This window comes from Somniosus microcephalus, chromosome 8, assembly GCF_052327205.1.
Source record: "Somniosus microcephalus isolate GS21.2 chromosome 8, FLI_Smic_1.0, whole genome shotgun sequence".
Taxonomy (NCBI): Eukaryota; Metazoa; Chordata; class Chondrichthyes; order Squaliformes; family Somniosidae; genus Somniosus; species Somniosus microcephalus.
In genome coordinates this window covers 135,334,491-135,458,986 of record NC_140994.1, presented here as the reverse complement: position 1 = coordinate 135,458,986, position 124,496 = coordinate 135,334,491, and the positions used below count along the sequence as shown (strand labels likewise).

General features: G+C 46.7%; 1 protein-coding gene across 6 annotated transcripts; it reads left to right on the top strand.

The window, feature by feature from the left end:
• The first annotated feature begins 9,561 nt into the window (after positions 1-9,561).
• On the top strand, positions 9,562-114,175 carry syce3 (synaptonemal complex central element protein 3). Of its 6 annotated transcripts, none has more exons than XM_085995148.1 (3): positions 9,562-9,611; positions 32,587-32,704; positions 80,830-81,217. In XM_085995148.1, the coding sequence occupies exons 1-3, from the start codon at positions 9,570-9,572 to the stop codon at positions 80,982-80,984; spliced, it is 315 nt and encodes a 104-aa protein (XP_085851274.1). In that variant the 5' UTR covers positions 9,562-9,569; the 3' UTR covers positions 80,985-81,217. The 6 variants fall into 6 exon arrangements, 5 of the variants coding, with proteins under 5 accessions (XP_085851274.1, XP_085851276.1, XP_085851275.1 ...); XM_085995150.1 differs by lacking the exon at positions 9,562-9,611 and adding an exon at positions 9,988-10,070; XM_085995149.1 differs by lacking the exon at positions 9,562-9,611 and adding an exon at positions 10,386-10,506.
• The last annotated feature ends 10,321 nt before the right edge of the window (positions 114,176-124,496 follow it).

Sequence of the window (124,496 nt, the reverse complement as noted above, 5' to 3'; positions counted from 1 at the left end):
CCCCCCAGTCGCTCTCTCTCTCTCTTCCCCCCAGTCGCTCTCTCTCTCTCTTCCACCCCAGTCGCTCTCTCTCTCTTCCCCCCCAGTTGCTCTTTCTCTTCCCCCCCAGTCGCTCTCTCTTCCCCCCCAGTCGCTCTCTCTCTTCCCCCAGTCGCTCTCTCTCTTCCCCCCGTCGCTCTCTCTCTTCCCCCCCAGTCACTCTCTCTCTTCCCCCCGTCGCTCTCTCTCTTCCCACCCAGTCGCTCTCTCTCTTCCCCCCAGTCGCTCTCTCTCTTCCCCCCGTCGCTCTCTCTCTTCCCCCCCAGTCGCTCTCTCTCTTCCCCCCGTCGCTCTCTCTCTTCCCCCCCCAGTCGCTCTCTCTCTTCCCCCCAGTCGCTGTCTCTCTTCCCCCCAGTCGCTCTCTCTCTTCCCCCCCAGTCGCTCTCTCTCTTCCCCCCCAGTCACTCTCTCTCTTCCCCCCAGTCGCTCTCTCTCTTCCCCCCAGTCGCTCTCTCTCTTCCCCCCGTCGCTCTCACTCTTCCCCCCCGTCTCTCTCTCTCTTCCCCCCCATCGCGGTCTCTCTTCCCCCCGTCGCTCTGTCTCTTCCCCCCCCGTCGCTCTCTCTCTTCCCCCCGTCGCTCTCTCTCTTCCCCCCGTCGCTCTCTCTCTTCCCCCCAGTCGCTCTCGCTCTTCCCCCCGTCGCGCTCTCTCTTCCCCCGTCGCTCTCTCTCTTCCCCCCGTCGCTCTCTCTCTTCCCCCCCAGTCGCTCTCGCTCTTCCCCCCGTCGCGCTCTCTCTTCCCCCGTCGCTCTCTCTCTTCCCCCCGTCGCTCTCTCTCTTCCCCCCGTCGCTCTCTCTCTTCCCCCCGTCGCTCTCTCTCTTCCCCCCGTCGCTCTCTCTTCCCCCCCGTCGCTCCTCTCTTCCCCCGTCGCTCTCTCTCTTCCCCCCGTCGCTCTCTCTCTTCCCCCCCAGTCGCTCTCTCTTCCCCCCCAGTCGCTCTCTCTCTCTTCCCCCCAGTCACTCTCTCTCTTCCCCCCCAGTCGCTCTCTCTCTGCCCCCCCGTCGCTCTCTCTCTTCCCCCCAGTCGCTCTCTCTCTTCCCCCAGTCGCTCTCTCTCTTCCCCCCAGTCGCTCTCTCTCTTCCCCCAGTCGCTCTCTCTCTTCCCACCAGTCGCTCTCTCTCTTCCCCCCAGTCACTCTCTCTGTTCCCCCCAGTCACTCTCTCTCTTCCCCCCAGTCGCTCTCTCTCTCTCTTCCAACAACAACATGCCCTCAAAAGACCCTCGGCACCGCCGGGCACTTCAGCTAGTTTTATATATATAGATAGATTCGTCTGTCTGTTATTTTAATAGAACCATTAACCCATCTATTATACATTAAAAATGGTAGGTGGGTCTCAACATTCTACTTGTAAATGCAATGAATACTGCTGTTTCTGTGGTCTGATAGAAAGTCCAACTTACCTGCAATATGCGTTATGCCTGTAGGTGGTGCTGTGATAGGGGTTTTGGATGTTAAGCTTTGCTAATGTTAGTAACACATAGGCCTAGAAATTCGTCTCAGGCCGTGGTGCAAAACAGACAGTATTGGATCGGCCACCCGTTATATGTAGTGCCTGATATTCAGTTCCAATGTAATTTCTAGGCCATAGTACCTTACACCATATGAGGAAACCTGGAAAAATTAGTGCCTGTTCAGAAATGAAGAAATCTTGCCAGTACAGACAGGCATCTTTCTGCTTTTTAAAAAATCGAAACCTCTTCAAATGTGACATTTTGGAACCTCTTCACTGTTTGAACAATCAGGGACTATTTTTTTTTTTAATTACATATTAAAAGTAATTAAATTATATTTAGACCATTATTAAAACTTGATTGCATTTTCTCAAAAATCCTGTGCATGATTGCTTGTTCGCTGGATTCAAACTTTATCCCCATGTGAAAGTCCCAATCTTTATTTCGCTCTTTGTAGCATTTTTTATAAAGTCCGGATAAATGCAGCTTCTTATTTCCTGGTTTGCTGTCTGTGAGAATTCTGCATTGTGATTGGCTGCTGAGACAGCTTGTTGACGGCACAGCAGCATCCCAGTCGGGATTCCCACTGCAGAGTGCTGCAATCAATTAAATGTCAAACAAGGCAAACTTCTTGCCACGGAGACGGGCAGCTTTCTTCGGGGCCAGCGGCGACCGCCTGAGACGATTTCCCTCCTCACTCCTCTCAACTTTATTCAAACCTCAAGCGGCGGCGGCCGGCCGGAGACATTAACTCCTCAAGCGGCGGCGGCCGGCCAGAGCGGATCAGCGATGGTGCGTGGTGCGGCGGGCCCAATGGGCGGCCAGGGCCAGGGACTCGGGCTTTCCCCCCCTCGGCCTGGTCGCGGGGCTCGGCCCCCTCCCGGGGCTCGGCTCTGTTTGCGGGCGCGCGCCGGGGACTCGGCCTTTCCCCCCCTCGGCACTGGATGAGCTGCCTGCAGGCCTCAGGCCTCAAAGCCTCGGCCTCTCCTCGCCAGCTACGCCCGAGCTAGGCACCGCCCGTCCCGCTGGGCCCGATTCCAAACCAGCAGCCCGCGATCGCCGCCATCTTGGTGACTCGGCCTTTCCCCCCCTCGGCACTGGATGAGCTGCCTGCAAGCCTCAGGCCTCGAAGGCTTGGCCTCTCCTCGCCAGCCACGCCCGAGCTAGGCACCGCCCGTCCCGCTGGGCCCGATTCCAAACCAGCGGACCGCGATCGCCGCCATCTTGGTGAAGGCAGGCAGGACGGAGCAGAGCGCAGCCATCGCCGCCATCTTTGATCATGGCAGCACCTCAGTGTGGGGAAACAACATCGCCATATTTGATCCTGGCGGCACGACAACTTCCTCATGACGCCATCTTTGATCATGGCGGCACTTCAATGTGGGCCCCAACAACGCCATCTCTCTCTCTCCTTCCCTCTCTCTCTCCTTCCCGCTCTCTCTCCTCTTCCCTCTTTCTCTCTCTATCCTTCCCCCTCTCTCTCTTTCCCCCTCTCTATCTCTCCTTCCCCCTCTCTCTCTCTCCGTCACAGACAGACAGACAGACTCATTTATATATATAAAATTATTTTTTATTTTTTCATTACAGCATGCCCCCAAGAAAACCTAGCAGAGTTGGACGCACCACTTCTGATGCATACCGAAAAAAGGCTCGCAGAGCCTCAGAGACTCCTGACCAGATTCAGGCACGTCAAGCTGCTGACCAGGCGAGACATACCCAAGCCAGAGCCTCAGAGACTACTGACCAAACTCAGGCACGTCAAGCTGCTGATCAGGCGAGACATACCCAAGCCAGAGCCTCAGAGACTACTGACCAAACTCAGGCACGTCAAGCTGCTGACCAGGCGAGACATGCCCAAGCCAGAGCCTCAGAGACTCCTCACCAGAGTCAGGCACGTCAAGCTGCTGAGCAGGCGAGACATATCCAAGCCAGAGCCTCAGAGACTCCTCACCAGAGTCAGGCACGTCAAGCTGCTGACCAGGCGAGACATATCCAAGCCAGAGCCTCAGAGACTACTGACCAAACTCAGGCACGTCAAGCTGCTGACCGGGCGAGACATACCCAAGCCAGAGCCTCAGAGACTACTGGCCAAACTCAGGCACGTCAAACTGCTGAGCAGGCGAGACATGCCCAAGCCAGGGCCTCAGAGACTCCTCACCAGAGTCAGGCACATCAAGCTGCTGACCAGGCGAGACATATCCAAGCCAGAGCCTCAGAGACTACTGACCAAACTCAGGCACGTCAAGCTGCTGAGCAGGCGAGACATGCCCAAATCAGAGCCTCAGAGACTCCTCACCAGAGTCAGGCACGTCAAGCTGCTGACCAGGTGAGACATACCCAAGCCAGAGCCTCAGAGACTACTGACCAAACTCAGGGACGTCAAGCTGCTGACCAGGCGAGACATACCCAAGCCAGAGCCTCAGAGACTCCTGACCAGACTCAGGCACGTCGCCAGGCCACCAATAGACGCAGGGTCATTGCCAGAGCTGACATTTGGAGACATTGGCTCAGAGCAGCCTTCTCCTATAGACCCACCATCACATATGAAGCCGACCCCACAGTCATCATTGGCAAGATGACCATCATTTGCCCTCACTGTGGCGCTCTGAAGTGGGAAGGGGAAATTGATGGGATATGCTGCAATGGAGGAAAGGTTAAACTTCCAACACTAACAGCTCCACCTGAACCCCTACACTCACTTCTGTTCGGCCGAACTCCAGCTTCAACACATTTCCTCACTCACATCAGAAAATACAACAACTGCTTTGCAATGACCTCTTTCGGTGCAAACAGAGTGCGTGAATCAGGATTTTGCCCAACTTTTAAAGTTCATGGACAGGTGTACCATACAGCTGGCTCCCTACTTCCTCTACCAAACGAAAGACCTCAGTTTCTCCAAATCTACTTCTTGGGTGATGCCGAAGAGCAAGCCAATCGCCGCAGGGAAGCTGTTGTTTACCCCGCACAACAACACCAAATCAAGCTTGAAACTTTGCTTCGGTTACAGCAGATGCTTCATCAGCAAAACCCATATGTTAAGAGTTTCAAAACAGCCATTGAAAAAACAACAAATGAAGACCTCAAAGTAGTCATCAAAGCTGACAAGACTCCTGCAGGTGAACATGAGCGACGCTTCAATGCTCTGACCACCAATGAAGTAGCCATTGTCATTGTGGGCCAAGAATTTGAACAACGGGACATTGTCTTGCATATGAGAGGTGGTCCACTCAAAAGAATTTCTGAGCTTCACAGGTCATATGATCCTTTGCAATACCCGCTTTTGTTTTGCCATGGGGAAGATGGATACGATGCAAAAACTGGTGTGCCACCTACAGCCCAAAGGCAAAAGATGGTTTCTGCCATGGAATTCTATTCATACAGGCTGATGGAATGACAAACTGCTTCAAACCACCTGCTTCAGTGTGGAGGACTTCTCCACCAGTTCCTCACTGACATGTATGCAAAAATAGGAGAGCGGCTTAATTGGTTCCGGAATAACCAAAATCATTTGAGAGTCACAGACTATATACACTTACGAGATGCTGTGGCCAATGATGGCAACACTGAGGACATTGGTCAACTGGTCATCCTACCATCCACCTTCGTTGGAGGTCCTAGGTACATGCATGAGCACACACAAGATGCCATGACTTATGTCAGAAACTATGGCAGACCTGACCTCTTCATCACCATGACTTGCAATCCCCAATGGCAGGAGTTCCCACCCAAAGCTGGTACTGAAAGGCATGAGCTCATAGCATGGATCTTCAACCTCAAAGTTAAAAAACTGCTCAAACTCCTGTCTGTGGGCAAACTTTTTAGTGCACACCATTGCTACATGTACAGCATTGAGTGGCAGAAGAGAGGACTTCCTCATGTTCATCTTTTACTCTGGCTTCAGGCAAAGATTAACCCCAATCAAGTTGACTCCTTCATCTCTGCAGAGCTACCCGATAAGGACACGGATCCAATCCTCTTTGATGTTGTTGTAAAAAATATGATTCATGGTCCTTGTGGGCAACACAACCCTTCTTCTTCCTGCATGAAAAACAATGCATGTACAAAAGGGTACCCAAAGCCACTCCGTGAAGAAACTCAGCATGGGGATGATGGCTATCCTTTGTACAGGAGAAGGGGCAAAGAGTGGAGGTTTCAGCACTGAGATAAGAATGCAAACTCAAAAATCTAGCGACTCAGGTCAACCTGGTCCGTCAAATCAGACAACACAGCAAAGACAGACATTTGAAGTTGACAACCGTTGGATTGTTCCTTACTGTCCACTCCTATCCAGGCTCTTCAAATGTCACATCAATGTGGAGTACTGCCACTCAGTTAAGTCTATCAAATATGTGTGCAAGTACATCCATAAGGGCAGTGACCAAGCTGTCTTTGATCTTCAACCGGCTGGACAGCAGAATTAAAATGATGAGATCACCACACATCTGATGGGCAGTTACATCTGCAGCAATGAGGCAGCCTGGCGAACTTTTGGATTTGACATCCACAACCGTTACCCCACTGTCACTAAATTGGATGTTCACTTGCAAAATGGACAAAGGGTTTTATTCCGACCAGGAAATGCCAGCCAACGTGCCGAGGAACCTCCAAAGACAAAACTTACAGCATTCTTTGAGTTGTGCCAAATGAATGACTTTGCCAAGACACTTTTGTATCATCAGGTGCCCAAGTACTACACCTGGCAGCCAAACAAGACATGGCGGGCTCGGCGCCCTGGAGCAGGTCAGAAGGAAGTTCCTGGTCATACAGGGGTGTACTCATCAGATGCACTTGGCAGAGTCTACACGGTCCATCCAAACAACACAGAGTGTTTTCACCTTCATCTACTCCTCCATGACGTTGCTGGGCCAACATCATTTAATGACCTCAAGACTGTCACTGGCCATCTCTGTGACTCCTTTCAAGAAGCTTGCCGCAGGAGAGGACTCATTGAGGATGACATTCATTGGCATGCGACGATGACAGAAGCTGCTCTGTCTTACTCCCCCAATAGGCTACGAAATCTCTTTGCCATTATAATTGCCCTCTGCAGCCCTTCCAACCCGATGCAGTTGTGGGAAGATCACAAAGACAGCCTCACAGAAGACATAAGAACATAAGAACATAAGAAATAGGAGCAGGAGTAGGCCAATCGGCCCCTCGAGCCTGCTCCGCCATTCAATAAGGTCATGGCTGATCTGATCCTAACTGCCAATCCACTATCACAGAACCATCTCCTGCATCTAACAGAATTAGACACATGAAATAGGAGCAGGATCAGGCTACACGGCCCCTGGGCCCGCTCCGCTACCCACAGGGCCATGACCGATCCGAACCTAGACTCATGTCCAAATTCTAATTCCCTTTACTTCTAGGACATCTTACACCAACTCAAGACAGCCAAACCCACAATGACACTGAACTTCACTGATGCAATGTACAATCAGGTATTGATCCTTCTGGAGGACAAGACTTTGGCATTGGCTGGCAAGTCTCTGACTAAGTTGAACCTTCCATCTCCCAATAGGAATGATTCTCCAGGTCTCAGCAGAGAGGTCCTCAGGGAAACCACCTACAATGTTGAGGAACTGACCTCCTTTGTCACCGTCACTGAACCTAAATTGGTTCCAGACCAGAGACATACAGGTTGGTTGCGGATATGCTGGAAAACAATGCAGGTGGCATTATCTTCCTTGATGCACCTGGTGGAACAGGAAAGACATTCCTGATCAATCTTTTACTGGCCATGGTTCGCTCTAAGGGATACATTGCACTGGCTGTTGCCTCATCAGGAATCGCTGCAACTCTTCTCCAAGGAGGTCGCACTGCCCACTCAACCTTTGCTCTCCCTCTGGATCTGACAACACAAGAACACCCAGTGTGTAACATTAGCAAAGGAACTGGTGCTGCTGAGTTGCTTCAAAAGTGTAGACTCATTGTGTGGGATGAGTGTACAATGGCCCACAAGAGGGCACTTGAAGCACTCGACAGAACTCTTCAAGATCTGAGAGGCAACAATAGGCTGATGGGTGGCACCACCCTGTTGCTGGCAGGTGATTTCCGCCAAATCCTGCCAGTTGTCCCCAGAGGAACTCCAGCAGATGAACTCAATGCATGTCTCAAGGCATCCCATCTGTGGCCAAATGTGTAAACAGTCCATTTGACCACAAACATGTGTGTTCATATGCATGGTGACGAGATGACAGAATCGTTTGTGCAACTTTTGCTACAATTGGGGGAAGGAAACTTGCCAATTGACAGCAGTGGTCAAATCACAATTCCTCCAGGCTTTGGCAGTCAAGTCAAAACAGTTGATGAGTTGATCTCACAGGTGTATCCAGACCTCCTCAATCACTTCAAAGATCCCAAGTGGCTGTGTGAACGGTCAATACTTGCACCCAGGAATGATACTGTCAAAAACATAAACATGCTCCTTCTTCAAAAACTCCCTGGCCAAGAGCAAATTTATAAAAGCGTTGATACTGTTTGTGACAGTGCTGATGTGGTACACTACCCCACTGAGTTCCTCAACTCATTGCAGCCTTCAGGAACGCCTCCTCACAAACTGGTACTGAAGGAAGGCACCCCCATCATGCTCCTAAGAAACATATATCCACCAAAGCTGTGCAATGGAACCAGATTGGCAGTCAAAAAGCTCATGCCAAATCTCATTGAGGTTACCATCATCTCAGGCTGCGCCAGAGGGGAGGATGTTCTCATTCCTCAAATTCCAATGATACCAACTGACTTGCCATTTCAATTCAAATGGCAACAGTTTCCTGTGACAATTTCTTTTGCAATGTCAATCAACAAGGCACAGGGGCAGACTTTGAAGGTTGCTGGCATCAACTTACTCATGCCCTGTTTTTCACATGGCCAATTGTACGTGGCATGTTCAAGAGTTGGTGCATCAAGGAATCTGTTTATTTTAACACCCTCAGGAAAAACAGAAAATGTTGTCTATCAACAGGCTCTCCAATAACGCAGAGTGCTTTCACCTTTGTCTACTCCTTCATGAGGTTGCTGGCCCAACATCATTTAATCACCTCAAAACTCTCACTGGCCATCTCTGTGCCTCCTTTATAAAAGCTTGCCGCAGGAGAGGACTCATTCAGGATGACATTCATTGGCATGCAACGATGACAGAAGCTGCTCTGTCTTACTACCCCAAAAGGCTACGAAATCTCTTTGTGGCCATCCTTCGCTCTAAGAAATTCATTGCACTGGCTGTTGCCTCATCAAGAATCGCTGCAACTCTTCTCCAAGGAGGTCGCTCTGCCCACTCAACCTTTGCTCTCCCTCTGGATCTGACAAGACAACAACACCCAGTGTGTCACATTACCAAAGGAACTGCTGCTGCTGAGCTGCTTCAAAAGTCTAAACTCATTGTGTGGGGTGAGTGTACAAAGGCCCACAAGAGGGCACTTGAAGCACTCAACAGCACTCTTCAAGATCTGAGAGGCTGCATACCTACTACAAGATTACACATATAACAGTGTAATGTTGAATACATTTATTGATTACAAAATCACTCTGTACAATACCAACCCTATTGGGTTTGCAAACCTTTACCAGAGGGAGTATTCACTCAGTCTTTGGTTGTAACTCCAGCATATTGTCAAATGTTCTATTGTTCTACGTTATTGGAATAAATGTTCACTGTTGATTTCTAAACTGACCTCTAAATGCCTCAGATAGAATCTTTTATTTCCCTATTCAACTCATACACTGAAACTTTGTGAATAATGTAATATTGCTCCTGGGTGCTTAGGAAGAGTTCTTCAATCCCAACAGTTTAAAAAAGTTTTATAAACATACCACAGGGTTCTTGAGTTCCCTCGGCACCGCCGGGCACTCCAGCTAGTTCATTAATGGCCCAGTAATTCCTGTCACAACGCGTGAGTACGGACAGGGTACTCACGCGTGTGCCAGGAGGAATTGCCGGTTTTCAGCATGCACAGCGCATGCGCTGAAAACCGGCATTTCCTGTCCTCTGACCCAAGGGGTTACGAGGCTGAACGCATGCGCGTTATTGGGCAGCGCGTGCGACTTGGATTTCCTGTATTTTTACAGATTTGCGCATGTGTAAAGGGCTCCAGTTTTTACGCATTGAAAAACCACACGTAAGTACTTAGTTTTACAGGTAAGTGGTCTTTTAGTATAATTTAGAATTTTTTTTTCCACAGGTTTATTATTTTTAAAGAATCTACAGTAAGGTAAGTTTAGTTTTAGACCCTATTTTTAAAAAATTTATTTTTTTCAAAAATTTGATTAATTGTTTAAAATGGTTTTTTAAAGTTATTCATAGTCAATTTAATTATTGGGATGCTTTTTAAAATTTTATTTAAAGTTTAAGTAGTGTTTTGGGGTGCCGTACTTTTCATGAGTTTGACAGTCTTTACTATCAAACTTATGAATGAAGTTTCCCCTCCCCTGATTGGCTGAACAGTGCTCACCTGATCCCAGCCGGCACATCGCACTAACTACGCCGCTGGGTCAGGTTAGCACAGCGCGCCGAGATCAGAACCTGGCCACTGACAGGAAATCCACTGCGGGCCAGGTTTCAGATGTCGGCGCGCCAGGTAAGTGCACATCGGGGGCTTGCACGCGCGGCAAGCCCCCGACACCAAGTCCTGGGCCATTAAAACAGTGAGTGGGATTTGGGGATGTTTTGAGTGGCGTGTTGCCATTGGTCCAGAAACAGTTCAACTCGAAGGTTAATTGGCCTCCTTTCCACCCCCTTCCAGAACTGCTTTTTCATTTTGGGGGGCGGGGGGCTCCGGGTTTCTCGTCACTGTGAAGAAGGGAGCGGTTGGTGATTGAGCGGCTCGCGGGCCCCTCGCGCGGGTGATTGAGCGGCTCGCGGGCCCCTCGCGCGGGTGATTTGACGGCTCGCGGGCCCCTGTTGTGTTAGTTTTGGCGCCAACAGCCCTCGGACAGTCTCGGAGCCTGCAATAGACAGGCAGGCTGGCTCTGGGCATGGCGTATGTTCAGGAAACGGCAGTGATACGCCCGCAGGTATCGATTACATCCACGGACGATATCCGCAGTAAATCATTGTAATGATAGGGGGGTGTCATATGGCTTCGCCTCCTTTGCAGCTTGACGATGAGGTGGCAAATTTTTCATTTCGAAATGTAATTTTTTCTTTGAGGGCATTGGGGATGCTGCACATACCATTGCTGTTGGGTGTAAAAGACCACCTAACTTGGCAGTTTAGTTTTCTTCTCATGTGGCAGGTCAGATCAGCTGGGTGTCATAATTTTTTGCAACTCAGTTGTTACTGTGATTTTATTTTCGCAATAGTATTTTTTTCATCGCCAGACTTTACCAGAATATCATCCGAGGAAGGCTGATTTGGGCTATTGCACAAATTTCTCAAGGAGCTTCTCCTTTATTGACGGGCGGAACATAGGAGCAGGAGTAGGCCATTCAGCCCCTCGAGCTTGCTCCGCCATTCAGTGAGATCAGGGCTGATCTGTGATCTAACTCCATATACCTGCCTTTGCCCCATATCCCTTAATACCTTTAGTTACCAGAAAGCTATCAATCTCAGATTCATAATTAACAATTGATCTATCATCAATTGCTGTTTACAGAAGAGAGTTCCAAACTTCTACCACCCTTTGTGTGTAGAAGTGTTTCCTAATTTCACTCCTGAACAGTCTGACTCTAATTTTTAGACTATGCCCCCTAGTTGTAGAACCCCCAACCAGCGGAAATAGTTTCTCTCTACCCTATCTGTTCCCCTTAATATCTTGAAAACTTTGATCAGATCACCCCTTAGCCTTCTAAATTCTAGGGAATGCAACCCTAATTTGTGTAATCTCTCTTAACCCTTGAAGTCTGGGAATCATTCTGGTAAACCTATGCAGCACTCCCTCCAAGGCCAATATTTCCTTCCTAAGGTGTGGTGCCCAGAGCTGCTCACAGTACTCCAGGTGTGGTCTAACCAGGGTTTTGTATAGCTGCAGCATAACTTCTACCCCCTTGTATTCTCGTCCTCTAGATATAAAGGCCAGCATTCCATGAGCCTTTTTGATTCTTTTCTGTATCTGTTCATGACATTTTAACGATCTATGTAGCTGAACCCCCAAGTCTCTTTGGACCTCCACTGTTTTTAGCTTTTTACCATTTAGAAAGTACCATGTTCTCTCCTTTTTAGGTCCACAGTGGTTACATTTGCTTACATTGAAATCAATTTCCCGTAGATTTGCCCATTCACTTTATCAATATCCCTTTGTAATTTTATGCATTCATGTATACTACCTACAATGTTGCCTATCTTTGTGTCATCGGCAAATTTGGATATATGACTTTCTGTGCCATCATCTGAGTCGTTAATAAATATTGTGAATAGTTGAGGCCCCAATACAGATCCCTGCGGGTCACCACATCCTGCCAATTTGAGTACCTACCCATTATCCTTACTCTCTGTTTCCTGCCGTTCAGCCAATTTCCTAACCAGGTCAGTAATTTGCCCTCAATTCCATGGGTTTCTACCTTAGATAACAGTCTCTTATGTGGGACTTTATCAAATGCCTTCTGGAAGTCCATATAAATAACATCCATAGACATTCCCTTGTCCACTACTTTAGTCACCTCTTCAAAAAATTCAATTAGGTTTGTCAGGCATGACCTACCTTTCACAAATTCATGCTGGCTCTTTCTGATCGACTGAATATTTTTGAGGTGTTCAGTCACCCTATCCTTAATTATAGACTCTGGCAATTTCCCGACGACAGATGTTGGGCTAACTGGTCTATAATTCCCTAGTATTCTTCTCTTGCCATTCTTAAAAAGCGGAGTGACATGAGCAATTTTTCAATCTAAAGGGATGGTTCCTGAATCTAGAGAACTTTGGAAGATTATAGTTAGGGCATCTACAATGTGCTCACCTACTTCCTTTAAAACCCTGGGATGGAAACCATCTGGCCCATGGGATTTGTCATTCTTTAGTGCCATTATTTTCTTCATTACTGTCAATTTACTTACATTAATTTTATTGCGTCCCTGTCCCCGATTCAATATTAGTTTCTTTGGGATTTCTGGCATCCTCTTCTACTGTAAATACTGACGCAAAGTAATTATTCAGCATGTCTGCCATTTTCCCATTGTCATTAACAATATCACCACTTTCAGGCCGTGTATTTATCAGCACTGAGAGGACGGATTTGGAGGCGGGTCAAGGGTTAAAATAGTTTTGATTGACGGCGGGTTCCGATCCCGCCATCAACCTGCCTCCAAACAATTTTCCCAAGTGTCGGGTCCCCGATTTGCACATGAACCCGACAACTAGCGGCAGAAAAAGGATTAAAGCCACTTGCCTGCCTGTTAACAGGTACTTGATAGTAGTTGATGGGCTCTTTTTCAATTTTGCCGCTTCTGCCTCGGGTTTCCCGAAGTCCGGACACCATGCCAGGTAAGTGTGGCGTGTTGTGAGCCTGCTGTAATGTTTCTACATTGATGACAACTGCAGAAGTGGTGTAAAGGATCTAATGATGCACTGGTGAGTTTCAGAGGTAAGAAAATGTTGGGAAAATCATTTTTAATGCATTTACACTTTTCTGTAGGAAACAAGTTTTGAAATCGATATCTAGTCCCACCTCATTGGGAGAACCTCTAACGAGTGACAGATTACTTCTGTCACCTCACCTGCTGCTGCCATCTGTTCTAGCCTATGGATGGAGTCATTGGAGAGCATGAGTGCAAGAGCTCACCTTAGTTCAGTGATTCAGTGTTTGCAGCACCTCAATGCTGTCAAACACTGAGAAATGAGCTGTCAAAAACAAATTGTGCATGGTCCCTTTAAGAAAACTGGCAGATGACACGTCATCAAATGACGACATCATCTGACCAGCTTCCTCTTAATTGGCCGGCAAGCCCGCAGGGTGGACTTAACATCAACGTAAAATCACGTCCGTGGGCCGGATGCAGTTGGGGGCGTGACTGGAACCCGGAAACCACCTGACCCGCTTCCAACCCGCATCCAATGACAAAATCCTGGCCTCAGTTTTTAAGGGCCCAACATTGCTCCTGACCACTTTTTTTCCTAATGTAACTAAAAATTCTTTGTATTGATTTTGATATCCCTTGCAAGTTTATTTTCATACACCCTTTTTGTAGCTCTTTCTGTTTTGTGACCCTTTGCTGTTCTTTATATCTTTCCCATTCACCATGAGCTGTGCTTCTTTTGCATTTTTGTATGCTCTTTCCTTTAGTTTTATGCTGTCCCTTACCTCTTTAGTTGTCCGTGCTGTTTTTTTTGGCAAGTAGAGCTCTTGCCCCTCAGGGCCTTTGCTCGGTATCATTGTGATATAACACGGTCTTGTGCAAAATCTGCCCTCTTTTCATCTTGCCTCAGGAAGCTTTGTGTTCAAAGTTCAGGGATAAATTTCCAGGAACATTTGGAAGGAGAGAGAGTCCAAATTGAAGCACTCGATGAGCCCGATTCTGACTGTGTCAGAGAAGAAGTGGAATGGCACTAGTCACAGTCAATCTCATCAAACCCTAGTCACAGTCAATCTCATCAATCCCAATCTTAGTCAGTACCAGTCACAGCAATAGGCAGGCGATGTGCATCGGGTGAATTTGGTGCTGACCGGTTCTGAGTCCTAAGGCCCAGTGGGAATTATTGGTGCTTATTCAAGCTGATTGGTAGTCCTCCAATGCTAGTCCTGTTTCTACATGCCAGCAGGCATTGGTGGAGTTCTCGCTTGCTCTTAGTATTAACAAACCCTTGAAGAGTAAGACTCAGTGCCCCAAGAGCTGTCAGGAGCTCTTTCTATACCCTCCCAGGAAGTGCATGGTTGCTCTTTCCTGGGTCTATTGATACCTAGTCACCTTCTGGCATGTATAATCTTTGAGGTTCACCAGTGCTGATGGCAGTGATGAGCCTCTCTGCTTTGCAATGTTAGCATCTTGGAAGCAGAGGCTCTTTGCTCACATTTTCTGTTCAGCCCTATTCTAAGATTTGGGTCTGCCTTAGATACACTCTGGGATACTGTGGTGCCCATCTTTGCTATGTGGTCAGAGCATCTTGCACTCAGGAGTGTGCTTCTACTGTTCAGTATCTTATATGATAGTGTGACTCAGGAGGGTAACAATATGACATTTGTGTGATCTGAGCTGGATATCATGTCTTTTGCACATACCCTTCCATCTGGTTTTCTAAGCTTTCAATAGACAGACTGAGAAACATGTTAGTGAAGCAAGGTCTGATGTGAATCATTAAGCTGCTTTATTTTACTGACAACAAGTCAACATAGTAATAGTAAAAAAAAAACTCACTTTACTGAATCTCACTTTTTCCTATATTTTGAGGAGGAAAGAAATAAACCATGCACTGTCCCTTTCATGGGCTGGCTGACTTTTTTTTACATTATCTTTCTTTCTAAATAACTTCTTAGAGCAAAAACTGACCTTCAGCATTTTAGGGGATGATTTTGTGAATGGAGGCGCATTGGAGGCGGGACTGCTGCTTGTCGGGTTTCAGTCCCACCTCCATCAATTTGTGGCTAACCCACGTTATTAGCAGGCCAATTAAGCTCTGTGAAGCTGTCAAACAGTGACAATCTCTGCAGTTTGATGAGGTCTTGCGTACAAGACCTCATCAACCTTATTTCTGAGGGCAAAAAGGGGTTAACAGGCAGTTAATAGGCTTTAATCCCTTCCCGCCTCCAAGGAGATGGGACCCGGCGCAGGATGACAACCTGCCTCCTGGGAAGATGGCGTGGGGGCGGGTTTGCCACCTGCCCCCAAATTCTGCCATTTTCCCGGCAGTTCCGCCTCCCCAGGGCTGGCAAAATCGCCCCCTTAGTTTCCAGCTGTGGGCCCATGTCTGCACCTTGCAGCTTCCTGTTTAAAACCTCATTGTCCATATGTCTCTTTTTCCCTATACTCTTTGAGTATTCACAGGAAGAGGACAGGCAGAGACTCCCATCTCTTTCCCTATTCAGGTTTTCGCTTGTGAGGCAGATCAACTACCCGCCTGTACCAGGATTTAACTTCGTAGCATTTTTTTAAATGAATAACGCCAAGAAATTCCTTTGGTAGCAGAGTCAGAAATCCTGAAATATGATATTTGGGGACTTCTGTTCTCTTCCTAAAGTTGCTAGATACTAACCAGCTGCCCTCTTCTCCACCCATTGTGATCCTGAGGGCTTGGTTTCCCTCTAGTCACCTGAGTCAAAGGAGCTGATAACCCCAGAGTAAATAAAGGAAACTACGATGGTCTGAGGAGCGAGTTGGGTAGGATTGATTGGGGAATGTCAGTCAAAGGGTTCACGGTGGATAGGTAATGGCAAACATTCAAAGACCGAATGGATGAGCTACAGAATTTGTTCATCCCAGTTTGGCATAAAAATAAAACATAAAAGGTGACTCAACCGTGGCTAACAAGGGAAATTAGGGATAGCATAAGATCCAAGGAGAGGACATATAAATTGGCTAGAAAAAGCAATAATCCTGAGGATTGGGAGCAGTTTAGGAGTCAACAAAGGAGGACAAAGGGATTAATTAAGAAAGGGAAAATAGAATATGAGAGTAAGCTTTCAGGGAACATAAACACTGACTGTAAAAGCTTTTATAGATATGTGAAGAGAAAAAGATTGGTGAAGTCAAGCGTAGGTCCCTTACAGTCAGAATCAGGGGAAATTATAATGGGAAACAAGGAAATGGCAGACCAACTAAATACATACTTTGGTTCTGTCTTCACAAAGGAGGACACAAATAACCTCCCAGAGATGCCGGGGAACATAGGGTCTGATGAAAGGGAGGAACTGATAGAAATCAATATGCTAGAGTCTATTATAAAAGATGTAATAGCAGAGCACTTGGAAAGCAGTGACAGGATCGGACAAAGTCAACATGGATTTACAAAAGGTAAATCATGCTTGACTAATCTACTGGAATTTTTTGAGGATGTAACTGGTAAAATAGATAAAGGAGAACCAGTGGATGTGGTGTATTTGGACTTTCAGAAGGCTTTCGATAAGGTCCCACATAAGAGATTAGCGTGCAAAATTAAGGCACATGGGATTGGGGGCAAGGTATTGACTTGGATAGAGAACTGGTTGGCGGACAGAAAGCAAAGAGTTGGAATAAACGGGTTATTTTCCGAGTGGCAGGCAGTGACTAGTGGGGTGTTAGATCGGGTAATTAATTTCAGTGGACCACACTGATCTGAGGTCAACACACTAAAATTAAAGTTTGCGAGTCCGGTGGTAAGTTTTAAATAGTCGATTTATTGCATCTCTTGATTTACACTGTTTGACTTCCTTTATCCGACTAACATCATATTCAAAATGGCTGGTTTTTATACAGCAGCAGATGTACCCGCCCCCTTTATTACCATTGGCTCAGCAGCATGCAGCAGAGCTATGGTTGGTTCAACTACATCACACTGATTGGATCTCTGGTACATCAATCATTCCTTTGTTCTCTGCTTAAGCTAAATCAGCACTTTCAGTATTAAGCTTAGATCAGCACTTTCATTGTTCTCAGTTTTTAAGCTAAATCAGCACTTTCAAAGTTAAGCTTCGATCAGCATTTTCAAAGTTAAGCTTAGATCAGCATTTTCATTGTTCTCAGTTTTTAAATCAGCCGATGTGACATTACCAGCTGTGATTGGATCTGATACATCACACCATCCTTTGACATGTGGTCAGCTTAAGCATAATCAGATTTCTATAAATCATTAGTTTAATCATATTAAAATCTATTTTATTAAAATATATATATATATTCCCTAACACTCCCTCCTTTGATTCTTTCAAAAATTGAATCATAAAAATAAAGAATCAGCTTAAAAAAATAATCAATCATTGCTGTGTTTTGCCACTGTCCGGATCAGTGGCTCTGCACAAATTTACATCAACCAGGATTTTACGTGGCCACAGTAAAAGCCTGGTTTTAATAAGTTAATTGATTTCATGATCTTAAATTAATTAGTGCATTTAAAAAGTGGGAGGAGCTCCCCTCAGCTTATGGCTTTGAAAAATACATTCAGGTAAAAAAGGTAGAAAAATTATAAAAAGTAAAAAAGGTACAAACCGATCTAGCAGCTAAATATAACATGCCCCTTTAAGATGTACAAACGGTCTGCGGCGACCTGCAAGGCATTTTGCCCGCGGGGCAACAGCCGCCTGGTGGCAAGCACATTTAATCAACAGAAACACACAATTTGATCCCCATCCTATCTTTCTGAGGAATGTTTTGTCAAGTTTCTTCAAGGGCATTTTCTGGCTTCGTGGCTCCTTGTTATCTAGCAGGTGCTATCCTCCCTGTTTCCTTGCATTTTACCATTCCCTTATCATTTCTATTTGTCTTTTGATGCTTGATATTCGACCTTGCTGGCATTTATGCTATCTTTTTCCGCTTGCCTGTTGTCAGTCCCTGGTCTAAGAATTAAAACCCATCTTTGAATCTAACAACTATTTCTTACAATTCCCTTCTTTGAGAAGGAAATATCCTTATTGACTTCTCACAATCGGCTCTTGACTAATCTAGCTAGCTCTTATTGCTCTCTCAACTTGGGCGTTAGTTAGTAGGGAGTCTTGAAGATTTCTCCCTTCCTTACAGTCCATTCCTTTGAGGGGGAGGAGCAACCTCTGACCCCTTACTCAAATTCAATTCACTGTTCCGGTGTTCCAATTCTGCCCCGCCTGGAGTATCCTCTGTTTCTTCTATCTTTCCTGATGTTACCCCGCCTGGGGTTTCCTCTACATTACTTCGGACCTTCTCTTTCGGTGTGCTCAATTAATTTATTAGTGCTTGTCAGTCATGGGCATGAGTACCCAATTGGCTTATGTATCAAAGTCTTACTACACACGTTACATATATCAAATACACTATCATTACAAGTTGCATAGCTACCAGAGCATGTGAAATAATACGAACCTAAGGGTGTGCTGATGTATTAAGCCCAATACCCCACCAATGTGAGTTGTCCCCTATGCTGTCAATTTCAATATCTATTCTCGAGTTGTCTTGCTCCAAAACATAAAAATGCTTTAGGGAGGAGTTCAGTCGCATCATGAGCTCACTGACACCCACAAACAACAGGGGAATGTCGTATCCGAATTGTGCCACATAATTGTGTAGCTCATACTTAAAAACGTGTTGGTTGATGGGACAGGTCCTGTTAGACCCGTAAAGCATGGTAATTGCAGTAGTAGTGACATAGGAGGCACCACCAAAATCACCTCATATTGGATTCATACTGCTTTTTCCCACGCTCTGTTACCTACAAAACACAATTATTACAGTCACAGTTAAATTCAGTTTTACAATCATATCAAATACATTACAGTTTAACATCTAATCAACAAATCATGGATTTAAAAGATTCTCCAGATCTCTTTTACTCGTATCCATCTTGTGGATAATTCTTACTAAACATGATTTCTCCTTGGCCCTCAATTGTCCCAATCCAGATTCCATGTAACTCTCCACTTCAACTTCAATTTCAATCCCTCTAACAGGTACCAGTGTGTTTAACTCTATTCTGATTGTTTCATCAATTAGATAGTTTCTCGATGGAGTATGTGTCAATGCTTTAAAAGTTGTCTCGCTCTCCTGAGCCACATTAACCATTTCATGTTTTGCTGTTGCCAAGTAACTGAGCATGTCTGAGACCCGTTCTTCAGTGCAAATTCACCATACATTCCTGGATGGTAATTACTTCATACGTAACAAATCACATTTGCACACTCATACCGGTATCTCAATATCATGCCACCCATGCCATCCGATACAAGCCTTTCTCGGGCTTTCAGGTATCTTATCGAAAGATTGTAGTCGTCTAATGGCTGAATACTTCTTCAAGGTCTTACTTGCTGCTATTTAAGCTTTGACCTGAGCTCTTGGCCCTCTGCCTGTAATCTGGCCATTTCAGCCTGCTTGATTTCAAGCTGATTTTTAGCAGTAACTAGCCCTACATTAATCTCTTCCATTTCTTTCTCCTGAAGTGCTCTTTCCTGTAGTTGTGCTTTCACTAATGCGGTTTTCTCAGCTATTAGGCTCTCTAAAAGCATAATCTGTTGCGTAAAGTTATTCTCAAGATTCAACTTTTCTTTTTCCACGGTCTCTCTTGTTGCCTGACTTTTCTCGATGTTTTCCAAAAACTGCTTTAACCTGTCAACTTTTTCAAGTAAAGCATCTTCCTTCTCAGCTAGAAGGGAGGCAAGAGAATTTTCATTCTGCTTTGACTTCATTCATTTATTCTCCAAGTCTGAAACCAGTTCTTCCTTGGTCTGGCAATCTACCTGGAGATTTAGTAAGCGGTCATTCAAATTATTTTCTTCTTGTTTCAGATCATCGAGTTCAGTCTGATTTTTTTTTCAGTTTTGTTTCTGCTCTTTTAAACTGCCTGAGAGCATTTTGCAAGTTCTCATTCAGTAGTGTAATTCTCCTGTTTCAATCTTACACTCTCAATCACTTTCCTTTAATTACATGTGGGATATGTGCATTCCGTCCTTCACTACCCCAATATTCTGTATTCGGTACACCTCTCGTCCTTGGGCTTGGGGTGCCATTACAGTATTACCAATACCAGCCCATCAAATCAACTTTTTTTTTTTATTGTCATTGTTAGTGCACAAGTGCAGTACAACAAAATGTAGGCTTGCGGCTCCCGAGAGTGTACAATTTGGATTAGGACACTTAAACATTTCAACATACATTTGTACATATATATTAGCATAAATATGACCATAATAAAGTGCATCGGCAGATGTGCAGGCTTTAGTGTTTATTTGTGGAGTTCAGTAGGATGACAGCCCTGGGAAAGAAGCTGTTCCTAAATCTGGTCGTACGGGTGCGAATGCATCTGTATCGTCTTCCAGATGGTAGGAGGGCGAACAGACTGTGGCTGGGGTGGGTAGGGTCTTTGATGATGGACTGTGCCCTCCGTAGGCAGCGTTTCTGATATATATGTTCTATGGTCGGTAGCCGGGTGCCGGTAATGCGTTGGGCAGTTTTGACTACCCGCTGCAGGGCTTTCCGGTCATGGGAGCTGCAGCTGCCGTACCATACCGTGATACAGTTTGTCAGGATGCTCTCTATAGTGCAGCGGTAGAAGTTAGAGAGGATCGGGGGTGACAGATTACATCCCTTCAGCCTCCTCAAGAAATATAGGCGCTGCTGGGCCTTCTTCACCAGAGAGGAGGTGTTGAGGGACCAGGAGAGGTCTTCCGTGATGTGGACTCCGAGGAACTTAAAGCTGGCCACCCTTTCCACCTCCGCTCCATTGATGTGGATGGGGGTGTGACTTCCGCCTTTGGACTTCCTGAAGTCCACAATTATTTCCTTTGTTTTCTTGGTGTTAAGGGCCAGGTTGTTGTCGGCGCACCACTTCACGAGATGCTGGACCTCCTCCCTGTAGGCTGACTCATCGTTGTTGGTGATCTGGCCTACTACCGTGGTGTCATCTGCAAACTTGATGATGGTGTTGGAACCATTAACAACCACACAGTCGTGGGTGAAGAGGGAGTAGAGGAGGGGGCTCAGCACACATCCTTGTGGGGCCCCCGTGTTCAGGGTCGGGGGGGGGAGGTGTGGTTGCCTAATTTGACAGACTGGGGTCTGTTTGTTAGGAAGTCCAGGGTCCAGTTGCAGAGGGAAGTGTTCAGGCCAAGAGTTTGGAGTTTGGTGGCCAGCCCATTCAGTAGTGCCTTGGGCTTGGGGTGCCATTATGGTATTACCAATACCAATCCTAGGAGCCCATTCAGTAGTGCCTTGTTTTAACACTTGAGTTAGGAGGTGATGGTATAATTATTGAGTTTTGTTAGAACACCACGTAGGTAAAGCTGTATCGGTTAAATCTAGCACTACCAGTACAAGTTCATGTTGCACGTTATCATACAATTAGTTTACAAGATAACTTCCATTTATCAAATCATAATTTTCCTTCTATCACTGTGGGGAAATATTAACTTAAAATTAAGAAACTTAAATTTAATAATGTCCCATATCTTTAAATTTCATACTAAAGTTGTTGCTTGGTGAACTTAAACAGCTGTCAGTGGAAAGGGTTAACTCCTTTGCAGGTTTTTAAGAAGGTGGAGCAAAACATTATCAGGCATAATTTCGTCACTTCACATAAATTTTAAAAAACTTTCCTGATCGAAAAAGACAGTTGTGTTTTCACACTTTAACTAAGCACAAACAGAACAGATAAAACAAAACAAAATAGCACATTCTTGCAGAAAACAGTAAATTATGTCATTTCTTATTGTCCTTTCTTCAAATGTCTTTCCAAAATACTGTAAAAACATAACTGGAGAAAAATCAGTTTTTCATATTTAAACAAATCAAATCAAACTGCTTTAGAAGATTTCACCATAGCAACCGGGACTCCAAGGTTAAATCTTAGACTGAAACTTAATGTAACATAGTACAGTTTGCACTGCAAGTACAAAAATCTATCGCAATCTTTTGTTAAACAAACTTTTTGTTGCTCTTCTCAGTTTTTACACACCAGCTTAACTTAAATTATTTCAAAGGTTTTTTTTTCAATTCTTGGGGCACAATCTTATTCGCACATTCTTAAAACTTCCAAAATCCAAGACAAGACAAAAGATTTAAACGCTTTTAACACAGAGAAGTGGGTGGAGCTAAAGCACACATAACAGAATCTTTCTTTTAAAGAACATCTAATCAGACAAAAGAAATACTGTAACTTCTTAAACATTCATAGTCATTTTTCAAGGTTCCTTTCACTCAGCAAATCTTGTGTTTTATTTGTCTCAGCACAGATGTTAATAACTTCCATGACAGTAAAACTTTAAGTTTCTCTTTTTTTTTCCTCTTTTTCCATCGGCGTCTCAGCATTTCCTGGCTTTCCAAATCCCTGTTTTTTTTCTTCCTTTGCTGAGTTTTCAGATTGGTTAGCCTGTAAATTAGATCTTTTTCCTTCTTTATCTCTCCTGTGTTCAGCCCCGAGTGTTCCAACCAGTTAGTTTTAAATCGCCCGTCGTACTCTAACACTTCCTCCGTCCCTTTCTGTTGACAGGCTATGATCTTTCCCCAATCCGTTTTTGCAGGGCTAAACACTTGCAACCACTGTTGGATCGCATCCCATCCGGCATCTATATCTTGCTCATAATTTCCCAGGCCAGTCTTTACTTTGCTGTGTAACTTATTTCCCTCTCTCCTGGGTATCATTACAGTCAGAATTTGGACTCCGTCCCATGGGTGGAGTTGGTAAATATTCCTCAGGCGTTCCAGCTGTTCCCAAGTCCTCATTCCCCCCCCTCTTTGGGTGAGGAAATTCTTTAGACCATTTATCTTTTTTCTGGGTCTGCCGGGTCATGCTGCTGGAAGTACTCGTATTTGTACTTCGCCCTCTCTTCCTCATCTTCTTGAAAACAACTGAGATTGAAAAGTTAGAAGTGGAAGTTAAAAAACTTAAAGGTGAGAACAATGAAAGTGCTGTTCATAAATCGCATCTTTCTGCTCTTTTGCATTGGTCAAATCGTGGTTATGTTGGGAGTGTGTCTTAATTTCATTTCACTGTCAGATCTGGCCCATAACTGCCAAGGACCATCTGATCCGTCTTTTATCTTTCATACGGGTCGTTTTTCCCCAGACCCTTTTTATGTCATCCAAAGACCACTGTCCGGAGGAGGTATCGTACTTTAGTTCGAATTTCTTCACCCAGAGAGTGGTGAACCTGTGGAATTCTCTGCCACAGAGGGTGGTGGAGGCCAGTTCATTAAATATATTCAAGAAAGAGTTGGATATATTTCTTGAGGCTAAAGGGATCAAGAGATATGGGGAGAAGGCAGGGACAGGGTACTGAATTTGGATGATCAGCCATGATCTCATTGAATGGTGGAGCAGGCTCGAAGGGCCGAATGGCCTACTCCTGCTCCTATCTTCGATGTTTCTATGTTGTTTTTCCTAGTCAACAACTGAATAACTGAATAATAGGCTTATTAGAGAGCATTGTTCAACTTTACAGATATGTGTATGATGAAAATATATCTGAGAGAGAGAGAAAGAGGAGCTAGCGATATTGTGGACGACACTGCAGTCTAGTTAGTTAATTGCTCTTTAAGTAATTTGACTACTGTTTGAACCAGCAGTTTGTTTTTTTGATACTTCACAGCTTTCAAAATAGCATGCAAATTTCCTTCACTGCTGATGCGCTGACAATAAATTGATATTAAAGGAGAAATATATTTTATTACATTTCTCTAATTCTTAAATGTTACAAAGGGAGTTGATCTGTACATTTACTGTCATCTTTATCATTCCTTAATACATTGTATTATTCTTTAACCATTATTTAGACAGTCTAGAAATTAATATTTTGTTCAGAATTGACCCTTGTGACTTCCAAAATTATGCTAAAGTGAAATCAGGAAAAGGTTTGTTGCCCAACTAACTGAACATGAGGAATGAAATTGTGAGTAAAAAAACAGCAAAATATATCTGCTCTAGCCAGGGGTACCAGAAATGCTGGATTGCACTACAGTAAGTGGAAAATGTATGCATCGATACCACACAGCTGCCCTTCAGAACTCTGTTGTAATTAATGAGGCAGCTCCTTTCATAGATTGAGCTTTGGATAGGGCAGGGACAGCTTGTTCAGTAGTATGTGGTAATGTTTCAAGATACTCACAATGAAGTAAGATGTACTGTATGTTGTAATCTATCTTTTTATGAGACAAATGACAAGTTGATCTGGATGGAGATTGCCATAGTTTTCAAGACAATTCTAGGATTTCATGAAAGGAAAGTGGTTGACTAGCGCTTGTATCTCACTGACTGTTCTGTCAGAGACAATGGCTACTAAAAATGGCCTTCAAGGAATCAGTAGACTCAAAATATGTTTTTTTTAATTCATTCTTGGGATGTGGGTGTTGCTAGCAAGGCCAGCATTTATTGCTCATCCCTAATTGCCCTTGAGAAGGTGTTGGTGAGCCACCGCCTTGAACCGCTGCAGTACGTGAGCTGAAGATGCTCCCGCAGTGCTGTTAGGTAGGGAGTTCCAGGATTTTGACCCAACAACGATGAAGGAATGGTGATATATTTTCATGGTATGTGACTTGGAGAAGTTGGTGTTCCCATGCGCCTGCTGCCCTTGACCTTCTAGGTGGTTGAGGCCGTGGGTTTGGGAGGTGCTGTTGAAGAAGCCTTGGTGAATTGCTACAGTGCATCTTGTAGATGGTGCACACTGCAGACACAATGCGCTGGTGGTGGAGGGAGTGAATGTTTAAGGTGGTGGATGGGGTGCCAATCAAGTGGGCTGCTTTGTCCTGGATCATGTTGAGCTTGAGTGATTTTGGAGCTACACTCATCCAGGAAAGTGGAGAGTATTCCATCACACGCCTGACTTGTGCCTTGTAGATGGTGGTAAGGCTTTGGGGACTTGGAAGGTGAGTCACTCGCTGCAAAGTACGCAGCCTCTGACCTGCTCTTGTAGCCACAGTATTTATGTGGCTGGTCCAGTTAAGCTTCTGGTCAATAGTGACCCCCCCAGGATGTTGATGGTGGAGAATTTAACGATGATAATGCCGTTGAATTTCAAGGGGCGGTCGTTAGACTTTCTCTTGTTGGAGATAGTCATTGCCTGGCACTTGTGCAGCACGAATGTTACTTGCCACTTATCAGCCCAAGCCTGAATGTTGTCCAGGTCTTGCTGCATGCAGGCATGGACTGCTTCATTATATGAGGAGTTGCGAATGGAACTCAACACTGTGCAATCATCAGCGAATATCCCCACTTCTGATCATATGATGGAAGGAAGTTCCATATAAATGCATTAATTGGGAAAGAGCAAGGGTTGATATTTCCAGACTGACCAGATGTACTGGGAGTGAAGAGAAAATATACGAGAGTACCTCTGAGGAAACTGTGATCGATCTTTCAAGATTGGCATGGCAATTGGAGATATCCAACATGTGAAAGTTTAGAGAACTCATTTTTACCCGAGAATCTTAATAGTACTGAAGCTGTTCTAGGGGCAGTAACCACTAGTAAATGGAGCTAGATGAAGCATGTAAACTTTTGCTTGGGAAATAAAGGCCCGATTTTCGGCTTGTGTGGGGAATGGTCGGATTTCCCCGAATGTGGGGTTTCTGACGCACATAAAAAAGTGTCAGCCAGCTCCATGCAATTTTCCCTCAAGTGGCCAATTAATTCCCAGCATGTGGGAAGCCTTGCTAATTGTCCAATTCGAGTCAGAAATCCCCACAGTATGATGTCATCATTCGTGGTGCTTTCAAAGTCCATAGCAAGCACTGCATCCTCTGGAGGCTTCCAAACGAACCATACAGGATGGCAGAGGAGCCTGCAGCAGCTGTGGCCAGTGCCAGACCCCGAGCTGCCTCCAAATTCGACGAGACTTCACTGCAGGCATTATTGGATGGGGTTAGGGCCCACAGGGAGGTCCTCTTCCCTAGGTCAGGGAGGAAGAGGCCTCCCACTGAGACCAATGCTGCATGGATGCAGGTGTCAGCAGATGCCAACTCGCTGGGAGTCACCAGAAGAACCTTGGCATTACATCTCTGTCTCCTTCCTTTACTCCCCCACAGTACCATCCAGAGCCCCCGTCCTCACTGTGGATGAGGAAGAGGCTGTGCAGCCAGACTCCTCAGAGGAAGCTCCAACCTCAGGGCGCAGCGTCAGCAGAAGTAAGCGCACCCAGCGCCAGCGCAGACACTCGCACCTCGGGGGGACCTTTGGGACATAGAGTAGTGTTATCACCTGGTGTTTCACAGCTCACAAGTGAGCCTCAGCAGATTCTGGAGACAGGGACAGCAGTGGAGAGTCCTCGTCGGAGGGCGCAGGACTCTGCCAGCTCAGCTCAGCTGCGCTGCATGTCGACCCTCTGCCTCTGGGTCCATCTGCAAGAGAAGAGGTGATGGATCTCCATGCACAGATGCAGGAGTCTCTGGCAGGTTTTGTCTCCAGGGTCGCTGCGAGTGTGGAGCGAATGGAGGAGTCCATAGCGACCATGAGCAGAGCCTTTGTGGAGTCATTGGCGCGTGAACGCATCACCATGGAAAGGTTGGCAACCTCCATGCAGAAGATAACTTGCCAGGGTACGGAAAACATGGTGAGTGCTCATAAGAGAATGACACCTCTTGAGGAGCATTGGCCATCTGTTGAACAGAGAAACCAGATCTTCATGGCAGTCCTTCTGAGTAGGACTGCCAGTGCAGAAACGGGTCCCACTGGCCCCCTAAAGCGCAGCAAGGTGCTCTCAAGCCACTTCCAAGCGCTGGCCCCTTCTGGCCTGTGCAGCTTCAGGTGAGTGAGCAGCAGCCTGGTGCTCCTGTTGCTCATCCTGCTGTTCCTGGTTCTGCTGCTGCCGCCTCTGCTGTTGGAGATCCTCTAATGCCAGGAAGGGAAGGTACCAAAGGCCTCCCATGCTTCTGGCAGATGCCTCCGTTGAGGAGGTGCTGAGTTAGAGTGGTGAAAGGGGCTTCCCAGGAGCTCACACTGGAGAAGTGTGTGAGGCTCCAACTTTCTACAGCTGCTCCTAAGGCTTCAAAAAGTTCCCCCAAGCCTTGATCAACAAGGTCTTGCAGCCTGCAAATGCTGCCTATTTAAATCTCTTCAGCCCTCAGCGACCTGCTGCTGCAAGCAAGCAAGCCAGCTGTTTTCACGCCAGCTGTCATTGGCAGGGTTCCCCACAGGCGTGTTTCATGTGGGGAAAGCCCCAAAGTCGCAACGGCCCCGGAAAATCTTCCTTAACAAGGTGATCATTGGTGATTAGTGCTCCGACGAGCAGTCCCGCCAGCGGCGGCCGGGACTGAAGCGGGTGACGGAGAAACGGCGGTCCGAAAGTCGGACGGGGCGGGGAATCAGGCGGGGGGGGTCCCGACCTGCTTTTTCTGTGATTTTCGGACCCCGGCCGCATGAAAAGCCGCCCGACGGCTGCCAGAAAATCGGGGCCAAAGTCTCTTCACTAGGAAGATCACAAAGGGAAGGTTCGTCAACAGATCAATATAATTTTAGAAGCCAGGATTACACCTGATTTAACTTTAACCTGGAGAAAAGATTACCAGCAGGATTTTCCAGAATGGGGGAGTTACTTTGGGAGAGGTCACTGGGCAGGGTTTTTTAAATAGGGGCCTTTCTTTCAGTGCCTATTCCAAATTAGAACTGTGAGGCTGGAGTGCTTCTGAGGCACTCCAGTCACTGATGCGCTATTAATTACTCATAAAAGACGGAGAGTTAGGAGAGTAACTAAAAGGCTTTTATTAACAAAGAACAGAGCATGCCTCTCGTGGTTGACTGGTTTCCAAGAAAGCAGGGGGCTGCAGAGCAGTCACCTTTATACCTGGGCATGTGGGTGGAGCCAGGGGCGGAGCCAGCTGAGGCATGCATAGATACAACAGTGTGCAACAACAACGGTGAACAACAATAACAGTGGTTTACCACATTCACCCCTTGTTTAAAATTGAGTCCGGCGGGGTGAAGTGCACTAAAGGTTCGTGTAAGTAAGTCTATCAGGTGGCCTTGTATGCCGTCCTGATTGTCGTCGTGGTGGCGGCGGTGATGGTGCAGCATCCAACGTTGAATCTGGCGTCTCATTGAGTGGTTGGGTGGTCAATGACGGGTCCTGGGGCTGCGGCATGCCGTCTACAGGGGTTGGGTTGTGGGTAGTGGTGGATGGCAATGGTAGTGTTTCAGGGGCACCCGAAGGTGCGAGGTCTCGTATGGAGACTGTGTCCTCCCGCCCGTCCGGGTACGCCACGTAAGCATACTGGGGGTTGGCGTGGAGGAGGCTCACCCTCTCGACCAGGGGGCCTGTTTTATGGGACCTCACGTGCTTCCGCAGTAGGACGGGTCCTGGAGACGTCAGCCATGTCGGTAGCGAGGTCCCCGATGTGGACTTCCTGGGGAAAGTGAACATTTTTTCATGGGGGGTGGCATTGGTGGCCGTACAAAGCAGTGACCGAATGGAGTGGAGCGCCGCAGGGAGGACCTCCTGCCAGCGAGAGGTCGGAAGGCCCTTAGATTTTAAGTTTAAGAGGACGGCCTTCCAAACCGTCGCGTTCTCTCTTTCCACCTGGCCGTTCTCCCAGGGGTTGTAGCTGGTGGTACTCCTTGTAGCAATACCTCTCGTGAGCAGGTACTGACGGAGTTCGTCGCTCATAAAGGATGAGCCCCGGTCGCTATGGATATAGCTAGGGAAGCCGAACAAGGCGACAAGGTCATTCAGACATTTAATGACCGTGGTACTGGTCATGTCTGGGCAAGGGATGGCAAACGGGAAACGGGAGTACTCATCAATTATGTTGAGGAAGTACACGTTGCGGTCAGAGGAGGGGAGGGGCCCTTTAAAATCAACCCTCAGGCGCTCGAAGGGGCGAGTGGCCTTGATCAGGCTTGCTCTGTCTGGCCTATAAAAATGCGGTTTGCACTCGGCACAGATTTGGCAGTTCTTGGTCATGGTCCTGACCTCCTCGATGGAGTAGGGCAGGTTGCGGGATTTGATGAAATGGAAGAACCTGGTGACCCCCGGGTGGCAGAGGTCATTGTGGAGGGTCTGCAGTCTGTCAACCTGCGCGTTGGCGCATGTACCACGTGATAGGGCATCTGGGGGCTCATTGAGTTTCCTGGGCCGGTACAAGATATCGTAATTGTAGGTGGAGAGTTCAATTCTCCACCTCAAGATCTTGTCGTTCTTGATTTTGCCCCTCTGCTTATTATTAAACATAAAAGCTACTGAGCGCTGGTCAGTGAGCAGGGTAAATCGTTTTCCGGCCAGGTAATGCCTCCAATGTCGCACCGCTTCCACAATGGCCTGGGCCTCCTTTTCGACAGAGGAGTGTCGAATCTCGGGGCCCTGGTTAAGGGTTGCAGCTAGGGCGAAGTCGGATGCGTCGCTCTCCACTTGGAAAGGGATGGACTCATCCACTGCGTGCATTGTGGCCTTCGCAATATCTCTTTTTATGAGAGTGAAGGCTGCACATGCCTCTGCTGTCAGGGGGAAGGAGGGTGGACTTGATGAGGGGTCTGGCTTTGTCCGCATAGTTGGGCACCCACTGAGCATAGTAAGAGAAAAACCCTAGGCATCTCTTCAGTGCTTTTTGGCAATGGGGGAGGGGGAGCTCCATAAGGGGGCGCATTCTGTCGGGGTCGGGGCCGATGACTCCGTTCTCCACTACGCAGCCAAGAATGGCGAGGCGCGTGGTGCGAAACATACATTTGTCCTTGTTGTATGTTAGATTCAGCCGCTGGGCCGTACGGAGGAATTTCTCTAGGTTAACGTCATGGTCCTGCTGGTCGTGGCCGCAGATGGTGACGTTATCTAGATAGGGGAAGGTGGCCTGCAGCGCGTTCTGGTCAACCATTCGGTCCATCTCCCTTTGGAAGACCGAAACCCCATTGGTGACGCCGAAGGGGACTCGGAGGAAGTGGTAGAGACGACCGTCAGCTTCGAAAGCTGTGTACTGGCGGTCCTCAGCCCTGATGGGGAGCTGGTGGTATGCCGACTTCAGATCAATCGTCGAGAACACCCGGTATTGTGCTATCTGATTGACCATGTCAGATATGCGGGGGAGTGGGTATGCATCTAACTGGGTGTAGCGATTGATCGTCTGGCTGTAGTCAATAAGTAGGCGCTGTTTTTCGCCAGTCTTCACTACCACCACTTGTGCTCACCATGGGCTAGTGCTACCCTCAATAATCCCTTCCTTCAGGAGTCTTGCTACTTCGGATTTAATGAAGGTCCTATCCCCGGCACTGTACCGCCTGCTTTTGGTAGCGATGGGCTTACAGTTGCGGGTGAGGTTAGCGAACAGGGGGGGGGGAGACTTTAAGCGTGGAGAGGCTGCAAATGGTGCGCGGCGGGCAATTTAAAAGCTGCTGGCTGCAGACTGAGAGTGCGGGGAGGGGTCCGCCGTACGCTAATGTGACACTTTTAAGGTGGCACTGAAAATCCAACCCCAGTAGAATGGCAGCGCAGAGATGGGGCAGGACAAGAAGTTAAAATTTTTGTATTCTGTGCCCCTTACTGAAAGGGTCACTACACAGTAGCCACCGACGTCTGCTGAATGGGATTTGGAAGCCATAGAGATCCGATGGCGCGTTGGCAGGACCGGGAGAGAGTAACTGCACACCGTGTCGGGGTGGATAAAGCTCTCCGTGCTCCCGCTGTCGAAAAGGCAGGTAGTGGCGCGGCCGTTTACCGTAATGTCCATCATGGACCTGGACAGTTGGTGAGGGAGAGATTGGTCCAGCGTCACGGAGGCCAGCGTATGGTCGAGCGAGTCGCTGTGGTCGTCAGACGAGGCGGTGGTTGAGTCCGGGTCACCTGCGATTGGAGTTGAGGCGTCCAAGATGGCGGACAAAATGGCTGCGCCCATGATCCCGATCCCCACGCGGCTGGAGGTGTCCAAGATAGCGGACAAGATGGCTGCCCCCACGGTTCACACGCGGCGCTGCTGGCGTTAGCGGTTTTACCTTTGCAGGCGCTGACGTAGTGTCCTTTCTTCCTGCAGCCAGAGCAGGTAGCGTTTTTCGCCGGGCAGCGTGCTCTGGGGTGTTTTGCCTGGCCACAAAAGTAACATTTCGGGCCCTTGGACATCGCTGCAGCAGTTGGTGCCAGGGGTGGCGGTCCCATGACCCAAGGTTGCAGCGTCCACGGTGCGGAGCGGTAAGGGGAGAATGCGTCCATATTCCGGTGGGCCGCGTCTAGTGAGAGCGCGAGGGACACTGCCTTCTTCAGGTCGATTTCGCCCTTCTCCAACAGTCTCTGCCGGGAGTAGTCGGATTTGAGGCCCGCAACGAAAGCATCTCGGATAAGTCCCTCCGTGTGTGTCGCGGCCGATACCTCTTTACAATCGCAGGCTCGGCCGAGTATCTGTAGTGCCAGTAGGAATGCCTCCACCGATTCCCCGGACTGCTGTTTGCGGGATCTCAGGAGGTGTCTGGCATAAACCGTGTATTTACCGGGCGTGTGTATTGTCCTTTTAGCAGATCGATAGCCGCCGCGTAGGTAGTCGCGTCCTGGATGAGCGTGTAGACTTGGTGGCCCACCTTGGAGGCCAGGATTTTTAGTTTGTTTCCATCTAATGTCACGGCTGAGGCTTCCAGGTAAGCTTCGAAGCAACGCAACCATTGTGCGAACTTGGTAGACGAACCCGCCTCTTGAGGGTCTAGGTCCAGGCATGTTGGTCTGAGGGCATGCAGCAGCGCCTGCTGCTCAGTGTTTGGTGCCGTCATTTGCTGCAGCGCCTGCTGCTCAGCGTTTGGTGCCGACATTTTGTTTTTGTTAATAAAATTGATGCGCTATTAATTACTCATAAAAGACGGAGAGTTAGGAGAGTAACTAAAAGGCTTTTATTAACAAAGAACAGAGCATGCCTCTCGTGGTTGACTGGTTTCCAAGAAAGCAGGGGGCTGCAGAGCAGTCACCTTTATACCTGGCCATGTGGGCGGAGCCAGCTGAGGCATGCATAGATACAACAGTGTGCAACAACAACAACAACGGTGAACAACAATAACAGTGGTTTACCACAGTCACATTATGGGAAGACCTCTAATATAAAAAAATTTTGGGGTCTTAATTAGTCTTACTTATAGTTTGTCTATTGGCTTCCAGTGCCCTTCACACTAGCTGACTACAATGGGGTTCACTCAGTGTCTCGGGTGCGTTATAGGCCTACATAATACAGGTAGCAGGCACCTGATGCACTTCAGTATGTTGTATGCCCACCATCACATTAGCAGCATATGTTTGCTAGGGAGATTTATTACAGTGAGGAAAATATAGTGGCGTATGATTATTATTCATGATTTGCTTACTTGTGACAATCATTTAGAGGTCACTTTCATCTTGACATGAAATTGCTGTACACTGAAATTCTTCAGAACTGAAATAATGTCCATCAGAGTTGGTGCAATTTCTGAAGGACAAATCACAGTATTACATCAAAAAATGCTGGAAACACTCAGGTCAGGCAGCTGAGTGTTTCCAGCATTTTCTGTTGTTATTTCAGATTTCCAGCATCCGCAGTATTTTGCTGCTGTACAGTATTACATCATTGCTTTTAATCGAGGTAAGTTGTTATGCACAATATATAACCTTGTTAAAAATTATTTCTGATAAAATTATTCTCAATTTTTTTGTAGATGGCAGAAGCTATACCATGTGAAGCTATACCATGCACTCATGAAGACCTCATAAAATTGCTTGAAGACACACGTATTGAATTGGAAGAAAAATCAAATGATTTGGAGATGTTGTCAGGTGCAGTTTGTTACTGCCTATGGTTAGATATTAGTATATTTTGCGAGAAACTAGTAAGATCTATGTCCATACTTTGAGGGGGTTCCAAGGTCTGAGAGGAGAGTTCTGGGAACACTGGTGTGAGAGGTTCAGGGAATACTGGATCAGGACCCAAGGTGTGGCATCACTGAGGAAGAGGTCCTCGGATTAGTAACATCGAGAAGGGAGGTCTCAGGGTCTGAAAGCATTGGGAGCAATCCTGAAATTGGGGCATTAGGAATGAAGGTCCAGGAGTTTGTGAGCACTTAGAGAGTGTCTTAGAATCTGCGAGTGAGGGGGGAGAGTCTGAAGAAGGGATCCTAGGGTCCATCAAATTGGGATGGGAGCTTGGGGGTAGGGGGTAGAGCCTGACAGTATTGGGAGTTTGCTGGAATCTGGCAGCCTATGGCGAGGGGATCTCGGGTAAATGAGATTAAAACTGCCTTTGGCCTCTTTCAGACAATAAGGTGCCACGTCCCTAATATTTTTCTCTTCACCTTGCTCCCTCCTCCCTCCTCTCTCCCTGAACAGTCTGCAGTCCCTTTTGTGCCTGCAGTTTTCCCCCCACTACTTTGTCAGCACTTCCTAGGTTTACATTTCTGCAATAAAGCTTTTAAAGGCAAATTTTCTGCAGAAACTTATGCACCCCAGTCTGATTTTTTCATCCAAGTGGAAATGCTACTAGTACAGACTTTTAATAATATAAACTTCCATAAACAAACAAATATTGTTTCACAAAACATTCAAAAGTTATCCTTTACACAATTTCCAAGTTAAAATCTTGAGCTTCAAAAATGGTGCAGGTGAAATATTTTGAACTGAATTTCTAAAAACAAACCCACATCTGGCTTCGGCAAGTACATAACAGAAACGCAGCAATTGTTAATAAATTTAAATAAATGTCATACGTTAAACCGAGGCCAGGTCTTTCCTCTCGGGTGGAAGTAAAAGATCCCGTGGCGCTATTTTAAAGAAGAGCAGGGGAGTTTTCCCCGGCGTCCTGGCCAATATTTATCCCTCAATTACATCACTAAAAGCAGATTACCCTGGTCATTATCACATTGCTGTTTGTTGGACCTTCCACTGTGCAAATTGGCTGCCGCATTTCCTACATTACAATAGAGACTACTATTCAAAAAAAGTACTTAATTGGCTGTAAATGCAAGTCTTTTTTCTTTTTACAAGTACTCACAGGATAGGCGACATGCACTCATCAACTTACACTGATGCGGAGATATGCACAATTTTAATAATATCCTCGTGGATCTCCCATGATGTTACACACGGAGTTGAGACCAAATATAGGCCGTGAAATTCGGTCAGCTGATCAGACTGGTTTCAGAGGAAAAAATGACAGCCGCCTCGCTTCCGCCCACTTCCGGTGGGTCCAACGGCGGCTGCCATTTTGGGCAGGTTGGCAGCATAGCCGTTGCCTGCGCTTGCTAAAGAAATTGTAACGAGGCAGATTGTGATGTCGATCAGTGTGCAACACTGATTTGATGGACGACCTGCCATTTTCGATGTTGCCGCTCCATTCAATGCTCTCTCCAAATCACGAACAGCTGAACATGCGTTCAGCAGCAGGAAGTACCCCCCACCAGCACTATTTTTAAAGGGATCAGCAACAACTTGCAGCTGACTTGCTTTTTGATTTGTACTGGCTCTGTGTAAGTTTGTACAACTGGAGCTTTCTGCAGTTATTTAAAGTTGGTGAAGTGACAGGGAGTGGTGCTGGATGTGGGCAATGCCTTGCTTCTGATTTAAAGGGTTCTGTATACACCACTTGCTCCCAGTCATGGGGGGCTCTACTTGCAGTCCCCCTCGTGCTCGAGAATGACTGGGAGATAGAGCAGAGGCGGCGAAGAAGAGAACAAGCTACTCAGAGGGAGGAGGAAAGCTCTCAGCAGGAGGCTTTACCTACCTCGGGTCTTCCGAGAACACTTCTCCCTGCACTTAAGCCAGGAGCAGTGCAATAGGAGGCTCCGCTTCACCCAAGAGGTGGTCACAGACTCTGCCACCTCCTGGGACCAGAGCTGCCGCCTCAGAGCATAGCAAGCACAGCGCTGCCAGTGGCCCTCAATTTTTTTCACCACCGGGTCCTTCCAGTCTGGAGCTGGAGATACAGCTGACATCTCCCAGTTCGCTGTCCATCACTGCATCCGGGAAGTCACAGAGCCTCTACTGCAGGAGAAGCGACTTCATTGTCTTCTCTCTGAACAAAGAGCAACAGGAGAAGCACATAACAACAGAAAATGCTGGAAAAACTCAGCAGGCCAGGTAACATCCATGGAGAGAAATTAGAGTTGACGTTTCGGGTCGAAACCCTTTTTCAAAACTGGAAAGGAAATGAAATAGATCGAAGGCAGGGCTGCAATAGAACAAAAGAAGTAAAAGAGACATTAAGAGGTATTCAAAACCAGACGAGATGGTAATAGGTCAGTGGAGACAAAAGAGGGCTAAGACTAGGTGTGAAGTGTACTGGCAGGATGAGACGCAGCTGCCATGTGGGAGAGAGAAAAAAAAGGAAAGGGGGGGTGTTGTGTATGTACCTTTAAGAGAATAACTGGTCTCAGACTGCAGTACCAGCAGTGACCACCCCTGTATAAAAGGCGCTAGAGAGCCTCTGTTTAGTTTCGTTATTGACTTCCACCAGTAAAGATCTATCTGTTTTCACTCCTGCTAGTCCGTGTCTCAATCATTCACGGACTTAACACTGGCGACGAGTAAGAAACGTACTTACCTGCAACTCGGCAGCAGCTCCGACGACGTTGTTGAAGGTCGGAGCCAGAAGAAAGAAAAAAAAAAAATAGAGTCCATTGAAACTCGAGAAACGGACCGTCAATCATCGGTTTAAAAACTTGCAGGAGAGATTGTCCAGAGCCAGACTGGGTTCCTCGGTCCGTGGTTTCCCAGCTAATCGGGCTGGTGGCAGGTAGTGCTCTGATCCTTCCTGGGCTGCGGCGGGCTGAAGCTCGATCGGATGGCTTTTCAACTGGGCCGGGCAGCGAGTCGGGAAGCAAAGAGAGAGAGAGGGTGGAGCACACAGGGCGCGGCCGGTGTTTCGAAGCCGGGCAGCGTTCGGACCTAAGAAGAGGGAGGGAAGTGTCCCAGAGGGTCCGCTCCATGACGGGAAAATAATAAAAGAATACGCGCAAGAAACCGTGGAAAGCAGCGCTAACAACAGCGGGGAAGAAGGCAAAGCGCGGGAGGCGCCATTTTGTTAAATCGGGGAAGAAGGCAAAGCGCGGGAGACGCCATTTTACATTTGCAAGATGCCGAAGACTGGCTGTATCACTGCTTTTGATAATACATTAGAGGACTGGACCACGTATGTGGAAAGAGTCGAGGTATATTTCGAGGCAAACGAAATAGCGGAGGGGAAAAAGGCATCGATATTGCTAAACTTAATGGGCGCTAGAACGTACGGCCTATTGCGGGATCTGATTACTCCAGCCAAACCGAAGGCGAAGAGTTTTAATGAAATTGTTGCTGTTCTACAGGAACACTTAAACCCTGCACCGCTGTTGATAGCAGAAAAATTTAAATTCCACAGGAGAACTCAGCACAAAGATGAGAGCAATGCTGAGTATCCTACGGAACTACGCAAGCTATCAAAGCACTGCCAGTTTGGAGCAGGACTGGCAGATACCCTACGGGACAAATTTGTCAGTGGACTCCTGAGTGAAGGAACACAGAAGAAGTTACTCTCAGAAAAAGAGCTGACGCTAGATAAGGCTTTCAGCGTGGCAGTATCGTATGAAGCAGCAGCCAGGGGAGCTGCAGAAATTCAACAAAAACCACAGGAATACGGCACCCACGAAATAACACGGGGGTTTGCAAAATGTTATCGCTGCGGCAGAACTAACCATGACCAGAAGGACTGCTGGTCCAAAGACACAATATGCAGACAATGCGGGAAGATTGGACATATTGCACGAGTTTATAGGTCTGGGAAGAAGACCAGCGACAACAAAAAGGCTACTAAGGAACCGTACAAGAAAGTACAAAAGATGACGGACAGTAGTTCCAAAGACCAGATGAGCGATAGTGAATCCGGAAACAGGAGACTAAGCTGTCTCAAACTTCACAATGTAATCACAAAAGAGGATCACCGAACCATTTGGGTCACACTCACGATAGCAGGGTCCCAAGTTAAAATGGAATTGGATACAGGATCAGCGCTAACCGTCTATTTTCACACATACCCTTGAGAGAGACATCCATCGTCTTGACGACGTATACGGGGCAAAAAGTATACCCCAGAGGAAAAATAAGGGTGCCTGTCGAATACAATGGCAAGAAAATACGGAAATTATATCTCTACATACTGCCAAATGGTGGACCACCGTTATTGGGATGGGAATGGATCAGGAAGATAAACTTGGATTGGCACTCCATTCATGCAATGACGGTGGACGGTAAAAAAGATGAAGACGTCACTCCTGGACGATTGTCAACAATCTTAGCTAACACCAAAGAGGTATTTCAACAAGAACTGGGCACGCTTAAAGGCGTAACCGCCTCGATAAGAATAGAAGAGAATGCAGTTCCCAAGTTTTTCAAAGCGAGACCGGTACCATATGCAATTCGCCCAGCCGTCGAGGCAGAGCTGGAGAATCTGGAGAAGGCGGGCGTGTTGTCTAAGGTCGACTGGAGCGAGTGGGCAACACCCATCGTTCCTGTCATGAAGAAAACGTTAAGCAATAAGGCCGGAGAGCCAAGGAAGATTCACATCTGTGGGGATTTCAAGGTGACGGTGAACCCTGTCCTTCGCACAGTACAATATCCTCTTCCACGGATAGAAGACATCTTCGCCTCGCTGTCTGGAGGAAAGCGTTTTACAAAAATTGACCTAACACAAGCATATTTGCAGATGGAGGTTGAAGAGTCCTCCAGGAAGTATCTCACGATAAACACTCACAAAGGTCTTTACCAGTATCATCGATTGGTATTCGGAGTAGCATCGGCTCCGGCGATATGGCAAAGAGCGATGGAACAAGTCCTGCAAGGGATTCTGGGGACTCAGTGTTACTTGGACGACATCCTTGTAACAGGTGAAGATGACAGTGAACACCTTAACAACCTAGAACAGGTGCTCACTAGACTACGGGAACATGGGCTGCGAGCCAACCGCCCCAAGTGCGAATTTTTTAAGAAACAGATATCGTATTGTGGCCACGTGATTGATGAAGAGGGGTGACATAAGTCCCCTGACAAAATTGAAGCGGTAGTTAAGGCTCCAGCGCCTGAAAATGTGTCGCAACTGAGGTCATTCCTCGGGTTGGTGAATTACTATCATAAGTTTTTGCCGAATTTGTCGACAATTCTGCACCCACTGAACGCCCTGCTACGAACGGGGGTAGCATGGAAATGGAGCGATGATTGTAAGCGTGCTTTTCGGAAGAGTAAGGACTTAATCACTTCAAAGGAAGTATTGGCTCACTACAACCCAGCACTGCCAATCAGGCTGGCGTGTGATGCGTCTCCCTACGGCATTGGGGCGGTACTGTCACATAAATTCCTTGATGGTTTGGAGAGGCCGATAGCTTTTACGTCACGCTCGTTAACTTCTGCCGAGCGTAACTACACCCAGATTGACAGAGAGGCCCTCAGCCTAGTGTGGGGGGTGAAGAAGTTCAATCACTATCTGCACGGTCAAAAATTTACTCTACTAACCGATCATCAACCTCTTGTCTCCATTTTCAACCCTCAGAAGGGCGTACCGATAATGACAGCACAACGGCTGCAAAGATGGTCCCTTTTCGTAGGGGCACACCAATATGACATCGAGTATAAAGGAACTAAACAGCATGGAAATGCTGATGGATTGTCACTTCTACCGTTGCCGACGGTGGAAGAAGAAGACCTTGCAGTGGATCCAATGGAGTTATTCCACTCGACCATAGTCGAATGTCTTCCTGTGACGAATGCAAACATAGAAGAGGAAACACGGAATGACCCAACACTATCACAGGTCTATGATTTAACGGGGAAGGGATGGCCAGCACATGGCGAACCACTGCTGCCAGCATTCTCGCCGAGAAGAGAACAGCTGTCAGTGTGCAGAGGAACCTTGATGTGTGGCTCCAGAGTAGTAATTCCACCTAAGTTGACGGATAGAGTGCTCAATGAACTTCATGAGGGTCATCTGGGTGGGGTAAAAATGAAGAGCTTAGCCAGAGCGTTGGTGTGGTGGCCGGGAATCGATAGAGAAATCGAAGAGATGACCAAGAGCTGTGCAGGATGCCAGAAGGTCCAAAACGCCCCACCACAAGCTCCTCTGCATCCATGGGAGTGGCCCTCATCTCCATGGCAAAGGGTGCACGTTGATTTTGCTGGTCCCTTCATGGACTCGATGTTTTTAATTGCGGTGGATGCACATTCAAAGTGGCCAGAGGTAATAAAAATGTCCTCAACCACCACGGAAAAAACTATCACAGTTTTACGAACCATATTCGCCAGGAATGGGCTGCCTGAACAGATTTGCTCTGACAATGGACCACAGTTTATGTCTGAAGAGTTCCGGAGGTTCTTAAAGAACAATGGTGTTAAGCATTACACATCTGCCCCATATCATCCAGCCACTAATGGATTGGCCGAGAGGTTTGTCCAAACATTCAAGAAGGCTATCAAGGCAATGTGTAATGAAGATATACCCCTACAACACAAGGTGGACAACTTCTTGTTTGCCTACCGGAATGCGACACATGCGGTTACCAACCAAACTCCAGCCATGATGTTCTTCAATCGAAGACTACGATGCCGCTTGGATTTGGTTAAGCCAAACGTCCGAAGAGATGTGGAGAACAGGCAGTTTCAGAATATGAATGAAAGGCCGACCAGGAGTTTTAAGATAGGTCAACCAGTTTTGGCCCGGGACTACCGCACTGAGAAATGGCAGCCAGGAACGATTTGTACACGACAAGGACCTCTCATGTATACTGTGGACGTTGGGGAGAGCATTGTAAGACGCCATGCTGACCAGATTCTAGAGTCACTGGAAAACGTTAACTCCACACCACGATCTGATACACCTGGTAATGAAATCGACGTTCCAATTGCAGCTACCGCAGAACCGGTACGATTGGAAGCAGATGAACCAAACAACGACATTGATTCCGACTCAACATTGCCAGAAGAACCTGTTACCCCAAAGAGGCGTTATCCAGACAGAATCAGGAAGCCTCCTCAAAGACTGAACTTATAATTGCTTAAACTTAACCACTGTATCTAGTAACAGTAATTGTGATTGTAATTCGTTATCATTTAGTTGTTAAATGAATGTTATGTACTGTTTATCTAAAAGGGGAGGAATTGTTGTGTATGTACCTTTAAGAGAATAACTGGTCTCAGACTGCAGTACCAGCAGTGACCACCCCTGTATAAAAGGCGCTGGAGAGCCTCTGTTGTTTAGTTTCGTTATTGACTTCCACCAGTAAAGATCTATCTGTTTTCACTCCTGCTAGTCCGTGTCTCAATCATTCACGGACTTAACAGTGGGGGGGGGAGGGAAGACCCAAAACAAAGGGGTAGAAAAAGATATAAGTAAAAATGTAATAGGGGCCAAGGTTATGATCTGAAATTGTTGAACTCGGTATTGAGTCCAGAAGGCTGCAAAGTGCCTAATCGGAAGATGAGGTGCTGTTCCTCGAGTTTACGTTGAGCTTCCATGGAACAATGCAAGAGGCCAAGGATGGTGAGGTCCGAGTGGGAATGGAGCGGTGAATTAAAATGACAGGCGACCGGAAGCTCGGGGTCACCCTTACGGACTGAACGGAGGTGTTCCGCAAAGCGGTCACCCAATCTGCGTTTGGTCTCCCCAATGCACATAGGTGGCTTTGCCAGGATATCGGGCTTCCCTATGGTGCAGGGCGCCATCAACTGCACACACGTGGCTTTGCGGGCACCGCATATCAATGCTGAGGTGTACCACAACCGCAAAAACTACCATTCACTTAATGTGTAGTTGGAGTGCAACCATGCCCAGCACCTCATGATGGTGAATGCCTGGTATCCTAGCAGCAGTCATGATGCCTTCATCCTGCACCTGAGGAACCACATCAAGCAGCCCATCGAGGTTCTGAAGCAACGGTTCTGCTGCCTTGATTGCTCGGGAAGAGATTTCCAGTACACGCCGGAGCGGGTATCCCATTTCATGGTGGTCTGCTGTATCCTCCACAATTTGGCCATTAGGAGGGTGCAGCCATTGCCACCACGGGTTTCGTGACCAGCTCAGGAGGAGGAGGAGGAGGAGGCAGCAGATCCTAGCTCCGGACAGGCTGTCTGTGAGTGCCTCATCCGAATCTAGTTCTCCTAAATGAAACCCAGACCACTACTTCCCCACTTTACCATCCCTCTGTCATGGAACATCACAGCGTCCTCTTGGGCACAAAGCTGAAATGAGAGCTACCACATTTCAAACATAATTTATAAATTAATCAATGCCAAGCTACACAACAATAGCAACAATATTCCCCCTAATCTAAATTCCGCACAGTGTCATTTTCTGAGCTGGTGCCTGGGAGTGTCAGATTGAGTGACGGTGCCTCTTCTCCTTCACTCTCCTCCTTCACAAAGTCGGGGGCAGGCTGTGCTGGTGGCAGTTCTTATGTATCTGAAAGGAGAATGGCACACGGGTCAGGTTGTGGTGAAGGGAGGAGGGGAAGTTGTGCATCGTTACACCATCAGCAGCTTGTATGTGAGAAGAGATTGTGGGATGAGGTGGAAGTGGGATGTTAAAAGAAGGATTAGGTATGAGCATACCATCTGCATCAATGCTTTCAACCTTGCTGCTTGCCACAGCCTCAGTCATGGCCCCTCAAATGATCTCCAGCACTGTGTCCTCCAGTTCAGTCAGGTTCTGAAGTTGGGCTTCCCCTCCACCCGTCTGCTATTGCTCACGGCAGTTGTGTGCCACCTTTGCCTGAAAGAGAAAGGGAAATGTGTCCGTGAGTGTGGTGCAATGTGTTTGGATTATGGTTGAATAGCTGACAGTGTGCGCAAGATGTGAGATGTGGGTGTGAGTCTTGCAGCAGTGATTAGTGCGTGAGGGTGAGGTGATGCAATGATTGTGAGGTATGAGTCGTGATTGCTAGAGATTGTTGATAGGTGAGTGATGGGGGTATGCTGAATTGAGCAGCGTGTGTGACTAGTAGTGCAGATGGTGGGATATGGCATTTGAAGATGCATTCACTCACCGTGACCACTCGTGAGGTCATTAAACTTCTTGTGGCACTGGATCCAGGTCCTGGGGACAACATTCATGGCACTGACGGCTTGTGCTATTTCCTCCCACAGCCTTCTGGCGTGCTGCCTGGAAGGCCGCCTGCCTCACTGTGGATAGAGGACCTGATGTCATCTGTGCAACGCCAGGACCAAGATCTCCAGTGTCGCAATTGAGAACCTCCTTTCCCTCTCTCTTCCTTGTTGGGCCATGGCTTCAGAGTGACAATGAGGTGCTTCTACAACAAAACTCCCCTTTAAGTAGTGCAGAGAGCCGAGGCCAAATTTTATTGCCAGAAGACTTTTTTTATTTGCTTATGGGATCTGGGCCTCGCTGGCAAGGCCAGCATTTATTGCCCATCCCTAGTTGCCCTTGAGAAGTTGGTGGTGAGCCGCCTTCTTGAACCGCTACGGTCCATGTGGTGAAGGTACTCCCACATGCTGTTAGGTAGGGGAGTTCCAGGATTTTGACCCAGCGACGATGAAGGATCGGCGATATACTTCTAAGTCAGGATGGTGTGTGCATTGGAGGAGAACTTGGATGTGGTGGTGTTCCCATGCGCCTGATGCCCTTGTCCTTCTGGGTGGAAGAGGTCATGGGTTTGGAAGGTGCTGCAGAAGAAGCCTTGGCGGGTTGCTGCAGTGCATCTTGTATGATGGTACACACTGCAGCCACGGTACGCCGGTGGTGGAGGGAGTGAATGTTTAAGGTGGTGGATGGGGTGCCAATCAAATGGGCTGCTTTGTCCTGGATGGTGTCGAGCTTCTTGAGTGTTGTTGCAGCTGCACTCATCCAGGCAAGTGGAGAGCATTCCATCACACTCCTTACTTGTGCCTTGTAGGTGGTGGAAAGGCTTTTGGGGAGTCAGGAGGTGAGACACTCGCCACAGAATACCTAGCCTCTGACCTGCTTTTTTTGCCACAGTATTTATGTGGCTGGCCCAGTTAAGTTTCTGGTCAATGGTGACACCCCAGGATGTTGATGGTGGGGGATTCAGCAATGGTAATGCCGTTGAATGTCAAGGGGAGGTGGTTAGACTCTTGCTTGTTGGACATAGTCATTGCCTGGCACTTCTGTGGCGCGAATGTTACCTGCCACTTATCAGCCCAAGCCTGAACGTCGGAGGGAAGGCCATTGATGAAGCAGCTGAAGTTGGTTGGGCCTAGCGCACTGCCCTGAGGAACTCCTGCAGTGATGTCCTGGGGCTGTGATGATTGACCTTCAATCACCACAACCATCTTCCTTTGTGCTAGGTATGACTCCAGCCAGTGGAGCATTTTCCCCTTGATTCTCATTGACTTCAGTTTTACTGGGGCTCCTTGATGCCACACTCAGTCAAATGCTGCCTTGATGTCAAGGGCAGACACTCTCACCTCTGGAATTCAGCGCCATTGTCCATGTTTGGACCAAGGCTGCATCCTATATTGGCCCCTCTCTTGAGTGCTAAGCCAACCAGCAGCGCATTTAGTGCTGAGATCATCGCTCCAATCATTATAATGAGCAGGCAGCACCAATTTTACGTTTTGCCTTCACCACTTTGAACGGGCATGGGCGGATCACGCTCCCCGCACTCGTATCTGAGCTATATCCAATTTCATGCCCAGTCTTTAGGTGAAGTTGGATTTGAGGACAGAGGATAATTGGACCAGGCACTCAGATTTAATTCAGTCCCCATTTTAAAGCCATGTATTCTGTCCTTATTTTTTATATAATATTTTGATTTTATATTATTAGTTATAATTAAGTAGCAAAATTTACAACAATTTTGAAGCAGAGAAAGAGAATGGTTGGAGTACTGGAGTTTTTCTGCAGTACTAGCTAAAGAGTTTGGAGATGCAAAATGGAAGCATTTCTCCACTCACATCTTTGCATGCATTCAGCTCACAAGAATCCTCCCTCTAATTTAGTTCAATATTGAAGGTACATGTTATCACATTCACGAGGACCACATGACAATCTCTTGGGTATTACTGCATATCATCTTGACAGTCGCAACTTCTTACTATAGCACTTTTAATTTTTACAGACAGTTCATAGCAATCATTAGAAGCCACTTAAAGAGGACAATCTACTAACTTCAGACCTGTAACCCAGTATGAGGAAGAAGCCTTTGAAATCCTAGGAAGGAGGGTGCTTAATATGGGATAGTAAAAGGTTTTTGTTCATCGACAGGTGCTGCTCCTCTTCCTTCTTATTTTATTCTTTATTTCACTAACTACCTGCAAAGCATATACTTAAGACTATCACGATGTCACACATTCTACTGAAAGCTATATTGAAAGCTGCTAATCAGGATGCTATTATAACCTGTTTGTTTCTCTTTCTGTAGGTATGCCACAAGGTGGTGAGCCAGGCCCCACTACATCCAAATGAACCAGAAATTCACAACAAACATCATCACTCACTCCGACTCTACCTCCCAAGCACCAGCTGAGATACATCCATCCTAGCAATTTTAGAGAGTGAGCTAGAGGAGAGTGCAATAGGCATAGCACGAGTGAGCGGGAATAGAGGGTGGTAGAAGCAGAAGAGGTGGAACATACTGTTTGGAGAGCCAGCTTGCATCCCACATCGGCTGCTGAGTCTGGGGATCTGGACTTCACAGCACCTGTTTTTAAAAGAAGTGTTTTTTGAGCAAGATTTGGTACTGGCATTGGAGACCATGTCTAGTGTTCTGCAGATGGTGGCTTGGGTGGAGGAGCCTCACATAATGGTTCTGCAACACTAATCCACCACATAGTGTGTGGCAGGAAGAAGTCTCTGTACTGAGGAAGGGTGCCAAGGTACAGTTGACTAAAGTGTGCCAGCTGAAAAGAATGCGTGTGTTACGCATACACCAAGCAACATGGTGCCATGTCACCATCGCAGGATGGAAAACACTGGCTCTCATATTTTGCGTCTCCTAACTACCATATTTATAAAGCTGTAGAGGCAACTTGGTGGCTACCAAAAGGAAAGGTTCCCTTTGCCTCGCATAACTGTTGCATGTTTTGTCACCAAGTCCATATGGCACCTCAAACTACTTGCATGCTATGTCAGCTAAACTCAAAATTGGAGTGTAGGCTGGGTATTGGGATCCTGTAACATACAAGTACTGAAGGCATTTGTTTTCAAAGGAGTAGGCTGTCCACAACAATCAAAAGAGAATCCACACATGGTGGCCCAACCCATCTGCATCGCAATGACTGCCATACGAATCTAGCCGCACAAATTATGGAGATGGAGAGTGTGGTCAAGGGACAGCTTGATGGCTTAATGCAATTGCAACTTTTACTTGGTATTAAAGCTCACTCAGTCATGTGCTATACTGTTGCGAAAAGGTAACAGCCTTACTGCTGTGCACCTAACTTTGCTGCACATACACAATGTTAACACATGTTCCTTTTCTCTTTGGCTAGTGGCATCCCAAGATAATGTCCCTCCTAATACAGATAAGCAGGAAGCTGGCGCTATACACTAATACTTGTCAAGCACTCCAGACTTGCAACCATCAGCTCATATACATTTACGCAGGGGAGGCTGAAGGAGAGGGTCAAGAAGTATTACCTGCTGAAGCACTGACCATAACAGATGAGGAGCAAGTGAGGTAGCAGCAGACGAGTAACAACAAGAGGAAGGGAGGGCTAGTTGTGCCTTTAGCCCTCACACATGGAGTTGAAGGTGTTAATCACTAGAACTGCTTCATGCAGATCTTTGAGACTCTTCAGAGCTCCTTGGATAGAATGGTGGAGAAATATACACTAGTGCAGTTCTGACATCTTTGCAGGCATGTGAGAAAATTTTGGAAACCTGTAGTCCATCATGGAGCAAGTGGTTACTGCAAGGTGACATTCAGGGGAGCCCTCAAGGACAGAGGGCCCAAGTGCAGATGCAGTTTGCTGGCCAACACTGTCTGCCACGATTGGGATCTGAAGCTCCAGTTTTCCAGAGGTTCTCAGTTCTAACATTGAGAGGCTGGGGGATTGGCTTGAGAGGACCTTCTTTAGTGACAGCTGGGGGTTGCTCCACCCAGATCCCTGGTCATCTGCCACCCAGCAGCAGGAAAAGGCACAGATGGGGTATTTACCTCAGGGAAATTACTCAACCTCCTAATCCAGCCATTCCCTCAGAGGCTGCAGAAGACGCAAATAGAGGAGAGGAGCAGTGACTTTGATGAGGCTGAAATGTGCAGGGCCATCTCATGGCCCAGCAGAAAGAGAAGCACTGCAGTGGCCAGTTGCAAGATCCCAATTGAGGAGCAGCAGTTTGCTGCCACACTTCCTTCTACTGACATGGCATTTACAAGCAGAACAAGACTTGGAAGTAGACAAAACACAACCTACTCTCTCACCAAGAGCAACCACTGGCCAACGAAGCATTAAAGCAGATACGTAGAAGCTGGTTGCACCTTTTTTGGAATATACTGTGGAAAATTGTTGTTAGAAGAGACATATGAATGTTGCCCATGGTGGAATCCAAGCTGGGTTTTTTTGAATTGTTCATGCAGAAACATAAATGCAGTTTTTAAGTGAGAATTCAGTCAATTAAAGATTAGAGCCCCCAAGTTTGCCCATTTCACCTTTTTCTTTTCTGCCAAGGCTGCAGGGCAATCTTCCTGGTCCTCTGGCTGATGGGTTTCCTGTCTGTAAATAGCAGGATAACAGATGTTGATAATTTTTGAATGTCATCTTCTAAAGCATTACCACACTTGATCTGTGCAGAATCTCTCTTTCACCATGCCAATTGTATGTTCATCCAGAATATGTGTGGAAGCTTGGGCCTCATTGTGTTTCCTTTCGGTCTCTATTTGGACATTCCCAACTAGGACTCCAGGAGTAGTCCTGGTCCTATAGCAGCCATCCATCCATCTGCCTGTTGCTGGAAATAATGCTGCCACAGTGGACTGGTACAAAATTAAGCCGTTGTGGTTGTTGCTGGGGTATTGAGCATTCATCTGTATTATTCTATTCCTGTGATATGACACCATTAGTACATTAATGGAATGAAAGCCTTTCAATGGGTTTGTTTCGAGGTTTTTAAAAAATTTGTTCATGAGATGTGGGCATCCCTGGCAAGGCCAGCATTTATTGCCCATCCCAAATTGCCCTTGAGAAGGTGGTGGTGAGCCGCTTTCTTGAACTGCTGCAGTCCGTGTGGTGAAGGTACTCCAACAGTGCAGTTAGGGAGGGAGTTCCAGGATTTTGACCAATAAACGATGAAGGAATGGCAATATATTTCCAAGTCCAGATGGTGTGTAAATTGGAGGTGAACTTGCAGGTCATGGTGTTCCCATGTGCCTGCTGCCCTTGTCCTTCTAGGTGGTAGAGGTTGCGGGTTTTGGAGGTGCTGCCGAAGAAGCCTTGGCGAGTTGCTGCAGTGCATCTTGTAAATGGTACATACTGCAGCCACGGTGCACTGGTGGTGGAGGGAGTGAATGTTTAAGGTGGTGGATGAGGTGCCAATCAAGCGGGCTGCTTTGTCCTGGATGGTGTCGAGCTTCTTGAGTGTTGTTGGAGCTGCACTCATCCAGGCAAGTGGCGAGTATTCCATCACACTCCTGACTTGTGCCTTGTAGACGGTGGAAAGGCTTTGGGGAGTAACGAGGTGAGACACTCCTAGCAGAATACCCAGCCTCTGACCTTCTCTTGTTGCCACAGTATTTATGTGGCTGGGCCAGTTAAGTTTCTGGTCAACGGTGACCCCCAGGATGTTGATGGTGGGGGATTCGGCGATGGTGATGCCGTTGAATGTCAAGGGGCGGTGGTTAGACTCTCGCTTGTTGGAGATAGTCATTGCCTGGCACTTGTGTGGCGCGAATGTTACTTGCCACTTATCAGCCCAAGCCTGAATATCATCCAGGTCTTGCTGCATGCGGGCATGGGCTGCTTCATTAACTGAGGAGTTGTGAATGGAACTGAACACTGTGCAATCATCAGTGAACATCCCCACTTCTGACCTTATGATGGAGCGAAGGTCATTGATGAAGCAGCTGAAGATGGTTGTGGCTAGGACACTGCCCGGAGGAACACTTGCAGCAATGTCCTGGGGCTGAGATGATTGGCCTCCAACAATCACAACCATCTTCCTTTGTGCTAGATATAACTCCAGCCAGTGGAGAGTTTTCCCCCCGATTCCCATTGACTTCAATTTTACTAGGGCTTCTTGATGCCACACTCGGTTAAATGCTGCCTTGATGTTAAGGGCACTCTCACCTCACCTGTGGAACTCAGCTCTTTTGTCCATGTTTGGACAAAGACTGTATTGAGGTCGGGAGCTGAGTGGTCCTGACGGAACCCAAACTGGGCATCAGTGAGCAGGTTATTGGTGAGTAAGTACTGCTTGATAGCACTGTCGATGACACCTTCCATCACTTTGCTGATGATTGAGAGTAGACTGACGGGGCGGTAATTGGCCGGATTGGATTTGTCCTGCTTTTCGTGGACAGGACATACCTGCGAAGTTTTCCACATTGTCAGGTAGATGCTGGTGTTGTAGCTGTACTGGGACAGCTTGGCTAGAGGCATGGCTAGTTCTAGAGCACAAGTCCTCAGCACGACAGCCGGGATGTTGTCGGGCCCATAGCCTTTGCTGTATCTAGTGCGCTCAGCCATTTCTTGATACCACGTGGAGTGAATCGGATTGGCTGAAAATTGGCTTCTGTGGTGGTGGGGACCTCAGGAGGAGGCCGATATGGATCATCCACTCGGCACTTTTGGCTGAAGATGGTTGCAAATGCTTCAGCCTTGTCTTTTGCACTCTCCACATGAGTGCAAAAGACAAGGCTGGGCTCCATCATCATTGAGGATGGGGATATTCATAGAGTCTCCTCCTCCCGTTAGTTGTTTAATTGTCCACCACCATTCACGACTGGATGTGGCAGGATTGCAGAGCTTTCATCTGATCTGTTTCTTGTGGGATCGCTTAGCTCTGTCTATAGCATGCTGCTTCCACTATTTAGCATGCATGTAGTCCTATGTTGCAGCTTCCCCAGGTTGGCACCTCATTTTTAGGTATGCCTAGTGCTGCTCCTAGCATGCTCTTCTGCACTCCTCATTGAACCAGGGTTGGTCCCCTGGGCTTGAAGGTAATGGTAGAGTGAGGGATATGCCGGGCCATAAGGTTACAGATTGTAGTGGAATACAATTCTGCTGCTGCTAATGCCCCACAACGCCTCATGGATGCCCAGTTTTGAACTGTTAGATCTGCTCTCAATCTATCCCATTTAGCATGGTGGTAGTGCCACACAACACGATGGAGGGTGTCCTCAGTGTGAAGACGGGACTTCGTCTCCACAATGACTGTGCGGTGGTCACTGTTACCAATGGTGTCATGGACAAATGCATCTGCAACAGGTAGATTGATGAGGATGAGGTCAAGTATGTATTTCCCTTGTGTTGGTTCTCTCACCACCTGCCGCAGGCCCAGTCTGGCAGGTATGTCCTTCAGGACTCGGTCAGTAGTGGTGCCACCGAGCCACTCTTGGTGATGGACATTGAAGTCCCCCACCCAGAGTACATTCTGTGCCCTTGCACAGGTCATACACAGATTACCCAAAGGGTTCTTAGGAGTCATAGGTCGCTTTATTAAGGAATGGCAGTTTAAGTTAAGTACAACACACAATCAAGGTAGACATAGTAGATATGCAACCCATAAGAGATGAGAACGGTTTACCGGTCCCTGAATGGACAGATGGGTGGAGTTTGGGGCAGAATGGTGGTCTCGGATCCCTGCAGCCTACGGCAGAGGTCTCTTCCTCTTTAGTCATCTCCCGAGCTGGCGGAGGTGTTAGGCCGAAGCCAGCATGAGATCCACCTCAGAGGAAGCTCTCCCTCTCACTGCCTGTTTTTCCCTTTCAGCTGCCCGTTCATATACCTTATTTTGGTGGGCCAGTGAATACCTTGCATCAATCATTTGTTTAATCACTTTTACCCATTCAATTGTCCAATTACAGAGGAATAGGTACCTGCGGCAAACCCAGCCTGTCCCCATGAGATCATCCCTGTGCTTATCTCCTGTTTGGACATCTTGCACTTTCTCCTAGACAGTTTGTTTATCATAAGGCTCCTTACTCAACATCTTATCAGGCCTAGCTATACCTACATGAAGGCTTGTTTCTGTGTTATGCCCTTGTAAACAACCTCAGCTCTTTGTGCAACTCCTTATTTGACATGATTAGTTTCTTCTGTATCATCAGCTTATCCTGGTTGCTGAGCAAGGCAAACCCATTTCTTTTATAAAACCGTTATTTCTTTTACAATTTACAATTTCTTCCAATTCATTTCTTATAATTCCCCACCTTGAGAAGAAAATATCTTTATTGACTTCTCACAATTGGCTCTTGACTAATTAGCTAGTTCTAAGTTATCAGCCCCCTGATACCATTCATGCCCAGGGATGCTGGCTGGCATTGTAGGCTACTTCCCACCACTCGTGATCCCCTAATTTACTTATTGCTCTCTCAATTTGGGAGTTAGTTAATAGAGAGATTCAAAAATAAGATTTCCCCCTTTCGTATTGTCCACTCCTTTGAGGGGGAAGAGCAACCTCCAACCCCTCACACAGATTCAATTCACTGTTCCAGTCTTCCAATTCCGCCCCACCTGGAGTATCCTCTGTTTCTTCTATCTTTCCTGATTTTATCCGCCTGGGGTCTCCTCTACGTTGCTTCAGATCTTCTCTTTCGGTGTGCTCAATTAATTTGTTAGTGCTGGTTAATCATAGGCATGAGTACACATTTGGCTTATGCATCAAAGTCTTGCTACACGGATTACATACATCAAATACACTATCATTAAAAGTTTGAGAACTACCAGAGCATGTGAAATAATACAAACCTAAGGGTGTGCTGATATATTAAGCCCAGTATCCCATCAGTGTGACTTGTCCCCTATGCTGTCAATTTCAATATCTATTCTCGAGTTGTCTTGCTCCAAAACATAAAAATGCTTTAGGGAGGAGTTCAGTCGCATCACGAGCTCACTGAAGCCCTCAGACAACAGGGGAATGTCGTACCCAATTGTGCCACATAATTGTGCAGCTCATACTAAGTATCTCATTTACTGTCAGTTTCACTTGAGCATAGGTTTTGATACTGAGTAAAATGTGTTGGTTGATGGTTATGGGTAGATGTGGTGTGAAGCAGAAACTGGGGCTATTAATGGGACAGGTCTTGTTAGACCTGTAAAGCATGGTAGTTGCGGTAGTAGTGACACAGGAGGCACCACCAAAACCACCTCATACTGGATTCGTACTGGCTTTTCCCATGCTCTGTTACCTACAAAACACAATTATTACAGTTACAAGTTATAATTCAGTTTTACAATCATTAGCACGTCGACCAAGTACATACATTTCAAATGACGATGCAGACAAAGAAAACACATTGTAAAGAAAGCTACAGTTTAACAGCATCTAATCAACAAATCATGGTCTTAAAAGATTCTCCAGGTCTCTCTTTTACGTGCCAATTGCAAATAAGGCCATCTCTGACCATTTCCTCGTATCGCTCTCCACCCACATCCCCCTTCCACCCACCCCCACCAACCCTACTTCCTTTTGTGTCTGCACCTGGAAAAAACTCTCTCCCAACTGCATTTATGAAATCCCAATTGTCCAACCTCTGGCCCTCCATTCACCATGACATTTCTGCAGCTACCGATCTGCTCAACCACACCCTCGCCACTATCTTTGATGCCCTAGTCCCTACTAAAACAATTACCCTCTCTCACCCTGGCCATTCCCCCTGGTACGGCTCTCATCTTCGCTACCTTACATCCAAGGGATGCAGACTCGAATGGATATGGTGGACAACTGGTTTAGCCATTCACCACCAGATCTGGCTGGACCACATAAAGCACTATCGGGCCCTGCTCTCGTCTGCCAAAATTGCTCACTATTCCAGAATCATTCTGGAATGCAAAGATAAACCACAGCTCCTATTCTCTACTGCTAACTGTCTTCTTAAACCCCTCTCCCCTGTCTCCTCCACCCTCACCTCCGATAACAAATGTGAGAAGCTCATGGACCTCTTTGTCTCTTAAGATTGAGACCATCCATTCAGCTGCCTCTGCCACTTCCCTTCCTTTCCCTAGCCCACTGGGCCAAACTTCCTCTAAGGTTCCCCCCTGCCCTAGTACTGAACTCACATCTTTCTCCAGTTTCTCTCCGATCTCCCCTCATGACCTCTCTACGCTCATCTTATCTATGAGACCCACCTCCTGCTCCCTCGACACTATTCCAACCAAAGTGCTGACCACCCAACTTCCTTTTCTGGCTCCCATGTTAGCTGATATTGTTAACGGTTCTCTCTCCTCAGGTACTGTCCCCCACTCCCTCAAATCTGCCGTCATCACTCCACTCCTCAAAAAACCAAACCTTGATCCCTCCGTCCTTGCAAACTACCGCCCCATCTCCAACCTCCCTTTCCTCTCGAAAGTCCTTGAACGTGTTGTTGCCTCCCAAATCCATGCCCATCTTTCCCGCAATTCCATGTTTGACTCTCTCCAATCAGATTTCCGCCCTTGCCACAGTACCAAAACGGCTCTCATCAAAGTCACAAATGACATCCTTTGTGACTGTGACAAAGGTAAACTATCCCTCCTCATCCTTCTTGACTTGTCCGCAGTCTTTGACATGGTTGACCACTCCATCCTTCTCCAGTGCCTCTCCACCGTCGTCTAGCTTGGTGGGACTGCACTCGCCTGGTTCCATTCCTATCTATCTAATCGTAGACAGAGAATCACCTGCAACGGCTTCTCTTCCTGCTCCCACATCGTTACCTCTGATGTCCCCCAAGGATTTATCCTTGGCCCCCTCCAATTTCTCATCTACATGTTGCCCCTTGGCAACATCATCCAAAAGCACAGCGTCAGTTTCCACATGTATGCTGACGACACCCAGCTCGACCTCACTACTTCTCTCGACCCCTCCACGGTGTCTAAATTGTCAGACTGCTTGTCCGACATACAGTTCTGGATGAGAACAAATTTTTCTCCAATTAAATATTAGGAAAACAAGCCATTGTTTTCGGTCCCCACCACAAACTCCGTTCCCTGGCCACTGACTCCATCCCTCTCCCTAATATCTGTCTGAGGCTGAACCACACTGTTCGCAAACTTGGTGTCATATTTAACTCTGAAATGAGCTTCCGACCACATATCCGCAGCACAACAAAGACTGCCAACTCCCACCTCCATAACATCGCCCATCTCCGCCTTTGCCTCAGCTCATCCGCTGCTGAAACCCTCATCCATGCCTTTGTTACCTCTAGACTTGACTATTCCAATGTACTCCCGGCTGGCCTCCCACATTCCACCCTATGTAGACTTGAGGCCATCCAAAATTCGGCTGCCCGTGTCCTAATTCGCACCAAGTCCTGTTCGCCCATCACCCCTGTGCTCACTGACCTACAATGGCGCCTGGTTAAGCAGCACCTCGATTTCAAAATTCTCATCCTTTTTTTCAAATCCCTCCATGGCCTCACCCCTTCCTATCTCTGTGTTAGATCTCTTAATTTCAGTGGACCACACTAGTCTGAGGTCAACGCATTAAAATAAAAGATTTTGAGTCCAGTGGTAGTTTTTAAATAGTCGATTTATTGCAGCACTTGACTTACATGGAGGGATCCTTTGTTTGACTGAACAGCATGGTCCAAAATGGTTGGTTTTTATACAGCATCAGATTACAGCAAATGCACCCGCCCCTTTACTACCATTGGCTCAGCAGCATGCATGCAGAGCTATGGTTAGTTCAGCTAAATCAGCCGACCTGACGTTACCACACTGTGATTGGATCTCTGGTGCATCACCCCATTCCTTTGTTAGCAGTCTCCACGTGGTCTGTGGCTCAGTTTAAGCACAATCAGCGATTTACTTTCAGTCATTAGTTTAATCATATTAAAATCTATGTTATTAAAATATATATATTCTGTAACAATCCCCCCCTTTGATTCTTTCAAAAACTGAATCATAAAAATAAAAAGTCAGATAAAAATATAATCAATCATTGCTGTGTTTCGCCACTGTCCGGATCAGTGGCTCTGCACAAATTTACACCAACCAGGATTTTACTGTGGCCACAGTAAAAGCCTGGTTTTAACAGATTAGTTGATTTCATGATCTTAAATTAATTAGTGCATCTTAAAAGGGGGAAAAGCTCCCCTCAGCTTATGGCTTTGGTTTTGAAAAATACATTCAGGTAAAAATTAAAAAGTAAAAAGGTAGAAAAGGTACAAACCGATCTAGCAGCTAAATATAACATGCCCCTTTAAGATGTAAAAACAGTCTGCGGTGACCTGCAAGGCGTCTTACCCGCGGGGCAGCAGCCGCCTGGTGGCAAGCACATTTAATCAACAGAAACACACAATACAGAATTACAATGATTACAAAGAATAAGATTAACCCCTGCACCACTGAAGTTCCCAGTGAGCCTAGCCATCCAGTTGCCCAATTCCACAAAGTGAAGAGCGGGGGTTGTTTAACTTTCTCTACTTCCTTGCGGATATGATTAGCCAAATTAGTGATTTCTTCGGAGTTGTCCGGGATATATGTGCAACACTCAGCTCCGATTAGGGCACATGTTCCACCCTTCTCCGCTAGCAGATAATCTAGAGCCATTCTATTCTGTAAGGCAACTGTGCGTATTGCCACCATCTCAGTATTGATTTTACTCAGTGACTCAGCCGTATCATTGGCTACTTCCTCAAGAATCGAGGCTACAAGCCGAATTTCTTCTATTGCCCTGGCCATTCCATACCCGGGGAATAGGATAGCGAAGAATTGTTCTGTTTCAGTAATAGCTCTTTTGGATTGATAATGATAATGATTCGCTAGAGAGGGCAAGTGATAAATGTATGACACCACATATGCTAGGTAACATGATCGTGTCCAGCCCCGTGGCAACCAGGGGTATGCCTTGTGGCCACAAATAAAGTATGTCCCATTGTACGAGGTGGTTTTATCAACATCAAACCCTGCAGATACCAGGGAGTAGTTGAAAGTACCTGTCTGGTTGGTGTATGGGACTTCCAGTGTACAACCATAATACTGAGAGGACGTATAAAGGGGAAACCCGTCAGTAGTACCAGTTACTGTAAAATTATATGCGCACCAACTAGTGCCTACGAATAATACCCCAATCAAATTCCTTACGAAACATATTGTCCCCGGTAGCCTTCCCATACCTGTGGCCTTGGTGAGGGTGAGGAAGGGAGGCTGTTGGGAGCGGTCGTACCCTGGTTGGTACCACCCTTCGAAGGTATTCATATAATATCCCCCCACTTCCCAGGGCTCTGCAGATATAGGGTAAAATGACAAAGTAGAGGATGCCTCTCTCTTTCCGTCTCTTACCACAGACGCAACTCTTATCATCCTGGGGGATTGACGTGTACCATTCTGGTATATATACCACTCTACTACTTCTGACAGATTAAGTGGGACAGGTCTAAGAGGAATCCCTCCTTTAGAGTGGATAGGGATTTGGGTACATACCCAACAACCGGAGCGATTATTCATTTTGGCATAAGTGTATTACATGTACAAAAAAGTGTTTTTATGTAAGTCCCTAGGTACTCATTTAGGCCCCTGTGGTGCAGAGGATAGGCTCAGAAATAGGCAACTGACTAGAATAACTGCATACAGCATTATGGCAAACTCAGGGTTAACAGTTCAGGTTTCAGTCTCTAGGGCTCTCTTAACGTGGGATGCGTGGATCCAGGCTTTCTTTCCTTGGACTTTAACAGCTGCCTGGGTGGTTAGCAACACTCGGTAAGGTCCTTCCCACTTAGCGCCCAAAGGTCCTTTATGGATCTTTTTTACGTAAACCCGAACTCCCGCGACAATGTCGTGTCCTCCTTCTGGTGGATCTCCCCAAGCTGCCAATACCTGTCGGGAAGCAGAACTAATAGCATCTGTTAGGTTTTGACAATATTCCAACAGAGCGTCACTCATTAAGTGACAATCAGCTTTTCGTAGATCAATGGTTCCTGGCAGCGACATGGGTCGCCCTCTTATCTTTCCGAGGAATGCCCTGTCAAGCCTCTTCAAGGGCACTTTATGGCTTTGTGGCTCCAATCCTGCCCCGCCTGGGGTATCCTCTGTTTCTTCTATCTTTCCTGATCTTACCCCGCCTGGGGTCTCCTCTACATTGCTTCAGATCTTCTCTTTAGGTGTGCTCAATTAATTTGTTAGTGCTTGTTAGTCATGGGCATGAGTACCCAATTGGCTTATGTATCAAAGTCTTACTACACACATTACATATATCAAATACACTATCATTACAAGTTGGATAACTACCAGAGCATCTGAAATAATACAAACCTAAGGGTGTGTTGATGTATTAAGCCCAATATCCCACCAGTGTGAGTTGTCCCCTATGCTGTCAATTTCAATATCTATTCTCGAGTTGTCTTGCTCCAAAACATAAAAATGCTTTAGGGAGGAGTTCAGTCGCATCATGAGCTCACTGAAACCCACAAACAACAGGGGAATGTCATATCCGAGTATCCGAATTGTGCCACATAATTGTGTAGCTGATACTTAAAAACGTGTTGGTTGATGGGACAGGTCCTGTTAGACCCGTAAAGCATGGTAATTGCAGTAGTAGTGACACAGGAGGCACCACCAAAATCACCTCATACTGGATTTGTACTGGTTTTTCCCACGCTCTGTTACCTACAAAACACAATTATTACAGTCACAGTTAAATTCAGTTTTACAATCATATCAAATACATTACAGTTTAACATCTAATCAACAAATCATGGATTTAAAAGATTCTCCAGGTCTCTTTTACTCGTATCCATCTTGTGGATAATTCTTACTAAACATGATTTCTCCTTGGCCCTCAATTGTCCCAATCCAGATTCCATGTAACGCTCCACTTCAACTTCAATTTCAATCCCTCTAACAGGTACCAGTGTGTTTAACTCTATTCTGATTGTTTAATTAATTAGATAGTTTCTCGATGGAGTATGTGTCAATGCTTTAAAAGTTGTCTCGCTCTCCTGAGCCACATTAACCATGTCTTGCTGTTGTCAAGTAACTGAGCATGTCTGAGATCCGTTCTTCAGTGCAAACTCAACATACATTCCCAGATGGTAATTACCTCATATGTACTGAATCACATTTGCAAACTCATACCGGTATCTCAATATCATGCCACACATGCCATCCGATACAAGCCTTTCTCGGGCTTTCAGGTATCTTATTGAAAGATTGTAGTCGTCTGGAGATCTTTGCTCATCTTCCACTGCATGGTCCCGATGTCTTGGGTAATGGCCAAGCTATCAATTTACTGTTCTTAACTACACTTTCCTGACTTTCACTAGAAAATTTTGAAAATTCCCATTCAGTAGTGTAATTCTCCTGTTTCAATCTTACACTCTCAATCACTTTCCTTTAATTACCATTCATATCTCATTCATGAGTCCTGGAAAAACTTTACTGTCCAGTACAATATTTAAAATAGAAAACATAGATCAAACGTTCTCACTTGATCCAAGTTATTAACACATTTTATTATCATTATTTTTAGAGGATCTTTTATTTTCCCAAAAGTAACCAAATATATAGTGCCTGAGTCCATTTTGTCATTTCAAAATTATCCCAAAATCCAAACAGCAGTATTATTGAACTGACAGGTTTTGTCAATGTTCAATTTCATTTCTATCACTTTATCTTCCATTTCCAACTTCAGAAACAAGTGATTCCCAGGCTAGGTGGCTTACACAGTGTTTTAACATTAGAGACAGAAGTGCTGCAACTAGTTTACAAGGTAACTTCCATATAACAAAAGAAAGAAGAGACTCCATTGTGACTCTACTTAGAGCCCAAGGGGTTATGTTATCAAATCATAATTTTCCTACTGTCACTGTGGTGAAATATTAACTTAAAATTAAGAAACTTAAATTTAATAATGTCCAATATCTTTAAATTTCATACTAAAGTTGTTGCTTGGTGAACTTAAACAGCAGTCAGTGGAAAGGGTTAACTCCTTTGCAGGTTTTTAAGAAGGTGGAGCAAAACATTATCAGGCGCAATTGCGTCACTTCACGTAAATTTTAAAAAAAACTTTCCTGATCGAAAAAGACAGTTGTGTTTTCACACTTTAACTAAACACGAACAGAACAGATAAAAAAAACAAAATAGCACATTCTTGCAGACGACAGTAAATTACGTCATATTTCTTATTGTCCTTTCTTCAGATGCCTTTCCGAAATACAGTAAAAACATTGAATATAACTGGAGAAAAATTAGTTTTTCACATTTAAACAAATCAAATCAAACTGCTTTAAAAGATTTCACCATTGCAACCGTGACTCCAAGGTTAAATCTTAGACTGAAACTTACTCTTTTGTTAAACAAACTTTTTGTTGCTCTTCTCAGTTTTTAGACACCAGCTTAACTTAAATTATTTCAAAGGTTTTTTTTTCCAATTCTTGGGGCACAATCTTATTCGCACATTCTTAAAACTTCCAAAATCCAAGACAAGTGGGTGGAGCTAAAACACACATAACAGAATCTTTCTTTTAAAGAACATCTAATCAGACAAAAGAAATACTGTAACTTCTTAAACATTCATAGTCAGGAAAACTTTCACACTTTAACACACACTTTCACACAAACTGAAATTCCAGCATTTTTTTTTAAGGTTCCTTTCACTCAGCAAATCTTGTGTTTTATTTGTCTCAGCACAGATGTTAATAACTTCCATGTCAGTAAAACTTTAAGTTTCTCTTTTTTTTCCCTCTTTTTACATCAGTGTCTCAACAGCTTTTCCTGGCTTCCAAATTCCTGTTTTTTTCCTTCCTTTGCTGAGTTTTCAGATTGGTTAGCCTGCAAATTAGATCTTTTTCCTTCTTTATCTCTCCTGTGTTCAGCCCCGATTGTTCCAACCAGTTAGTTTTAAATCGCTCGTCGTACTCTAACATTTCCTCCGTCCCTTTCTGTTGACACTATGATCTTTCCCCAATCCATTTTTGCAGGGCTAAACACTTGCAACCACTGTTGGATCGCATCCCATCCGGCATCTATATCTTGCTCATCATTTCCCAGGCCAGTCTTTACTTTGCTGTGTAACTTATTTCCCTCTCTCCTGGGTATCATTACAATCAGAATTTGGATTCCGTCCCACGGGTGGAGTTGGTAAATATTCCTCAGGCGTTCCAGCTGTTCCCAAGTCCTCATTCCCCCCCTCTTTGGGTGAGGCAATTCTTTAGACCATTTATCTATTTTTTCTGGGTCTGCCGGGTCATGCTGCTGGAAGTACTCGTATTTGTACTTCACCCTCTCTTCCTCATCTTCTTTCTTCTCATACTCCTTTTCTACTCTTTTCCTTTTCCGTCTCAACGGGGCCAACTGGGGTCCTATTTTCTCTTCTTCGCTTTCACTAACATTACTGGAGGATTCTGAGTTGGTCTCTTGACCTGCTTCTTGTTTCTGTCTCCCACGACATTCCTCCTTTATTTCATTTAGATCTGGGTATCCCTTCCAGGTCCCGACACAGTTTCCCTTTTCTTCGACTACCGGAACTATCGGTTGTTTATCCAATTGTTTTTTACATTCCTTAACCTCACCTTTAAATTTTTTAACTTCCACTTCTAACTTTTCAATCTCAGTTGTTTTCTTTTTCAATTGTTCATAAATCGCATCTTTCTGCTCTTTTGTATTGGTCAAATCGTGGTTATGTTGGGAGTGTGTCTTAATTTCATTTTGCTGTCGGATCTGGCCCATAACTGCCAAGGACCATCTGATCCGTCTTTTATCTTTCATACGGGTCGTTTTTCCCCAGACCCTTTTTATGTCATCCAAAGACCACTGTCCGGAGGAGGTACCGTACTTTAGTTCGATTTCGGAACAGGTTTTAGGTAAGTCAAACTGTAATTCTATACAGTCTTTGAACTGCTGGAGAATTTCATCTTCTGAAATCTCAGGTGGGGCCCGCCCACCCTTAATAGTCGTAGGCTTATCGGGTGATGCCATAATATCGATTTCTTTACTTGGGGGTCTCGAGTCGTAGGCTTTTCAGCCGGGTCGGTAACTAATTAAATAACACCGCCATAGTTAGAGCTCTATATGGGACCTCGAGCCGTCTACCAACCGGAGGGTTCGCTACCCGGAGATTTGCAGAATCGCGTGGCGGGGAGATGACTAGACAACTAACCGAGGACTTTTATAAAGAGGAGTCCTTACCTCCGTATAGGTCTGGTGTCTCAGATTCAGTCTCTTCCTTCAGCGATCCTGCTGACTACGCCAAATTGTTAGATCTCTTAATTTCAGTAGACCACACTAGTCTGAGGTCAACGCATTAAAATAAAAGATTTTGAGTCCGGTGGTAGTTTTTAAATAGTCGATTTATTGCAGCACTTGACTTACATGGAGGGATCCTTTGTTTGACTGAACAGCATGGTCCAAAATGGTTGGTTTTTATACAGCATCAGATTACAGCAAATGCACCCGCCCCTTTACTACCATTGGCTCAGCAGCATGCATGCATGCAGAGCTACGGTTGGTTCAGCTAAATCGGCCGACCTGACGTTACCACGCTGTGATTGGATCTCTGATGCATCACCCCATTCCTTTGTTAGCAGTCTCCACGTGGTCTGTGGCTCAGTTTAAGCACAATCAGCGATTTACTTTCAGTCATTAGTTTAATCATATTAAAATCTATGTTATTAAAATATATATATTCCCTAACACTCTGTAATCTCTTTCAGCCCCACAACCCCCCCCCCCCCCCCGAGATATCTGCGCTCCTCTAATTCTGCCCTCTTGAGGATCCCTGATTATAATCGCTTAACCTTTGGTGACCGTGCCTTCTGTTGCTTAGGCCCTAAGCTCTTGAATTCCCTGCCTAAACCTGTCCGCCTCGCTACCTCTCTTTCCTCCTTTAAGATGCTCCTTAAAACCTACCTCTTTGATCAAGCTTTTGGTCACCTGCCCTAATTTATCCTTATGTGGATCGGTGTCAAATTTTTTGTCCTAAAATACTCCTGTGCAGTGCCTTGGGACGTTTTACTACGTTAAAGGCGCTATATAAATACAAGTTGTTGTTGTATCCATCTTGTGGATAATTCTTACTAAATTTATTTCTCCCTAGCCTCAATTGTCCCAATCCAAATTCCATGTAACTCTCCGCTTCAACTTCAATTTCAATCCCTCTAACAGGTACCAGTGTGTTTAACTCTATTCTGATTGTTTCATTAATTAGATAGTTTCTCAATGGAGTACGTGTCAATGCTTTAAAAGTTGTCTCACTCTCCTGAGCCACATTAACCATTTTATGTCTTGCTGTTGTCAAGTAACTGAGCATGTCTGAGAGCCATTCTTCAGTGCAGAAATAGGCAACTCCAATTGAACTCACGTCTCTGGATCATTAATCCAGGCCTCTGGATTACTAGTCCAGTAACATAACCACTATGCTACCATTCCTGTTGTCATGGCTACATGTGTACTATTAATGAGGCCCTGTATTTTGAGGAAGTTTGCCAACTGGTAAAAGTGCTAAACTTCTCATGCTGTTGCCTCCTTTCCATGGGGAAATTGAGATGTGTTCGCTCTAGCTATCAAGGACTCTGTGATCTGCTTACTGCAGGCCAGGGAAGGGGAGATCAGTGGAAAATCTAGTGAGAAATGCCATCCTGCTCACCCTTCCTCCTTTTTACACATCAGGCCCTTCAGTGGGGCAGATGGAACGACTGCTCACTCTCTCCCCCCAGCAAAAATTCATAGACTTTGATGATTGGGGTGGACACCTAGCAGTTCTGGGTCCTGTCCCTGCCTGTTATCGCCACCCCTTTTACACTAAGGCTTTACCTCAGGCTCTGTAGATATTTGGAGCCCTTTGCTCAGGAGATGAAATGGATTTGGATAGAGTCCAGTTAAAATTATATGTTGTCTATGGAAGGAATGGATTTAATAGGCTGATTCGCTTTTCCTCAATTTGTGTATTTTCTGATTTTAACAAAAGAGCCGTTTTAATTTTTTTTTAATTGGTTTCCCAGTAGCAAAAGCAGAAGAGCAGATAGGTGAAGAAAACTGCAGCTCAAAAGAGCAACGACAGGAGAGTGGAAACGTGGGCAGTCATTCTTCTGAGTGATTCCAAGCTCATTTGGGTTCCATTGTGATAACTGCACTGGTTTTGACGATTTGAATAAATAATATCTCTTCCTAGTTGTTTTGATTTTTAAAATTTAAAAATTTAATTTGTTTTCCTTTTTCTTTTTAAACTTTCCCTATTATCCCCAACGGATAGTTTCCTAAATCAGAAAGCAGCAACATCTGATTCATACTTTTAAGTCTCATCATACCGAGGGATGTCCATGCTGGTCAATAGAAATCCTATTACAGGTACCTGATTACATTTGAATAAAGATGTTGTAGTAATCCTTGGAGAGGGCAGAAAAATAACTTGAAAAATTAAATTAGCTTTATTATGCTTTAGTATTGATGCAGTGTAGATAGAGCTTTATTCTGCAGTGAATTCATGCTACACCTGGGCTGGTAGTCCTTGATATGAGTAATACACTCGAAACATGGAAAAATGATCCACTTCACAATATTAGTAAGTGTCTCCATTTTCACTATTGCCCAACAAAATACAAATTCTTGTCTATGAGTGAATGTAACAACCATCAATATTAATATAGTACCTGGTTGCAGGTATTTGTCACTGGGCAGAGCTTTAGGAAAAGTGTCAACTTAACTCATTTGGTAGCATTCTTGGTTGTAGGTACAAGCCTCAGTCCAGCACTTACACATATAATTTAGGCTGACATTTTAGTGCTGTACTTTGGGGTTACTGTCTTGTCTTTTGAATGAGATGTTAAGCCATGACCTTGTTTAGGCAGACATAAATGATCCCATAGCACTATTTGAAGAAGAGCAGGAAGTTCCTCTGGTGTCTTGAGCAATATTCTTTGAACCAGCAACACCACAAACAGATTAACTGGTTATTCATCTTATTCACTGTTTGTTGGACCTTGGTTGTATGCAGATTAGCTGCAATGTTTGCTCACATAACAATGACAACACTTCAAAAGTAATTAATTGGCTATGAGTGCTTTAGGATATCCTGAGGATGTGGCAAGTGCCCTATAAATGCAAGTTCTTTGACCCGGAATTTGCAGTGGATAATAACAGCGAATGAACAGTTATTACCCCTTTGAAACTGACTGCAAATTTAGGATGTAGCCCATGCGCATCCTAACACGAAAATCCTGAAGTTGCGGGCAATCATTCAGTGCTTCGACACTGACTGCACTGTGATCCTTCCCCCCTACCCCCCCACAGCCGGCAATCAGTGTAATCTGTCAATGGAAACTGACGAAAACTTCGGCTGTTCTGCGTAATACTGCTGTTAAGTACCCCATTAAAAGTTAGACCCTTTTGGATTAGGTGTAACCGGGGTTTTAACAGCGTATTGACTGCTAGACAAAGGTTATCCATTTTAATAAAAATTTAAATTTTTAAGAAACTTTCAAAAAAATTGAATTTTTAAAAAAGTTTGTTCATCTGTATTTCAGGATTGCCGTTTCCCCATGTGAGAGTCCCAACCTTTGTTTTGCTCTCTCTAACATTTTTAAAAGGTTAGAATCAAAGGAGCTTACCCACTTCCTGGTTCGTTGTCGGCAAGAATTCTATATTTTGATTGGTTGCTTAGACAGCTTGTTGACGTCACAGCAGCTCGCATTAGGGATTGCCCTTTAACTTGTATTGATTTCACTTATGTGTCGGAAAAACCAAACTTCTCGCCACAGAGATCACAAGATCTTTGTGGGAAGCTTACTTCGGGGCCAGTGGCGAACGCCATTTCTTCACGCTGACTGCAAATTACAGGCCTTTGTTTCTGCACCGTGCTGCTGAGAGAACAGTAAAATGTATTGCAGTATTGAGTTTAGCTATAGCACCACCAAGTGATGGAAGTCAAGAATTACAGCAGCATAACCATACATTGTACTTTTAATTGCATTTACAACTAAACGTACAAACACAAGATCTGCTGTGCATTTGCTGTCTCTCATACCATGTTATTGCTACACTTATTTACAAAACCCTTGGCAGATTTTCTGTGTCACATTTTCAGCTGATTAGTTCATGGGCAAATTTATTCCATCACTCTCCCTCCCGTTCCTCACGACTACTGACCAGTGTTCCCTTTAAGCTGCGCGGGCGCGCTCTGGAGGTCCCGCGCAGCTGGCTCACCAGCTTGTAAAGGGAAAAACCGTGGAATTTTGAATGTACTACGCAGCCTGTTAAAGGGGCTGCGCGGCCCCCCAAAAATTAGAGGGAACATTGCTGCTGACCCTTTCCTTTTGCTCTCTCTAACCAGTACCTATTTTAAAAAATCTAAAATGTTCTTTTTTGCTATGCATGGCACTGTTCCTCAAACTCCTACCCTGTCCTCTGCCACCATTTTAGTATTCTTCTAGGTTGGCACTATGGTGCACTGGCTTCACCTGCTGCCTCCTTTCTTAGCCCACATAATGTGCCACTGCTCCAATTTACTCACTTTTATCACTTGTATATGTAAAAATTTAAAAACTAAGGGGGGAATTTTAACCTAAAAAAAGGGTGGGTTTGGAGCATGGGGGCAGTTAAAAATCGGATTTCTGACCTGAACCCGCCTCCAACCTGCTCACTTCCGGTTTTAACGGGGACAGGATGTCAATTTAAATATTAAAATGAGCTGGAAGCCTCCTTTTTAATCTCCATTTTGTTTTACACATAAACTTGAGGTCATCCAAAACTCAGCTGTCTGAGTCCTAACTCGCACTGAGTCCCATTCGCCCATCACCCCTGTGCTCGCTGGCCTACATTGGCTCCTGGCTAAGCAACGCCTCGATTTCAAAATTCTCATCCTTGTTTTCAAATCCCTCCATGGCCTGGCCCCTCCCTATCTCTGTAACCTCCTCCAGCCCCACAACCCCGCAAGATATCTGCGCTCCTCCAATTCTGGCCTCTTGAGCATTCCTGATCATAATTGCTCAACCATTGGTGGACGTGCCTTCTGTTGCTTAGACCCTAAGCTCAGGAACTCCCTGCCTAAACCTCTCCGCCTCTCTACCTCTCCTGTCTCCTTTAAGACGCTGTTTAGAACCTACCTCTTTGACCAAGCTTTTGGTCATCTGTCCTAATTTCTCTTTATGTGGCTCGGTGTCAAATTTTTTGTCTTATAATACTTCTGTGAAGCGCCTTGGGATGTTTTACTATCTTAAAGGCGCTATATAAATACAAGTTGTTGTTGTTCTTAACTACATGTGGATCGGTTTTACACAATTCGTGAAACTCGGCATTTACAGCAAGGCGAGGACTGCTGGATCCAGGAAGTAAGCGCCTTTACACCTACCTCCTGGATCCAGGATCCCTGCCTAACCCACTCCCCCCCCTTGATCGAAGGCATCCTCACAACGCCTCCGATCACCCCCCCCCCCCCCAGGTATTCCCCCCCCCCCACCTGCGATCCATTTAACGGCCCGGCCCAACCCCTGATCCTCTACCCACCTCCCCCCCCCACCCCCCGGATCCATTTAACAGCCCGGCCCGACCTCCAATCCTCTATGCCCCCCCCCCGATCCCTTTAACAGCCCAGCCCGACCCCATATCCTCTACCCCACCACCCCCTCGCCGATCCATTTAACAGCCCGGCCCCCAGGCAAACCCTCCCTCCCTCCTCCGTGCAGCCACAGATCAACTGCCCGCAGCCAGCCAACCTCTCAATCTGCCTGACTGCGGGCAGGAAACTGAGGCCTCGAATACAAATCAGGCCCTGCTGTTAAAGTTGGCAGGGTCTGCAGGAAACCCAGCCTCCTGGGTTTCCTGACTTCCTCGGAGCCCTGGTGCCCCCAACTCGCCTTCCTCTTTAAAATTCCGGCCTAAGCGGCTGAAACACTAATGAATATTGAAGGCTAACGCGTAGCACATTCATTGTCAATGGGTGAAAAAATAATATTAAATTAAACCAATTTTAATCTGTCTACAGCACCTGCATAACCCACTCAAGGCATGGTTTGCACACACCCGATTTGTACAGTGCTGAACCTGGCTGTGTTACTGGATTCAGCTAATCTGCATACCGTGGGTGAGAGCTCCTGTTTGGCATTCTCCCATTAAGGAACTGAATTCATGTGCTGCTTAAAGGCCTGAAGCAGCTTAAAGGGCGATGGTCTCGGGAGTCTTTCATGATATCCTTGTATCAACTCTTGAAAATATCTATGAACAATGGTGGCAATAACAAGGCACCATTGAGGAAAAAGCACAGAAATTTTGGTGCAACAGTGGTTGACCATGTCAAGGCCAGCAACACTGTGCAGAGGATGTGGATTCAGTGCTGGGTAAAGTTCAGTAACATCATCAGGAGTCAAAATGTAAGGTACCACAGCTGTGACCTCAGTTATGCCGTGCAACAACTATTACAAGCATTAAATATTCCGTTCTTACTGAGACATTCTTGCATTATTTATCTAACTTCCTATGATTTCCCATTAGGCTGCACTGTACACTTCTTACCACTCCTTTTCCCAACACCACCTTTATCAATGAGCCTCTATAGTACCTGCCAACTTACATGTATAGCGATTACATAATATACATTTCAGTTATCCAAATACTTATGAACACATGGGTTTCAGTGTATGTGATACCACCAATGCCAACTACTCAGTGCATGCCTCTGCTTTTGAATGATAGTAGGTATATAATGAGGGAGAGGATAAGAACCTCTAACTTTTGCAGAGCAGACCTTCAAAAATGCATCGATGAGACTTTGGAGCAGGAGATGAAGAAAGCAGGAAGCCTGGCCCTAGCTCAAGGTCTGTGGCACACATCCTTCTTTTAGTCTCCATATAATGGAGTCACATAGTCACTGAAAAACCTACTTGATCTCGTCCTCACCAATCTACCTGTTGCAGATGCATCTGTCCATGACAGCATTGGTGGAAGTGACCACCGCACAATCCTTGTGGAGACGAAGTCCCGTCTTCATGTTGAGGATACCCTGCACCGTGTTGTGTGGCACTACCACCGTGCTCAATGGGACAGATTTCGAACAGATCTGGCAACTCAAAACTGGGCATCCATGAGGCGCTGTGGGCCATCAGCAGCAGCAGAATTGTATTCAACCACAATCTGTAACCTCATGGCCCGGCATATCCCTCACTCTACCATTACCATCAAGCCGGGAGATCAACCCTGGTTTAACGAAGAGTGCAGGAGAGCATGCCGGGAACAGCACCAGGCATACCGAAAAATGAGGTGTCAACCTGGTGAGGCTACAACACAGGACTACTTGCATGCCAAACAATGGAAGCAACATGCGATAGACAGAGCTAAGCGATCTCACAACCATCGGATCAAATCAAAGCTCTGCAGTCCTGCCACATCCAGTCGTGAGTGGTGGTGGACAATTAAACAGTTAACAGGAGGAGGAGGCTCCAAAAATATCCCCATCCTCAATGATGGTGGGGCCCAGCATGTGAGTGCAAAAGACAAGGCTGAAGCATTTGCAACTATCTTCAGCCAGAAGTGCCGAGTGGATGATCCATCTCGGCCTCCTCCTGAGGTCCCCAGCATCACAGATGCCAGTCTTCAGCCCATTCAATTCACTCCACGTGATGTCAAGAAACGGCTGAAGACACTGGATACTGCAAAGTCTATGGGCCCTGACAACATTCCGGCAATAGTACTGAAGACTTGTGCTCCAGAACTAGCTGCACCCCTAGCCAAGCTGCTCCAGTACAGCTACAACACTGGCATCTACCCGGCAATGTGGAAAATTGCCCAAGTATGTCCCGTCTACAAAAAGCAGGACAAATCCGACCCGGCCAATTACCGTCCCATCAGTCTACTCTCAATCATCAGCAAAGTGATGGAAGGTGTCATCGACAGTGCTATCAAGCGGCACTTACTCAGCAATAACCTGCTAACTGACGCCCAGTTTGGGTTCCGCCAGGGCCACTCAGCTCCTGACCTCATTACAGCCTTGGTCCAAACATGGACAAAAGAGCTGAACTCAAGAGGTGAGGTGAGAGTGACTGCCCTTGACATCAAGGCAGCATTTGATCGAGTGTGGCATCAAGGAGCCCTAGCAAAACTGAAGTCAATGGGAATCAAGGGGAAAACTCTCCATTGGTTGGAATCATACCTAGCACAAAGGAAGTTGGCTGTGGTTGCTGGAGGTCATTCATCTCAATCACATGACATCACTGCAGGAGTTCCTCAGGGCAGTGTCCTAGGCCCAACCATCTTCAGCTGTTTCATCAATGACCTTCCCTCCATCATAAGGTCAGAAGTGGGGATGTTCGCTGATGATTGCACACTGTTCAGCACCATTCGAGACTCGTCAGATACTGACGCAGTCCGTGTCCATATGCAGCAAGACCTGGACAACATTCAGACTTGGGCTGACAAGTGGCAAGTAACATTCGCACCAACATGTGCCAGGCAATGACCATCTCCAACAAGCGAGACTCTAACCATCTCCCCTTGACATTCAATGGCATTACCATCGCTGAATCCCCCACTATCAACATCCTGGGGGTTACCATTGATCAGAAACTGAACTGGACCAGCCATATAAATACTGTGGCTACAAGAGCAGGCCAGAGGCTGGGAATTCTGCGGCGAGTGTCTCACCTCCTGACTCCCCAAAGCCTTTCCACCATCTACAAGGCACAAGTCAGGAGTGTGATGGAATACTCTCCACTTGCCTGGATGAGTGCAGCTCCAACAACACTCAAGAAGCTCGACACCATTCAGGATAAAGCAGCCCGCTTGATTGGCACTCCATCCACCACCTTCAACATTCACTCCCTCCACCACCGGCGCACTGTGGCTGCAGTGTGTACCATCTACAAGATGCACTGCAGCAACTCGCCAATGCTCCTTCAACAGCACCTTCCAAACCCGCGACCTCTACCACTTAGAAGAACAAGGGCAGCAGACACATGGGAACATCACCACCTACAAGTTCCCCACCAAGCCACACACCATCCTGACTTGGACCTGTATCGCCGTTCCTTCACTGTCGCTGGGCCAAAATCCTGGAACTCCCTTCCTAACAGCATTGTGGGTGTACCTACACCATATGGACTGCAGCGGTTCAAGAAGGCGGCTCACCACCATCTTCTCAAGGGCAATTAGGGATGGGCACTCAATGCAAGCCTAGCCAGCCAGCGATGCCCTCATCCCATCAATGAATAAAGAAAATTAAAAAAAACCCTGAAGCATACTTTGAATGGTAGGTTTATGCCAGCAAAACAGGCAAAAACTGTATGAACCAAGTTGTAGTGACACATTGGCAGCACTTTTTCTCCTTCTGTTTCTGCAGATATGGCAGTGGAAGCTGAAGCACATACCAGTGACCAACAGCAACCAAGCACCTCATAGCACATTGTATCATTTAACCTCACCCTGGCAAGCACCAGCACAGGTACATTCACCCTGGGGGATTTAGAAAACAACTTTGAGAAGAGTGCACTGTCTAAAACACAGAGAACAAATGGAGGAAATGTAGAAAGCAGATGGTCAGAGGATGCGATTGCATCCATCCACAACTGATGAGGGACTGAATCCTGATTTTTGGGGCCCTGCTTTTAAAAGGATTCTTTCTGGATGAAAGATTGTTGGGAGTAATTGGGGAGCATGCCTACTGACTTTTATCACATAGTGGTTAGTGTGGAGGATTCTACAGCACACACAGATGGCTGGATTTTTCCAACCTTGGGTCTGTGGCATGTGGGGACCCCGCATCTGTCTAGATCCCGGCCTCCAACATGACTTTCCATTGATGGGGCTTGTTAAGCCCACCCTGCGAGGATCCCGGCCAATTAATAGGAAGCGGGTTTGATGACGTCATTTGATGACGTGTCATGGGCCGGTTTCCTTAAAGAGACCTTGGCCACATTCATTTTGACAGTTGTGCTGTCAGTGTTCTACAGCATTGAGGTGCTGCAAACACTGAACAAAGGTGCACAGCTGCACCCAGGCTCTCCCATTATACCCTCCATATGCTTATGGAGGGAGTCACAGCACGCAGGGAGGTTCTCTTCCCTTCCCATGGGTGGAAGACACCTCCCTAGGAGACCAATTCAGCCTGGTTGCACATTACACAGGAGGGCACAAGCAGGGATATTATCAGGATGACCTGGCTGCAGTGGCGCAAACCTTTCAATGATCACAGTAGATCACGAAACGCTACTGCAAAGCCACACTCAACCTCATCCTGCTGTCCCACTCATCACATCCCCATCACTCTGCCTTCCCTACCCTACTCCTGCACATCCTTACACCAATTTACCTTACACCTCCACCCATCCCTCTCTATCTATGTTATCACTTCTGCATCTAACTAGCCACCCCTCACACTCACCCTCATCCTTGTCCAATCATTCATACTAACACACAAGGGTAGGCACTTGGCTGTTTTAGCCAATGTTCATGTAAAGTTTCTGTTAATGTGTTGTCATGCATTGAAATCTTTTATTTTCCAAACTTTGTCTTCTTGGACAGATTTGTATGTACCTTTGGAAGTGTTTTAGTGAGTTTCAGTGAATGGTGAGATATAACGTTCCCCCCGCCCCCCCCCCCCCCGGTAATGGTGATGTGAAAGGAATGGCTGGGACATTGTAGGGATGCTTTATGGTGCTGATGTGGGGTGGTGTCAACCTGGTTCATCATGTGGCAGCCAGAGTGTACAGTGTTAAGTGAAGTAAATCTGGACATGGTGAGGCCATCGCTGATGTCCCGGGCAGCAATGTGCATGGGTGATGATGCCCTGTGATCTGTGCAGCATCAGTTGATTGCGGGGAAGGTTGGTGTAGATGTTGGTGCTGCTGGTGTGCCCGGTGATGCTGGTGTTGGGGCTGATCGTGTTGGGATATTGAGGACCAAGGTTAGATTTTTTCAAGGGCACCGATGCTGATGGGATAGATGGTATGTGAGGTTGAGATGACAGAAGCGATCTGTCAATGGTGAGAGAGGTTATTCCAATGAGGTGACACTAGATAGAGAGTTTGCTCCAAACACTTGCTAGCTGTATAAAGATCAATCTGTCTTCCAAATGCAGTAAGCAACAGCTTCTAACCTTGGAAAGTGAAGACCTATGAAATGGGAGCTTTCATAGAACATTTGCAGCTGTCAGGTTAGTAAATCATTTCATGCTGACACAACACCTGACCTACTTACCTCACATGATCTCCACGCTCCGGGAAACTCGTGGAAAAGCTGGTAAAATGGTAAGTACATGGTAAAATCCTGCTTAACTACCTTTTAACAAGCTTTTACCTACAAAATTGGCTGACCCGCTGCTTGGTGTTGGGTCTGTTCAGGAATGACAGACCTGAGATTTGGGAAACTGACACGGAGGCGGGCTGACAGCGGGATACTAACCCACTGTCAATCTTTTTGATTTTGACAGCGGACCTGCCTCCGAACCTGCACTCTGAGCGCTGGTAAAATTCCGGCCAGACTGTTCGGAAAGGAGACCAGCATGATAGCAGAGTGGTATGACTGGCAGAGGTACTTCTGCAGCTGGATCCTTTGGCTCTTTAGTAATATCTACTTGGTGATGTTCTAACTGCTTCTTGTGGATTCCTTGTTAAAGAGTGAAGTTATGGAGCATGCAGCACACTACAAAGATTCATGGAACTTTGGCCAGGCTGTACTGGAGGACATTCCTGTTACATTTTCTTACCTTCTTATTCTTGATTATTTTTAGCTAACCTATCGTAAATCATTCTCATGGTTGAGTCCCAACTCCCCATAACTTTGTGAGTGTGTATCCTTGAGTTGAGATGTCGATAAGCTTTCGGTAATGCGCCTGAGATAACTAGCAGTAAAACCTGCCAATTATTCTTAACCTGCTGGAATTATCCAGTGTCTCCGTAGAATATTTCTGCAGTTTCCAAAAGTGATAGTGCATCATATTGCTTCTTGTTTTAAATTGAAATATTAAGCATATTACCATAAAGACAGAGACTTTCTAGATTATAGATCTATGAATGAATAAATGATTAATAAATCTATAACTTAGATATTTATAGTAGAAAGTCTATTATGTAACTTAAGTGGAAAAAACAAAAGTTGTAACATAAAACTATATATACATTTTTGTCTTGTAATCTTTCCTGAATTGCTTATTCTGTATCGCTTCTTATAACTAAGAAAAAATTAAATGCCACTTTGCTCCTGTTGATAGACTAAGTACATACTTATACTAGTCAGCCCTTTTTGAATTAGACCAGTTCTATCATAATGCAGCCTTGGCCTTTGTCTGCCTCCCTCAGATCTTCCCAAGTAACCTGCATACATGTTACCCTGCTCTTTTGTCAGATAGCTGGGCAAAGAGTTAGCAGCCAATATCTGACTCCGTCCATGTCCTGGGGTTGGCCTGTAGGGCTGCCAGTCAAACCGACTATGGGCTTCCTGGAAGTGGGCCCAGAAGAGACAAACTGTGTACACATGAATGTAGTTCCTCTCAACACTTTGTGAGATCCCTACTAGAACTGTCTAAATGCGATAATGACTTAACTACTTGTCTCTATCTGATAAAGATAACAATTTCAATGGTTTGCCCATTTTATTCAAGTGAACCTATTGAGACATCGGACTGGATTTTCATTGACAAGGGGGGACTACAACTTTTGGAGTTGTAGTCCCGCCTCCATCGAGTTCTAGCCAACCCATGTGATTTAGACTTGATTGACCTTGTTGAGCCCGCCCAGCGGGCTTAGCAGGCCAATTAAGGGCCACCCGGCAACAGGTGATGTCACAGATTGAAATTTCATCTGTCAATCTGTACTCCAGGTTAATTCCTTCCTCTGAGGATGATTTAGAGATCTCCCTGGAACAGAAAGCAGAGGCTGCAGATTTTGACAGCTGGCGGCCATTCTGCTTTCTGTGCCGGTGAGATGAGGGACTCCCGAGACCTGAAGGAAGGAAGGCTGTAAAGGTTAGTAGAACTTCTTTAAACACTTTACACAGACCAAACACACTTACCTCTGTACTCATGCATCCATCACTCACCTGAACACCAGACATCTCGACCCCTCCAAGCCCTTCAGCCCGACGGCCCGCCTCGCTAACTTGGCGTGGTTTGGAGCCGTCGGGAATCCCACATTTCAACAATGAAAATAGGGATTAGGCTAAAAACTGCCTGTAAACTACCTGTTAACAGGCAGTTAATTGGCACTAATTCCCTTCCCACCTCGGGGAGGCGGGTCCCAGTGCGGGGCAGGTACCCGCCTCCTTTGAAACTGGCATGGAGGCGGATTGGGGACTGGATGGGGTCGTGACCCCCGATTTCGGGATTTTAAACCCCGACATGCCTCCAATCCCGACTTCACGGCCCAATGAAAATCCAGCCCATCTAGTCTGCTATTCAAATAACCCCAGCTATCCTTCTGTCAAAATAACAGGAACAATACTAAGCCTTTGTGAATTAAAAAATTCTGAATCAGTTCATACCAAAAACATACTTAAACCAAAAATCCCTTCTAGGTCAAATAGACAACAATCCTTAATCGTAATAAAACCTAGATTATATTTCCTCTCAATCTTGTTTACTGTAAAGAGAATAGTGTAGGAACGGAGGTTCCTAGCTGAAGAATTGAGATCGACGCAGAGAATCAAAAACAATAAAATTTAATGAACAAACGAAGTTAAACAGTAAACTGCTGGATACAATGCAAATAGGCCTGGTCTGGTTGAAAGCCTCTCTAGAATGCTAGAAGGTTCCGAGCACTGACGTCATGACGTCATCACGTTCTTCCCGCCGTTGGGGGATCACGTGACGGGCGGCATGACGTCATCACGCGGAGTAAAGGAAAGAAGCCATAGTACAGTTAACAGATACATTAAAGGTGCAGCCCCCGGTTGCACTACATTGCTGTTAAAGGAATTATAAACAATTGTCCTGAATCCCCTGGTGGCTCCGCCACATACGCCCCCCCAGAATTGTCTTTAACAGAAAAGGTAAGATGAGAAGGGGGTCTGACGAGTCTGTTCGACCGACTGCGATACTCTGGCAACTGGAATGGAGCGCTAGAAGACGAACTGGCAGTTGGCCGTGGTTGGGTTGGTGCCGCAGGCATAGGAGAAGAAGTGGCTGGCTGTGGCTGTACTGGACCGATGGTCGTGGTGGACGCCCACGACAAGGCGGTTTAGCGGGGACGACTGGCTTGCTCAGATCCAGATGAGCCGGTTTTAACCGGTCGATGGAGATGTGGTCAGGCTTACTGCCGACGTCGACTGTGAAAGACTTGCCACCTGACGAGATGACGTGGAACGGACCAGTGTAAGGCGGTTTGAGTGGGTCTCTGTGAGCATCTTGACGAATGAAAACATATTCAGCGCTTTTAAGCTCCACCGGGACATGGGAGCGCTGCAGGCCGTGATGAGACGTAGGCACTGGGATGAAATTCTTAGCCGCCTCTTGGTGGCTGACGAGCTGCTGAGCTGCAGACCAGGGTTCCGTGTGAGGAGGAAGAAAATCACCAGGAACTCTGAGTGGTTGACCGTAAACCAGTTCTGCAGCAGAAGATTACAGGTCGTCCTTAGGAGCCGTGCGAAGACCCAGCAGCACCCAAGGGAGCCTGTCCACCCAACCAGTCCCATGAAGACTAGCACGCAGTGCATCTTTAAGGGACCTGTGAAATCTCTCGCACAGACCGTTTGCCTGTGGATGATAGGCGGTGGTGTGATGAAGCTTGGTACCCAAACCCTGAGCCACGGCATTCCAAAGTTCCGAGGTAAATTGAGGTCCTCGGTCGGAGGAGATGTTGGCCGGTACCCCGAACCGAGCCACCCATGACGAGATGAAGGCTCTGGAAACGTCCGCCGCTGTGGTGGCAACCAAAGGAATTGCCTCTGGCCACCGGGTGGTGCGGTCTACCATGGTGAGGAGATGCGTGAAACCACGAGAAGAAGGGAGAGGGCCAACCATGTCCACGTGAACATGGTCGAAGCGACGCTCTGGAACTGGAAAAGTGGCCACTGGGGCCTTAACATGGCGTTGGATTTTGGACTCCTGGCAACTCACGCAGGTATTGGTCCAGTCACGGACGTCGAGATGCATGCCTTTCCAGACGAACTTCTTTGCCATGAGCCGTTGTGAAGCCCTCATACCAGGGTGCGACAAACCGTGGATTGCATTGAAAACTCTCCTGCGCCATTCGACTGGTACAATTGGTCAGGGGACTCCCATCGAGGTGTCGCAAAGGAGTGTGGTCCCTGCGGCCTGAAAACTGACATCAGCCACTTGTAAGCTGGAAGGTGTGGTCCGGTATGCCTGCACTTCAGGGTCTGCCATCTGTTCTTCTGCCAAACCAACATAGTCGATTCCCAGGTGGACTGCATGGACCGGGGCGCGGGAGAGACAATCCGCCACCAGGTTGTCCTTGCCAGACATATGTTGTATGTTGTAAATTCTGATATGAACGTAAGATGACGTTGTTGCCAAGCCGACCATGGTTCCGCTGTCTTGGCCATGGCAAACGTAAGTGGCTTGTGGTCTACGAAAGCCGTGAATGGGCGTCCTTCCAGTAAGAAGCGAAAATGGCGGATGGCCAGGAAAAGTGCCAACAACTCCCTATCAAAGGTACTGTATTTGCGTTCATTTTTTCGCAATTGGTGGCTGAAGAAAGCCCAGTGGTTGCCAGGTGCCGCTGACCAATTGCTCCTGCACTGCCCCGATGGAATAGTCAGATGCATCTGTGGTAAGGGTGATGGTTGCACCTGGAAGAGGATGTGCTAACATGGTCGCATCAGCCAAAGCGTCCTTAGTGTTGAGGAACGCCTGGTCCATCTGGGGTGTCCAGCCAATGGGGTCTTTACCCAATTTACCTTTTAGAGCCTCGTACAACGATTGCATTAACAGCGCCGCCTTGGGGACAAAACGATGATAAAAATTGACCATCCCCAGGAATTCCTGGAGAGCCCTGACGGTCTGAGGACACGGGAACGAGGTAACTGCCTCCACCTTCGTAGCCAGCGGAACGGCGCCTTCTGAGGTGATTCTGTGTCCCAGAAAATCAATGCTTTGTAAGCCAAACTGGCACTTGGCTGGGTTGATAATAAGGCCATGCTGGCTGAGATGAGAAAAAAGGGTACGCAAGTACGTAATGTGCTCTTTCTTGCTGGTACTTGCGATGAGGATGTCATCGAGGTAGACGAAGATGAACAGCATATCGCGCAACACAGAATCCATGAGACGCTGGAAGGCTTGCGCTGCGTTCTTCAACCCAAACGGCATACGAAGGAACTCAAAGAGCCTGAAAGGCATGATGACAGTGGTTTTGGGGACGTCCTGAGGATGAACGGGCACTTGATGATACCCCCGGACAAGGTCTACTTTGGAAAAGATGGAATTCCCTGCCAGATGTGCCGAAAAATCCTGTATGTGAGGAATCGGGTACTGACCTGGAGTAGTAGCTTCATTCAGGCGTCTGTAGTCGCCGCATGGTCACCATCCGCCGCCTGGTTTAGGAACGATGTGTAATGGTGAAGACCAAGGACTATTCGATCGTTGAATAATTCCCAGGCGCTCCATGGTATGGAACTCCGCCTTTGCGGCTGCGAGTTTACCGGGTTCCAGCCTTCGAGCCTGTGCATAAACTGGGGATCCTGTCATGGTAATGTGGTCTGCCACACCGTGCCTCGTGATTGAAGAAGAAAAAGTGGGCCTGGTGAGCTCCGGAAACTCACCGAGAAGACGAGAGAACTCATCTGGAGAAGGGACTGCACAGCAACTGCCCAAGACACAGCAGTGCTGCGGTGGCAGGGGACCGAATGAAAGGTGGCCACGTTGATTAACCGGCAGTGCCGGACGTCGATGAGAAAACCATTGGCGCAAAAAAAATCTGCCCCCAGGATGGCCTGTGAGACTTTCACCGTGATGAACTCCCAAACGAAATGCTGGCTGCCAAAACGCAATTGGACCCTATGCTTTCCGAACATGCAGATGGCCGCACCATTGGTTGCCTCGAGGGAGGGACTGTGACCGCCGAATTGAAGATCGAGCTTCGACGCAGGTAGGATACTGCACTGGGAGCCAGTATCACAGAGAAAACGTCGACCTGACAGGGAGTCTGTGATATAAAGGAGTTTCCCTGCGGAACCGATGGCCATCGCAACTCCGGCGTGTCCCTCAGGCCCTGTCGCCCTTCTCAGAAACCGCTGGTTTGAGGTAGGTTTTTTTGGGGGGGAAAAACTGCAGGGAGGACGGCAGCATCGGGCTTTCACGCCAAAATGAGCGTGGTATGCACACCAGCCTGCTGGCGGAGGAGTCGGCTTCGCTCTTGTGGGGTATGGGCGCCTCGTGGCCGCACAACATTGTTGTGTGACGGTGAAAATTTTATCCGCTTCTGCAGCGAGTTCAGCACAGTCCGTGATCGCGGAATTGGCCAAGGCCGCCTGTACTGGCTCTGGCAACTGGCAGAGAAACAACTCCTGGAACAGAAAACATTCTTATTCCGAGCCCAAGAGCGTGAGCATCTGGCTCATGAGCTCTGATGGCTTTGAGTCCCCGAGGCCGGGCATGGAGATAAGTCTGCGCGTGCACTCCGACTTGGACAGACCAAAAACCTGCAGTAACCGTGTTTTTAAAGCTTTGTACTTGCCATCGTCCGGAGGACTCCCGAGGAGGCTGATGACCCACGAGGCCGTGGCGCTGTCGAGGGTGGAGACCACGTAATAATAACGGGTCGAATCCGCTACTACTCCCCGGATTGCAAATTGGGCTTCCGCCTGGAAAAACCTGAAAAAAGCTGGTTGTTGCTCCCAAAATTGCGGCAGTTTGAGGGTGACAGCGTTCGTGTCCATGATGTAACTTCAACGAAAATTGTTCAAAGAAATCGGTGTCACCAATGTAGGAACGGAGGTTCCTAGCTGAAGAATTGAGATCGACGCAGAGAATCAAAAACAATAAATTTTAATGAACAAACGAAGTTAAACAGTAAACTGCTGGATACAATGCAAATAGGTCTGGTCTGGTTGAAAGCCTCTCTAGAACTGCTAGAAGGTTCCGAGCACTGATGTCATGACGTCATCACGTTCTTCCCGCCATTGGAGGATCACGTGACGGGCGGCATGACGTCATCACGCAGAGTAAAGGAAAGAAGCCATAGTACAGTTAACAGATACATTAAAGGTGCAGCCCCTGGTTGCACTACATTGCTGTTAAAGGAATTATAAGCAATTGTCCTGAATCCCCTGGTGGCTCCGCCACAATAGCATGAAATATAGACACCTAAGCATCTGAAATTCTGCTTATCCTTGAAGTGAATTTCAAAACAGAGTGACTGCTGCCAACGAACCGGAAGGTGTGCAGCAGCATTCTGCGCATAAATGTTAACTTTCATAAGCCGATAGAAATGCCATTAAACCGATAGAAACACCAATTCAACTTTTAATTTTTATTTTATTTTCGGCTCAGTTCAGCAACACATAAATGTTAACTTTCATTAGCTCAGCAGCGTTTAAATGTTAACTTTCATTAGTTCAGCAGCGTTTAAATGTTAACTTTCATAAGCCAATAAAATTTTCTTCTCCAGATGCGGCTCAGTTCGGCAGCACATAAATGTTTTTTTATTCGTTCCTGGGATGTGGGCGTCGCTGGCAAGGCCAGCATTTATTGTCCATCACATAAATGTTAACTTTCATAATCCAATAGAAACACAAATTCAACTTTTTAATTTTTATTTTCTTCTCCTGACGTGGCTCAATTCGGCAGCAGCGGTCACTTTTCCCCGACGCAACTCAGTTTAGCAGCAGCAATCTCTTCCACCTCCTTCCTCCTCCTCTCCTCCCTTTCTCTCTTACCAATCTGTGGAAAGTCCAACAAAAGCAACCAAAAAAAAAATCACTGGAACTGCGCATGTGCAACTACTTTATTTCATTGGCAGTAGTCACATTCATTTAAAAAAAAATTTGGAACTTTTTTGCTCTAAAATGTTCCAAAATTTCTTGAAACTTCCCTATGTGTTTGTGATGACATAACTGCTTCAATACTAGCTTGGAAGCAGGAGTACTTCAAATGCCTGTGTCTTCTCTTTCACCTCTGCTACTGTTCACAGTGGTATTGAGACAAAATCAGCACTCAGTTTCCATCTCTAAGGGGGTGATTTTGCCAATGGGGGCGCATTGGAGGCGGGACTGCTGCTTGTCAGGTTTTAGTCCTGCCTCCATCGACTTGTAGCCAACCCACACTATTTTCCCTTGATTGACCTTGTTAAGCCCGCCCAGCGGGCTTAGCAGGCCAATTAAGGGAAAGCCAATGACAGAGAATGCCAGCATATGACATTTCATCTGTCAAAAATTTTTGATATGAATTGTCATTGTTTGACAACTTTGAGAAGCTGTCAAACACTGACATTCTCTGTTGTTTGGTGAGTTCTTGTACTCAAGACTCACCAAACCTATTTTCAGAGCAGAAAACAGATGGCTGTTGCATCGGAGAATGCAGCAGCCATTCTGTCATCTCTGCCGTGGAGATGCCAGAGCCTCTGGATCCCCAACGATTGAAGCCTGCAGGAAGAAACAAAGGTAAGGAAACTTTTTCTAATACTTTTCACTCACCTCACATACTTACCTCTTCACACTTGCACCCATCACTCACCTCCACAGCGCATTTTTGACCCCTCTCACCCCCGTAGACCCACTGCTCGCCTCGCTGACCCTGGCGGGGTTTCCCGACATCGGGAAGCCCGCACCTCTGTTGGAAAAATGGGGCTAATCCTCTTAACTGCCTGTTAACTGCCTGTTAACAGGCAGTTAATTGGCTATAATCCACTTCCCGCCTCCAGGAGCCGGGACCCGGTGCGGGTTGGTTACCCGCCTCCTGGGAATTTGGCACAGAGGCGGGTTGGGGGTGGGATGGGTACCCGCCCCCAGATTCTGCCATTTTCCCGGCAGTCCCGCTTCCAAACATGCCTCCCCAGGGCTGGCAAAAGTTGATTGGCCATGATAAAAAATTGGCCCTTAGTGTTAGGGGGGATTAAATACGTGGGGTTACAGGGTTACGGGGATAGGGCTTGGGTGGGATGGCTGTCGGTGTAGGGCCTGAGTGCTAGGGTTTGGATGATCAGCCATGATCTCGTTGAATGGCGGAGCAGGCTCGAAGGGCCGAATGGCCTACTCCTGCTCCTATCTTCTATGTTTCTATGTTTCTATGTTTCTACCCCCTAACACTCCAGAGATCTTTGCACCTCATGCCAGAACTTATATTGTTGCCATGGTTTTCATTGCAAAACAAACAGACTGCAACTGTGTGGCAAGCACTGTTCACTTCTTTTCTTCCAATGTCCTGACAGTTTTCTAATTTTATCCACATAGAAACATTGAAAGGCTGAGTCAATCATATCAGGATCCAAACCCAAGATCTAATAACATTAAGTCTGGCTCTTAACCAAATGATCTACATGGCCATCATGATATGAATAGGCAGTTTGTTTTACTTATTGCTTGTTGTGCAGAGATTGGTGTGTAGTGTAAGGATCTGAAGAGGAAGATAAAAATAACTAAATATGTGTGTAATGATCAGTAACATGTCATAATGAACAGCTAGCTTGAGCTAGTCATTTATTCAGCCATGTGGACTAGTGTACAGGCATCCATCTTGACTACTGCCTTGTGGGTAGCCCGTTACTAAACATACAGCTCCACTTAGTGTACCATTCTAGAATGACGTGTTACTGATCATTACAATGTGAGGGAAAATATTAATATCTACAAATAAAACAAGTGCTAAGAGAAAAAGGTGGCTTGTGACTTTTTATAATTACGTTCAAACAAATGAAGATTGAAAACATTACTGCGAATTGTGCAGTAGTAATTATCATTTATTTTGCAGAAGTTAAGGAAACTGAGGATTCTCTTTTTATGGTTTTCTAATTAAATTATGTGTTAACATTTTCTAGTGCAAGCAACTTGTATGACCTATGACATGGTTACCATCCGTACAGACCCCTCTGTTGTGGAATCAATGATCCGATTGAATGAAGCATATCTGAGCTGCAAAGAGTCAGTAGCAAAGGACTACAAAGAAATGCTGACCAAACCCAAAGAAAATTAGTCAGAAACAAACAGTTTGACACAAAGAATAATTGTTCTGCTTTAAAGTTTAGGTTACGTGGTCCATAATTTTTGATTCAATACGTCTATTACTTGTTCAGAGTATCCAATATTACTCTATTTAGTGGAGCTGCCAGTCGCTTTGATATTTGTGTAGCAAATATCAATGTTTTGTATTGTGCCTACATTTATAATTTATTTTATTGATAATAAAAGCAAAGCTTTAATAATGTTTATTTATTTGTCTCTATATTTTTCTTTGTGGGTGTACCTACATCATATGGACTGCAGCGGTTCAAGAAGGCAGCTCACCACCATCTTCTCAAGGGCAATTGGGGATGGGCACTAAATGCAGGCCTAGCCAGCCAGCGACGCCCACATCCCATCAATGAATTTTAAAAAAAGAAAGCAATTTTAGGGAGCTGGGAAGCGTATTTAAAACTGTATGAATGGGACCACAGCCCAGAAATAGCTGCGACTGAAATATTACCATGATCAGAGGGACAGCTTTTGCTGCTTTAACAGCATAAAGTGAGAGTTGATGGTCGGAAGTACAGCAGGAAATCAGCCAACTCTGTCCAACCACTTCTGGGAGTCCATGGAGGACATCATGCACTTTTATGAGGCTGCTGTCTGTAGGTGCATACTAAGTACAGCATAGTACTTTGTGTGTTCCTTTGTGTTGTGTATCATCATACTTTTTTTTAGTGGAACTATGATTTATGTGCTCTGGAATATTATTGACTACTGCTCCTATGTATTTCCAGTACCTGAAGTGGCTGTGTGCTGATTGCCAGCTAGAGCCTCTTGGAACTGAGGTGGCTGTCTACCTGCTTGAGCTGGGTTTGAGATGGGTGCTACTCACTGCACTACATTCACAGATGCAACTGTTTCCTGGGGTTCTGCCTGCTTTCTATCATGTGTACAGTTAGTGGAAATGGATGGCGAGAGATTCTGGATCTGAAACAGCAGACCTGATGGCACCTATGTGATCTATGAAGTCCGTCAATCTAATCTGCCAGTATCTGGAAACGAGAAGGGAGCATGTTGTATAATGGTGGCCAAGGCCTGCGGAGTCTCCACTGCAAAGTTATTTGGAGTTGACAAATACTGCAGGGTACACTGCAGTGTGTCTAGCATCCTTGTACAGGTTCTAACTATAGCCTCCTCCACAATACCCTTCCGCTGTTCCAGGTTGATAGCCGCAGTGTCCACTGACTTTATAATGCTTCTGTGCTCAGAAAGTAACCTTTTTAAAACAGCCCCTGTGAGGTCTGGATCTCTTGGCTCCTCAGACAGCACATTCCTGCACCTCCTCTGCCTCCTTAACCATCATCTCCCGCTCACCTGTTTGTGAATCACCTGGTGCACCCTCATCACTGTCACTACACAATCCCCTGGGTTGGATGCATCTGAACTGGCCATGGGTGGTAGGATTGAGTGATGTTGCCTGATGTGTGTGAAGTATTTGGAAGGTCTGGCTCTGCAGCCTGCTGAGATAGCCCATGTTGTAAATCTAGAGAAATTAAATAAGAAGATATAGATAGATAGTACAGTGGTTCAATCGCATGCAAAATTAGTTACATTAGAATTGGCTGGCATACCTTGTATTTCAGTGCATGCGTTGGTGAGTGAAAATACAAAGGATGATAAAACCATACAATCCCTTAATTTGGTGGGGGTGCGGGGTAGGAGAATCTTCCTGCTTCCTTATTCTTCACCTGTTCAACAGCTTCTATACTAAGTAGCAGGAATGCTGCCTCTTCAAAGCAACTGCTAGTAGGTGCATAATCCTCCTTCTGTGCAAGTCAATAATCAGTGGTTATGTGCCACCTTGACCTGAAAGAAGAGAAGCACAGGGAAAAGTTTATATTGTAAGGAAGAAATCCAGAAATAATGACCGGAATTTTCCTTACCTTGGCGGGTCCGGTGCAACCGGTGTCCATGGTGGGTCCTGACCCCGCTGCTGGCTCCATCCCGCTGTACAAAATGAACTTAACTTAATGGGGTCTGTTAAGCCCACCCAGCGCATTACCCGGCCCAATTAGATGGAGCCGGTCTGGTGACGCCACTCATGACACGTTTTAAGCCGGGATCCTTAAAGGGACCATGGCCACATTAAATTTTAAGTTGAATCTAATATAGTGGGTGTTGAATCTTTACTGTAAAATAATATAATAAAAGTTATATATGAGTGACAAAGAAATATTTAAATAAAATTATCATTAAGTAATATGACTTCATGTACAACTATGATCAAGAACATAATTTAAAAGTACATTAATTGTGAAGTTATTGGTGCTTTAGTCATAAATCTATAGATTTTTGTATCAGTAACTGGTACAAATAAAAGATGCGTGTGTATAGGTAATACATAAAATTAAGCAGATTTTAAATGTAATTGTAAAGGGATGGATTTACAATCTTATGCAAGTTCAGCAGAAGAGCTGCAGAAACCCTGACAGTTATAATATGTTTCTGGGATTTCTTCCGTTGAAGTTAACAATGGACAATTGAGAGAACCTCCGCAGAAATTCACTCTAAAGTCTCGGACTGAAAAATTAAATTAGTCATATTCAGGGACCAAAGCAAATTGAACCAGTGGAATGAGTGATGAGAATGAAGTTGTTACTGTTGATGACTTGATTTAATGTGTAACTGGACAATCACAGTATACTGTGAGAAAAACCTGGCCAGAAACAACACAATAATTTATTTAAATAGTATCTGTCATTTTTTACAGTGCAGATCAATTCACTGCCATTACTGTTCAGTTGGAAGGCAACAGCCAAGAATAGCCAGTGAAAAATTAACATTTACCAGTAGCTTTTCAAGTAGAACAGAATCTCCATCAATCTGTTAGCTGCTGTAATCAACATGTTTTTATTTTGGTTTGTTTTCCATGCTGTTGAGTAATCAGCTGGAGCAATGCCCATGAAACTCACGCCTCAGGTTTTCAGACGTGGTTCCCGAGCTGTGTGAATCCCGTGGCCATGCAGGGAAATTTAAAAAGTAGGAGGAAAAAGGTTCTTGAGTGCCTATAAAGTACCTCATAATGATTTCAATTGGGTCCCCCGCCACTGCAGGTTGGGTCGGCTCCACGATGACTGACGCGCCTGGGGGAAAAGTGTGTGGGAGCGAGTTGGCAGCGGGTTCCTGACCCGCTGTCAAAAAAAACAACTTTCCCACTGTGGTAAACCACTGTTATACCTGCCTGTGTGGGTGTTTGTATTCCACTGTGTACATGTCTGTACATGCCTCGGCTGACTCCTCCCACGAGTCCAGGTATAAAGGTGACTGCTCCACAGTCCCTCTGTATTCTGGACTGGTCGACCACTCGAGGCACACCTTCATTCTCTTGTTAATAAAAGCCTGTTAGTTACTCGCTTAACCTCAGTCTTTTGAGTAATTGATAGCGCATCAATTTTATTAACAAGATTTTTTTATAATGGAGAAGATCCTCACACCAGCATGCCTGGACTTAGACCATCGGGAGACAGACGCATCCACCAAGTTTGCTCACTGGCTTAGGTGCTTTGAAAGATTCCTGATCGCCTCCGCTGCAACGGTCAAATCGGATGAGGACAAACTGGATGTCCTGACCTCCAAAGTGAACCACCGAGCGTACTCGGTCATCCAGGACGCGACCTCGCACACGGCTGCTCTCAAGCTCCTCAAGGACCAGTACACGCGCCCAGTGAACGAGGTGTACGCCAGGCACCTCCTGGGGAGTCGTAAACAACAACCTGGGGAATCGACCGAGGAATACCTTCAGGCACTGTCTGAGCTTGGCCGGGCCTGTGGTTGTAAGGATGTAAAGGCCGCCGTGTACACAGAGGAACTTATCCGGGACGCTTTTGTAGCGGGCCACAGGTCCAATTACACCCGACAGCGACTGTTGGAGCAGAGTGACCTCGACCTCAACAAGGCCTCTGAACTCGCACTATCATTGGACGCAGCCTACCGGGGCATGGATGCCTACTCCTCTGCACCGTGGACGCCGCGGGGAACGACAGCCTGGGACACGGTAGGACCGTCTCATAGCACCGTGCCACCCCAGCCACATCCCAGCAACGGCCCAACTACCGCAGCAGTGTCCCAAGGCCAGAAATGCTACTTCTGTGGCCAGGCCAAACACCCCAGAGCGCGCTGCCCGGCGAAAAATGCGATCTGCTCGGGCTGCGGGAAGAAGGGACACTACGCCAGCGTCTGCAGGGCCAAAGCCACCCCGAACCCCAGCAGCGCCGTGTGTGGGCCGTGCGGGCCACCATCTTGGGCCTCCCCAGCCATGTGCGAACCACCGGAACAGCAGCCATTTTGGACGCCTCCAGCCACATGGGGATCATGGATGCCGCCATCTTGGACGCCAGCCGGGACGCAGCAGGCCCCCAACACCGCCTCATCTGATACCCGCAGCGACACACCGACCCCTACGCTGGCCTCCGTTACGCTGGACCAAGCGAGACCGCACCAACTGGCCCGGTCCACAATGGACATTAAGGTAAATGGTCACGAAACAACCTGCCTTTTTGACTCTGGGAGCACGGAGAGCTTCATCCACCCCGACACGGTGCGGCGTTGCTCTCTCCCAGTCCTGCCTGCGCACCAGCGGATTTCTATGGCCTCCGAGTCCCAGTCGGCGGACATTGGCGGCTACTGCGTGGTGACACTCTTAGTAGACGGGACTGTATACGATAATTTTAAACTTCTGGTCCTGCCCCACCTCTGCGCTGCCGTTCTACTGGGGTTAGATTTTCAGTGCCACCTTAAAAGTGTTACGATGGCGTACGGTGGACCCCTCCCCCCACTCACAGTCCGCAGCCAGCAGCTTCCAAATTGCCCGCCGCGCACCAGGTGCAACCTCTCCACACTCAGAATGCGTTGCAGGCCACTTTCCCATATCCTTCCACCGTATCAAGGAAGACATTGCCAAAGCCACCATGCACGCAGTGGACGAATCCATCCCCTTCCAGGTGGAAAGCAACGCGTCCGACTTTGCCCTGGCCGCTACCCTTAATCAGGCGGGGAGACCCGTGGCCTTCTTTTCACGAACCCTCCAGGGCCCGGAGACCAGACACTCCGCTGTTGAGAAGGAGGCCCAGGCTATTGTGGAGGCTGTGCGTCATTGGAGGCACTACCTGGCCGGAAAACGATTTACCCTGCTCACTGACCAGCGTTCAGTTGCTTTTATGTTTAACAACAAGCAGAGGGGCAAAATCAAAAACGACAAAATCTTGAGGTGGAGAATCGAACTTTCCACCTACAATTACGAGATCTTGTACTGGCCCGGGAAGCTCAATGAACCCCCGGATGCTCTATCGCGTGGCACCTGCGCCAGCGCGCAGATCGATAGACTGCGGGCCCTCCACAATGACCTCTGCCGCCCGGGGGTCACCAGGTTCTTCCACTTCATCAAGGCCCGCAACCTGCCTTACTCCATTGAGGAGGTCAGGACCATGACCAGGAACTGCCAAGTCTGCGCTGAGTGCAAACCGCACTTTTATAGACCAGACAGGGCTCACCTGATAAAAGCCACTCGCCCCTTCGAGCGCCTGAGCGTTGATTTTAAAGGGCCTCTCCCCTCCTCCGACCGCACTGTGTACTTCCTCAACATTATTGATGAGTACTCCCGTTTCCCGTTCGCCATCCCCTGCCCGGACATGACCAGTGCCACGGTCATTAAATGTCTGAACGACCTCTTCACCCTGTTCGGTTTCCCCAGCTATATCCATAGCGACCGGGGCTCATCGTTTATGAGCGACGAACTCCGCCAGTACCTGCTCGCTAGGGGTATTGCCACAAGCAGGACCACCAGTTACAACCCCCGGGGGAACAGACAGGTGGAAAGAGAGAATGCGACAGTTTGGAAGGCCGCCCTGCTAGCCTTAAAGTCTAGGGGCCTTCCGACCTCCCGCTGGCAGGATGTGCTCCCCGATGCGCTCCACTCTATTCGGTCACTGCTCTGCACTGCCACTAACGCCACCCCTCATGAGAAAATGTTTGTCTTCCCAAGGAAGTCCACATCGGGGACATCGCTACCGCCATGGCTGACGTCCCCAGGGCCGGTCCTACTGAGAAGACACGTGAGGACCCATAAAATGGACCCCCTGGGCGAGAGGGTCGACCTCCTCCACGCCAACCCCCAGTATGTTTACATTGCGTACCCGGACGGGCGGGAGGACACAGTCTCCATACGAGACCTCGCACCCTCGGGGGCCCCAGTAACCCACTACCCACTACCACCCCCCCCCCCCACGATCCAATATCCAACCCCAGCAGACGGCACGCCTGGGCCCCGCGACCCGCTCGACACCCACGAGGACTACACACCAGTGCCCCAGCCTACGCGGGACTCGACGCCGGAAGCTTCACTACCCCTGCCGTCGCCACGTCGATCACAACGGCAGACAAGACCTCCGGAGAGACTCCAATACACAAACTTTTAACACACTTCACCCTGCCGGACTCATTTTTAAACAAGGGGTGAATGTGGTAAACCACTGTTATACCTGCCTGTGTGGGTGTTTGTATTTCACTGTGTACATGTCTGTACATGCCTCGGCTGACTCCTCCCACAAGTCCAGGTATAAAGGTGACTGCTCCACAGTCCCTCTGTATTCTGGACTGGTCGACCACTCGAGGCACACCTTCATTCTCTTGTTAATAAAAGCCTGTTAGTTACTCGCTTAACCTCAGTCTTTTGAGTAATTGATAGCGCATCAATCACCCAACCCACCACCAATTGTCCCCGCTACCACCACAGAAAATTCAGCCCAATGCGTTATCGTGAAGGCAACAGAATAAGTGAATACATGGATTTGTGTCATGCAAATACATTGATGAGCAAGGAAAGTAGAGTGCAGCTTCCCAGGAAGGTTGTAAGTGAAGTCATGAGTACCTAATACATGCATTACACACCCCAGGTGCTCACTTCCTTGATGTTAATGAAATAGGCCATGCAAGTCTGATCATGACTCACCTCCAAACAAATCTGTAGGTTTTACAACTGCATAACTTACTTCTCACACTAGTTCACGCCTGGGTCAAAAAATCTATCCCATGTGTAGACACACTATTCTGTATACAAGTACAACTACCCTTGGAATGGAAAATATATCAAAGTGTCAAACAAATGATGCACAGCTAACCTGAAATTATTAATTACAAAATGTAGTAGAATTATTGAATGGCACAGAAGCAGACTGCACTGATATTTTCTCCACATGATCCATCTAGTCTAATCCCACTCTTCCACTTAGTCATAGAGTCATGGGGACCGATTTTCCTGGAGCCGTCAGGCGGGCTTTCAGGCATGTGGGGGGGGGAAATCGCAAAAATAGGGGGTCGCGATCCCCCCCTCCCCACCTGAATCCCCGCCCCGTCCGATTTTCACCCAGGCGTTTCTGTCCAACCTGAATCAGTCCCGCCCGCAGCAGGCGGGAGTGGTCTTCAGGCACCTTAATCACCAATAATTGGCATCTATAATGCCATTTTAAGGGGCCCTTGCTATTTTCAGCCTTTCCCCACGTTAAACACGCCTGGTGGGAACCCCGCTGATGAAACCTGGCGTGAACAATATCGGATTGCTGACTATCAGCTGCAGGTCAATCAGGAAAGAAGAGATTTAATCAGACATCATTTGTAGATTGCAGGACCTTGTTGTTTCAGGCTTGGGGCAACTTGTCCCAGGCTTAGGCACAGCTGTGGAAGGTTGGAGCCTCACACACTTCTCCAGTGTGGAAGCCCCTCTCGCTACCCTCACTCAGTGCTTCCTCAACTGAGGCACCTACCAGAAGCATGGGAGGCCTTTTTTTCCTTCCCCTCTTGGCATTAGAGGACCTCCAGCCCCATTCGCAAAATGACACACGCCACAACTGCAGAAGTTGCCATCAGAAATGTTATTTCCAATAACCAGCTGATGGCATTTTTCAAATAAACACATTTCACCCAAGTGACTACCCTTGTGACTATTAGTGCTTTATTTTCCTCTTATGCATGCTCCTACATAGTGGTTCCCCCGTGGCTTCAGTAGATGTGGCGGCCCCTTGCTCACTTTCCTGCTGCACCTGTCTCGACACCTTTGGCGGATGTCCTCTGGGGTGGCGAGCCTGTGAGGGCTCGCCAGCAGTCTGCTGCTCCTGCGGCTGTGCAGGGGTTGAGACCTCTATCTCCGTTGGGTGAGGACTCCGGTGGGGCTCTGACCGAGGGCTGTACAGTGGCATGGAAGTGTGAGCGCTTGGAGAGGAGCCTCCACTTCCTTGAGGTCTGCCACCAACCTCCCTCTCATGGGTCACGTCCCCCTCAGTGCCTGCAAGTGGCTTGAGAGCAGCTTGCTGCACATCAGGGGGGCCTTGGGGACCCGTTTCTACAATGGCAGTCCTACTCAGAGGGCCTGCCATGAAGGTCTGGTTTCTCTGTTCAATAGTGTACTATAGGCCCGCAAACAGCCAGGGGGAGATAGAGGAACAGATATGTAGGCAAATCTCAGAGAAGTGTGCAAATAATAGGGTAATTATAGTGGGGGATTTCAACTTCCCCAATATTAACTGGGATAGTCAGAGTGTGAAAGGCTTAGAGGGTGCAGAATTCTTAAAGTGCATCCAGGAGAGCTTTTTGAGCCAGCATGTAGAAAGTCCTACAAGAGAGGGGGCGGTACTGGACCTAATTCTAGGGAATGTGGCCGGGCAAGTGGTAGAAGTGTTAATAGGTGAGCACTTTGGTGACAGTGACCATAATTCGGTGAGATTTAAGGTAGTCATGGAAAAGGACAAGGATGGACCGAAAATAAAGGTTCTAAATTGGGGGAAGGCTGATTTTAATATGCTACGGCAGGATCTGGCCAATGTGGACTGGGATCAGCTACTTGAAGGAAAATCCACATCGGAGCAATGGGAGTCTTTCAGAAAGGAAATTGAGAGAGTACAATGGCAACATGTTCCCATAAAGGTCAAGGGTGGGACCAACAAGCCCAGGGAACCTTGGATGTCAAGGGATATACGAGAATGGATTAGGAAGAAAAGGGGGGCTAAAGACAGAGGAAGCCCTAGAGGAGTATAAAAAGTGCAGGGGGATACTTAAAAAAGAAATTAGGAGAGCAAGGAGGGGCCATGAAATAACACTGGCGAGCAAACAGCCAGGGGGAGATAGAGGAACAGATAAGTAGGCAAATCTCCATATTTAATGTCCAAGCAGACCATCTCTTCTGAATGACAGCAGCTCTGACAAAGCTGCACTCCATCAGTACTACACTGAAATATAAGCCTAGATTAACTGCTGAAGTCCTAGATTGAAGTCGTTCAACCCACAACCTTCTGACTCAAAGGTGAAAGTGCAACCACCTAGCCAAGCTGGCAGTAATAATATCTTAGTTAAGCCACAATTGGAGCGTTACATACAGTTGTGGGTATGCCATTGATAAGAAGTATATAAAAGTACTGGAAAAGGCAGTGTAGATTCATTAAAGTGTTTCCAGGGATGAGGAATTACAGTTATGCAGAGAGACTTCAGAAATTAGGACTTTTTCACTGAAGCTCAAAAGGTTGCTGGGTGACTTGATAAAATTCTTTAAGATTATGAAAGGTTATAGTATGGAAAATAGTGTTGAATTGTTTCCATTGGTCTTTGAGATGGTAAAATGGTTAGAATAGGGAATGTTTTGCCACAAACTATAGTTTAATCAGAGATAATAAATACTTTTACAAGAGACTTCGATAGTTACTTCAAAAAGTAATATTAAGGGGTATGTGACAGATGGAGCATCCGCGAAGATGAGATCTTCACGGATAGCAAGTTTAACGAGGTGGTCACACCACAGATAAAGAGTGCACAGGCAGACAGGAAATGGGTGACCGCCAGACAGAGTAAAAGAACTAGGAAGGTAGTGCAGGAGTCCCCTGGGTCCATCTCCCTCTCCAACAGATTTTACGTTTTGGATACTGCTGGGGGAGATGGTTTCTCAGGGGAATGCAGCAAGAGCCAAGTCCGTGGCACTACGAGTGGCTCAGCTGCACAGGAGGGGAGGAAAAAGAGTGGGAGAGCAATAGTGATAGAGGATTCTATTGTAAGAGGAACAGATAGATGTTTCTGTGGCCGCAGACGTGACTCCAGGATGGTATGTTGCCTCCCTGGTGCCAGGGTCAAGGATGTCACTGAACAGCTGCAGGGCATTCTGAAGGGGGAGGGCAAACAGTCAGAGGTCGTGGTTCAGATTGGTACCAATGACATAGGTAGAAAGAGGGATGAGGTCCTGCAACAAGATTTTAGGGAGCTAGGTAGCAGATTAAAAAGCAGGACCTCAAAGGTTGTAATCTCTGGATTACTCCCAGTGCCACGTGCTAGTGAGTATAGGAAAAGGAGGACAGAGCAGATGCATGTGTGGCTAAAGAGTTGGTGCAGGAGGGAGGGCTTTAGTTTCCTGAATCACTGGGTCTGCTTCTGGGGAAGGTGGGACTTGTACAAGTTGGACGAGTTGCACGTGAACCAGAATGGGACCAACATCCTTGCGGGGAGGTTTGCTAGTACTGTTGGGGGGGGGGTTGGTTTAAACTAACTTCGCAGAGGAATGGGATACAGAGTGGAGCTATAGTAGGGGGTGATGCACAGCCAAATACAGAGGAAAAAACAAGTCAGCCTGGAAGGCAGAGCAAATATGTAATGGCACAAGGGAGTAGGGCAAGGCTGGATGGCATTTATTTTAATGCAAGGAGTCTTGCAAGTAAGGCAGATGAATTGAAGGTGTTGATGAACACATGCGAGTATGATATTGTTGCTATCACAGAGACATGGCTGAGGGAGGGGCAGGACTGGCAGCTCAATATTCCAGGGTATAGGATCTTCAGGTGAGACAGAGGGGGGTGTAAAAGAGGAGGGGGTGTCGCAATATTAATCAAGGAGTCAATTACTGCTGTAAGGAGGGATGATATCTTAGCAGGTTCCTCTAATGAGGCCATATGGGTAGAACTTAAAAACAAATAGGGGGCAAGCACTTTGCTGGGAGTGTACTATAGGCCCCCAAACAGTCAGGGGGAGATAGAGGAACAGATATGTAGGCAAATCTCAGAGAAGTGTAGAAATAATAGGGTAATAATAGTAGGGGATTTCAACTTCCCCAATATTAACTGGGATAGTCAGAGTGTGAAAGGCTTAGAGGGTGCAGAATTCTTAAAGTGCATCCAGGAGAGCTTTTTGAGCCAGCATTTAGAAAGTCCTACAAGAGAGGGGGCGGTACTAGACCTAATTCTAGGGAATGTAGCCGGGCAAGTGGTAGAAGTGTCGGTAGGAGAGCATTTTGGTGAGTGACCATAATTCGGTCAGATTTACGGTAGTCATGGAAAAGGCCAAAGATGGCCCGGAAATAAAGGTTCTAAAGTGGGGGAAGGCCGATTTTAATATGATAAGGCAGGATCTGGCCAAAGTGGACTGGGATCAGCTACTTGTAGGAAAATCCACATCAGAGCAGTGGGAGTCTTTCAGAAAGGAAATAGAGAGAGCACAACACCAACATGTTCCCGTAAAGGTCAAGGGTGGGACCAACAAGCCCAGGGAACCCTGGATGTCAAGGGATATGCAAGAATGGATTAGGAAAAAAAGGGAGGCTTTTGGCAGATACAAAGGACTAAAAACAGTGGAAGCCCTAGAGGAGTATAGAAAGTGCAGGGGGATTCTTAAAATATAAATTAGGAGAGCGAAGAGGGGGCATGAATAAACACTGGCGAGCAAAATAAAGGAAAATCCCAAGGTGTTTTATAAGTATATTAAGGGCAAGAGGATAACCAGGGAAAGAGTAGGGCCCATTAGGGACCAAAGTGGCAATCTGTGTGTAGTTCTGGGAGATGTGGATGAGGTTTTAAATGAATATTTTGCATCTGTGATCACTGTGATAATAATAATAACGTCCGGGAAGTTATGTCATCACTTCCTGTGAACTGTGAACTATGAACTATGAACTGTGTACATACCTCACTTCCTGTCATATGTCACTTCCTGTTGGACTGGTATAAATACTGGACTGTTCAGTATTGTAAGAGGCTTCTACCAGAGGCATGGTAAGACCTCTCTTGTATATAGTGTGTTTATAAGTTACTTAAAGCTTACTTTAAAGTTACTTGATGGTAAGACTCCTTTTTCTTACATCAATTTAAGTAACTTAGTATTTACACTCACAAATACTAGACCTTCGGACAAACTCGGAGTTAAGGATCCAGGGAACCACCCATCCTGGAGAGAATCCTTAGACCTATTCGTCTGGACTTGGACCCGAATACACCAGCAGCTGGCAGGGTATGGAAGCATTGGTACCGTACTTTTGAGAATTTTCTGGATGAATGTAAAGCGGATGCTCCTACTAGATTGAGGATACTTATCAACTATGTGACCCCAAAAGTGTTCGAATATGTTGATGAATGGGATAATTACGATGAGGTGATTCGGGCACTTAAGAAACTGTATGCCAAGACCCCAAATGAGGTCTATGCTAGACATCTACTGGCCACAGCCCAACAAGGGCCAGGGGAATCAATTAACGAATTCCTGCAAGAACTTCGCAGGCTCAGCATAGATTGTAACTTTCAGGCAGCCTCAGCTGAGCTGTACCGCGAAGAAATGATTCGTGATGCTTTCATCTGCGGGATTGCCTCTCCATTTATACGCCAGCATCTACTAGAAGGTAAAACACTTGAGCTACAAAAAGCTTTTGACCTAGCTTGTTCTCTGGATTTGGCAAAGAGAAATGCAGACCTCTATCAGCTGCCCAGATCTCGATCTGCTGCTATAACTGCAACCAGACAATTCAAGCGGTCTCGGGTGAACCCTATCATGGGGGAATCTAATTCTGATAATTCTGATGAAGAAGAGGAGGATGACCCCACTTTAGCAGCCTCTTGGCAATCTAGGAAGGAATGCTTCTTTTGTGGAGATGCTTGTCACCCTAGGAAAACCTGCCCTGCTCGCAATGCAATCTGCAGTTATTGCAAAAAAAAAGGACACTTTGCTAAAGTTTGCCTATCAAGGGCCTCTACGAGGGCCAATCCAGCTAAGGCCTACCGAACTGCCCCAATTAGGGCCTATCAAGATGCTCCAGCTAGGACCTATCAAGCTTCCTCTCGAGCTCTCTCCCGAAGAAGCACACCAAGAGTTTTAGCCACTCTCTGTGCAACGACACCAATTACAGCTGCTTGCCCACAGAACCTGTCTCATGCAGCCACAAAAATTTCAATTACAGGGCATACCTTAGATGCCTTAATTGACTCAGGAAGTACTGATAGTTTCATTAAGGAACAGATTGTTGCGAAATTGAAACTACATGTCTTCCCATCGGACCAGGCAATTGCGATGGCTCAGTCATCACTTAATACCAGAATCTCCGGCTTTTGTGTTGTTGATATGACACTTCATGGCCGTATGTATCCCTCCACCCAACTTTCGGTGCTCAAGGACTTATGTAGTGATCTCCTCTTAGGGCTGGACTTCCAAAAACAGCATAAGAAACCATTGAGTTCGGTGGATCCAAACCCGGACTTACTATTTCTAATATACCTTCTAAATTACCGTTTTGTGCATTGTCAGCAGCTTCACTTGATGAACCCTCATTATTTGCCAGTATTCTGCCTCGGCAAACCAATAATAACGAAATCGCGGCGCTTTAATCAGGAAGACCAATATTTTATTGCGGCTGAAATCTCTCGACTTCTAGCAGAGGATATCATCGAACCATGTTCGTCGCCCTGGCGGGCTCAAGTTGTCATTGTCAAGAACCCTCTAAAACCTCACAAACAGCGACTATGCATCGATTATTCGCAAACCATCAATCAATATAGCGACTTGGACGCCTACCCATTGCCACGCATTGATGATATGGTTAATAAACTGGCCGAATACAAAGTGTTCTCAACTTACGATTTAAAAAGTGCCTATCATCAGGTACCCTTGAAGGTCTCAGATAAGCAGTACACGGCCTTTGAGGCTAATGGACGGCTGTACCAATTTCGTCGCCTCCCATTCGGGGTTACTAATGGAGTGGCCGTCTTCCAACGGGCAATGGATGGCCTGGTTAAGCAGGAAAACCTAAGGGACACTTTTCCCTATCTTGATAACATTACCATTGCAGGTCACGATCAACAGGAACACGACGCCAACCTCCAAAAATTTTGGGATGCCCTCCATCGCCGTAATTTGACCCTGAATGAATCCAAATCTGTTGAGTCGCAACCGACCATCAACATCCTTGGCTACTGCGTAGGCAATGGTATCATTAAGCCAGACCCAGAAAGACTTCACCCGCTCCAAGAGCTCCCGTTACCTAAGAATCCGGCTTCTTTACGTTGGGCTCTCGGTCTGTTTGCATACTACGCTAAATGGATTCCTCATTTTTCGGACAAAATCCAACCCTTGCTGCATGCTAGATCATTTCCACTGGGAACAGCGGCTGTTGCAGCCTTTAACCTTCTCAAAAAACAGTTGGAGAAAGCAACTCTTCACTCCATCGATGAGAATCTCCCTTTCGTGGTTGAATGTGATGCCTCGGAGGTGGCGATCTCGGCTACTCTGAATCAGGAAGGTCGTCCTGTAGCATTTATGTCCAGGACCTTACAAGGTGCCGAGCTACATTATCCTCCGGTTGAGAAAGAAGCCACAGCCATCATAGAGGCAGTACGGAAGTGGAACCATTTTCTAGCTCGCCAGCACTTTACATTGATCACGGACCAACGATCAGTCGCCTTCATGCTCGATAATCGAAAACGAACCAAAATTAAGAATAATAAAATACAACTTTGGAGGATGGAACTGGCCTCTTTTGGTTATACCATTCTCTATCGGCCTGGCAAGGAGAATGTGGCCCCGGACACCCTCACACGGGCATTCTGCTCCACTATGTCATCCTCTACTCTCATGGATGTCCACAATGGATTGTGGCATCCTGGCGTTACGCGCATGCTACATTTCGTACGATCACGGAATCTCCCTTTTTCCACTGGAGATGTGAAGAAAATATGCTCAGAATGCCGGCTTTGTGCGGAATTAAAACCTCAGTTCTTCCGCCCCTCAGATGGTATACTCATACATGCAACCCAACCGATGCAATGACTTAGCATCGATTTTAAGGGCCCAGTGCCCTCTTCAACTCGGAACACATATTTGCTCACCATGATCGACGAATATTCACGTTTTCCGTTTGCCTTCCCCTGCTCCAATATGCTGGCGTCCACAGTAATCTGCTGCCTTGAGCAGGTATTTTCTCTCTGTGGCATGCCGGCTTATATTCACTCAGATCGGGGTCCATCCTTTATGTCAAGGGAACTCAAGGACTACCTCTCAGAACGGGGAATTGCTACAAGCAAAACAACACCATACCATCCCATCGGAAATGGGCAGGTAGAGAGGTATAACGGTATCATCTGGAATTCCGTACGTCTCGCTTTAAGATCTCGGGGCCTACCAGACCAGCAATGGGAAACAGTGCTTCCGGATGCATTGCACTCTATACGGTCCCTGCTTTCTACAGCCACAAATACTACACCTCATGAGCGGTTCTTTGGATTCCAGCGTCGCTCATCTCATGGGACATCACTCCGGTCATGGCTAACTACTCCTGGACCTGTATTACTCCGAAGATACGTTCGGACGTCTAAAAATGACCCTCTCGTAGACGAGATCGAACTAACCGATGCCAACCCCACCTATGCAAACATACGATATTCCGACGGCCGAGAATCTACCGTATCATTACGGGATCTGGCTCCCTGCCCACCAGGACCTAGTGGGACATCGGGTGATGGCATTTCACCAGGAAACTCTTGGGACCTATCGGGTACCCCTCTCCAGGATCCTGATCGGACACCAACTAGCTTGGTGCCGGTAGAACCCCGTACTCAAGGTTGCGACCCTCCCAGTACCGCGCATGAAAGTACTGATCCGCCACAGACCAGCTCTGCACCTCCCTCTGAACAGAGGCAGTCCGACTTTGAACCTATTGGGGCTCGTACATGAAGCCATGATCTCCCCGACCCTTCACAGGGCAATCCAGGCCACACAGACTCTGACCAATGGCCAACCGCATGTAAGCGGACCAGCGACCCTCTACGACGGGAATCCAAATGGGTGCGACTCTTCCTTGTTCGGTGGCTGCGGAACAAAAGGTAGACCACAGCCTCCTAATCCTGCAGGAGGGAAGAATGTGATAATAATAATAACTTCCGGGAAGTTATGTCATCACTTCCTGTGAACTGTGAACTATGAACTATGAACTGTGTACATACCTCACTTCCTGTCATATGTCACTTCCTGTTGGACTGGTATAAATACTGGACTGTTCAGTATTGTAATCGGCTTCTACCAGAGGCATGGTAAGACCTCTCTTGTATATAGTGTGTTTATAAGTTACTTAAAGCTTACTTTAAAGTTACTTGATGGTAAGACTCCTTTTTCTTACATCAATCACTATGGAGAAGGACAATGTAGGCATAGAAATCAGGCAGGAGGATCGTGATATAGTTGAACAAATTAGTATTGAGAGGGAGGAGGTACTAGCAGTTTTAGCGGGCTTAAAAGTGGATAAATCGCTAGGCCCAGACAAGATGTATCCCAGGCTGCTATGTGAGGCAAGGGAGGAGATTGCAGGGGCTCTGGCACAAATTTTCAGAACCTCTCTGGCCACAGGGGAGTTGCCAGAGGACAGGAGGACAGCTAATGTAGTACCATTGTTCAAGAAGGGTAGTAAGGATATACCAGGGAATTACAGGCCAGTGAGCCTAACATCAGTGGTAGGGAAATTATTGGAAAAAATTCTGAGGGACAGAAATAGTCTCCACTTGGAGAGGCAAGGATTAATCAAGGATAGTCAGCATAGCTTTGTCAGGGGGAGGTCATGTTTAACCAATTTGATTGAATTTTTTGAGGGGGTGACTAGGTGTGTGGATGAGGGTAGTGCAGTTGATGTAGTCTACATGGACTTCAGTAAGGCTTTTGACAAAGTCCCGCATGGGAGACTGGTCAAGAAGGCAAGAGCTCATGGGATCCAGGGCAATTTGGCACATTGGATCCAAAATTGGCTTAGTGGCAGGAGGCAGAGGGTGATGGTCGAAGGTTGTTTTTGTGACTGGAAGCTTGTGTCCAGTGGTATACCGCAGGGATCGGTGCTGGGCCCTTTGCTGTTTGTAGTGTACATTAATGATTTAGATATAAATGTAGGAGGTATGATCAGTAAGTTCACAGATGACATGAAAATTGGTGGAGTGGTAAATAGCGAGGAGGGAAGCCTCAGGCTACAGGACGATATAGACGGGTTGGTCAGATGGGCAGAACAGTGGCAAATGGAATTTAACCCTGAAAAGTGTGAGGTGATGCATTTTGGGAGGACTAACAAGGCAAGGGAACACACAATGAATGGTAGGACCCTAGGAAGGACAGAGGATAAGAGGGACCTTGGTGTACATGTACATAGATCCCTTAAGGCAGCAGGACAGGTAGATAAGGTGGTTAAAAAGGCATATGGATACTTGCCTTCATTAGCCGAGGCATAGAATATAAGAGCAGGGAGGTTATGATTGACGATAGCAAAATACTGCAGATGCTGGAAATCCGAAATAACAACAGAAAATGCTGGAAAAACTCAGCAGGCCAGGCAACATCCGTGGAGAGAAATTAGAGTTGACGTTTTGGGTCGAAACCCTTTTTCAAAACTGGAAAGGAAATAAAATAGATCGAAGGCAGGGCTGCGATAGAACAAAAGAAGTAAAAGAGACATTAAGAGGTATTCAAAACCAGACGAAATGGTAATAGGACAAGTGGAGACAAAAGACGGCTGAGATTAGGTGTGAAGTGTACTGGCAGGATGAGACAGAGCTGCCATGTGGGAGAGAGGAAAAAAAAGGAGGGGGGGGTGGCGGAAGGTAAGACCCAAAACAAAGGGGTGGAAAAAAATATAAGTAAAAATGTAATAGGGGCCGAGGTTATGATCTGAAATTGTTGAACTCGATATTGAGTCTGGAAGGCTGCAAAGTGCAGCTACGTTAGGATGGAGCTGTACAAATGCTAGTTAGGCCACAGCTGGAATACTGTGCGCAGTTCTGGTTGCCACACTATAGGAAGGATGTGATTGCATTGGAGAGGGTCAAAGAGTTAGTCATAGAGTTTTACAGCACAGAAAGAGGCCCTTCGGCCCATCGTGTCTGCGCCGCCCATCCATCCCTGTCCAGTCTAATCCCATTTTCCAGCATTTGGTCCATAGCCTTGTATGCAATGGCATTTCAAGTGCTCATCCAAATGCTTCTTGAATGTTGTGAGGGTTCCTGCCTCTACCACCCTTTCAGGCATTGAGTTCCACATTCTAACCACCCTCTGGGTGAAAATGTTCCTCCTCAAATCCCCTCTAAATCTCCTGCCCCTTACCCTGAATCTATGCCCCCTTGTTATTGACCCCCCTACTAAGGGGAAAAGTTCCTCTTTATCTACCCTATCTATGCCCCTCATCATTTTGTACACCTCAATCAGGTCCCCCCTCAGCCTTCTTTGCTCCAAGGAAAACAACCCCAGCCTGTCCAGCCTCTCTTCATAGCTGAGGCACTCCATCCCAGGTAGCATCCTGGTGAATCTTCTCTGCACCCTCTCCAAAGCAATCACATCCTTCCTATAGTGAGGCGACCAGAACTGCACACAGTACTCCAGCTGTGGCCTCACCAGCGTTTTGTACAGCTCCATCATAACCTCCCTGCTCTTATATTCTATGCCTCGGCTAATGAAGGCAAGTATCCCATATGCCTTTTTAACCACCTTATCTACCTGTTCCGCTGCCTTCAGGGATCTATGTACATGTACACCAAGGTCCCTCTGACCCTCTGTACTTCCTAGGGTCCTACCACTCATTGTGTATTCCCTTGCCTTATTTGTCCGTCCAAAATGCACCACCTCGCACTTTTCAGGGTTAAATTCCATTTGCCACTTTTCCGCCCATCTGACCAACCCGTTTATATCGTCCTGTAGCCTGAGGCTTTCCTCCTCACAATTTACCACCCCACCAATTTTCATGTCATCTGCGAACTTACTGATCATACCTTTTACATTCTCATCCAAATCATTTATGTAGATCACAAACAACAAGGGACCCAGCACCGATCCCTGAGGCACCCCACTGGACACAGGCTTCCAGTCACAAAAGCAACCTTCGACCATCACCCTCTGCCTCCTGCCACTCAGCCAGTTTAGGATCCAACGCGCCAAGGCACCCTGGATCCCATGGGCTCTTACCTTCTTGACCAGTCTCCTATGCGGGACTTTGTCAAAAGCTTTACTGAAGTCCATGTAAACCACATCCACAGCATTTCCCTCATCCACCCCCCAAGTCACCCCCTCGAAAAATTCAATCAGATTTGTCAGACATGATTTACCCTTGACAAAGCCATGCTGACTATCCCCGATTAATCCTTGCCTCTCCAAGTGGAGACTAATTTTGTCCCTCAGAATTTTTTCCAATAATTTCCCTACCACAGATGTTAGGCTCACTGGCCTGTAATTCCCTGGTTTATCCCTGCTACCCTTCTTGAATAATGGTACTATGTTAGCTGTTCTCCAGTCCTCTGGTACATCCCCTGTGGCCAGAGAGGTTCTGAAAATTTGTGTCAGAGCCCCTGCAATCTCCTCCTTTGCCTCCCACAGCAGCCTGGGATACATCTCGTCCGGGCCTGGGGATTTATCCACTTTTTGGCCTGCTAAAACCGCTAGCACCTCCTCCCTCTCGATGCTAATATGTTCAAGTATGTCACAGCCCCCTTGCCCGATTTCTATGTCTGCATCGTCTTTCTCCATAGTGAACACAGATGCAAAAAATTCATTTAAAACCCCGCCTACATCATCTGGCTCTACACACAGATTGCCACTTTGATCCCTAATGGGCCCTACCCTTTCCCTGGTTATCCTCTTGCCCTTAATATACTTATAAAACATCTTAGGATTTTCCTTTATTTTGCTCGCCAGTGTTATTTCATGGCCCCTCCTCGCCCTCCTAATTTCTTTTTTAAGTATGCCCCTGCATTTTTTATACTCCTCTAGGGCTTCTTCCGTCTTTAGTCTTTTGTAACTGCCAAAAGCCCCCCTTTTATTTCTAATGCATTTTTGTATATCCCTTGTCATCCAAGGTTCCCTTTGCTTGCTGGTCCCACCCTTGACCTTTACAGGAACATGTTGGCGTTGTACTCTCTCTATTTCCCTTCTGTTTTGATGTGGATTTTCCTAGAAGTAGCTGCTCCCAGTCCAATTTGGCCAGATCCTGCCTTATCATATTAAAATCGGCCTTCCCCCAATTTAGAACCCTTATTTCCGGGCCGTCTTTGTCTTTTTCCATGACCACCTTAAATCTCACCGAATTGTGGTCACTGTCGCCAAAATGCTCTCCTACTGACACTTCCACCACTTGCCCGGTTACATTCCCCAGAATTAGGTCCAGTACCGCCCCCTCTCTTGTAGGACTTTCTACATGTTGGCTCAAAAAGCTCTCCTGGATGCACTTTAAGAATTCTGCACCCTCTAAGCCTTTCACACTCTGACTATCCCAATTTATATTGGGGAAGTTGAAATCCCCCACTATTATTACCCTATTATTTTCGCACTTTTCTGAGATTTGCCTACATATCTGTTCCTCTATCTCCCCCTGACTGTTTGGGGGCCTATAGTACACTCCCAGCAAAGTGCTTGCCCCCTTTTTGTTTTTAAGTTCTACCCATATGGCCTCATTAGAGGAACCCGCTAATATATCATCCCTCCTTACAGCAGTAATTGACTCCTTAATTAATATTGCAACACCCCCTCCCCTTTTACACCCCCCTCTGTCTCGCCTGAAGATTCTATACCCCGGAATATTGAGCTGCCAGTCCTGACCCTCCCTCAACCATGTCTCTGTGATAGCAACAATATCGTACTCCCATGTGTTCAACAACAACTTCAGTTCATCCACCTTATTTGCAAGACTCCTTGCATTAAAATAAATGCCTTCCAGCCTTGCCATATTCCCTTTTGCCTTCACATATTTGCTCTGCCTTCCCAGCTGACTTGTTTTTCCCTCTGTATTTGGCTGTAAATCACCCCCTACTATAGCTCCACTCTGTACCCCATCCCCCTGCCAAGTTAGTTTAAACCACCCCCAGCAGTGCTAGCAAACCTCCCCGCAAGGATATTGGTTCCCCTCTGGTTCAGGTGTAAACCGTCCGACTTGTACAAGTCCCACCTTTCCCAGAAGCAGACCCAGTGATCCAGGAAACTAAAGCCCTCCCCCCTGCACCATCCCTTTAGCCACGCATTCATCTGTTCTATCTTCCTATTCCTATACTTACTAGCACGTGGCACCGGGAGTAATCCAGAGATTACAACCCTTGAGGTCCTGCTCTTTAATCCTTCACCTAGCTCCCTAAATTCTTTTAGGTGCAGAGGAGATTCACCAGGATGCTACCTGGGCTGGAGCGCTTCAGCTATGAAGAGAGACTGGACAGGCTGGGGTTGTTTTCCTTAGAGCAGAGAAGGCTGAGGGGGGACCTGATTGAGGTGTACAAAATTATGAGGGGCATAGACAGGATAGAATGGAACTTTTCCCCTTAGTAGAGGGGTCAATAACCAGGGGGCATAGTTTCAAGGTAAGGGGCAGGAGGTATAGAGGGGATTTGAGGAAAAACTTTTTCACCCAGAGGGTGGTTGGAATCTGGAACTCACTGCTTGAAAGGGTGGTAGAGGCAGGAACCCTCACAACATTCAAGAAGCATTTGGGTGAGTACTTGAAATGCCATAGCATACAAGGCTACGGACCAAGTGCTGGAAAATGGGATTAGAATAGATAGGGCTTGATGGCCGGCGTGGACATGATGGGCCAAAGGGCCTCTTTCTGTGCTGTATAACTCTATGGGGCCGATTTTCCTGCAGGTGTGGGGAATTGTTGGGTTCCCCAAATGTCGGGGTTCCCACACGAATGTAAATGGGTCTGCCAGATTGATGCAATTTTCCCTCAATTGGCCAATTCATTTCCAGCGTGTGGGAACCCTTGCTAATTGACTATTTCCAGTCAGAAAGTCGCAGAGTATGATGTCATAATTCGTGGTGCTTTTAAGGTCCACAGCAAGCATTGCTTCCTCTGCAAGCTTCCAAACGAACCATACAGGATGGCAGAGGAGCCTGCAGCAGCTGTGGCCAGTGCCAGACCCCGAGCTGCCTCCAAATTCGACGAGGCTTCACTGCAGGCATTATTGGATGGGGTCAGGGCCCACAGGGAGGTCCTCTTCCCTAGGTCAGGGAGGAAGAGGCCTCCCACTGAGACCAAGGCTGCATGGATGCAGATGACAGCAGATGTCAACTTGCTGGGAGTCACCAGAAGAACCTGGATACAGTGTCGGAAACGATTCCATGACCTTCACCGTACAGGAAAAGTAAGTATGAAGTTTCCATCACCCTCAAACTGATCCCCATTGCCTTTCCCCACCAGCACTCAGCTTTAGCACTCTCTTCCTCCACATCCCACTTCACAGTCACATTCATGCACCCTTACCCATTCCCTCTCTCTCTATGCTCACATTCACGTAACTACTCCACCATGCAGCCCTCACACACTGATGCTTTGAACACAACTGACAACACACAGGGAGGGCCTTGGTCTTGCAGCCTCACACCATCTTTGTCTCCCTCTAAGTATCTATGCTATGCAATCTCTACATTCACTCCTTCATTCTCACTCAAACTCCACTTGTCTCCCTCATTGCAGGAAAAGAGAGCTCACAACAACAGAGAGCAAGCCAGGACTGGAGGAGGCCCACCCTCAATAGCCCACCTGACCCCCTGGGAGGAAGGAGTGCTGGAAATTGTCGGGGCTGATGTGGCTGCGGAAGCTGGGGAAGGAGAGACAGGGGCAGTCCCGCAAGCTGGTGACAGAATAGTTTTCCATCTCTCTCATTGACATAGCATGAGTCACTGTTATGGTTCTGAAGCTACATCATTTGGACTTATGAACATCTGCAAAACCCAATGTGCATGTAAAGTTGGCATCACATCTCTAACTCTTTCCTCTACTCCCCCACAGGACCATCCAGAGTCCCCGTCCCCACTGTGGAGGAGGAAGAGGCTGAGCAGCCAGACTCCTCAGAGGAAGCTCCAACCTCTGAGGGCGCAGCGTCAGCAGAAGTAAGCGCACCCAGCACCAGCGCAGACACTCACACCTCGGGGGGACCTTCGGGACATAGAGTAGTGTTGTCACCTGGTGCTTCACAGCTCACAAGTGAGCATCAGCAGATTGTGGAGACAGGGACAGCAGTGGAGAGTCCTCGTCGGAGGGTGCAGGACTCTGCCAGCTCAGCTCAGCGGCATGTCGACCCTCTGCCTCTGGGTCCATCCACAAGAGAAGAGGTGATGGATCTCCATGCACAGATGCAGGAGTCTCTGGCAGGTTTTGTCTCCAGGGTCGCTGCGAGTGTGGAGCGAATGGAGGAGTCCATAGCGAACATGAGCAGAGCCTTTGTGGAGTCATTGGCGCATGAACGCATCACCACGGAAAGGATGGCAACCTCCGTGGAAAGGATGGCTACAGTAGAGGAGAGGATGGCTACGGCCATGGAGGAGCTAAGTCGCCAGAGTGTTGAAAACATGGTGAGTGTTCAGAATAGACTGACATCTCTGGAGGAGCGATGGTCATAGAGTCATAGAGTTATACAGCACAGAAAGAGGCCCTTCGGCCCATCGCGTCCGCGCCGGCCATCAAGCCCTATCTAATCTAATCCCATTTTCCAGCATTTGGTCCGTAGCCTTGTATGCTATGGCATTTCAAGTGCTCATCCAAATGCTTCTTGAATGTTGTGAGGGTTCCTGCCTCTACCACCCTTTCAGGCAGTGAGTTCCAGATTCCAACCACCCTCTGGGTGAAAAAGTTTTTCCTCAAATCCCCTCTAAACCTCCTGCCCCTTACCTTGAATCTATGCCTCCTTGTTATTGACCCCTCTACTAAGGAGAAAAGTTCCTTTCTATCCACCCTATCTATGCCCCTCATAATTTTGTATACCTCAATCAGGCAGGTCCGCCCTCAGCCTTCTCTGCTCCAAGGAAAACAACCCCAGCCTGTCCAGTCTTTCTTCATAGCTGAAGCGCTCCAGCCCAGGTAACATCCTGGTAAATCTCCTCTGCACCCTCTCCAAAGCAATCACATCCTTCCTATAGTGTGGTGACCAGAACTGCACACAGTACTCTAGCTGTGGCCTTACCAGCGTTTTGTACAGCTCCATCATAACCTCCCTGCTCTTATATTCTATGCCTCGGCTAATGAAGGCAAGTATCCCTTATGCCTTTTTAACCACCTTATCCACCTGTTGTGCTGCCTTCAGGGATCTATGTACATGCACACCAAGGTCCCTCTGATCCTCTGTCTTTCCTAGGGTCTTACCATTCATTGTGTATGCCCTTGCCTTGTTAGTCCATCCAAAATGCATCACCTCACACTTTTCAGGGTTAAATTCCATTTGCCACTGTTCCGCCCATCTGACCAACCCATCTATATCGTCCTGTAGCCTGAGGCTTCCCGCCTCGCTATTGAGCACCCCACCAATTTTCATGTCATCTGCGAACTTACTGATCATACCTTTTACATTCACATCCAAATCATTAATGTAGACCACAAACAGCAAGGGACCCAGCACCGATCCCTGCGGTACCCCACTGGACACAGTCTTCCAGTCACAAAAACAACCTTCCACCATCACCCTCTGCCTTCTGCCACTAAGCCAGTTTTGGATCCAATGTGCCAAGGCACCTTGGATCCCATGGGCTCTTACCTTCCTGACCAGTCTCCTATGCGGGACTTTATCAAAAGCCTTACTGAAATCCATGTAAACCACATCCACTGCACTACCCTCATCAACACACCTAGTCACCCCCTCGAAAAATTCAATCCAATTGGTCAGACATGATCTTCCCTTGACAAAGCCATGCTGGCTATCCCTAATTAATCCCTGCCTCTCCAAGTGGAGACCAATTCTGCCCATCAGAATCTTTTCCAATAATTTCCCTACCACTGATGTTAGGCTCACCGGCCTTTAATTCCCTGGTTTATCCCTACTACCCTCCTTGAATAATGGTACTACGTTAGCTGTTCTCCAGTCCTCTGGCACATCCCCTGTGGCCAGAGAGGTTCTGAAAATTTGTGTCAGAGCCACTGCAATCTCCTCCTTTCCCTCACATAGTAGCCTGGGATACATCTCGTCCGGGCCTGGGGATTTATCCACATTAAGCCTGCTAAAACTGCTAGTACCTCCTCCCTCTCGATGCTAATATGTTCAAGTATATCACAGCCCCCCTGCCCAATTTCTATGTCCACATCGTTCTTCTCCATAGTGAACACAGATGCAAGAAATTCATTTAAAACCCCACCTACATCCTTTGGCTCTACACACAGTTTGCCACTTTGGTCCCTAATGGGCCCTACTCTTTCCCTAGTTATCCTCTTGCCCTTAATATACTTATAAAACACATTCCCTAGAATTAGGTCCAGTAACGACCCCTCTCTTGTTGGGCTTTCTACATGCTGGCTCAAAAAGCTCTCCTGGATGCACTTTAAGAATTCTGCACCCTCTAAGCCTTTCACACTCTGACTATCCCAGTTAATATTGGGGAAGTTGAAATCCCCTACTATTATTACCCTATTATTTCTACACTTCTCTGAGATTTGCCTACATATCTGTTCCTCTATCTCCCCCTGACTGTTTGGGGGCCTATAGTACACTCCCAGCAAAGTGCTTGCCCCCTATTTGTTTTTAAGTTCTACCCATATGGCCTCATTAGAGGAACCTGCTAAGATATCATCCCTCCTTACAGCAGTAATTGACTCCTTGATTAATATTGCGACACCCCCTCCTCTTTTACACCCCCCTCTGTCTCACCTGAAGATCCTATACCCTGGAATATTGAGCTGCCAGTCCTGCCCCTCCCTCAGCCATGTCTCTGTGATAGCAACAATATCATACTCGCATGTGTTCATCAACAGCTTCAATTCATCTGCCTTACTTGCAAGACTCCTTGCATTAAAATAAATGCCATCCAGCCTTGCCCGACTCCCTTGTGCCATTACATATTTGATCTGCCTTCCAGGCTGACTTGTTTTTTCCTCTGTATTTGGCTGTGCAGCACCCCCTACTATAGCTCCACTCTGTATCCCATTCCTCTGCGAAGTTAGTTTAAACCAACCCCCCCCCCAACAGTACTAGCAAACCTCCCCGCAAGGATGTTGGTCCCATTCTGGTTCACGTGCAACTCGTCCAACTTGTACAAGTCCCACCTTCCCCAGAAGCAGACCCAGTGATCCAGGAAACTAAAGCCCTCCCTCCTGCACCAACCCTTTAGCCACGCATTCATCTGCTCTGTCCTCCTTTTCCTATACTCACTAGCACGTGGCACTGGGAGTAATCCAGAGATTACAACCTTTGAGGTCCTGCTTTTTAATCTGCTACCTAGCTCCCTAAAATCTTGTTGCAGGACCTCATCCCTCTTTCTACCTATGTCATTGGTACCAATCTGAACCACGACCTCTGACTGTTTGCCCTCCCCCTTCAGAATGCCCTGCAGCTGTTCAGTGACATCCTTGACCCTGGCACCAGGGAGGCAACATACCATCCTGGAGTCACGTCTGCGGCCACAGAAACATCTATCTGTTCCTCTTACAATAGAATCCTCTATCACTATTGCTCTCCCACTCTTTTTCCTCCCCTCCTGTGCAGCTGAGCCACTCGTAGTGCCACGGACTTGGCTCTTGCTGCATTCCCCTGAGAAACCATCTCCCCATCAGTGTCCAAAACGTAAAATCTGTTGGAGAGGGAGATGGACCCAGGGGACTCCTGCACTACCTTCCTAGTTCTTTTACTCTGTCTGGCGGTCACCCATTTCCTGTCTGCCTGTGCACTCTTTATCTGTGGTGTGACCACCTCGTTAAACTTGCTATCCGTGAAGATCTCATCTTCGCGGATGCTCCATCTGTCACATACCCCTTAATATTACTTTTTGAAGTAACTATCGAAGTCTCTTGTAAAAGTATTTATTATCTCTGATTAAGCTATAGTTTGTGGCAAAACATTCCCTATTCTAACCATTTTATCATCTCAAAGACCAATGGAAACAATTCAACACTATTTTCCATACTATAACCCTTCATAATCTTAAAGAATTTTATCAAGTCACCCATCAACCTTTTGAGCTTCAGTGAAAAAGTCCTAATTTCTGAAGTCTCTCTGCATAACTGTAATTCTTCATCCCTGGAAACACTTTAATGAATCTACACTGCCTTTTCCAGTACTTTTATATATTTCTTATCAATGGCATACCCACAACTGTATGTAACGCTCCAATTGTGGCTTAACTAAGATATTATTACTGCCAGCTTGGCTAGGTAGTTGCACTTTCACCTTTGAGTCAGAAGGTTGTGGGTTGAACGACTTCAATCTAGGACTTCAGCAGTTAATCTAGGTTTATATTTCAGTGTAGTTCTGATGGAGTGCAGCATTGTCAGAGCTGCTGTCTTTCAGAAGAGGTGGTCTGCTTGGACATTAAATATTCCATATGTTAGACTTTCAAAGAGGAGCATGGAATTCTTCTGGTTTCCTGGCCAACATTCATGCCACCACCAACACAGAATAACAGGGCCTAGAAATTCGGTTGGTAGCGCCAGCGATTAGCGCCTAAAGAGCCCGAGAATTGGGGCGTTACCCAATTTTCGGGTGGGCGCAGTGAATATAGCGCCACCTCCCATATTGAGTATCCTTTTAGCGCCGGCGCTAATTCTTTGCGCGCGCCCACGGGTGCAGGCACATCATGACATCATTTCAGTGTGCAACGCCTTTTTTGCGCCCCGGACCGGATATTCGGTGGCGCCCGCAACCTTTCCGCCTGGCGCTATTAGTGACAGTTGGATGGAGCGTTCCCAGGCCCTTCTCGGACTCGGGGGGCGCTCTTTAAAGGGGACAGCAATAGTCTAACAGCTGCAGCCATTTGGGCTGGCCATTCTGATCGTTGCTGGAGAGAGTTGCTGACCTTCTGTTGGACAGTACTTTTCTCATTGAGCCTTTGGAGGCACTGGCACTGGCAGCTTGAGGGCCCGGCTCCCGAGCTGGTGATGCAGCATCTGAAAGCAGGGAGGTGGAAGAGTGGCTTTGGCAAAAGGACAGCTTGGCAGCAAGGGATGCCAGATTTTGTGGCAAGGCTATGACATGGGTCCACAGTGAGAAAGCATGCTGGCGGGGGGAACAAGTGGAAGGAGACAGTTGTAAAAGGTGAGAACCTTACCATCGCTGTCGACAATGGGGTTGGCAGCTGCAGTGGTTACAGGACCACTCAGACGTCCTCCAAGAATCTGGTGGACTCTCTCCTCGAGATCCGTGAGAGTGACCACTTGTGGAGGTCCTCCACCGGTGCGAAGCTGGTCTTTGCCAATCCTCGCCAGCTTGGGCTGCAGGGGAAAGGAGGGGAAGTTATGTTACCTGATACCCTGAGTGATCATCTCATGCCCCCCATGGTGGAAGAGCCCTTACATGATGCCCTGAGTGATCATCTCATGCCCCCCATGGTGCAAGAGCCCTTACATGACGCCTTGAGTCAAATGTGCATGTGTGTGCCCAGAAAGGGCCATGGGTGCTTGCTGGCAGATGCCAATGGGGCACAGGCCACCCTGTAGCCATAAAGTCAGGTGCAAATGAAGGGATGCAGAAGTTTGCAGAAACAACACCCACCCTCACGACCCGAGTGAGGTCGTTGAATTTCTTTCTGCATTGGACAGGGCTCCTGGTCACCATGCTGCTGGAGTTGACCCTCTGGCATACATCCCTCCAAGCTCATCAGTAGTCCTTATGACTCGGCCTCCTGCCATTATCTGGGTAGAGAACATCTCGCCGGCGCTCCACTGCGGCCACCAATTGCTCCAGAGCCTCATTGGTGAAGCGCTCTGCTCTCTGTCTCACCTTCTCCATCTGGTGCAAGTTTTTAGCGCCAGAGAAGGGCCTGCGCCGATTCTGAGGCCTACAAGGCGCAGAGTGTGGATGCTGAAGCTGACTGACCCACCCCTTTAAGAGCTGGCCGGCGCCTGGAAGTCTCGTGGTCATCGGTAATTGAGAGCACCTGCGCTGCGCCCGTCCACTCCGATATTGGGTTGCGCCGGAAGTTTAGCGCCTTAGGAGTCCCGTGTAACGCCTGAATTCACGCCTCAATCCCCTTTAGGGGCGATGCAACCCAATATCGCGCCAGGTGGCGATAAGTTGCGTCTGGCTATAAACTTTGCGCTGCGCCAATTCTAACACCCCGAGTGGGGCTATACCCAATTTCTAGGCCCAGGACTTTTATTTCATTTACTATTTGTGGTGCTTTGTGCACAGATTGGCTGCCACATATGTTTACATAACAACAGTGACAATACTTCAAAGGTAGTTTATTGGCTATGAAGTATTTTGGGTTGCCCTGAGGATGTGAAAGGCATGATGTAAATGTAAGTTCTTTATCGTGCAAGTTCAACATTGCCTCCCTGTTTTTGTATTATAAGCCTCAAAATACAAAGGAAAGAAAGACTTTCATTTATATAGCGCCTTTCATGACCATCCGATGTCCCAAAACGCTTTACAGCCAATGAAGTATTTATTGTTGAAGTGTAGTCATTGCTGTAATATAGGAAACGTGGCAGCCAATTTGCACACAGCAAGGTCCCACAAACAGCAACGTGATAATGACCAGATAATCAGTTTTAGTGATGTTGATTGAGGATAAATATTGGCCAGGACACCGGGAATAACTCCACTGCTCTTCTTCGAAATAGTGCCATGGGATCTTTTACATCCACCTGAGAGGGCAAATGGGGCCTCGGTTTAATATCTCATCCAAAATATCTTTTGATGTAATTGTCTATTTCCACAACTACATTTAGTATTCTGTGCATCTGCACAGCAAGGTCCCAATGCTCCTATAATCAATTTACATTCTTACCATTTAAAGTGTACTTCCTTTCCCTACTTGCTTCCAAAATGCATTACTTCACATTTCTCTACACTGAACTAGATCTAATAACTTTCTGGCCATTCTAATTATCCTATCTATGTCCTCCTACAGCCTTTACAGGTCTCATCACAATATGCCATATTCCTCAATTTGATTTCATCCATAAATTTCAATATTGTTCTTACCATTCTTTAGTCCAGTTCATTTATATTTGTCGTCAGTAACAATGGCTGCAACACAGATATCCTGGAATACCATTCACAGCATCCTTACTAAGCAGTAGAGGAGGTAGTCTCACTCCACTCTGCTTTAGAGTCAGTTTGGGCCTTCACACCCGGTTTATAATCAAATTCTGATTGGTGCAAATCACTTGCAGTTTCCTATTACAGTAAACATGTGAAGTCTGAATGCTCTGTTAATAAAGATCCTTATTCTGAGTGGCAAATCGAATAAAATAACTCAATATGGCATTTATAATGTGAAGTTTAACTATTTAAAATAATGGTTGAATTAAATCAGGTCATTTTTACTTGGATGATACGGTTTTCAGTCTGGCTCACAGATGTACAGTTGAGAATTTGAGAATCTCTCCTCTATCTCGTTTATAATATTCAGGATTTCACTTTTCTCACTAAATTCATAATATTGATGATCATTAGTCAAAATGATTGGACCCATTGTTTTTGGTGGTATTTATTTGTATTTATTTGTTGAATTAGATGCACAAGGATCCAACGAGTAATTATTGCATGGCTGAACACCAGAAAATACTTGAGGAAACTATTAAATACTTGGGTGCAATGTTAGAAGATATGGACCAACTATATGGTAACTATGATATATTTAACAGAAAAATTGATTTGTTAAATTAAATTTAAGAAGGCAAATTATATAGAGTATAGAATCATTATGTACATATTACTGAGTGAGATGTTGCGACACTAATTGATAGATTCTCATTTAAATAGCATTTTCTATGCTTGTATTTTTTTCTCTTTTTCTATCAATATTCACCCTTCCCTCCAACTCTCCTGAAGTTGTTGACTGCTTGCAGCCATACAATTGCACAGACATCAGTTGCCTTCCATTATCTAGTCCAAGTCGCCAGTATTCACGTGTGATCTGAGTTAATAAATGCCAGCAGGATATTTAACTACAGGAGGGCATCACAGTCTAGCCCAATCCAATCCTTGCCCAATATCTACAAATAAACACATCCAGCAGGGATGATAGATAGCAAAGGGAAATCTGCCCCTCATGCAAGCTTCCAACACTTGACACATTCAGTGGGAGGTCACAATGAATATTAAAATAGGCTCACCCTGGAAGTTTCTACAGACCAACCATGCTCTCGGCAGATTGTCCATTTGAGTTTACATTGAGAGTAGCAATGTAGACTGACCCAGAAGTTTCAGTAGGTGAAAGCCCAATTTTCATCCTATGAAAAGTTTATGGGTCTTTTTCTACAAAGTTGTGGATCTGTCTATCCTTTCCTATGCATCTTGAAAATTGATATCAAACAATTAATTTCACTGGGCCTTCTGATAGCCAAGTGTTGTCCGAGATCTCAGACAATCCATATAAACTGAAGAGGATTGAGATTTATTCTAATTGATAGCAGCTCCCAAATAATAACTGTTCCCCTGATTGATATAGGAACTGATATTCATTTATGTACTTTCTTACAAAGTTGCAGAGTATTTTTTAAATTTTGGTCTCAAGATGTGGTGGCACACATTTATTGCCCATCCCTAGTTGCCTGGAGAAAGGAGTGGTGGGCCTTCTCCTTGAACTGCTGCAATCCTTGCGCTGATGATGCTCCCGCAATGGTGTAAGGTAGGGAAGTCCAGAATTTTGACTCAGTGACAATGAAGGAAAGTCGGTTTAGTGTGTGACTTAGCGGTGATGATGTTCCCATGATCTTGTTGCTCGTGTCCGTGGTGGTAGAGTTCATGAGCTTCTAGCTGCTGTTGGAGTAAGCTTGGTGAGTTGCTGCAATGCATCCTGCAGATAGTACATACTACAAGGAAAGTTAAGGAATTCTTCCAAATGGTATACCTTTTGTTGTGGCTTTGGTCAACAACAGCATTTTTTTGGTCACGTAACTTTCTATCCCCCAAATTACAAATTGTTAGTGGTAAAAATAGTTTAAAAAGTGATTCTACCGCTAACTGAAAAAACTCAAGTTTCACATTTTGCTGTTCTTATTAATGACCTTTTGTAAGAAAGATAGGAAATAGAGAAGAAAATTCTTTCTAGGATTCATATGCACCTGGACATCATGGGCTAAAAATTGAGTAGCGCCCCCTTAGGGCGCTAACAGGAGGCGCAAAGCAACAACATTTTTCCCCCTAGATTCTTAAAATATTAGCATACCAAAGCTTAAATTCTTTTGCTAGAAATGACTTAGCGCTTCTGTTAAATTAGTTTATATGCAACAAGCATAATTTCAAGGCCATAATGTGAAACAAAGAGTTAACTGGGTGCCTGTTGTTACCTTTCTGTAGCATGGCCCAGTCACCCATGATAACAGCCATTCCAGTGCCATCACACACTAGACATACTTCTGTGTTTGACACTGGATAGCAAAGGAGGACCTTGTACTTACACTGGACTATCACAATTTAATATGTGCTACCCTAAATACTTTATCCAATAAAATCTCAAAAATAAAACAGGCTCTCAGACAAATAATAAGAATTACATTTTTTCATTGTTACTGAAAATTTAGTTTCCAGAATTCTGTTGAAAGTATTCAAAATAGTAACAATAAAAATCATAACTACTAGCACAACCAACCATTGGTATTTTTCACAATCAAAATGAATAAATACAACTTTATGCTAACCTATTGAATTGGTATCATTTTCCTGTCAAATGCTTAGTATTTTTGGTATCTCTTTTGCATTTCAGTGCAGACACAGCTTCTCCTGTGTGACTTGACTATATGCTTCAATTCTCCTGCAAAGATGGAAGCAGTCAAACGTGGTGAAGAAAGTTACAAGCATCATAGAGAAATATCAGACCAGAACCAGTATTAAAATAATAAAAAGAGGTTATCCTACATACCCTGAATTTTGAATATAAATGGCATTAAACAATAATTTCTTGTCAGAGTGTTGGGAATCTTGTGAAAATATGTTTGTCTTCTGTGTGTTCTTTCTGCTGTAATGTTATCTATTCAGGTGGTATTCCAGAATAAAAGTGAGTCAGGTTTTATTTTAAGTGTTTTTGTTATTGTTCTGCATTCACAGGCCACTGCCCTTAAGAGTAAGTATAGTAAGAGTAAAACAAAAACTGATATGTTGGAAACACTGAGCAGGTCAGGCAGTATCTCTGGAGACAACAGATGAGTTAAGGTTTCAGGTGTGGACTCTTTGTCAAAATTGGAGGATATTACAGATGAACAGCATTTAAAAAGGAGTAGAACAACGGGAAGGTAAAGGAAAAACACACACATACAACTCATGACAAAATAAATAGAATGAGCTGTAATATGCTTAATTGGCAAATAAGAGATAGTTAAATAGCAGAAGTGCTATTAGCATGAGACAATAGTGAGGCATAATGAAAAAAAATCAAGAAATTTAAGACATTTACAAGACAGCGAGAACCTGTGAATTTTTTTTTATTCGTTCATGGGATGTGGGCGTCGCTGGCAAGGCCAGCATTTATTGCCCATCCCTAATTGCCCTTGAGAAGGTTGTGGTGAGCCGCCTTCTTGAACTGCTACAGTCTGTATTTTGAAGGTACTCCCACAGTGCTGTTAGAGAGAGAGTTCCAGGATTTTGACCCAGCGACGATGAAGGAATGTCGATATACTTCTAAGTCAGGATGGTGTGCGACTTGGAGAGGAACTTGGAGGTGGCGGTGTTCCCATGCGCCTGCTGCCCTTGTCCTTCTAGGTGGTAGAGGTCATGGGTTTGGGAGGTGCTGCCGAAGAAGGTTTGGCGAGTTGCAGCAGTGCATCTTGTAGATGGTATACACTGCAGCCACGGCACGCCAGTGGTGGAGGGAGTGCATGTTTAAGGTGCTGAAGCAGATGAGAGATGAGGCAAGTAGGGTTGAAGCACACAAAACTGACAAAGCGGAGATGAGTCCAGGAACCAGACCAACCCACCAGCATGATGTTCCGATGAAAGGTTCCAACCCCAGCACCAACACACCCATCCATTCCACATCGCCAGCACTTCCTGCCAAAGAAAAAGTGGGAGCTACAGTTAAAGTCTGAAGTTATTAAAGTCAATATTAAGACCAGAACTCTAGTAACAAAAAGCTACAAAAGACAAGGAATGCAAGAAAAAAAGGTTCTACCTTAGAACAGTAGGACAATGCAAAGGGGTTATTCTGTGAAAATTAAGCAAGATGACGGTAGAAGACACTAACAATATCCCAATAATGGATAATCAAGGGGCCACAGGGAGGGGAGAACTAAAGACAATCACTATCACTAAGGAAAAAGTACGTGGTAAAATAATGGGACTAAAAGACGACAAGTCCCCTGGACCAGATAGCCTGGATCCCAGGGTCTTAAAAGAAGTGGCTGCAGAGATGGTGGATGCATTGGTTGCAAACTACCAAAATTCCCTGGACTCTGGAGAGGTCCCAGCGATTTGGAAAACCATAAATGTAACACCCCTATTTAAGAAAGGAGGGAGACAGAAAGAAGGAAACTATAGACCAGTTAGCCTAACATCTGTTGTTGGGAAAATGCTGGAGTCCTTCATTAAGGAAGCAATAGCAGAGCATTTGGAAAATCATAATGCAGTCAAGCAGAGTCAGCATGGTTTTATGAAAGGGAAATCATGTTTAACAATTTTGCTGGAGTTCTTTGAGGAAGTAACAAGCAGGGTGGACAAAGGTGAGCCAGTGGATGTGGTGTATTTGGATTTCCAGAAGGCAATCGATAAGGTGCCACATAAAGGGTTACTGCATAAGATAAGAGCTCACGGAGTTGGGGGTGAAATGATTCGCAAATTTCATGTCTCCCCCGAGGATTTATAGAGTCATAGAGTCATAGAGTAATACAGCACAGATAGAGGCCCTTCGGCCCATCGTGTCCATGCCGGCCATCAAGCCCTGTCTAATCTAATCCCATATTCCAGCATTTGGCCCGTAGCCTTGTATGCTATGGCATTTCAAATGCTCATCCAAATGCTTCTTAAATGTTGTGAGGGTTTCTGCCTCCACAACCCTTTCAGGCAGTGAGTTCCAGACTCCAACCACCCTCTGGGTGAAAAAGTTCTTTCTCAAATCCCCTCTAAACCTCCCTCCCTTTACCTTGAATCTATGCCCCCTAGTTATTGACCCCTCTACTAAGGGGAAAAGCTCCTCAGCATCCATCCTATCTATGCCCCTCACAATTTTGTACACCTCAATCATGTCCCCCCTCAGCCTCCTCTGCTCCAAGGAAAACAAACCCAATCTGCCCAGTCTCTCTTCATAGCTGAAGCGCTCCAGCCCTGGTAACATCCTGGTGAACCTCCTCTGCACCCTCTCTAACGCGATCACATCTTTCCTGTAGTGTGGCGACCAGAACTGCACACAGTATTCCAGCTGTGGCCTAACCAGTGTTTTATACAGCTCCATCATAACCTCCTTGCTCTTATATTCTATGCCTCGGCTAATGAAGGCAAGTATCCCATATGCCTTTTTTACCACCTTATCCACCTGTTCCGCCGCCTTCAGGGATCTGTGTACCTGCACACCCAGATCCCTCTGACCCTCCGTCTTGCCTAGGGTCTTACCATTCATTGTGTATTCCCTTGCCTTGTTAGACCCCCCAAAGTGCATCACCTCGCACTTTTCCGGGTTAAATTCCATTTGCCACTGTTCCGCCCATCTGACCAACCCATCTATATCGTTCTGCAGACTGAGGCTACCCTCCTCGCTATTTACCACCCTACCAATTTTAGTATCATCCGCGAATTTACTGATCATACCCTTTACATTCATATCCAAGTCATTAATGTAGACCACAAACAGCAAGGGACCCAGCACCGATCCCTGTGGTACCCCACTGGCCACAGGTTTCCAGTCACAAAAACAACCTTCGACCCTCACCCTCTGCCTTCTGCCACTAAGCCAGTTTTGTATCCAATGTGCCAAGGCACCCTGGATTCCATGGGCTCTTACCTTCTTGACCAGTCTCCTGTGCGGGACTTTATCGAAGGCCTTACTGAAATCCATGTATACCACATCCACTGCGTTACCCTCATCCACACACCTAGTCACCCCCTCAAAAAATTCAATCAAATTAGTCAGACATGATCTTCCCTTGACAAAGCCATGTTGACTATCCCTGATTAATCCTTGCCTCTCCAAGTGGAGACAAATTTTGTCCCTCAGGATTTTTTCCAGTAATTTTCCTACCACTGATGTTAGGCTCACTGGCCTGTAGTTCCCCGGTTTTTCCCTACTACCCTTCTTGAATAATGGTACTACATTAGCGGTTCTCCAGTCCTCTGGCACATCCCCTGTGGCCAGAGAGGTCCTGAATATATGTGTTAGAGCCCCCGCAATCTCCTCCTTTGCCTCACACAGCAGCCTGGGGTACATTTCATCGGGGCCTGGGGATTTATCCATTTTTAGGCCAGCTAAAACCGCCAATACCTCCTCCCTCTCGATGTTAATATGTTCGAGCCTATCACAGTCCCCCCGCCCTATTTCTATGTCTACATCGTCCTTCTCCATAGTGAAAACAGATGCAAAAAATTCATTTAGAACCCCTCCTACATCTTCCGGCTCCACACACAGATTGCCACTTTTGTCCCTAATGGGCCCTATTTTTTCCCTAGTTATCCTTTTACCCTTAATATACTTATAAAACATCTTCGGATTTTCCTTTATTTTGCTCGCCAGTGTTATTTCATGGCCCCTTCTTGATCTCCTAATTTCTTTTTTAAGTATCCCCCTGCACTTTTTGTACTCCTCTAGGGCTTCCTCCGTCTTTAGCCTTTTGTATCTACCAAAAGCCCTCCTTTTTTTCCTAATCCATTCCCGTATATCCCCTGACATCCACGGTTCCCTGTGGTTTTTGGAACCACTCTTGACCTTTATGGGAACATGTTGCCCTTGTATGATCTCAATCTCCCTTCTGAAAGCCTCCCATTGCTCCGATGCGGATTTTCCTACAAGTAGCTGATCCCAGTCCATTTTGGCCAGATCCTGCCTTATCCTATTAAAATCGGCCTTCCCCCAATTTAGAACCTTTATTTCCGGCCCATCCCTGTCCTTTTCCATGACCACCTTAAATCTTACCATATTATGGTCACTATCACCAAAGTGCTCACCTACTAGCACTTTTTCCACTTGGCCGGCCACATTCCCTAGAATTAGGTCCAGTACAGCCCCCTCTCTTGTAGGACTTTCTACATGCTGGCTCAAAAAGCTCTCCTGGATGCACTTTAAGAATTCTACACCCTCTGAGCCTTTCACACTTTGACTATCCCAGTTAATATTGGGGAAGTTGAAATCCCCCATTATTATTACCCTATTATTTGCACATTTCTCTGAGATTTGCCTACATATCTGTTCCTCTATCTCCCCCTGACTGTTTGGAGGCCTATAGTACACTCCCAGCAAAGTGCTTGCCCCCTTTTTGTTTTTAAGCTCCACCCATATGGCCTCATTAGAGGACCCAGCTAATATATCATCCCTCCTTACCGCAGTAATTGACTCCTTAATTAATATTGCGACACCCCCTCCTCTTATACCTCCCCCTCTGTCTCGCCTGAAGATTCTGTACCCCGGAATATTGAGCTGCCAGTCTTGCCCCTCCCTCAACCATGTCTCAGTGATAGCAACAATATCATACTCCCATGTGTTTATCAACACCTTCAGTTCATCCACCTTATTTGCAAGGCTCCTTGCATTAAAATAGATGCCATCCAGCCTTGCCCTTATATATTTGCCCTGCCTACCAAGCTGACTTGTTTTTTCCTCCATAATTGGCAGCACATCCCCCCCTACTTCAGCTCCCCCCTGTATCCCATCCCCCTGCCAAGTTAGTTTAAACCCCCCCCGACAGTGCTAGCAAACCTCCCCGCAAGGATATTTGTCCCGCTCTGGTTCAGGTGCAACCCGTCCGACTTGTACAAGTCCCACCTTTCCCAGAAGCAGGCCCAGTGATCCAGGAAAGTAAAACCCTCCCCCCTACACCAACTCTTTAGCCACGCATTCATCTGCTCTATCCTCCCATTCCTATACTTACTAGCACGTGGCACTGGGAGTAATCCAGAGATTACACCCTTTGAGGTCCTGCCCTTTAATCTGTTACCTAGCTCCCTAAATTCTTGATTTACTTTTGGTTTATTAAAGAAACCCTGGTTGGACTGAGTTTAAAATCCAGGGCACAACAAGATGGCTGCAGTCAGCCTCATGGTGAAAGCCTGTAAGTTTCAGTTTGGACTGACAGCTTGTATTCTGATGACTGTGAGAAGGAACTTTCCAGAACTTGAATGCAGACAGACCTTCTGCATTTATGCATTAGAAGCAAACCCAGTGGCATTCGGACTTCTGATTAAAAGCCATCAAGGCTGTTTTCACAAACAATCAAGAGCAGACAGGGCCTATTGAATATGTAGTGGGACAAGTTCAGCTGCATTCAGGCTTTCGTTTAGAGAACGTCAACATTGTTTACCTAAGTACTTCAAAACGATCAACGGGGCATTCAGACTGCAATGGCCCCATCACAAAACCAGTTGGACAAAGGGGAACACTGATTAGACCAGTAAAACTGATTACCGGCCATCCAGGTCGATGGGCCCAGATTGGTACCTTTAGTATGAGATTCAATACGTCCAGATTAGACAAAAGAAATGAGCTGATCTGGCGAGAGATAAGGGCTACCGGGAAGGGTATAACTAGTCCCTCGGGAGGCCATTTCTCTCTCTCTCTCCCACCTCGCCTCTGGTGCCCTGCCTTACCATCAACCCAGCAAGAGGATCGTCGACGAAGAGCCCGTCCAGGGAAGTAGAATACCTGCAGTTACGTTTAAATTACTGGGGTATCTCTGCTTTGGGCGGTGAAAACCTAAGACTTCAGCAGGCAACAGGGCATGGAGCAGGCATTTCAACATCCTAGACTGGTGAGCATCAATTTTCTGGCCCATCACAAGATAATCTAGATAGGTGTAAAAGGTGGGAATTAAGGGGAATTGCTAAAGTGTCATTTTAGTCAATTTCCCTCGATGTGTCTGTTTCTCCTCCCCAGTTAAGTGTAATTGTGCTGCGTCCATAGTGATTTTTTCTGTATAGTAATTGTTCTCTATTTTAATAAACATTGGTTTTCTTTGCACCGAACCACTGGTCTCGTTTGTCTATATCGCTACTTGTAAATAAGTCCGGTGGTCAGAACCAAAGGGGAAGCGATTCAAACCACACGGGGCTGGAGCAGCTCAGACACATGACTGACTGACCAGACACAAACCCCAAACCAAAACCCCCTACAGAAATGGCGACCGTGTCAGGACCATCAGCGACAGTATGTGATATGACAGACAGTGGTGCGGAGGGAGAAACCACAATGGAAGAGAGGTTGTCCACTTATGTGTGCAGAAAGGTCAATATCACCAAGAAATGGGTGGGCGCTATGTTAAAGGCCGAGCGTCCCATAGATGCCGCTGCCCAGTGGATGGCGAGTAAACAGCATAAGAGGGCAATTGAAAATTGAAAAGGCAGTCTGGTTAATGTGTTACAAGAAACAAGTCCTAGTGCTGGACAGTGTTGTAGCAGCACAGGCTGCCAAGCTCAAGAAATTGGCCCTAGAAATGCAGGATAAGGTTTTAGCGGAAGAGAAAGTGCTAGTGGCGCTTCAGGCGTTAAGCCAAGAAAGAGCGCAGACAGCAAAGGAACACCAGGCAAAGGTAGATCGCCTGGAGGCCCGGGCCGTCGAAGTGCAACGGGAACATCAGGCAAGGGTAGAGCGCCTGGAATACCAGACCGCTGAAATTAAAGCCAGCGCTAGGCAGAAGATGGAGCACTTGGAATACCAGGTCTGAGAGGCGAGGGGCAGCGAGATAAGGCTGCAGGACACGATTTGCGACCTCACCCAAGAATTAAAAGTGCAGGAGGAGAAAGTAAGGGAGGTAAAGGCAGCATACAAGCTAGCCTGCGACCGGGGGTTCGAGGAGGCAGATCACGGGCCCTGTAGGGAGGAGATAGAAAGCTTGGGCATAGCCTTATCGAGGGCAAAGGGCATGTTATGCCTCATCAGCCCGAAGGTGGGCCAGTCGGACTTTACCGGCAACCCAAACAGAACCGTCCCACAGGCAGCACCTAGAACAAAGTTGGCTAGGGAATCAGAGGTCCCACGGCCGCCACCCATAGCTCCGAGCTTTCAGGAGTTCTGGCAGCAAGGGGAGGTGGAGGATGAAGTGATAGGGGAAGCACAGCGTGCCCCGCTAGATAGGCCGGGACCAGGACCGGTGTACCCCCTCCGACAACAGACATACGGCCCGCCCGTTGATGACGAGGACCCAGGGGCCATCCAAAATCAGTTTGTGGTGCCGCATGGCACCCAACAGCTCAGGGCCATGGTTAGTCACATCCCCAAGCTCAGCGAAAAGGGAGACCCCTCTCTGCACTTCAGGGAGATAGAACAGGCCACGTGTGTTAATGACTGCGATGATGCAGAGCAAGCTAAGATGCTGCTGTTTTCTCTGGGGAGTGATCTCCTCCAGACCCTATCTGATGAATGTAAAAAGGGGCAGAAATTATGAGGATTTGAGGAACGAGCTATTGGAGGCCACGGGACTCAATGATGGTAGTCCGTTCGCCCGGGCGGAAAAAACGGCACAGCTCCCAGGGGAGTCCCCGCAGGCATTCGCAGACAGGCAGTGGCCAGTCTACCGGAGTGCATGCCCAGGAATGCCAGCGCGGACATTACTGAACCAAGTCCAATTGACCCACTGGCTCCGTTGTCTAATGACAAACTGCCTGCCCCAAATCCGAGCCCAGGCTGCGGCCTGGTTTGACCCCCGAAGCCCCCAGACCACCGAAGAAACGGTGATCCGCCAGCTCACGGTAGCGTTTAGGAATATGAGGGGTATCGCGACACCCCAACCCAAGGGAAATGTCCATGAGGTTAAACCTGGGGGTCAGAATAAGAAAGAGTGGCACCAGGAGGGGAACCGGCTCTCCCAGACTAAGTTAAACTGTTACAGGTGCGGGAAGGACAGCCACTGGCACAAGGATTGTAAAAATCCACAGAAAGACAATAAAATAAAGAACTCCACAGCCCCAGCCCAGAAGGCAGAGATGGAAATTGCTCCCGCTGCGATCGAGTCATTTTTAGAGACCATGCGATCTCTCCTCCTGGCCAGCCAGGGGAAAATAGCAGCCACCACCAGTGCTTTGACCCCGTCTGCCCCATTCCACTCCCAGCAATGACTAGAACCAGCGCAGCCTGTCGACCTGTGTCCCCGCGAATATGCTGAGGGGAGCAGGCCCTATGTTAAGATGGGGGTGAAGACGGTGCAGGGGAGATATTCGGTGGACACTGGAGCTTCCAGCACGGTGGTCCATTCGGAAGACCTGACCAATTCACCCCAGTCTAACAAGGTCCCATTTAGCTTAATGGGATCCACAGGGAACGAGCAGGCTGGGGAAAGGTCAAAACCTTTGGCCATAGATTTAGGATCCCTCCATACCACGTGGGAGGGTAACCACAAGACCGATGAGGTGGCCAAGCAGGGGGACAGGGAAGGAGAGTTCTGGGACCCCTGTAGAGCAGGCCCGGTAGCAGCAATCCGGGACAAGGGAGGCACACAGGGGTTAGCTTTGGCCCCGGAACAAAAGCAGGTCCAAGCCCAAGATTCCACCTTTAAGGCCACCCTGGTAAGGAGAAAGAATTTAGAACAGGGTTACTGGCAGGCTGCTAGTTATATTAAACAATGTAAGTTGTTTAAACCTGAAAAGAAAGAGCAGCCAGTTGGGACAAGGTCTGAGGATAGAGATCCTCAGCCTGCAACGGGTACAAGCTCACAGGCTGCACAGGCAGGCGCTGTGGCTTGTGTCAGGGGAGGAGCCATTCTGCCCACTGTTCAGGACACTCCCCCAATCCTCCGGGATTCAGATGGGGAGGAGTCCGAGCGCGAGAATCCCGCCCCCGACCCAGGTTTGGAACCTGGGGGCGGAGAGTCACAGCCTGCTGCAACAGGCGGTGAAAGGTTACCTGCCCTCAGCCCAAGTTTGGGAGAGGTGAAACCTGAGGGAGAGGACCCCCAGCCAGCGGTCGTGGAAAACCCACAGACCGCGCTAGCAAAGGCTGTGGTCCGAGCCAAAGGTCCATCCGCCAAGAAAACCCCACCCGTAGCCCTCCCTAGAAGGATCCCTCGTACACCCCAGCCCAGAAAAGTATGGTCACCGACTCCCCAGTTAAAACGACAACCTCCTGAGTTAAAGAGAAGTCGGAAGACAAAGGTCCCCAGCTAGCAGCTACAGACTGCAAGGGACCGGAAGTGCAGGTCAGTGCAGCCACGCCGCAGGGAGCAGCCTGCAGCAGCCCAAACAGGGATTGGCTGGCTGCCTGGAGACGGGCGGTGGATGTATATAGTTTAGGTAGTTTAATTTTTAAGTTGATATAGTGTTAAGTTTAGGGTGTTTAATTTAATTCTAATTAAGGTGATGGTTAGTTTTAAGTAATCTGCTCAGAGTGTGTACATTTGAGTCGAGGACGCAAGACCTGACCATGCTTCATCCAAGCCAGCGAATCTCTAGGGAACCTGGCTGTGTGCTTCTATATCTGTTACAGGAAAATTTACGGAATGAAGGGGGGTGTAATCCTACTCGCCCTGATAGGACTGAGCTTTGGAAGGAGAGGTGACTTGGAGGATTCCCACATCTATGGGTGCTCCGGAGACACAGCACCGATAGCGATCGATGGGAGCGGCGAACGGGATGCAGAGGAGAATTTTACCAATTATGGGAATAGTAGTCAGAATGCCGGTTATGGGTAGGACAGCCCGACCCGCCCCGGTATACAGGGTGGAGAACATTGGAGTCATTCAAGGGGGTGCACACATTCGTTATACAGTGGTCCCACCATACGTCATAAAATGGGAGCATGCTATGACTGGTACCGACCTCTCGGGGTGCCGTAGCTGGGGAGCACACATAATCCTGTGTCCCCAGCACTTGAATGCCTATTCCAAACCACAGTGCGGGTTCAGAGCTGCTGGCGCGAAACCTATAAATTGCACCATGGAGGCAATGGCACAAGGCCATGTTCCCCCCCCCAAGGTAGCATATATAGGAAGTGGGACATGTTGCGTCACCACAGGAGCGTCTCACTACCAGCATGGACAGCACAGCTGGTGCGCGGTGAGTGACAGCAGTTTCTGCTTCAAACCCGAGGCAGAAGTTTAAGTGGCACAGATACGAATTGTCCCCACTCCTGAACCATCCACTGTTCACCTCATTGTGGAGGAGAGTTTTACCCACCTCCAGAAATATGTCGCCCACTTCAGTTACCCGATTCCCCCTCTCCCAGAGCACCTTACCAAATTATTAAAAGCCGTTCTAGTATCGCAAAAGCGCTT

What these genes read in the sequence shown, in the direction of transcription:
- syce3 (XM_085995147.1), top strand. Translation starts at nt 71,074, where the DNA reads ATGCTGACACAACACCTGACCTACTTACCTCACATGATCTCCACGCTC. An exon ending in GTGGAAAAGCTGGTAAAATG is followed by an intron (nt 71,152 to 111,675) that starts GTAAGTACATGG and finishes TTGTTGAATTAG; the next exon opens with ATGCACAAGGATCCAACGAG. An exon ending in AGATATGGACCAACTATATG is followed by an intron (nt 111,785 to 113,869) that starts GTAACTATGATA and finishes TTTGCATTTCAG; the next exon opens with TGCAGACACAGCTTCTCCTG.